The 135,290-nt window shown below is 51.5% G+C and overlaps 39 protein-coding genes across 39 annotated transcripts; 16 read left to right on the top strand and 23 right to left on the bottom strand.

Annotated features, from left to right (window-relative positions):
- Positions 1 to 949: 949 nt before the first annotated feature.
- Triagg1_9513 (uncharacterized protein) lies at positions 950 to 1,864 on the bottom strand (the record flags this gene model as incomplete). Its single annotated transcript, XM_062904479.1, has 1 exon — positions 950 to 1,864. One exon carries the CDS (start codon positions 1,862 to 1,864, stop codon positions 950 to 952), a length of 915 nt encoding a protein of 304 aa, XP_062751550.1.
- Positions 1,865 to 6,974: 5,110 nt separating this feature from the next.
- Positions 6,975 to 9,182, top strand: Triagg1_9512 (uncharacterized protein; the record flags this gene model as incomplete). The annotated part of the gene is made up of 1 exon (XM_062904478.1): positions 6,975 to 9,182. One exon carries the CDS (start codon positions 6,975 to 6,977, stop codon positions 9,180 to 9,182), a length of 2,208 nt encoding a protein of 735 aa, XP_062751549.1.
- A 127-nt stretch (positions 9,183 to 9,309) lies between these two features.
- Triagg1_9511 (uncharacterized protein) lies at positions 9,310 to 10,563 on the bottom strand (the record flags this gene model as incomplete). The annotated part of the gene is made up of 1 exon (XM_062904477.1): positions 9,310 to 10,563. The coding sequence occupies one exon, from the start codon at positions 10,561 to 10,563 to the stop codon at positions 9,310 to 9,312; it is 1,254 nt and encodes a 417-aa protein (XP_062751548.1).
- A 1,087-nt stretch (positions 10,564 to 11,650) lies between these two features.
- On the bottom strand, positions 11,651 to 13,384 carry Triagg1_9510 (uncharacterized protein; the record flags this gene model as incomplete). The annotated part of the gene is made up of 1 exon (XM_062904476.1): positions 11,651 to 13,384. One exon carries the CDS (start codon positions 13,382 to 13,384, stop codon positions 11,651 to 11,653), a length of 1,734 nt encoding a protein of 577 aa, XP_062751547.1.
- A 2,251-nt stretch (positions 13,385 to 15,635) lies between these two features.
- Positions 15,636 to 19,101, bottom strand: Triagg1_9509 (uncharacterized protein; the record flags this gene model as incomplete). Its single annotated transcript, XM_062904475.1, has 2 exons — positions 15,636 to 17,273; positions 17,329 to 19,101. 2 exons carry the CDS (start codon positions 19,099 to 19,101, stop codon positions 15,636 to 15,638), a joined length of 3,411 nt encoding a protein of 1,136 aa, XP_062751546.1.
- A 947-nt stretch (positions 19,102 to 20,048) lies between these two features.
- Positions 20,049 to 20,951, bottom strand: Triagg1_9508 (uncharacterized protein; the record flags this gene model as incomplete). Its single annotated transcript, XM_062904474.1, has 1 exon — positions 20,049 to 20,951. One exon carries the CDS (start codon positions 20,949 to 20,951, stop codon positions 20,049 to 20,051), a length of 903 nt encoding a protein of 300 aa, XP_062751545.1.
- A 495-nt stretch (positions 20,952 to 21,446) lies between these two features.
- On the bottom strand, positions 21,447 to 21,944 carry Triagg1_9507 (uncharacterized protein; the record flags this gene model as incomplete). Its single annotated transcript, XM_062904473.1, has 1 exon — positions 21,447 to 21,944. One exon carries the CDS (start codon positions 21,942 to 21,944, stop codon positions 21,447 to 21,449), a length of 498 nt encoding a protein of 165 aa, XP_062751544.1.
- Positions 21,945 to 24,645: 2,701 nt separating this feature from the next.
- Positions 24,646 to 25,753, top strand: Triagg1_9506 (uncharacterized protein; the record flags this gene model as incomplete). The annotated part of the gene is made up of 2 exons (XM_062904471.1): positions 24,646 to 24,859; positions 24,924 to 25,753. 2 exons carry the CDS (start codon positions 24,646 to 24,648, stop codon positions 25,751 to 25,753), a joined length of 1,044 nt encoding a protein of 347 aa, XP_062751543.1.
- Positions 25,754 to 27,823: 2,070 nt separating this feature from the next.
- Positions 27,824 to 29,540, top strand: Triagg1_9505 (uncharacterized protein; the record flags this gene model as incomplete). Its single annotated transcript, XM_062904470.1, has 3 exons — positions 27,824 to 28,708; positions 28,778 to 28,859; positions 28,924 to 29,540. The coding sequence occupies 3 exons, from the start codon at positions 27,824 to 27,826 to the stop codon at positions 29,538 to 29,540; spliced, it is 1,584 nt and encodes a 527-aa protein (XP_062751542.1).
- A 958-nt stretch (positions 29,541 to 30,498) lies between these two features.
- On the top strand, positions 30,499 to 31,581 carry Triagg1_9504 (uncharacterized protein; the record flags this gene model as incomplete). The annotated part of the gene is made up of 1 exon (XM_062904469.1): positions 30,499 to 31,581. One exon carries the CDS (start codon positions 30,499 to 30,501, stop codon positions 31,579 to 31,581), a length of 1,083 nt encoding a protein of 360 aa, XP_062751541.1.
- A 73-nt stretch (positions 31,582 to 31,654) lies between these two features.
- On the top strand, positions 31,655 to 32,116 carry Triagg1_9503 (uncharacterized protein; the record flags this gene model as incomplete). The annotated part of the gene is made up of 1 exon (XM_062904468.1): positions 31,655 to 32,116. One exon carries the CDS (start codon positions 31,655 to 31,657, stop codon positions 32,114 to 32,116), a length of 462 nt encoding a protein of 153 aa, XP_062751540.1.
- A 597-nt stretch (positions 32,117 to 32,713) lies between these two features.
- Triagg1_9502 (uncharacterized protein) lies at positions 32,714 to 33,484 on the top strand (the record flags this gene model as incomplete). Its single annotated transcript, XM_062904467.1, has 1 exon — positions 32,714 to 33,484. The coding sequence occupies one exon, from the start codon at positions 32,714 to 32,716 to the stop codon at positions 33,482 to 33,484; it is 771 nt and encodes a 256-aa protein (XP_062751539.1).
- Positions 33,485 to 34,025: 541 nt separating this feature from the next.
- Positions 34,026 to 38,935, bottom strand: Triagg1_9501 (uncharacterized protein; the record flags this gene model as incomplete). Its single annotated transcript, XM_062904466.1, has 2 exons — positions 34,026 to 34,155; positions 34,215 to 38,935. 2 exons carry the CDS (start codon positions 38,933 to 38,935, stop codon positions 34,026 to 34,028), a joined length of 4,851 nt encoding a protein of 1,616 aa, XP_062751538.1.
- A 3,192-nt stretch (positions 38,936 to 42,127) lies between these two features.
- On the top strand, positions 42,128 to 43,109 carry Triagg1_9500 (uncharacterized protein; the record flags this gene model as incomplete). Its single annotated transcript, XM_062904465.1, has 2 exons — positions 42,128 to 42,382; positions 42,453 to 43,109. The coding sequence occupies 2 exons, from the start codon at positions 42,128 to 42,130 to the stop codon at positions 43,107 to 43,109; spliced, it is 912 nt and encodes a 303-aa protein (XP_062751537.1).
- A 1,995-nt stretch (positions 43,110 to 45,104) lies between these two features.
- Triagg1_9499 (uncharacterized protein) lies at positions 45,105 to 46,869 on the bottom strand (the record flags this gene model as incomplete). Its single annotated transcript, XM_062904464.1, has 10 exons — positions 45,105 to 45,214; positions 45,274 to 45,290; positions 45,372 to 45,791; positions 45,866 to 46,006; positions 46,061 to 46,098; positions 46,170 to 46,213; positions 46,273 to 46,416; positions 46,513 to 46,621; positions 46,678 to 46,710; positions 46,804 to 46,869. The coding sequence occupies 10 exons, from the start codon at positions 46,867 to 46,869 to the stop codon at positions 45,105 to 45,107; spliced, it is 1,122 nt and encodes a 373-aa protein (XP_062751536.1).
- A 4,648-nt stretch (positions 46,870 to 51,517) lies between these two features.
- Triagg1_9498 (uncharacterized protein) lies at positions 51,518 to 52,728 on the bottom strand (the record flags this gene model as incomplete). Its single annotated transcript, XM_062904463.1, has 2 exons — positions 51,518 to 51,844; positions 51,910 to 52,728. 2 exons carry the CDS (start codon positions 52,726 to 52,728, stop codon positions 51,518 to 51,520), a joined length of 1,146 nt encoding a protein of 381 aa, XP_062751535.1.
- Positions 52,729 to 53,054: 326 nt separating this feature from the next.
- Triagg1_9497 (uncharacterized protein) lies at positions 53,055 to 53,587 on the top strand (the record flags this gene model as incomplete). The annotated part of the gene is made up of 2 exons (XM_062904462.1): positions 53,055 to 53,118; positions 53,190 to 53,587. The coding sequence occupies 2 exons, from the start codon at positions 53,055 to 53,057 to the stop codon at positions 53,585 to 53,587; spliced, it is 462 nt and encodes a 153-aa protein (XP_062751534.1).
- Positions 53,588 to 54,050: 463 nt separating this feature from the next.
- Positions 54,051 to 55,457, bottom strand: Triagg1_9496 (uncharacterized protein; the record flags this gene model as incomplete). Its single annotated transcript, XM_062904459.1, has 3 exons — positions 54,051 to 54,358; positions 54,421 to 55,200; positions 55,415 to 55,457. The coding sequence occupies 3 exons, from the start codon at positions 55,455 to 55,457 to the stop codon at positions 54,051 to 54,053; spliced, it is 1,131 nt and encodes a 376-aa protein (XP_062751533.1).
- A 3,291-nt stretch (positions 55,458 to 58,748) lies between these two features.
- Positions 58,749 to 59,679, top strand: Triagg1_9495 (uncharacterized protein; the record flags this gene model as incomplete). The annotated part of the gene is made up of 2 exons (XM_062904458.1): positions 58,749 to 58,841; positions 58,900 to 59,679. The coding sequence occupies 2 exons, from the start codon at positions 58,749 to 58,751 to the stop codon at positions 59,677 to 59,679; spliced, it is 873 nt and encodes a 290-aa protein (XP_062751532.1).
- Positions 59,680 to 60,614: 935 nt separating this feature from the next.
- Positions 60,615 to 61,521, bottom strand: Triagg1_9494 (uncharacterized protein; the record flags this gene model as incomplete). The annotated part of the gene is made up of 2 exons (XM_062904457.1): positions 60,615 to 61,129; positions 61,248 to 61,521. The coding sequence occupies 2 exons, from the start codon at positions 61,519 to 61,521 to the stop codon at positions 60,615 to 60,617; spliced, it is 789 nt and encodes a 262-aa protein (XP_062751531.1).
- Positions 61,522 to 62,603: 1,082 nt separating this feature from the next.
- Triagg1_9493 (uncharacterized protein) lies at positions 62,604 to 63,632 on the top strand (the record flags this gene model as incomplete). Its single annotated transcript, XM_062904456.1, has 5 exons — positions 62,604 to 62,606; positions 62,685 to 62,718; positions 62,792 to 62,838; positions 62,919 to 63,077; positions 63,237 to 63,632. The coding sequence occupies 5 exons, from the start codon at positions 62,604 to 62,606 to the stop codon at positions 63,630 to 63,632; spliced, it is 639 nt and encodes a 212-aa protein (XP_062751530.1).
- A 458-nt stretch (positions 63,633 to 64,090) lies between these two features.
- On the bottom strand, positions 64,091 to 66,327 carry Triagg1_9492 (uncharacterized protein; the record flags this gene model as incomplete). The annotated part of the gene is made up of 3 exons (XM_062904455.1): positions 64,091 to 65,679; positions 65,746 to 65,997; positions 66,114 to 66,327. 3 exons carry the CDS (start codon positions 66,325 to 66,327, stop codon positions 64,091 to 64,093), a joined length of 2,055 nt encoding a protein of 684 aa, XP_062751529.1.
- A 784-nt stretch (positions 66,328 to 67,111) lies between these two features.
- On the top strand, positions 67,112 to 67,643 carry Triagg1_9491 (uncharacterized protein; the record flags this gene model as incomplete). Its single annotated transcript, XM_062904454.1, has 2 exons — positions 67,112 to 67,114; positions 67,221 to 67,643. 2 exons carry the CDS (start codon positions 67,112 to 67,114, stop codon positions 67,641 to 67,643), a joined length of 426 nt encoding a protein of 141 aa, XP_062751528.1.
- Positions 67,644 to 68,113: 470 nt separating this feature from the next.
- Positions 68,114 to 70,260, bottom strand: Triagg1_9490 (uncharacterized protein; the record flags this gene model as incomplete). The annotated part of the gene is made up of 4 exons (XM_062904453.1): positions 68,114 to 68,604; positions 68,704 to 68,975; positions 69,042 to 69,596; positions 69,662 to 70,260. The coding sequence occupies 4 exons, from the start codon at positions 70,258 to 70,260 to the stop codon at positions 68,114 to 68,116; spliced, it is 1,917 nt and encodes a 638-aa protein (XP_062751527.1).
- A 284-nt stretch (positions 70,261 to 70,544) lies between these two features.
- Positions 70,545 to 72,361, top strand: Triagg1_9489 (uncharacterized protein; the record flags this gene model as incomplete). The annotated part of the gene is made up of 4 exons (XM_062904452.1): positions 70,545 to 70,627; positions 70,697 to 70,728; positions 71,568 to 72,024; positions 72,091 to 72,361. 4 exons carry the CDS (start codon positions 70,545 to 70,547, stop codon positions 72,359 to 72,361), a joined length of 843 nt encoding a protein of 280 aa, XP_062751526.1.
- A 433-nt stretch (positions 72,362 to 72,794) lies between these two features.
- On the bottom strand, positions 72,795 to 73,944 carry Triagg1_9488 (uncharacterized protein; the record flags this gene model as incomplete). The annotated part of the gene is made up of 3 exons (XM_062904451.1): positions 72,795 to 73,626; positions 73,702 to 73,851; positions 73,916 to 73,944. The coding sequence occupies 3 exons, from the start codon at positions 73,942 to 73,944 to the stop codon at positions 72,795 to 72,797; spliced, it is 1,011 nt and encodes a 336-aa protein (XP_062751525.1).
- A 1,455-nt stretch (positions 73,945 to 75,399) lies between these two features.
- Positions 75,400 to 76,236, bottom strand: Triagg1_9487 (uncharacterized protein; the record flags this gene model as incomplete). Its single annotated transcript, XM_062904450.1, has 1 exon — positions 75,400 to 76,236. The coding sequence occupies one exon, from the start codon at positions 76,234 to 76,236 to the stop codon at positions 75,400 to 75,402; it is 837 nt and encodes a 278-aa protein (XP_062751524.1).
- A 1,110-nt stretch (positions 76,237 to 77,346) lies between these two features.
- Positions 77,347 to 78,622, bottom strand: Triagg1_9486 (uncharacterized protein; the record flags this gene model as incomplete). Its single annotated transcript, XM_062904448.1, has 2 exons — positions 77,347 to 77,768; positions 77,857 to 78,622. The coding sequence occupies 2 exons, from the start codon at positions 78,620 to 78,622 to the stop codon at positions 77,347 to 77,349; spliced, it is 1,188 nt and encodes a 395-aa protein (XP_062751523.1).
- Positions 78,623 to 80,721: 2,099 nt separating this feature from the next.
- On the top strand, positions 80,722 to 82,395 carry Triagg1_9485 (uncharacterized protein; the record flags this gene model as incomplete). The annotated part of the gene is made up of 3 exons (XM_062904447.1): positions 80,722 to 80,966; positions 81,021 to 82,046; positions 82,329 to 82,395. 3 exons carry the CDS (start codon positions 80,722 to 80,724, stop codon positions 82,393 to 82,395), a joined length of 1,338 nt encoding a protein of 445 aa, XP_062751522.1.
- Positions 82,396 to 87,266: 4,871 nt separating this feature from the next.
- On the top strand, positions 87,267 to 88,660 carry Triagg1_9484 (uncharacterized protein; the record flags this gene model as incomplete). The annotated part of the gene is made up of 4 exons (XM_062904446.1): positions 87,267 to 87,654; positions 87,779 to 87,808; positions 87,916 to 88,126; positions 88,186 to 88,660. The coding sequence occupies 4 exons, from the start codon at positions 87,267 to 87,269 to the stop codon at positions 88,658 to 88,660; spliced, it is 1,104 nt and encodes a 367-aa protein (XP_062751521.1).
- An 8,283-nt stretch (positions 88,661 to 96,943) lies between these two features.
- Positions 96,944 to 98,209, bottom strand: Triagg1_9483 (uncharacterized protein; the record flags this gene model as incomplete). Its single annotated transcript, XM_062904445.1, has 1 exon — positions 96,944 to 98,209. One exon carries the CDS (start codon positions 98,207 to 98,209, stop codon positions 96,944 to 96,946), a length of 1,266 nt encoding a protein of 421 aa, XP_062751520.1.
- Positions 98,210 to 110,531: 12,322 nt separating this feature from the next.
- Positions 110,532 to 115,014, bottom strand: Triagg1_9482 (uncharacterized protein; the record flags this gene model as incomplete). Its single annotated transcript, XM_062904444.1, has 2 exons — positions 110,532 to 110,561; positions 110,623 to 115,014. The coding sequence occupies 2 exons, from the start codon at positions 115,012 to 115,014 to the stop codon at positions 110,532 to 110,534; spliced, it is 4,422 nt and encodes a 1,473-aa protein (XP_062751519.1).
- A 4,661-nt stretch (positions 115,015 to 119,675) lies between these two features.
- Positions 119,676 to 120,290, bottom strand: Triagg1_9481 (uncharacterized protein; the record flags this gene model as incomplete). Its single annotated transcript, XM_062904443.1, has 2 exons — positions 119,676 to 119,913; positions 120,001 to 120,290. The coding sequence occupies 2 exons, from the start codon at positions 120,288 to 120,290 to the stop codon at positions 119,676 to 119,678; spliced, it is 528 nt and encodes a 175-aa protein (XP_062751518.1).
- Positions 120,291 to 121,369: 1,079 nt separating this feature from the next.
- Triagg1_9480 (uncharacterized protein) lies at positions 121,370 to 122,967 on the bottom strand (the record flags this gene model as incomplete). The annotated part of the gene is made up of 2 exons (XM_062904442.1): positions 121,370 to 122,360; positions 122,756 to 122,967. The coding sequence occupies 2 exons, from the start codon at positions 122,965 to 122,967 to the stop codon at positions 121,370 to 121,372; spliced, it is 1,203 nt and encodes a 400-aa protein (XP_062751517.1).
- Positions 122,968 to 124,401: 1,434 nt separating this feature from the next.
- Triagg1_9479 (uncharacterized protein) lies at positions 124,402 to 127,422 on the top strand (the record flags this gene model as incomplete). The annotated part of the gene is made up of 7 exons (XM_062904441.1): positions 124,402 to 125,195; positions 125,399 to 125,725; positions 125,931 to 126,021; positions 126,092 to 126,278; positions 126,330 to 126,339; positions 126,397 to 126,727; positions 126,796 to 127,422. The coding sequence occupies 7 exons, from the start codon at positions 124,402 to 124,404 to the stop codon at positions 127,420 to 127,422; spliced, it is 2,367 nt and encodes a 788-aa protein (XP_062751516.1).
- Positions 127,423 to 127,617: 195 nt separating this feature from the next.
- Positions 127,618 to 127,992, bottom strand: Triagg1_9478 (uncharacterized protein; the record flags this gene model as incomplete). The annotated part of the gene is made up of 2 exons (XM_062904440.1): positions 127,618 to 127,820; positions 127,875 to 127,992. 2 exons carry the CDS (start codon positions 127,990 to 127,992, stop codon positions 127,618 to 127,620), a joined length of 321 nt encoding a protein of 106 aa, XP_062751515.1.
- A 717-nt stretch (positions 127,993 to 128,709) lies between these two features.
- Triagg1_9477 (uncharacterized protein) lies at positions 128,710 to 130,252 on the top strand (the record flags this gene model as incomplete). Its single annotated transcript, XM_062904439.1, has 2 exons — positions 128,710 to 128,924; positions 128,980 to 130,252. The coding sequence occupies 2 exons, from the start codon at positions 128,710 to 128,712 to the stop codon at positions 130,250 to 130,252; spliced, it is 1,488 nt and encodes a 495-aa protein (XP_062751514.1).
- Positions 130,253 to 130,826: 574 nt separating this feature from the next.
- On the bottom strand, positions 130,827 to 132,223 carry Triagg1_9476 (uncharacterized protein; the record flags this gene model as incomplete). Its single annotated transcript, XM_062904437.1, has 2 exons — positions 130,827 to 132,048; positions 132,123 to 132,223. 2 exons carry the CDS (start codon positions 132,221 to 132,223, stop codon positions 130,827 to 130,829), a joined length of 1,323 nt encoding a protein of 440 aa, XP_062751513.1.
- An 831-nt stretch (positions 132,224 to 133,054) lies between these two features.
- On the bottom strand, positions 133,055 to 134,104 carry Triagg1_9475 (uncharacterized protein; the record flags this gene model as incomplete). The annotated part of the gene is made up of 1 exon (XM_062904436.1): positions 133,055 to 134,104. The coding sequence occupies one exon, from the start codon at positions 134,102 to 134,104 to the stop codon at positions 133,055 to 133,057; it is 1,050 nt and encodes a 349-aa protein (XP_062751512.1).
- Between the last annotated feature and the right edge of the window lie 1,186 nt (positions 134,105 to 135,290).

Genomic DNA, 135,290 nt, shown 5'->3' with positions numbered 1-135,290 from the left:
CAAAGGACGGCTCAATATGCCAGACTAGTGTCGGATTTCATCAGCTACCAGACTGTTTCCTCCCGACTAAAATGGGCCAAGGGAAAGAGAAGAGAAGGAAAACGTTGAGCGCGCCAAAACTGGCAGTCGGATTCTGACTGTGCCGAAGTGGAGAATTATCCCGGTCAAGATTGGTACTAGTATTGCAAAATATGGTCTCTTTGGAGGGCGACGACCCGAAAGACGAGGATGACGTTGGTGTTTGTACGTTGAAGACCTTACTCAGAAGACAGATACTATGCTATATTATAAGCAAGTGATTTATAGCATCGTCATGACTCTGACCGCCTAGAAAAGGTGAGCTGCGGTGTGAATATGCACGGCAGTACAAAAGACCGAGGCTTTGCTTCTACGGATCCTACATACATGCAGCTACGTTCTGTTGATTGCACTAAGCCGGAACAACAGCACGTTGGCAATGAGAGAAGGAGAAAGTAGCTGATTGATATTTATCATCTAATGAGCTCAGCAGCTGAAAGAGGGAATTGCTTCAGGGGCGGATGAATTTGTTGGCAACGTGGAGGATTGTGGTGGTCCACTTTTGTTCACTAATCACGGTTGTCGAGGTGCGACTTTGTTGAGGTAGAACTTGATTGCTTTGGGGAGGATAGGAGGAGAAAGTTGTTGGATAGTCGAGAGTTGAAGAATCGGATGGTGGTACTTGGATTGGTTATGCGGATCGGTTTGGGATGAATGTGTGGCTGCTGCTACGTCTTCGGATAGCCACCAGTTGGAATGATACTGAATTTAGTGGATCGGGATAGACGCAGTAGATATAGATAGACTTAGTGGATCAAGGCAGATGTAGTAGATGGTGATATACATAGTAGATGGAGATTCACATAGTAGATGGAGATGGATGTAGTAGACAGACATGGACGCGATAGATCAATATGAGCAGCTGCTATTACTATGACACAAGCACGTTACACCTCCCTTCTAGCCATCCCCCCGATTCCTCATTAACCTCATCCCAGGTTTCCCAAACTTGCTTCGCATGTTCTTTTATCCAAGCGATAGGGATTATCACATCGCCCTCTCCCGGGCCTGGATCCCGTAGGAACAACAGCTGGAAACTCAGTATCAAGTCACCACTTTCCACAACCTGGTAGGCCGATGGACTTGCCCAGCTTCCAGCGATTGTAATTCTCTGCTGACAGCCAGGGACTTGCACAAGCTCCTCGTCTCGTCTCTCTTCCCACCTCTCGATGATTAATGTGCGCTGGTCTGGGACAAGTTTCGACAAGATGACAATCTTAACATTGTGATCCGAGTCTGCGAACCAAGCTCTCGCCTTGCCTCGCATCTCTCTCAAAGTCTGGGAGTATCCTGCATCAAACACAATAGTTGGAAACCTAGGTCTAGGGCGTCCTTCCCTCGGCCCCCCAGACGAGTCTGCTTGTTTTGCCCCTGCGCTGCGGGTGGGATTTCGTGTATTATGGAAAGTCGCGTGTCCTTTAATAGCCCATCTTTGTCCCAAACCCATCAGAGCAATATGATGATAAAGTTCTCCATACAACGTCCCGCCAAGTTCTTCGTGCACTTGTGTTGGAACCGTTATTATTAGACACTGACAGTCTTCATTGTAGACAGAGAGGTGGATTTTGTGCGTCTCGTAACCTTCATCTAGCCCCTTGAAAACCGTAGGAGACACATCTAGGAGAAAGTCAGGAAGGAAGGCAATATATGGCATGGTGAGATTGAACAAACTGGTGACGCGCAATGCATCTCCTGGTGCGGCATCGATCGCTCTGATCAGATCTCCAAGGTTCGTGAATCGGATCGTTCGCAATGAAGACGGCGGCTCTTCCACTGACTGTAGCATTTTGACTTGTGCGTGTATCAAATTTACAGACGCCACCGGATTTGTAGTAGTAGGAATAAAGCTTAGCACAGTGTTCAGGACATGCGTATTTGGACGTATGATTCATCTAGTGTAATGTTTACGCAAATTCGCCCCATTAAAGTTTCTAGAACAGCCTTGGTAAACACATGTACATGCGGAACACAACAAACATGTACTTAACGATATACGCGTAGTGTTACTCCAAAGGGTTGTTGTAAATTACCTGATACCCAGCAGATTCCGTCATGCTTCTTGGTGATCGCCGTCACGTCGGCTGGTATGACTTCTCTTGGTGCGTCATCGAGAATCCACGCGTGCTTTCTTGCTGGGTCTTTGGGTCCTGCATGTTTGGAACATGCTTTCCGTCCGAACATCTCTCGTATGAACCAGAAGTGTGCCCATGTAGCACCATTTTGAATGGCGTTCTTCTCGCGTTCTGCTTGCATCATCACTATCCCATCGGCTTTGTGATGGCAGACAGCTGGGCGTCCGGAAGCTGAATGGCATCATTTTCTTCAGGTCGATGCCTGGAAAAGAATCATTCTCCTTGGTTTTGGAGAATATGTCGATGCGATACCGGTTGGAGTGCTCTGACGGATCTGTCTTGTTGTATCTAAACGGCCAACTACCTCTCCAAAGTAGATTTAGATAGCCTTGGGTGTCTTGCAACTAATTCCTAGCGAGGAATCTTTTTCAAAGATTGGCGAGTTGTGGTGTTATTTCATTTTACAAGGTGACGCTCGTCACAAAGCACCCGTTCTGAACTTGTAGTGGAAATGGAGAGGTGGGTGTCGTTGCATGTACATATGTATGGTGGGAACGCCCAGGGTTACCATATCGGTCACTTCCTTTGGGGTAGAATGCGCTGAGTAGTTCGGGAGTCCTTTTAGATAGACAGATGTGACTCGCGTCGTCGTCAAGTCAGCCTTAGAAGGGTAGCGGTATGACCCCATATTGATCTATCAAGAAATGGCGGTCTATGTCCAACTAGGCAAATGAAGCTATCTAGAAAGGAAGAAGGAGAAGAAAGAAAACAACAGAAGACCCAGTCTTCTATATAAACGTCCAACGGGGCAGTCACAGCTTACAACATAAGTAAGATCACGTAGATCCACACGTGATTCTCAACACCTCCCCTCAAGCCTCGCTGCCCCGGCCAAACTAGAAGAACAAAGTCATCATAACCTTCCAATACAACTGTGCAGTTTGCGGCTTTTCCAGACCTTCCTGTCCCTTCCTGTCTTCCCAAATAACATCCAAATAATTCCTTTCCTTTAGTCTATCATAACCATTCCCAGCAGCTTCATAAATCTCGCGTGGGTGGTCTTCTGGAGTGGCTTCGTCAAGCTATCCGCCGTTATCTCGTCTGTGCGGATCTGTTGTATCTCAAATGATTCTGTTGAGAATCACGTGCCGTTGCACGTGATCCTCCTCTGTAGCAAGCCGCGACTGCCCCGTTGCCCGTTTGCTAGAAGACTACAGGTCTTCTGTTGTTTTTCCTTCCTCTTCTTCTTCTTTCGATAGCTTCGTTTTGCCAGATAGAAATAGAGCCCTATTTCTTGTCAGATGCGAAGGCGGCTCGATGGACATCATCTAATGGGGGAATGTTTTGGGAAAGCTTAGAGTCCGCGACGGGTGTGTCCCCGATCTATCATTCCAGTTGTTCCTGAAGCAAGCCCATGGCCTCTCCAACTCTCTGACCCAGGCTTGCCTCAGCGATCTAAGTTATCATGTCTGAATTGCTTTAGGTGGGCTTTGAATTCGCGGTGTTGGTTGATGTATTCGACCATGACTGACTGCACGATCAAGGGTCCAATTCAGATGGGCAGTATTGATGAGTGAAGTTGCCATCTTCCCTGCCCGTAATACCACAAAATTGGGCAAAAACATTCTGTCTCTTCAATTGCTTTGCTCCTTAGTCTCCCCGCAGGGTCGCGTGTGAGATGTTGGCATCGTGCCAACACGCGATATCGCATGATCTCTTCTTCAGGTATCACCTTTGCGTGTCCAGTGCTACCCTCCTCCATGATTCATCTATGGAGTCCTGAATGAGACATCGAACACGAATATGAGAAGGTAGTATCTGGTAAAAGCATATCTCCGCCTTTACCCAGCACCATGTGTTGGTACCGAGGAGCTCTTCTAGGTACTCAGTTAGTAATTGCACGTGTGGGCTTGGACCATGAGCAGTGGAACTGATGTTGTCTTACCCAATTTGCCGTATTCAGATGTAGAATCGAAGATACTTAGACATGAGGTTCCAATCTGCGTTCTGATAGTCTCGCTCCTTTTTTGCTAGCATCAGGCAAATGGCTTCACGAAGATGAAGCAGATCTTGTGAGCTCCGATGTATGAGCTGGTATGTTGTTAGGCAGGTAGGAAAAGTATCCAATGGAGAGAGGACTGCTCTATAGCCATATGCAATGTGAAAGAGCTCATTTAGTGATTGATGGACTGTTTTGCCTAGGTATTTGTCCCGCATGCGCTGCCCAGCAATAGGCACTGGGGTAGCTGTCATGGCGTAGACGATGCATAATGTTGAACAAGATGCATTGCCTCTTAGTCGGCCGGTTTCTCCAAGCAGCCAAGATGGATTTGGCTCTTCAGGTTCCGCACGCACCCAAAGAAGAAAGAATGGTTCAGGGAGGATCATAGCTGGTGGTATGGGAAAAAGTCCTGCCAGGTGCCTCTCTCATTCGTGGACATGGCGGTAATAGAGAGTCCCGTGGATTCTGAGGTGTGGAATGATTGTAATAGTTTCTTGTGCTCAGTCGTTAGCATTTGTTTGATGGATCTGGAGACATGGTGTGACAGTGATGATGGCATCTCGGTTCTTGAGATAGCCGTGGGGGCTATGGAGGGATCGTGTGTCTTTACCTTTGATGACGTTTGTCTTGCCAACAAGTTTGGTCAGACCCTGTGCTTTGGTGGTCATGATTGCCAGGCGCTCCCACTAAGAAGCCTGGTTTCTCTGTTCGAACAAAGTCGCAGACGACCTCCCGCTTGGTGGCTTGGAGAGTCGTCTAAGTCGCGGTGAAGCTGTAGCAGACATGGCCTTGATGTGAAAAATCTGGTCTGAGGCTGTGTCTGTCCCCATGTTTTCCGATTCGAAATTCTTCTTTGCCATCTAGAGTACCGAAGTGGTCAGCTTGAGACTGCCGAGGAAATCGGAAACGAAGACACAGCTTACCATCCGCATTGCTGCGTTTATTTTGTGTGCGTATGCAGTTACCACAACGTCCATACTGTATCTCTTGGGTGGGGATGCAGCCTATGAATGGACCAAGCCCTTACTCGCAAAAATCACTTGGGCCATGAGCGGTATTACCTCGCTGTTGAATAGCACCAGCAATCTCGTTTCCGATCCCATGGATCTTGACACTTGTTGGGTAGTCATCTGGCCCGAAAGTCAAGTCACGTTCCAACACGCTTCACGTAGTCGAAAGATTACCGAGTCGGTTTTCAGTAGTTGGATTGGTGTAAGCATGAATGATGATGCTGCATGCTGAGTAGTAGTGAAGAGAGTCAACGATGAAAAACACCCATGTCTATTGTGTTTTCTGTGCTTGTGTCTATAAGTGAAGTGTAAGAGCACGAGTTCTGTGGGTTAGTGAAGAATGGAGAGAAGACAGCGAGGGCATCGAGAGTTTATATAGACGGCTACATAGACATGTATTTTGTAGACTTGGGTGTTATTCATGATATTTTCAAGGCAGACCAAGAACGCGTAATTGGAAAGTCGGTCAACGGACGATTGCTTCTGAGTTGTCAATTCACGATGCTGCATTTCCCTGTTTTTTGTATGAGATGGCCGTGTTACTTGGGGTTTTGTATGCTTTCTTAATGCATGCTGCCGTGAGATGAGTTGTCACAAGATGAGTTGCCACACCCAGTCGATCCATCTTCATATGCCTACATGAGTGGCCATATCAATATACCGTAGCAATCTCCTTCTATTCCATCCAACTCAACTTACTGTATAGTTCACATCAACTCCATTAATCTCCATCTACACATTCTGCTCCGCCCCTACGTCCATTTCCATCCATTGCCGTATGTCACTACCAACAGCCAACAGCCAGGTTCACAACCCAGCAGCAGATAGCCGGCAACAGACAATTCACCACATCTGCCGGCATGCGGAGCAGTGAGCCTTTGGCCGCTTGAGTCAATGCGTCGGCGATGGCTGTCAAACAAACCCTTAATCGACATTGACAAATTGAATCCATCGCAGCATCTTGGCCCAGGCATCAGCATTAAATCCCCCTGTGTGCTCCATAGCGCTGTAACAATCTTCCCAGGCACTGCACATGGGGCCTCTAGCGGGCAAGCGTGGCTGCAGCTTAGGCCATTTCCCCCCTAGTTGTAGTGGCTGTGTCTAAGGCGTCTTCACTAGGCAGAACTTCAACTCTAAACCTCCAGCCCACATCTTACCGTTGACATCAGCACTGGCAATTGCTCGTATCTGCCGTGTCAAGGCGTGACTCAGCCTCCGCCATTGGACCGATTGCTCATATGCAAACGGAACGTCAGCCGAGAGGCTCTACGGCAGATCGACCCCCCTGTCGGCATTGCTGTTTCGTTCCTTTCCGGTGTCCCTTTCTGGCAGATTGTTGGACCTGCTTGTTATGGCACTTGCTCTCGAGTGTCGAGGCTGAGAGATGAACTCACGATGAGCAATGCCTTGACGATATACGAGTAGCCCAAACTCTACCAACCTCAGACGGGCGAATCAATCCGACGGCAAGTGAATGATAGACCGACTTTTAGCGCACCATGCGAATGCAGGCATGCCGAAGTGGAGGTTCTCCAGCCCAAAGCTCGTGCGGCTGAGGCCGGCCAAAGTCTACTAACCCCAAGATGAGATGGCTCTGAACAATCATTGCATCTCTCTGCATTATAAGTACAAAGGATGGGTTCTTCAGTTGAACATCATTGGAAGGGCGTCATCGGCTGTCTCATTGGTCGAGTCTCTGCAGCGTTTCCGCTCGTCTTACCTCCCCTCACCTCCCTTTGGATGGTGTCATCTATTTTATCTCAACTTCAAGCGAGATTCTGCGGATAGACACCTCTGAAGAACCTCGCAGCCATGACCAATCTCAACAAACAGAATCCGGATGCTGGCGTTCCGGTTGTTCACGCCCAGCACGAGCAACTGCCCATCCGTGAGGAGAAGCCCAAGCAAGGGGTAGCGGATCTGCCTCCTTATGACGCTCACGCCAGCCCTGTTGACCTTCAACTCCATCACATTGCTTCCAAGGATGCTCTCTTTGTCAAGATACAGCCTCCCAAGGAACCCTCAAGGCCTATTAGCCATGTGGCCTGCGACGTCGTCCTAGTGATTGACGTATCTGGGAGCATGTGCTCAGCTGCTCCTGTGCCTGGTGAAGGCGCAGAAGAAACTGGTCTTTCCGTCTTGGATTTGACCAAGCACGCAGCATTCACCATCATCGAGACAATGGATGAGAGAGATCGTCTCGGCATTGTGACGTTTGAGACTGAATCCAAGGTGGTGCAGTGGCTTGAGCCCATGACAGACACCAACAAGGAAGAGGCTCGCAAAAGAGTCAAGGCCCTGAAACCAATGGGCTCGACCAATCTCTGGCACGGTATGCTGGATGCAATTAAGCTCTTCAACAAGGAGCAAGACAGCCATCGCGTGCCAGCCATGATGGTCTTGACCGACGGAGAGCCAAACCACATGTGTCCTTCAAAGGGCTACATTCCGAAGCTAAAGTCCATGCCTCCTTTGCCCGCCACCATTCACACGTTTGGCTTCGGGTACAGCCTTCGATCCGGGCTGCTAAAGTCCATTGCCGAGTTCAGCGGCGGCAATTACGCCTTCATTCCCGATGCTGGCATGATCGGAACCGTCTTTGTCCATGCCATCGCCAACTTACAATCCACCTTTGCAACAAAGGCTTCGTTGAAGCTGAAATACGCGGCCACACTTGAGATTGAGGAGACAGTTGTTGATACTGTCGACAAGCATGCTCCGGTTGATATTGGCAATGGGCAGAAGGAGTTGACCATTTCCTTGGGAAACATCCAGTACGGACAGTCACGAGACCTTTGGCTCCGCTTCAAGGGTGACGCACAGGAAAAGCAGGCCTTAGTCGAAGCCACTCTCAAGTACGAGGAGACTGAGAAGCCATCACCAGGATTGGTCTCGACACGCCTCGGTGACGATGCCCGTGGCGTGGTGACCCTCACCGATAAAGAAGTGGTATTCCATGAATCACGAGCACTCGTCTGCAAATTCATCTCGTCTCTGTTCCCACTCGCATCGGATGGAGAATACAGAGCACTGACAGCAGTAAACGAGCAAACCGAACATCGACAACAGCTAGCAACGCTCATCGAGTCTCTGCCCGGCCGCGAACTTACCGACGATCTGAACAAGGCTCTGATGGATGATCTCAAAGGCGCAGAGCCCAGAGGTCAGATCAGCATCGCCCTATCGACGCCGGAATTCTTTGTCAAATGGGGCCGGCACTTTTTGCCATCGTATGTCAATGCCCTCAGCCGGCAAATCTGCAACTCGTTCAAGGATGCGACACCGCTTCAATTCGGCTCTCAGAGCCCACTGTTCATCGCTTGTCGTGATCGCTTGGACAATGCCTTTGACAACATTCCGGCCCCTGAGCCATCCCGGGTCATTTTGCGTAACAGGGGCAGAGTCAACAGCAGCAGCACCACCTCTCATACAACCATGGCCAGGTACCGGAACTCCTCTGGCGTGTGCTTCGCGGGCTCGACCACCGTGGAACTAGCTTCGGGCAAGATGACAGAAATCAGAAAGCTCAAGAGCGGGATCCGGGTGCGCACGCCTCTCGGGCCGAGAAAGGTGGCCATGGTCCTCAAGACAAAGGTGTCGAGCGAGGTGCTCTACCGGATCGGCTCGCTGCTCGTCACACCGTGGCACCCCCTGTCCATGGACGGCAGGAACTGGGACTTTCCGGCCAACATGTCGGACATTCCGGTGCTTTACACCGGCTTCATCTACTCTGTCTTGCTGCAGCCCGATAGGAGACCAGATGCTCATGCCATTCGCGTTGCCGATACCTGGGGTGTTACGTTGGGACACGGCATCCTGAGGGGAGCAGCTGATGTTCGAGCGCACGAGTTCTTTGGCGACTATGTGAGAGTGCGGATGGGGCTGATGAAGCTAGAGGCTGCGGGCAGGAAAGGCGTCGTCAGAGGAGGAGGCATTGAACGGGATCCTATGACGGGACTTGTGAGAGGATTTCGCCGCATGTCGGAAGATACACCCATTGAGAAGAGAGTACAAGTTTGATGAAATAAAGGGGCCAAGGTTTCCATCTACGTAGTGAAAAGGGGCAAGTCTGAAAATTCATCCACAGAATGTCTAGTTTACGATTATGAATATCAACATCATATACATCTATATACAACAAATCAATCTACTCCCTCACAAACAATCCCGCCATGCCCATCCCCGTCCCAACACACATACTCACAACACCAACCTGACCCCCCTCCCTCCCCAGCCCATGCATCAACGTGCTCGTCATCCTCGCCCCCGTCGCCCCGAGCGGGTGTCCCAGCGCAATCGCCCCTCCGTCAGGATTCACCCTCCCCCTCTCCCACGCCTCCATCAATCCCAGCTCTCGTAAACAATACACGACCTGGCTCGCAAACGCCTCGTTAATCTCCCACCGGTCGACGTCCTCCTTCTTCAACCCCAATCGGTTCAGCAGCTTCGGGATCGCCAGCGCCGGCCCGACGCCCATCTCGTCGGGGTCACACCCGGCCGTCGCCGCGCCGACAAACTTGCCCATGATGTTCCCGCCCAGGCCGAGCTCCGTGGCGGTGCTCCGGCGCATCAGCAGCGTCGCCGCCGCGCCGTCCGAGATCTGGCTCGAGTTGCCCGCGGTGCTCTTCCCGTCGGGCTTGAACGCCGGCTTCAGCTTGGCCAGCGCCTCGGCCGTGACGCCCGCGCGAATGCCGTCGTCGCGAGTCACCGTGACTTGCCGCTCCTCGCCCACGGCGTTGCCCTGCTTGTCCACCTCCTGAAATCGCGTCGTGACGGGAACAATCTGCGAGTCGAACCAGCCCGCGTCTCTCGCCCGCGCCGCCCTCGCATGCGATTCCGCGGCGACCTGGTCCTGAATCCCGCGGTCCACGCCGTACCGCTCCGCGACATTCTCCGACGTCAACCCCATGGGCATGACGCAATCCCTCACCCGCTTCGTCTCGGAATCCCTCAACGCAGGCCAGACATCCACCGGAACAGCCTTGCTCCCGTAGTTCCGCGTCATGCTCTCCATGCCCGCCCCAACGCCCACATCCGCCATGCCGCTCTGGATCTCCGCCGCCACCAGCGCAATGCTCTGCAGCGAAGACGCACACGCGCGGTTCGCCGTGAACAAGCTCGTGCTGTTCGGATACCCGGCGTGGTTGAGCGCCATGCGGCCCGCCTTGGAGCCGCCCAGCTCGGACAGCACGACGCCGACGCCGACGTCGTCGACGAGCGCCGGGTCCAGGTCGGGCACGGCGAGGCGGGTGGCCTTGAGGACGGCGGAGAGAAGTTCCTCGGGGTAGGCGTCCTTGAGGTGGCCCTTGTAGGAGCGGCAGATGGGGGTGCGGAGGGAGGAGAGGATGACGATGTCGGAGGGAGCTTTGGAGAGCACGGCGGCGAGGCCTTTGGACGACATGATGTCCGTGTTGGTGGTTTGTTTTATGTGATGTGATTGATGTTCCTCTCAACTGGGTTGCTCACTCACTCACTTGTTCACTCTGCGGATGTGTATATATGACAATAGAAGAATACTAAGGTAGGTATAAGAAGAGATGAGATGAGAAGTATCATGTAGTGATGAATAATAAAACAAGGAGAGATTAAAGACTAAACTCTCACGCCAAAAGGAAAAAAGGAGTAATGAATTCCCAAACTACCGCCCAACTGCTCATAAATAAATCACCCATCCTTACCAATCACCATATAATAAACAAATTGCCATCGTCCTTCTTTTACAAACTCTACAATCTCCCCGGCTCCGGCTCTCCCCCTCTGTGGATCCCCTATACTACATGTATTTTTCTAGCTCTTCTTCCCCCCCGTATCCGCCGCACTGGCAGTTGCTGTCGGCAATGGGGTTTCCGCACTGTGCCTCTACCCGGTTTGCACGCAATGCCTGCTACGAGCACAGTGCGCATTTCATAGGACAAGTCCGGAACTTGTATCCGGCAGCGCTGCCGCGTCTGTCCGGGCCTTGCCGGCTAAGCTCTTATCCCCCTCTCTGAACCAACTTCAATTCCATTGATCTGTTTGACAATTGACGACGACAAATTGTATTTGCTATTTTACTTCTTCACATCACGTCCTTCTTATACGACATGTTGTAACCAAATCAACTGGCCCGCGCCTTGTTGTGCTTTGCTGTGTGCTGTGCTGTTTCATCCCAGCTTGTGCTTGCTCCCCCCCCCCCCTTAGCCGATGCCGTCCGACGATCCCCGTCCCGCCTCATTCTGTTTGCCGCTCCAAACCCTTCCAAGGCTCATCTCAAGCCAAAGTAAATAAAAAAAAACAAATGGTTGTTCATCATTCGTGAAGGGGAAAAAAAAAGAATTCCAGAAATCCAGTTAAACACGCACGCACACGCAAACAACAAACCCACAATGTCAACCCCCCCCCCACATCCGGCCGTGATTGTGTAAGAAGACCATCTCACAAAATTACACCGCTTCAATCTGATAGATCCGACCCAATTTTTTCTTGTCCCTGTATATCAATCGATTCTTTCATTGTCCGTATTGAATGCCCAGCCCAACACGGCGGCTTTCCGACGCAGCTCCGCCTGTCCTCAGCTTCTTCTGCGGACTTTCCATCTCATCGGCTCCGGCCTCACCCTCGGCCGTCAGTTTGCGCTTCTCAGCCCCGGTCGCCGTTTTACTGCCGGCGAAGAGCTTGGCGTGCATTGCCGCAGATTTCTCCGCCGGTCCTGCCGTGCCATCCCGGGATGACGCCGCCTTGTATCCCTGGCCGGGGTGCCGGCGCAGCATCTCGGCCGCCGCCTGGCTCGCCTGGCTGTCCTGGATTTGCTCGTCATCCTCTTGTGAGCTGAGCGGGACCGCCTCCGGGGCATCTTGGGTCGACAGTGATTGTACTGCCTTGGCCGATTCGATGGCCTGTCGAGCAAGCTCCTCGTTGTCGTCGGCCGAAATGGTGCTCTCTCGTCTTCTCCGCCGCGACTGTCTCTGGGAGGGGGGTGTCGTGGGGACGAATCGTCGCTGCGAATAGCGAGACCTCGGCTCCGTCTGCGCCACTAGGTTCACCGACGGTAGCAGGCCGCTGTTGTCTCCACGTAGTCTGCTGGAGGGAGTCGTCGGGAGCGATGACATGGATTGGGCGTTGCGCTGGTGCCGTCTGACCAGTCGAGAGGCAGGTCGAGCCATCACCATTGGCGTTGACGGCGCGCTGTTGTTGTTGGTGGCGGCCATGGTGGCCGCGTTGTTTTCTTGAGATTGGCTCTGGCTCATGGCTTCCAGCAGAGCCGACAGCCCGTGCTCCCGTCCGTCCGTCTCTTCCCGGTGCAGGGCGCGAGATGCCGTGCGGTGTTGCTGCTGGTGCTGCTGCTGTAGTGGCGTCGATGTGATGACCTGCTTGGGCGTCAGGGCGTTGTGAAAGATGCCGCCCGGGCTGCACAGCATGTGAAAGTGCTCGCGGTTCTCGCGGATCCGGTTCAGCAGCATCTCGCGCTCCTCGGCCAGCGTCATGGTCTCTTCCTCCTTCTGCTGGATCACCTTCTTGGCCAGCTTGACCCTGCGGCTGAGCGCCTCGTTCTCCTCCATTGCCGATTCGTACCACATCTTCATCTGCAGGTATTTGTTCTGTATTGACTCGGACACGGTGCTCAGCTCTCGCTTGGCCTGTCGGGAATGCTCCGCCATCCGCAAGGCGTCCACTTCACGGCGCACCATGTCGTGCTCCACCGCGGCGCGCTTGGATTCTTCGTCCGCCTGCAGGCTCAGCAGGTTATACTGCAGCTTATGGTGCGCTGCCTCCATCTTGAGCTTCTGGTTCTCGGCGATGCAAGTCTGCAGCATGGCGCGCAGCTCCTCGGCCGATGCCTCGAGCACTCGGTGGGGTGCCGGCGGCGTGTAGTCGGACTCAATGTCTCGCTCACGCATCGTGTTGAGTATGGTGGCGGGTGGTGAGAAGAGGGCCGACTGTTGAGAGGTGGAGTAGGTGCGCCTCGAGGCACCGTTGCTCGCCGCGACCTGCGTGGACGGCGGCGGCGTCAGCGATGACGGAATCACGGTGATGGCTGGTCGGTCATCCATGACCTCCGTCTTGAACGATTGGTTTGCGTCAATGGGCGATCCTGGCATTTCTGTAGACGGGAGCGTGATTTGGGACAGCGGATGAGCGCCCGTCTCGTGCTCTTGAGGGGTCGACGGGTCGAGGCCACCGAGGACAGCGTCCTCGACATTGCCATTGACGCGAGGAGCGTCCACCTCCGAATCAGAGGCCATCGTAGAGAGTGCGGCCCGTATTCCGTATTTCAAGTGGAAATGCGTAGATGTAGATGTAGATATCTCGAGAGCGAGCGAGTAAAGCAAGCGGTGGGCGAGGCGCCTTTTGGTCTGCTTCTGTTTCGTTCTGCTTTCTCTCCCAAAGCTCAGCTCTGCGACTCCAAGGGAGAGAGAGAGAGAGATGTGGATCCTGGTGCGACTCGCCCTTCGAACAGAGCAAACAGAGACACTGCCAACGGGGGCCTCGTGACTTGGAACCGTGAACCGTGAACCGTGAACCGCGAGTCGTGAGCCGTGAACTTTGGGGGCCCAGCTGCCAATCCGACCAACAAGCGCCCAGCGTGCGACGGCAACAGACTAGCAGTCAATGCGTCTTCCGGTATCGCGTCGTGCCGTGTCGGAGCCCGAGGCTGGATCTGCGCAAGATTGTCGTCTGCAGCGTCGAGGGTTTGAGGTTGAGGTTGAGGTTGAGGCTGAGGCTGCTGAAGGGGGTCAAAAGAGGTGGTGGCACTTGAATGGTTGCAGTGAGTACGAGTAGGAGTTGGCACCAGTCAGATTCATGCACTGCATTCCTCGACCAGGCACGGCAAAAACAAAACTCGAGAGGCTGGCTTTGGCTGGGCTGCTTGCAACGGGCGCTAGACCCGGCTCGGACTCTGGCCCAGCAACCGGTGGGAAGCTTTTTTTTTCCTCTCTCTCTCTTTCTCTCTCTTTTTTTGATTTTTTTTCTGGCTCGTCTCTGGCTGTCAAGGTTCATGCGCTAATTAGTCAGGGAGTGACGCAACACCGAGATTCACCCAGTGCATTTGCCAAAATCTCAATCTCAACGGGTAATTTATCGACTTGCTTTGCAACTTGTATCAAACAGCCTCGTATTATGTTGCAGCTTCATCTTGCTATTCCCCTTCTCTAATTAATGCCCTCTGCACTCCTCTTATGTATATTCTCAGTCCCCCATGTACCCTCATACACTAGAGTAATGTGCCCTATCCACACTCCCCATCCAACCATCCCCTACCCTGTAATCCACAAGAGTCCAAAAAACACCAACCAACTTCTACACGCACAAGCAATTCCCATCTCCCTCAAACCTCTTCCACAACCCGCTTCGGATGAAACACTCTCGCATCCTTCTTCCTCCCAACCAAAAAATGCTTCACCACCCTCGCCACCTTCCTCAACAGCAGCACAGGCAGTATCACCGGCCACAGCACCATGACTGCCATCCACCACAACAAAACCAAAGCCTTGTCTCGCCTCGTCCCCCGAGAATCAAGATACCACTCAGGAACCCATCTGCCGGATTTCCCCTTGCCGTTGATGCATAGGATGCAAATCACCCCGAATAGCAACCACCCAGCGATCGAAATCGGGATCAGCACTCTCATGATTGCCCTGGGAGCATACACTGATTCTTCGCCGTCCGTCGTCATGTGGTGCATGATGTGAGGACCCCATCGTTCTGTTGTGTTGTGCGTGATGATGGTTTGATTGAATCTGCACGGGCCTGCGTCCATCTGACCGGCGACGCATGGCGGCATTGACATCTTTCTCGAGCTGCTGCGTGCCATGAGCTTCGTGGTTGACGAGGTCACCGTATGAAGGTAATGTGTTGTAACGAAATGCGAGTATAGATACGGATATGGAAGCCCTGGAAGCTCTTTTGACGTATGTGGGCGACGATATTGAAATGTTTGATGCTGTTGACCCTGGTAAGTCTGTCTGATGCAAATAACAAAAAGACTGACTGCCTACGCGCACACGCATCTGTAGCGAAGGTCAACCGCAACCCAGGAGAAACACAAGCATATCTTCTTGGCCAGTCTTTCCTTGTAGTAAAAGAAAAAAAAACGCACTCCATTGTGCCTACTCAACTGTGAATAGTGAGGCAGTTGAATGTCCACATTCCATGGCACCTTGACACAACTCACCGGCATGTACTCAACCAAATGGCTACAAGTATATACACATTACTAATTATTCAATACTAATTATTCAATAAGGTATTGCCTGTGCCTTGCTGCAAGCCCGAGTGGTATCTATACTACCATTTCCCTAGCACCCATACTCCATACATCATTCTACCTGTATGCGCAATCGGTCCTCCAATGTGATAATATACAGGTCCGCCCCCTTCCAGGGCAGGCCAAAAATAAATAAATAAGTAGCAGAAAGATAGTACATGACCTTGCTGTAAAGTGAAAAAAGCAGAAATCAGCAAAGCAAAGACCAAAAAATTACCCACCAAGCCTTAGTCCACGTCAGACGAGTCGTCGTCCCCGTTCTCAGCTCTCCACGCTTCCATCTCGGCAGCGGGAACTCGGCCTCGGAGCCACCTCATCGTGGCCGCGGTTCCCTTCTCCAGGATGTTCCACTTGGGAACCTTGAATCGGTTTCCTGCCACCTCGAGCCGCTCGAGCCCGTCCTTTCCGCCCAAGAGGCCGAGCCGAGGATCCAGATGCGCAATCTCATTGCTCGACACATCAACCACTTTGAGGCCCTTGATGGCAGCTGGATCAAGCTCGGTTAGTTGGTTGTTTGACGCAAGCAGTACCTTTAAGCTGGGGAAGCTCTGCTTCAGATCGAGCGGGAGCGCGGTTAGGCGATTGAGCGAAACGTCAATCTTTTCCAGTGCGGGTGCTTTAAGGAATTTTGTCAACGGACCTAGGCTGCTGATGGTATTCGAGCTCAAGTTCAATTCCGTCAGAACTGGCAAACTCAGCTCTTCTGTTAGGTAGTCCTCTCCCGAGATTTTGTTGTGGCCCAGTGATAGAGACGTCAGGGTTTGCGAGAAGAACTGTAAAGATCCGGGGAACGCGCTCAGGAGATTGTGATGAAGCTGCGCCTGTCTTATCTGATAGCTCCTCGACAGTTCGGCGCACATTTCCGGGCTCAGGGAAGACGATTCGGTGCGTGACCGGTCCAGGAGTCCTCCCGGCTTGACCTGCCAGGTTTCTTGTACTTCTACTGTCTGAGCGCGGGACCTGGTAGGCGAATGGGGTGCAGATGTCGGAGGCGTGGCAAAATCATCATCGCCTTCTGATCTGCTGTCCGTGTCCTCGGGGTGGATAGCCGACAACTTGTCCGGCTGTTGCTTCTTCTCCGTTTCCGGTGGACTGATTATGGTGGGGATGGGTGCCTGAACGACTGGCTCCTCGTATGGGGGAGGAGGCTCCAGCCTTGTCGACAGCGCTTCCTTGATCTCATCTGTCGGGGCCGAAGCAAACTTCTTGTCACGCAGCGGGTTACCGCTAAGCCGAAGCAGAGTCAGGCTGTCCATCCGAGAAATCTCAGGTGGGACTACCCGAATGTCGTTGCTGGAAAAGTCGGCCTGTCGCACCTTTTCGAGGCTGGTAAAGCTCAGGGGGATGCTGGAGATGTTGTTCGCATCTGCCGCAAGGTTTACAAGACTTGTCCACGAAGTCATGTCTGGGAGCTCCTGCAGTCGATTCATTGAGAGGGTGAGGGTGTGGACAACGGGAAGTCTGATTGAAGCATCGGCGGGCACGAGACGCGTCAGTCTGTTCACCGAGATATCGAGAGATTGAAGCATTGGTAGAGAACCAATCGATCCATCGATCAGGGTGCCCAAAAGCTTGTTCTTCTTCAAATCGAGCTCGGCGAGCGGGAGCTTTGAGAGCCCCTCGAAGGGAAGCGATTCAAAGTTATTCTCGCTCAGGTTGAGGACGCGCAGCCGAGAAAGGCCCTCAACGTTGGGCGGTAGGGCAGAGACTTGGTTTTTGTGTATATCGAGAACCTCCAGGGCGCTCAGATCCGCGAGGCCCGAGTCCAACGCGCCAACCAGGAGGTTGTTTGCCAATTTGAGATCGCGGATCGCCGTCATCTGGGCGATGATTTCAAGGCATCCATTTTCTAGGCGATTAGACGACTAAAAAGTGTGAATAAATGACCCCGAAAAACATCAACGCCACGGAGATACTCACCAGATTGAGAGTGGTCAACTGGGTGAAGCGGCGGAACCCCATGGGAATGGCTAGCAGCCGATTGCCATGCATGTCGAGAGTCTCGAGTCCTCCGAAAATGTTGCCACGGCCCTCTTCGTCGTTTTCGAGCTCTTCGGGGCTGCGGTCAGGGAACATGGCGTCGTCCAGCGTTTCTATCTCATTATCCGCACCAACCAGCCTGGTCAACTCGACACTTTCTGCCCAGCTTTCACCGGCTCCGATGGTCTCCAGATCATACATTTTCACGACCTCGCTGGGAATCTCTTTTAGTCCTAACGCGGCGATGTTCAGTTTGCCACTAGTTCTTGCTGCTCCGATACGTTGCTTCAGCACTTTTTCGCCAGCATCCTGTCCCTTATTCATGTTGAATGGGTCATCAAATGCTGCATTGTAATCGAACCCGTTCTTTGCCGGAATCGCTGCGAAATCATCAGTCGTAGATGTTGCACTGGCCGTCTGTGCCGGAGCCTGCTTCATAGCCGCCTTCTTGGCAGCTTTTGCCTTGGCGATCTGATCCCGAAGCGCCGATGAGGACTTTTGAGCTGGCTGTTCCGGCTTAGCATCCTCTTTCACCGCCGTAGCGGCTGGCGCGATAGTGCCGTCCCAGGAGGAGATGGGAACTCGCGCATTGTCGCTGGCATCTAGGGCTTGCATCGATGGCTTCTTGCCAAGACCCTGAACTGATGCCCTTTGCTTCAAAGTCTTTGCTGCCGGCTTCTGGACCGGCTTCTGGGCCGGCTTGGCTGGTGCTTTGCGCATCGTGTTTGGACTTGGGCTTCTGACATCCGGCATGGAAGCAGATGGCTTTGAGGCCGCCCCGGAAGCACGGCTAGCAGGACGTAGTCCTCGTGTACTGCTAGAGACGGCGCCTGGGGCTCTATCATTATGAACGATTGAATTTCTCTTGAATAGATTGGCTGATGACATTCTGGGATTCGAGAAGGCCGAGTCGTCAGCCGCACTTGAGCCTGGGCGAGACGGATGTCTTGCGGACCCGTCAGAAGTGTAGCTGGAGCTTGGCCTTGAGGCTGAGCTTTCGGCTCGTGATAAAGGTCGTCCCGAATCAAAGAATGACGAAGATTTCTTGCTCAGAGCAGGAGACGAGGGCAGCTGCGACAAAGTCTCAATAGTGCGCTCGGATAGTGAAGGTTTCGGTGTGTTGATCTGAGGCATGCTCCACCCCGGAGAGGAGAGCGGAGATGCGTTATTGTCAACTTGATCTGGTACGCCGGCAGAATCATTCAAGTATGAGATGAGGATATCATTGGACGCCTCTGTAGAGCCTGCCTCCGTGTCAAACAAGCCCCTATCGGATTCTGCTGGTTCTGCCCAGGGCTTGTACTGCGCTGCCGGGGCGTTGGTGACTGTGCTCCATCTTCGCGATGACGACGATACGGCTCGTACGGGCTTCGACACTGGGGCAGCGGGTTTGGGAGCGGGAGCGCGGGAAGAACTAGAGCGAAGTTGGTTACTGGACGTAGAGTTGCGCAAGGCCGGCGCACGCCCGCTGCTTGTACTGGCAGAGGGGCGTAATTGGCCACGAGAAGCAGAACCTCGCAGCTTTGGGTTCTGGATCTCCGTGCCACTCGATGTATCTCCTGCTAGGCTGTCTCGGGAGGGCCTTGGGCGAAGCGACGACGTGGAGCTGGAAGCCGGAGCCGGAGCCGGAGCCGGCTGGACGATGCCGGAGACGGGACGAGGGAGTCGGGAAGGGCGAGGGATGCCGCTAAGTCGTCTCTGGGAGTTGTCCATCTTCACATGAGTCCCTTGCACTCCGTAGTTGGCAGCTGGATTGGTGATGGCCTGTTGAACTAGGGTGAGTTTCGAGTGTCGATTTGATCGATCATGCAAGGTCTGGTGTCGAGAGGAGGGGCAACTGGGACTCTTGTCAAGACGACACGAGCCAAGGGTGAATGTGTGTAACGAATGTAAGTGTCAACAAATGACGGAATGTAGAGCAAAGCGAGCAATGTCTCAAAAAAGGAGCGACTGAAGAACAGCACACTGCGCGTGTGAGGAGAAGGAGGAAAAAAGACGAAGAGACAGAGTCCCAGCTGCCGGGAAACGAGTTGCTAGATTACGTGCATTGTCATCAATTTAGAATTGCGGCAGCTCATCCCAGTCAGGGGAGTGACCAGGAGCTGGCTATCACGTGGGGTTAATTTATCCCAGCGCTAGGAACAGGCTAGAGGCGGGAGAGGAACAGCACTAAAAGGGCCCTAAGGCGCGTGGCAGTTGCGCTATAGCAGCCCTGGCAAGCCCTGTACTGTGTTGTGCTAGGTACATGTACCGGTACATGAAGCCCTCAAGCTGGGAGAATCAATGTTTGATGTCCAGTCAATGCTTTTTGAAGGCTCGAGGTACCAAGTATTAGGGATGCACATGAAGGTACTCTGGGAGTGCAGGTTGGATAAGTCTTGAACAAATGAGGATTCCGTATGTTCTGCCATCTATTCTCTCTCTGTCAGGTCAATAGTAAATTAGTATGGGGCCAGCGGTCTTTTGGACAGATTTGTTGAAACCGACGATTAATTCAATTCATTCAATTCTACCTTGCTTTGCTAATAATGAGAAATCAACACAACCAAAAACGCAATAAACTATCCAATCGCTTGCTTAGAGGTACTAATCCATCGACCCGTGTTAATCCAACTCGGTATTTGTACATGTCCCACGACAAGTGCCGAGCACAGCGTCCGTCATTCTGGCAGCCAGTCGCTGTCTACCTCATAATCTCCGTCAGAATCCACCACATCGGACAGCTCATATGAGCCGTCGCCAGCATCCTGGCACTCGCCCTCGGAAAATGCTTGACTTGTCGATCCGCTTTCCTCGGGCTCATCTGAGTCTTGCGTCAAATCAATGACGTCTGGCTGTGGCTGCGGCTGCGGCTGCGGCCGTGCCTCGTTCTCCTTTGGAGCTCGGCTCTGTTTCGAGAGCTGTTTGAGCGCTGGCATATGCTTGTGCCGTACGAGTACAGGCTTTGTAAAGGACGCGCGCCGTCTCCTAGCTTGATGTGTTCGGACTGCCAGACTCTTCCGGGGCTCCCTCTTGGGGTTCTTGTGGCCAAGGTTGCCTCCCGATGCCACCGTTGTTGGATCGCCACCCCATTCTATCAAGAGCCTGGACACCTTGTCCCGAATAGCTCTCCTGGCGGCGTCCCGGCCTTGAGATGCTTGTTTGAGGAGCTTGTCGTAGTCTGTGTGGCAGTGTCGAGCATGCGCCTGAACTGCTAGATATGCCTTCTTGTCCAGATCCAACTTTCCCGTACGGCCGACCCGGCCGCTCCGTTTCCTGAGAGTGCGCTTGAGGATTGTGGTAAGATCCTGCTTTGGAATCTTGGGGAAAAGCTTCAGAGTAGCTGCTTCAAATGCATCTTCGGTAGCTGCATCGCGCCGTTGGACAGCGCCACGTCTCTTTTCGCGAGTCTTCTTCTCCTCTGAGCGGACATGCCGTAGAACCCGTATGGGCGCTCTCAGTCCTTCTTGTTTGCCGCATTTCGTCACAACATACAGCGTCTTTTTGGCGGCGTGGGTTTCTTTGCGGCAGAGCGCTGTCATGAAGGGATTGCCCTTCTTGAGAAATCCGTAGCCCGTGGGCATTGGCGTCTCTGAGGAGACGGTTTTTTCAGGCATCATCGTCCAACAGAGAGATGAGGTAGAGATGAGATTTGATCAAGATCTACTGTAGTGGGAATGGTCGCAGGCGAGGGCGGATGGGAAGCTTGAAATAATGCTTCATCTACATCAAAGGACGGATTATGTGACATGGTGAACAATGAATGCGCGCATTTGTCGATATTCTTTGACTGTGAACTTTCATTCGGTAGCTTCAATGTTGCTTTGATGAAACTTGCATGGAATTTGCAGCTCTTTGACGCACTAACAATCGCGCTGTTGAGAGTGACATTTGATGCTAGCGCTGAAACGCGCCGCCCAAGCTCAAGTGCCTTGTCAGTGGTGGGCTAAAAGCAGCTTCAATTTCATCAAAGCAACGGCACATTGATTCACTCATCATCACGTGGTTCATATCAAATCGCTTGTATGATGCAGTGAGAGTGAGAGCAGATCATGAGCGCTATTGGATTCATTCATTTTCTAGACAGTACTTATTTCTAAACTCTCAGTCGCGAAGCTGCCAGTAAACATGTCTGGATTCGGCTGTGCCTGAGCCTGCTCTATCATGTCGACCGTTATGTCATCTTTCTGCTTGGCCCATACCATGTCCCAATGGCCTTTGAGAACAACTGATGCCTTTTTGTCAAGTTGCGAAGTGATGAAATCCTTGAGGACAATTTTTGCTGTTTGGCTTGCTCCAGGACCGAGTTGAATGAGTGAATCAGGGCTGGGAGGCCATTCTCTGCGAACCTGAATCTCGGGCAATTCGAGAGGCTGTAGAGTGCCGTCAGGAGTGATGGTAAGCAGGCCGATAGTTGGTGCAAGAGTGTCTAGCGGCGAGTTGTATAAGAGAAAAGTGATTGGATGTGTATTTCCATTGACGACCGTGCTGGTGATGGTGAGAGGAGATGTTTTGGTCTGCTCAATAGTCACGCGGAGACGGTCGATGGGACTGGAGTTGCTGCTGTGGCTCTCCATTGAAGCTGCTGGCCATAGAAAGAATTTAGCAAATGTAAGAACCAGGCTCAATCCAAAGATGGCGCGAATACTTGGATAATAGGCGTGGCTCATCGGAAATGAGACGTCGGGGTATCAAATGAATAGGTTAAGTGAAGAAAGCAGGAAACTGACCGTTCATGGATTTACAAACATGGTTGGAAACTTGGCAAACAGGGTGAATGCGTGTGCTATGGCTTGGAAGCGGGGTGGTGCCTGAGACTGATGACGCTCATCGACCGGATGTCTCATGTCCGCTGGCAACATGAGCCGTGTCATTGACTGTGTGCGAGATGATTGACCGACATGTTCCTCTCCGAAACAAGACCCCTATCTCTACCTATACTTGGATAAAGATTCAAGCCGATCAACAACACCAATCCTAAACTGCTACCGAATCTACAGAAGAGCCAGTAAACCGTCGTATAAAGATACGAGCATGATAGAGAGCAAAACATCTCGCTTGACTACTCTCGACATGCGTCTCGTACGCCTTTCGGACGGTCGCCTCCGGGTTAGAGTTCTTTGTTCAAGCCATCATCCCCAGCTTCTACTTTAGGCAACTCAGCACTATGCGAGGCACTTTTGTGCATTAATTACGGGAATAGTGCTCCAACACAGAGCTGGAAACAGGGTTCAAAGTTTGATGTTTATTCATAACCTTACGTTATGCTTGTCTTGGGGCCGATTCTTAATCTTTAGCAGGTGGAGTCAAGGCATGGCCAAGATCGATTCCGCAGCGAGCTGCCGAGGCGTTCGGTATATTGGCTAATTATATCTTGATTGAATGATCCAAAGATAACTCTAAGATACCATCACACAATTCCTAACATTGTTGATGAGACTCCGAGACTTGAGTGACGAGACTCGCTACAGTCTCTTAGCTAGACGAGGAGAGGCTATGTCCGGAGTAGCCGTTCAGAGGACCATAATGATGATCACTGCCAAGGATTGTTGGTTCAAGTTCCCAGGCGGCAAGATCATCTACATGATTTGTCTTGTCCTATCAACTACGAGTCCATGTATTCCACCCTACAAATAAAATAGATATCGCAAAGGCTTGGCTGCACCGCATCTCCAACGGGCGAGCTTCCCTGTTGGGAATATCTCCCGGCCAAGACCTTGCACACCACGGGATTTGCCATCTACTATCGCCAAAAACCACGGCTCCGGTACTTGGGAAAGCCCGGAAGAGGAAGGTCATCAGGTTCACCAATTAAGCGTCTGAGCAAGCTTACAATTACGCGGGCTAAACACGCCTTCAATGCTACCCGATCGAGCCGGACTGGCGAGATCGGCTGCGCACGTCGGCGGTCCCCCAGTGTCTGACAGTATGGCAATTATCCTTGACGAATGCAAATTATATGCAGGCGAAATGGACGCCAAGAATCTAACCAAGGGATTGCTCCAAAATCTCTCACTCTCGGATTTCTCTCGGTGGAGAGTCACCAGATCCTCAACAAAGCAATACGAGGTTGTCAACTCCATACGTTGAAGAGATAGGTGCCCTTTCTGAACAGGACATACATCTTCATCATATGCACATCTCTCGTCTTCTAGTCTTCTTACACTAACCTCGTATAGCACGTAGCGCAATCGCCAAATTGGATCCTCAATCAACGGAGCAAACATGTACCGATGATAAGAAACATCAATCCCGTCCTTGGCATAAACGTCGGCAGAGACGCCAAGATGCTGCCGTTGCATGTCTGAGGGCGACACGAAATACAACACAACCGTCCACTTTCAGCCATATATCCCAGAGTTCCAGCACACCGGGGATTTTCGACCTTTTTGGAAGCTGTTCAGGCCCTGTCTCACGCTTATCGCTTGGCGTTGAGGGGGAGCAACGCCCTACTACTGGCCGGAACGTGTATTCATGTTGCTTTGAGTCCGCATCTCGGCACCGGGCCGTCGTTTGTAGTTGATTTGAACACTGAGGCTAAATGCCTTTCTACCATCAGGGCGCTTGTTACTTGCATATGAGAGGAAGCCGCCGATTTCCGCGTATGGGGCTCACCCAGACGAAACGAAATGTGACGTTGAGACGCGAAATAATGAACCTGGGAAGAGTCACGATCTTTGTAAGATTGTTATCGAACAATTGTATCTTGACGCAAATAGATACCGTGATGCCATGAGAATCTTATAGATCCAATCAGACTTGTTGACGAGTAAACAAAGGGATAATTCCCTGAGAACACTGCCGATACGATGGATACGGTGGCATTCGGGCGTGAATGGTTGGCAATTGAGCATGCCTCACCTTGCTATTTCGCCATTCTGCCAACGGATGCCGTACCTAATAAGGCAGCTCGGTTTGGATTGGGTGTGCAAACATGCTCTATCTTTCGTGTAAACCCCAGATTACGACATTACATGAGTGGAAGCAGGACCAATCTGGTGGACGAGGTTGAGAGGCTGTGTAAGTAGGTTGGCCGTTGCTTGCCGTTGACTGGAGATTGATGATGGGGATATGGCCATGGGTGAGAAGAACTTTTGATCGGCTGTCCAAACGAGATGGACATTGCACCAGTCTTGATGATGCTCTTTGAGCTCAGAGTCTTCATTATCATGTCGACTTTCAAGTATAAATAGGTTTACTCATCGCCACTCTTGGATATGGCATCTCTTCATTGTCTCCAAGCATCTCATTCAATCCTCACATCTGTCTGCTCTCAAAATGAAGTTCATCTCTGGTCTCATTGCCCTCGCCGCCTTGGCCTCTGCCGCCCCTGGCAAGGCCCCGACTCCCCTCGACATCAAGCTCGAGGGTGCTGGCAACGCTGAAATCAAGGCTGTCATTACCAACACGGGCAAGAACAACTTGAAGATCTTCAAGACCGGTACCATCCTGGACAGCGCCCCCGTTGAGAAGGTCACAATCAGCTCTGGCGGTATGTGTCCTCATAACCCCTTGGATATTTCCCATAAACATGACGTTGCTAACATCATACTAAGAGCACGTCGTCGCCTTTGACGGTGTTCGTCAGCGCATCTCTACTCAGAACCTGGCTGAGGATGCCTTCCAGCACATCGCTGCCGGAGAGTCAATCGAGGTGACCTTTGACATTGCCGAGGCCCACGACCTCTCCATTGGCGGCAAATACGACATCCAGTCCGTTGGTGCCTTCTCCTTTGCCCAAGAAGAGTCCAACGAGCTCGTCGGCTCTGTGCCGTTCGAGACCAACAAGATTGAGATTGAAGTCGACGGCGCAGATGCCTCTGCCCGCCGCGTTGCCTTTCACCAGAAGCGCACCCGCGTCCAGAGCGACTGCACCGGCAGCAAGCTGTCTGTCACTCAGGCGGCTCTCCGCAACTGTGCTTCCGTTGCCCAGCTCGCCCAGCAAGCCGCCGCCTCTGGCTCTGCCGCCAAGCTCACCGAGTACTTCAAATCTTCCACCAGCAGCGTGCGAAGCACCGTCTCCGGCGTCTTCAGCCGCGTGCTCTCCGAGTGCAGCTCGACCAGCAGCGGCGTCGCCAGCTACTACTGCTCCGACGTCCTCAGCTCGTGCTCCTCCAACGTGCTGGCTTACACGCTCCCCAGCTCCAGCCTGATGGTCTACTGCAACCTCTACTTCACGGCTCTCCCCGCGCTGACCCGATCCTGCCACGCTCAGGACCAGGCCACCACCAACATCCACGAGATTACGCACTTGAGCCAAGTCAAGGGCACTCAGGACTACAACGGATACGGATACAACTTTGTGCGCAGTCTGTCTGCCGCGCAGAACCTCAACCACGCCGATACTTATGCGCTCTTTGCCAACGCCATCTATGCTGGCTGCTAAGCGTGACGCTGATTGAAAATGAGAGGATTTGGCTTGATTAGGGTTGGAATGCATGATCTATACTTTGGATATTGCAATTGAATGAATGATGCACGAGATGAAATGAGATGAATGAACAAAAGGGTTGATGAAAGACTGCGTGTTGGTACATGACACCACAACTTGGATACATACATGTATGTACATACCTGTCACCACAGCCCACAATTACGATTGAGAAATACTTCTTTTCGCCAGGTGACCTGGTGACATGTTTCTTCCATCGTAGCGTGAATTTTTCAGCCATTGTTACGAGTCCGTTTACATGCTCGCAATGCGATGGCCGTGTAAGTCGAGCGTGATCCGGGTGCAGGTACTTTTTCTCGCACTGCTCCCTCAGTGTAGCTGCTTGTACCTACCGGAAACGGAAATCTGCACATTCGATGTCAGGTCCCGTAAATGCACGTTCGTTCACACATGACGGTTGAACAAAGAGCGCAAGCGTGTCTGAATTTTCCTTTCATTTCCTCTCACCTCCTCTTTTTTTTTCGTCGTTCTTTCTTCTTTACCCTCCCTTGGTCGGCCAAGCGTTGCCTCTAAGATGGCCTGATACCACGGGCACCAATGCATTTGATCCAGGCTTGGCCCGTCTTAGTTGGTGATCAAGGGCACAGCACAGCCCGAGAAACCAAAAAAAAAGGAGAAAAAAAAAAAAAAAAAAAGAAGCAAGGGACCTGATGCGGTGGGACGGGAGCACGGATGTCAGATCGTTGATGCCGGCCCAATGGCAAAATGCCGTGTCCCGGCTCGGGGCTCGCCAACGCAGGAGGCGATGGCTGTGCTGATGGAGAGGGACAGACTACGGAGTATTATTGGGGGCTACTCGAGGCACCTAGTGATGATTGAGTTAATGACCTGTGGGCTTGGACAGCTGGGCACATATTTGTTGACAAGTGACTGCACTGCTGTATTGTCGTATCGGGCTGGGACATGTTGTGAGCAATGTCTGTCGGGTCAGGTAGGCAGCATCATCCGTCGATCGAGTCCCATGTATGCCTTGTCGTCTGGTTTGGGGGCACTTGGTCGCAATTGTTGTGGATGATGCCTTGAGAGTCATTCTCTGCCGTTGGGCCCATTTACACCGTCTTGACCGTTCAACTTTTTCAAACCCTCGCTCTACATAAAGCACAGCCTTTGTTGATGCAAGTGGGTTTTTCTGTCGGGCAGAGCATGCAGCTAAAAAGCCTTGATTTGATTTTTACAGGCCCAGCGACGCCAGTGGGGGGGAAGTCTTGCAGTCGCCCAATGTCTTCACGAAAACGTCACCAGGGGCCCCTCACCTGAACACAAAAAATGATCGCGGGTTCATCCCCTTACAGAGCCACATGAGGAAGGGCCCCTGGTGTCCATAGAGTCTATATCTGTCTTCTCTTTGTCCGTCTCGTATAGTTACAATAGTAATTATAATTAGTACCTGAGCAAGCCATCAATCCTTTGTTGGGAATGACTCCAGAGAGGCCGCAACACCTGAGCCCTCACATCTCACCAGCCACATCACATTCCCTCCCGGCATCACGAGAGCCACCCTTGGCCCGGCTCCCTCACGCGAACCTCAGCGAACCATTTGATCCTCTTGCCCCTGTCCGTGACCTCACCTGTGGCTTATCACGGGGCCTCTCTGGCCACTAGCATCATCTCTCTTGGCTGCTGCAAGTCTCAGCTTTGGGCTTGTTCGTACCAGCATCCCCTGTCCAAAACTTGGAACCGAGTGGAAGGCCTCAAGCGGGGCTCAGCACACCAACGTCATCGCCCACTTGCTGCTGGCCCAGAAAGAGGGTTGTTTCATATAACCGGTTGGCCTTGGCCCTTGCTTTCAGTCTCACCATCTTCTTTCATCCTTTTATAGCATCAGGACGAGCCCGGAATAGTTTGTTTGCGGCCAGTAGTTTCACGGAGCTATTGCTATCAGACAAAGAGAGCGACACTGTTCTTTGTTCCGCTGCTTCCTGTTTATTACGGGCGGCTAGACCGAACAGCCACTCAACAGCCAAGGAAGCCTCGTACAGATTTTTGATTGCTCCAGATTTCACCATGGCTAGTCGCGGAGATCGCTGGGAACGAGATCGCCTCGGTGGCGATAGAGACAGGGTTCATTCGAGGGAACGCTTTGTCGAGGAGGATCGACTTTTCATGGCCGGCGGACGAGGCCCCCGAGAGCAGTCCGCCGACCGATTTGACCGGCTGTACGGAAGCGGAAGAACATCCTACGAAGACGATCTTGTCCGTGACCGCCGGTTCTACGAAGATGATGCCCGCTTCGGTCGCCGGCCCGAGCCGCCTCGCGGAGAGCGCATCGTATTGGAGAAAGAGCGCGATCGCGAATACTACCGCGACTCTTCGCCGCGGCGCCCGACTATGGTACGCCGTCAGTCATCGCTCGATACCTATGACCGCCGCCCGCTCCCCAAGTTCTTTGACCAACGCGAAGAGTTGCCGCCGCCGGCCCGGCGCGAGGATATTCGCCGAGAAGAGTACCGCGAGGAATACCGGGCCCCGTCGTACACACCTATCCCGTTACCCAAGGCTCGAGGCCTGCCGCCGGCTCGGCGATATGATGAGCGCTTTTACGAGGACATCCACGTTGAACATGATCGCATCGAAGAAGGTGTCCAGCGCTATCCCACCGAGCGCATTGTTGAGCGAGAGATTATCCGCGAGAAGGAGAAGGAGAAGGAAAAGGAGAAGCGTAGCAGGAGCCGAGACTCTCGTTCCACCAAGAAGAGCCACCGGGGAAGATCGCGAGCATCCAAGTCCTCGACCCGGTCTTCCAGCAGCAGCAGCAGCAGCAGCAGCAGCGGTGGCACCACGCTTAAGAGCGTCAAGAGCGAATACCCGAAGAAGGGAAAGACGAGAATTCCCGCCAGGCTCGTGTCTAAGCGTGCTTTGATTGATATTGGCTATCCCTTTATCGAAGAGGTATGTCTCTGAATATGATTGCTAAACAAGTGTAAGTGTTTGTACGAAGTCTAACCAAATGGTCAATAGGGGAATGTCGTTGTTGTTCAAAAGGCCCTGGGACAGGCCAACATTGATCATTTACTCAAGCTCAGTGAGGAGTACAAAGCCAGTGAGTCTAGTTCTCCTTGAGCAGTCTTGCGATGGGTTGCTTGATACTAATCCGGATACCAAAGGCGAACTTGAAATTTCTGCGGCCCGGTCCTCAGCTGGTGAAATCGTTCGGGAGCGCAGGGAAGAGCTCATCATCGACACTCCAGTTCATGTTCGAGAGCGCCGAGAAGAGCTCATCATCGAAACCCCGGCTCATCATCATCACCCCCCTCAGCCTCACCTTTATCCTCCCCCGACTTCACAGGCCATCATCATCCCCGCGCCTCCTCCACCGGCCCCCGTCATCATTGAGGCTACCCCGCGCGATGTTGAGCTGATCGACAAGACGGTGTACCGTGATATGTCGCCAACGGTGAGCAGCAGAAGCCGCTCCCGCTCTCACTCTCACCACCACCACCACCATAGCAGCAGCAGCGAGTACCAGCTGGTGGAGCGTCATCGATCACGATCGCGAAGCGGCAAAGATATCCGCGCCGAGATCCGAGCCCTGGAGAAGGAGCTATCGCATGGACGAAGACGTGAAGTTGGCGAGAAGGAGATTGTCCGGACCGAGAGACTTCCCAACGGCGAGCTCATCGTCTACGAGGAGCAGGTGGAGAGGTTTGCGTCCCACAAGCCGGCGCGTATCGAGAAGGACAAGAAAGGTAGGATGTCCATCAGCGTGCCAAAATACCGATGAAGGTGCGCCGCGCCATTGATAATTCCCTCTTGCTTTTTGTCGTTTCTTTGGGGGCAGGCAGCTGACCTGGACTGTACAGGACCATCGCCTGGAATTATGCGAGCCATGCTGGCGACCCTGACTTGAGCGTTGCGAGGTTGTTGTGAGACAACGACGTCATGAATTAATGAATGAACGGATGAAAGATGACTTCTTTGGACATTTTTTTGTAGAATGCTTCGCTGTTTTGATTTAATGACAAAGGGTTGTATTGGCTACAGCTGGTTGATGCTGTTATTTTTTTTTATATGTGGCTTATGGATCTGGGTATTTGGCATGAAGGCTTATATATACATATTGGATATATCAAAGAGTTTGAAGTAACGGAATATATGATGTCTTTTCATCAACTGCGGTGTAATGTGTTTGGTGATGACTCAGTGATGATTGAGTTTGTAGATGTAACAAGTGGAATTTGGCAAACATGACAGACTCTTCAGTAGATGCAATTTCAATTGACAGTAAAAGTAGCAAAAGTTCCTAGCCAGCTTCAGCTTCAGCTTCAGCTTCACATGCGATGCGGATTTTGTTATTCCCGCCATTGGATTCCGAGGCTACAAAAGAACCCCGTCCGGAGCCGTCCCGTAACGGCAAACGCTGCATGTACCCATTTGCCATAGTACGGAGGAGATACCCGTCGTAGGATTTGCGATATGTGATTACAGGGACAATATGCATGCGTCTAGAACTCGCGACGGCTTGGAGATGACGCGAAGGAATCGGGTACAGTAGACGAACCCCGCTGGGACAATTCATTGATAATCTCACGCAATCGCCTCATCTCGTTCAAGAGATTCAATTCATCTTTGACTTGAATGGTGGTTGATTGGGCCAATCCAGTTATACAGCAGAAGGCAGACTAGTTCGCAAAGAGTGAAGAGTTGATGAGTTCCATACAACTCCAGCTCTCAGCTTCACCATGATCATCTCCAAAGGCGCCATTGCCTCGGGCATCCTGCTCGCAGGCAGCGCGACAGCTCATCTACGGCTTCCCCCGTTCTTTGCGGCCAAGCAGCACGCTCTGGGCCCTTCTGCCAAAGCCCAACTTCAAAGCTTCGGACTCGGCGAGCAGCAGCCATTGACCGGCTCAAACATGGGAACGGCCTCTTCATCAGACAATGTCCCTGCCTTCAAGGCCGGCCAATTCACTCTGACACCACAAGACGACTCTACATGTGCCACGTACGGCGAATCTCAATGGACCGGCACCGTCGACGTGACGGACTCGCACCGCCTCTTCTTCTGGTTCTTCGACAGCCGCAACGACCCCGTCAACGACCCCGTCGTTGTCTGGATGAACGGAGGGCCCGGCGGCAGCTCCATGCTGGGCCTCTTCAACGAGCTGGGAGCGTGCTGGCTCGAGGCCGGCGCAAACACCACGGTCCCAAACGACTTTGCCTGGAACAACAACGCTTCGGTGCTCTTCCTGGACCAACCCGCCGGCGTCGGTTTGTCGTCCCGCTCCCGAGACTCTCCCATCCAAGCATACGACCTCGACGGCGCCTCCGACTTCCAGACCTTCCTCAACATCTTCTTCGGCGAAATCTTCCCCGACCGCGCCCGCCTGCCCATCCACATCGCCGCGGAGTCCTACGGCGGCCACTACGGCCCGACCTATCTAAATCATATCCTGGACTCGCGGAGGTTCAACTCTCGCGATGCCTTCCGCGGCAACATCACTTCGCTGATCCTGGTCGACGCCGTCGTCGACTTTGCCGCCCCCGCGGTGGGCGTGTACGAGTTCCTGTGCAAAGGGTACGGCCACCACGGCAAGATTATGAACGACACGACGTGCGAGGCGCTGAGGCTGAGCGTGCCCAAGACGTTTGAGCTGGCGAGGAACTGCGACGCCAGCAGTGATGGGTACGAGTGCTGGGGCATGATGACGTTTCTGGAAGAGGTTGTGCATCCGTATTACTATGCCGAAGTCGAGGCAGGCAAGAGGAATCCGTTCAACGGCGAGTCAAGCTTCTTCCAAGTGTCTGAAACCGTAATTGTCTAATATCTTTTGCAAAAAAACAGTCCATCTTCCGTGTCCCAACTGGCCCTTCTGCGCAGACGTCAGAAAAGGCAACATGTCGGCCTACATCAACCAGCCACACATCAAAAAGGCCCTCAAGCTCCCCCCCTCCTACATCTTCCAAGACGTCGACATGGTCCTCAACTCCGCCTACGTCCTCTCCAAAGACCCCTTCCGCACCACGACCCGCGAGCTCGCCCGCATCCTCGACGCCCACCTCACCCCCCAGCTGGGCGACATCCGCGTGCTGGTCCTGCAGGGCAACGAGGACTACATCGTCAACACGCCCGGCAACATCTGGGCGTACGAGAACCTGCGCTGGAGCGGCCTCGCCGACTACCGCCTGGCGCCGTGGCGGGCGCTGCCGGAGAGCACGGCGGCCACGGGGTCGTGGAAGAGCTCCGGCCGGCTGGCGTTTGTGGCCGTGGACGGGGCGGGACATACCGTGCCGGGGGATGTGCGCGAGGGCAGTTATAGGATTGCGCAGGAATGGCTCGAGGGGGGATGGAGGGCGTGAAGCAGTCTTTGGTGTAAGTAGTTTTTTTTTAGCAGCAAGTCTTGAGGTTGTAAGCATGTGAGCCGAGGCTCATGTACAAAAGACACCAGACGAGGAAGAATCACAACGTATCAAAGCCAATGGCAACTTGCGTACAAATCATACGCATCTTCGTATTTCCGCTAGTATTACCCCAGACCAAAAAGATCCATCTCAGACGTGGGGAAATGACCAAGACAGTTTTCTTCTTTAGCTTCTTTAGCACCGGCCCGCGTTTCCAGCCACCATCTCCACGCGGGAACCATCCTTTCTTTTCTTTTCTTTTCTTATTTCTCTTCTTGCTTTTAACCTAATCCATCTTCCAACTTTGCCCCTCACCCACGAGCCGAGGCAAGATCCCATCCCCCCGTCTATATGCGTGTGTCAGGTCCAAGACTCAACTTGGTGGCTCAACGTTTCGTCTTATAAAATAGCAAGTCACCATCCACAACTATATTCTCCCGTACATTTCCATTCTTTCTTCTCATGAAGAATTTCTTTCAAATCTTGAGAGCCTAGATTCTCAAAATCCCCCAGGCAATTCTTACTATACCTTGTCAAATATCCCCCCCTCTGGCCATGACCATCCTCAACACCACAGAAGCCCTCTGGGCCCGCCTCGTCACAACCCACGACCCCCATACCATCGACTTCACCGGCACCCTCATCATCCAATTCATCTTCTGGTGGATTCCCTGCATCCTCTTCATCTGCCTCGACTCCATCGCCCCCTCCTTCTCCGCCCACCACAAAATCCAACCCGCCCCCAAACAACCCTCCTCCGCCGACATCCTCCACTCGATCCTCATCTGCACCCGCAACCAAACCATCGTCTTCGCCCTCCACGCCGCCCTCCTCCACGCCTCCTCCGTCAAGAACCGTCCCCCGAGCATCAGAGTCGACCCTCGCTTCCCCCCGCTCCAAGAATTCGCCTCCCACCTCGCCCTCAGCGTCCTCGCCCGCGAAGTCCTCTTCTACACCTCCCACCGCATCTTCCACTGGCGGCCCCTGTACAAGCGCTTCCACAAGACGCACCACAAGTTCACCGCCCCCGTCGCCTTCTCCTCGCAGTATGCCCATCCCGTGGAGCACCTCGCGGCCAACGTCCTGCCCATCTTGCTGCCGCCGCTGCTGTTGGGGTCCCATATCCTGACCATGTGGGTGTTTGTGGCCTTTCAGCTCATCGAGACTTCGACGGTGCACAGCGGATACGATTTCTTTGCGGGAGCGGCTAGGAAACATGATAGACACCACGAACGCTTCGAGGTGTATTATGGCGGAATCGGGCTCCTAGACTACGTTTTTGGTACGGATGAAAGAGAGGGACCTGGGAGAGAGAAGAAAGAATGAGGCTCCCCATTGTTGCCTTCTCATTATGCCTTCATAATAACTCATTTGGCACATTGTTTGCGTTTTCCTGTATATAGCTCTCTTCAAAGGTATACATTCAAGTAAAGTCTTGCTTCATAGCATGCGTCACAGCCCCATGGTAAAACAATAATCACGTATTGCACGCTTAGACAGGTAAAACAAACTCTGATGTGTATCAGTAATTTTTTCAAAGGACAAAGGGGGACAAACAAGAAAAAGCATAGAAACCCCGCCAACCAAAGCCCAATGGCTCATCGAAAGCGCATATCATTTTTGAGTAAATCATCTCATCGCGGCGTCCGTCGCCAGCAACCGCAAACACAGGAAGCAAACGCCGCCATCCCTAACCATGGGCGCCATCCCGGCCGTGCTCTTCTTGTTACATTGGTCGTTCCAAAACGCTAAGCGTACCCTTAATATACAACAAACATGTCCTTGGATTTATCAAAACAGCATCGAGGATAAGAGGTCATTCGTTCACACCCGACTACCTTTTCACCTTGCCCCCTGCACGTGTTATTTACGCCGACTTATACGTCTCCTTAATCTTCGTATACAAGACGGTGTCGTAAAAGTTGTAGTGCGAGTCCAACTCGCAGAACGGATGTTGCGAAAGAAGCACGTCGGCTGTTGGCCGATCAAATGGACTCCTGCAACTCCTCATTAGCACCTTGTCTCCGCTGCAAATGATCCCCTTTTCAAAACTTACACTTGGAAGCAGTCCTCCATAAACGCCACTGCAAAGGGGCCTATGGTCTCCTGGATGTCTTCGGGAATTGGGGGCCTCTCTCCGTTTGCGATCTTGTAGATGGCTCCGACGGCTTCCTCTTTGCTCCACGGCCGCCGTCCTGCAAACATCTCCAACACGACGCATCCCAAGCTCCAAATGTCCACCTTGGCGCTGTATCCTTCGTTTTGTGACCGGATCACCTCGGGTGCCATCCAGAATACGGATCCCTGCATATTGTTTGATTTGTCGTTGCCGTAGATGTTATCCGTCTTCTTGGAAATGCCGAAATCGCTGATCTTACACGTTCCATCTAGGTCCAGTAGAATATTGTCCGCCTTCAAGTCTCGGTGCAAAATGCCTTCTCGATGGAGATAGGCCAGCCCAGATAATGTCTGCCGCGTGAGGGATGAGACGACCGATTCTTCAAACTTGCCGTGCTTGCGTAGGCATGAGCCGATGCTGCCACCAGGAATATATTCTAGGAAGATGCTAATGCTGGTTTCCTTTCGCTCGCACCCCAAGTATTGTACAATGTTGACGTGGTCCAAATGCTGCATCGTGTCGATTTCGTGATCCAGAGCGGCCACGAGTTCCTTCATCTTACTCTTGTCTCCTCCGGCCGCTTTGGGGTTGACTTCCACTTCCTTGACGGCCAAGAATTCTCCGGTTGTGGCATTCATACCCAGATAAACGCGTCCATAAGTACCCTTACCAATAAGCTGGCCCTTGAACCACCTAAATGTCGTCTGTCGCTTAGGCAAAGTATCTTGTGGGATGTCGCGCGGGAACACCATGCCGCCGCGCTGGTCTGGCCGAATCTGCACAATGTTTGCGTTGAACATCTTGGTGCTCTTTCGGCGCATGATTCCGGTAGTAGTGGCGTTGCCCGAGTTGTGCGGCGCGTGCGTGAATCGTTTGTTAGCCTCGTGGGCACCCCGAGCAACTTCACGGATGGACTTCATACGCCCAAGACCGCCAGATCGCCTCATGCTCTTTTGAGCCACTGTTTGTATGGATGGGCGACGGTCCAGGGCCTTCAATGTCGATTCGTCAGAGCCAAGCGTGTCCCCTCCGTCATAGATGGATTGATTGGAAGACGCGACGGCGGGAGGAGGATTAATGGTGTCTTGATACATGGCTGGGGCTTGGAGAGGAGGCGGCGCGCTCTGCTGTGGCGACTCCTCGACTTCGGGGATTGGAGAGGTTGTCATCTCGGCCGAGACGCTATCCTCAAGAACAGGCTCATCGAGGTCGTAATTAGGGAAGAAATCGTCGAGGTTGTTGAGCAAATCATCGGTGGGAGGTCGATTCGCCCATACATCCTTCTCAATAAACGACTTGCGGCGGCCAAGTTTGACTTCCTTGTCAGACTCCCACGTCTCTGAGCCAGGGGTTCCAGGAGTTCGACGGGAGCCATTTCCGTTCCGGGACCAATCGTCCGCGTTTTCACCTGTCGATTTGGGGGAGGTAAATGTGACTGAGAGAGTTTTGCTCTTTGGCCGCGAAGTATTCACAGTCAGGCTAGGTTTCTGCGCATGTCCTGGCCTGCCACTTGGTTCTTTACCCTTTGCTCTACCGGCGAGCGGAATAGCAAACAAACCATCGTCAGAATCGTCGTCGCTGTCATTGGCAGGCGGCTGACGGCCTTGGGCAGATGAGGGCTGCTGGGTAACAGGTGGTTGGGTGAATTGGACGTCTGTATCAGTAAAGTCCAGGTCTGGGCCGGGGGATTTCGGGTTGGTAGGGGGTGGGGATGACGGGTTTGCCATGGGCGGCGGCCGGGTTGAGCTGGGGCTGAGCTCCGTAGGGGACGGCGGCCGTTGCCCTATCATGGTGAATTTAGTAACTGATTCATCATTGCTTAATACTGAAGCCGCCAAAGGGGGTGAAGGGGCAGGTGAATAGTCAGGCACAACAAAAGACATGTTTCCCGGACTCCAGGTAAGAGTTTTGGGAGAGCCCGAGCCAGGACTTGGCCTAGCCGAGCTAGTTTCACGAAAATTAACAATAGACATAGCTTTCTTACCTATCGGCAGCTGCTGCAAGCCGTTGCTGGCTGCGATCGGTTGTGTTGCAACTCTGTTGGGCGACGCTCCACGCGGCCCGTTGGCCGTTGACTGTCCGATAGCCCCCAGATTTCTGCCCATGCCAACCAATGCCGCGCCTACGAAGCCGCCCATGCCCGCGGCAGGTATATTGAACTTTTGTGGCGACGGCTTTTTACCGCTCTCCGACGCCTCTGCTTCAGGCGACGCAGACGATGGCAGAGGGTATCGCGGCGTTGCATGCCCTTCAGCAGCGTTGCCGTTCATGTGCCGTCCCGTCTTCTTGCTAAGTGAGTTCGCCTTGATCAGTGTTGCGGACGGATCACTTGGCGGTGCCGGTGGCCGTCGTTGGGGCAAGAGGTGTTCAGGCTTTCTGTCTTCATACGGCGACATTCGAGGCTGGTCGAAATCAACATTCCTACCCACAATGCCAAAACCTACAATGGACTCGGGCGGCACAATGGGGCTCTCCTTCATATTAGCCTGCTTTTTCTTTGCAAGATATTCGCGCTGCTTCCTTGCCAACTCAGCTCTGTACTCGCTCGCCTCCTGAGCCAAGGCACTCTCATCCACCTTGTCCGACGTGAGCGTGTTGGATCGAGACGTAGGCGGGGACGAGCTGGATCTCTGGCGTCCATTGAGACGTGCATACGCCTCTGCATCTATTCCCGGCGGGATGGCATCTGGCGACAACAGCGTTGGCACTTCACTGCTCAGACTGGGGGTTAGTGCGTTGTGTGAAGTAACAAAAAACTTGAGCGTCCCCGCAGAATCAGCCTTTACTCGCTTGGTGGTTAGAAGCTTTTGATCATCCAGAGGCTCATTGTGTTCAAACTGGCCCAGTTCGGTAGCATATATGAAGGAACTCTCCATGTCGGGAAGACCGAGGTTCAAACAGACGGCTTGACGAATATCCGCGGCAGTCTCCGCCTCCGTGATATCGCACATGCGGTAGTTCCAGTAATCCATAGTGGCCAAGACGAATATTCTGCCCTGGGCGACATGATGTTTTGGTCTGTACTGTGAAGTGATGCTAGATGTGTCCAAGTGGGCGTCACTCGCATCGGACCCATGAGTTGCCGTCGGCAGGGGCCTATAGAGTGCCGGTGAAGTGGGGGAGTCGAGATCATCTGGCGAAGGAAAGGCGCCATCAACTTGCTGGCGCTTTTTCCTGGACAGGAAACTAAGAAAACTCTTGTTGTCTTTGGCAGATGAAGGAGATTCGGCATGCCTGTTAGAGTAGCCGTCTTGACTTCTCGACGCAGACATCAACTCCGCCAAGCTCATGCCTCGATTCATTAGCCCAATTGCCTCTGGCGGAATTCCCGATCCATATATCGCGGCGTTGGATGCGGCCGAGTCCGTACTATTCCTTGAGCGATGGGTAAACTTGGATGAGCTTGGCGACGAGGAGAGAATAGGAGTGGTGGCCGAGTGGAAGAGTGTGGGCTGAGGGGCCGGGCTGCCACCTGGACTGGCCGCGTGTTCGCCAGTGGGACTCTGACGTCCGAGTTCGAGGCTTTTCAAAACTGCCCTGTGGTTCGCATCAGTGCCGTTGGCGGGCGGCATCGTTGTCGATCTGGTTTGAGAAAACCTTCGTGCGGCTATGGAGTTGGGAGGCACGATGGGAGACTCGATATTGTCGGCGGCATCTGAGCCAGCAGTAGGAAGATTGGAGGGTTGGCTGGAAGCTGTAGATTCCTTTCGACCATGGGCGGGGACGGCTTTGGAAGCTTCGACGGGGCGGCCAGTGACGACACTCCTAATTAACCTTCGCATTCGCTTTCCCTCCTCTCTCTCTCTCGGCTGATCCCACCCCGTTCCGCTGTTGGTACACTCCTGCGCCAATCGAGGATATACCCGCTGGTGCATCATACCAAAGTTTCCACGTCCGCCGTGGGCACTGCCCAGTTCCAAGAACTGCGCGCCATAGAGGTTCAGGGATCTGAACGTCTCTTGCCAGTCCTTGGAGAACTGGTTCTGCGCCAGCCACAACAGGACCGTGTCCAGCGGCCACTGGGCTGCTATTTCGGGAGGGATGGTGCTTGGCGCAGTAGCGGTTGTCGGTGCACTCGGTACGTTTGGCCCTTTGGCCTGAGCTCCCATATATGCTTGCTGTTGTCTTTCATCCATTGACATCATGGTGCCAGTGTCGGTCCCGTTCTGCGCCCACGAAGTTTGCGGTTCCTCTCGGCCGAACGCCGGTATTCCCACGCCTTCTCCGTATGTGTCCCCCGTCGGTATATACGTCGCGCTCATTGCATCGGTCTGGCGTGGAGGGGGGGGTATGGCCATTGCCTGCATCGCGGCGTGAAACTTGTTAGGGTTATAGGGCTGGTGGTGGTTGGTTGGAGGCGGCGGAGGCACGGCGTAACTCGGCCGACCATCATACAGACGACCAAAGTTGCCGTGCCAGTTTGGAGCCTGCATCATGCCGCCTCCGGGAGGAGGGCCTGGCGGCGGCGGGATCATGACGCCCTGGGCTGCCCCAGGCACAGCAGCATATCGAATCGGCGGGGGAGGCGGCACCATCATGTTCATCTGAGGCCCGACCATGGAGGGCGCCATGGCTGGAGGAGGCGGTGGAGGAGGAGGCACCTGGAAGGGCCTGGAGGGATCGTTGCCCGAGACATGGCGTTGGCTGCCCTGATACATGGTCACCGGCGAGAGGGGAGGACGCTTGCTTCTCGAGGATGGTTGACAGTGAGCAGTTCAGCCTGGCTCGGGGAGGCGATCGCAGGCCGTCGCAGGCCGCGGTCGATGTTATGCGAGCGGCGCGGGGGGGATGTAATGCTCGGTGTTTGTACAAGGTCGAGAATGTCCGTCGTCGTCAACTCTCGGGTCGACGTTGTTGGATCCAGGTTCTTATCGGAACTTGGCAAAAGGGCTCGGCACTAAGCTGCGGCAGCTGGTCTCGGTATGGCGACACCCAGCAGGCGCCGGCGTCGTGCGGAATGGTCGAGCGCGCGTTGGATGGACGAAGTTGGGAAGCACAGCCTGTGGTACGTCAGTGGCAGAGGCCCGAGTTTTTGGCCAAACATGAGCCGATGGTGGAACAAGGATCAAATGGATGCCGTCGGTCCTCGTACCTGTCGAAGCTTCATAACGTGAAAGGCCCATGTGGATTCAACGGTTACGGGTTTAGTTAGTGGCTGGGGCTTTGGTCGCGCGCTGCCTCTGTGTGTTTAGCGCAGTCCGTCCTTGACTACATGTACCTACATGTGCGAGAGTGCTGCCGTAGATTCAGAACCTGCAGTATCTGATGCATCAATACTTGCAACAACTACAGATATTGCCGCATCTCCCTAGTATCTGATCAATACTACTATATACATATCTATTCTTTTCTGCTGTCGTAGCTACATGCATGTTCCCCTCACTTCCAACACCGTCACTTCCATACCATCTACTCAACTACCGCATGCAGCTCCCACGGGATGCAGTTTGCACTGAGCACGAGCACTGCCTCGCGATGCACGTTAGCGGTGCTCCAGCGGGTGCTTGTGCTTGCTAGCGCCCACCTGCACGAGTTTGGCCCCTCCTCAACCCCTGCCAGCCCCTGCAGCCCCCCGTAGCGTCGCCGCAGTGGCCAATGAGCGGCGCTGCTGCAATCGGGCTTCCGGCCAAGATACGGACACAATCCTCAATGCGACATGGCAATATTCGATGGGATTGAAGGGAGTCGATTCCTCTGGCCGTAATTTACGACGACACATTCGATGCAATACGACGGACCAGCATTCGAAGCTGCTGAATTGACAGCATCTCGTCTTGTTGCCCCCAAGACGCCACCTCGTGCAATTGACTTCCAGTTGCGACGGAAAGGTTGCAGCAACCGGCCTATCGGCTGTCGTGCCACCAGCTCGAAAATGTTTATTCGTGTTCTTATATTGTCATCTCCGCCGGCCCTTTGAAGTATCGTATCGCCGAGCCAATAGAAGAAAAGGCCTATGCGTGACAGATACGAGTATCTGTAACTTCCATGATACAGTCAGCTTTCATTACCGTCAATACACCTATTGCAGGGACCGCGGATTGCGAGGCAGCCCGGCATCACCACCAGGGAGTACATGTACATGTACGCATCCAACCATATCGCCGGCTTCAAGATGGCCTGCAGGGGAATTACGACGCGGGGCTGCGATCCATCTTAGGCGCATGGATCGGTTTGATTCTATTTATTGCCGACAGTGGTATTAATAGCATCCTTGTGCATACATCTACGTCGCTCACCAAGGTACATGTACCATGGATACGAATGTCCGGTTCTCGTACAGTATGATGCCACCACAAGGATCCCTTTTCCGATAGCTTTTCGATTGGTATGGATTTTGACAATTAAACGAAGAGCAGGGATATACATTTGACAGCTCGACGATTTTTCTTAGCATCAGCACTATTTCTCGCCTCCGATCACTGCGATTACCGGTGCCGAAGCTACCAAGGATTACATGTCCTTGTTTAATCCGGTGGAAGGAATCAGTCAGTGCTCCCACATATACGTTCCCTATTCTCATCATGATCCTCTTCTCCGTCAGCCACGGCCGAGTCGAGCAGTATTGCCAAAATGCGGACTGTATAAGGACAGCCTCTATATTAGCGGTCCAGTGTTGTGCATATCCCATGACCCATCTCCTAGGGCTGACAGACCCGTCTCGGAGCTCATCCCCTCCGGGAGCTGGCTAATTTAGAGTGCATATCCTTCCACGAATGACGGCATAGCCATTGACTCCATGCAAGCAGGAATTAACTGAGCAACTGAGGTAGGCTGGGGGACATCCCTGCAGGGGGCCCATACTCGTACTTGAATTCTGTGTCTTCTTTTTTTCCTCTAGAAACACTCAGATGTACTAGCGGATACAGGATGCTACATAAGACATGGGGAAAACCGTCGACGTTTGATACAAACTATGCGTCCAATAGCTACTTTAGCAGAGAATAGATATGTGACAGGCAACAGAAAGGAGCTTCATAGATCTAAGTTTGCTTCTTCAGTCGTTGGTCTCAGGATGTCTTTCTTAAAAACACCATGTATGACGTTGAAAGGACAGAACAAACAGTGCGTCAGTTTACATGTATTCATGAGTTTAATATTACTATAACAGCCGTTGTAGTGTTTTGCATGTTAATGCTAGGCCTTATATAAGTCGTTATTATGAGAGGGCAAATAGTCAAGCTATCACTGGCAGCTTCATAACATTATACCAGGCAGAAGTGCCTGTTCGAGCAGTAGGTGTAAGCAACCAAATCGCAAGCGGAATATTAAAAAGCTCGAATATTTCTTCTCTTGGAATTAATGCCAAGTTTCACCATAGATGTATTCTATATAGTAGAAAGGAATAAGAAGAGGAAGAAGATATATGAAAAAAAAAAAATAAGTAGTACTGGGTTCCTCACTTACATGAACACACTCGGAATGAGTTGCAACCGACCTTACCGGTAAAGAGAAAACAAGTATACGTGGATTTAGACCAAACGGATCTTTATAATCGATCCATTCACTCCATAGACTACTCATACACCGCTTCGCTCGTCAATTCAACAGCCGCGCGCTTGTCGTTCGGCCTCGGCATTCTTTGCGGATGCCGAACTCACTTGTTGCCCCGCCGCCTGCGGAGTTACCCACCCTCGATATTGCCCAAACCAGCAATCAGTCTCTTTCAAGACCAGCCAAGCTCTATTAGATGAGAATGAATAAGTCACCTAGAATCACCCCACGGTTAAATTGAAATGTAAAGAAATTTCTTGAGTAAATATGTATTTATTTGTCTAGACGTCCACGCATTTCCCAGACTTGTCGTACAGTTTCACAGCAGTTCCATCGACCTCGAGGTCACCAACACCGAGATGTCTCGCTCTCTCCTCATCACAGGCGCCACTGGCAAACAAGGCGGTGCCGCCATCAGAGCCCTCCTTTCCAAGAACGCTGATTTCAGACTTCTCGCCGTCACCCGTGACAAAACTTCCCGCTCGGCTCAGAAGCTCGCGAGTCTCTCTCCCAAGGTTACGCTTCTTCAAGGCAACCTCGACGACACAGATGCCATCTTTGGACAAGCTAGCTATTTAAGCAATTCATCTCCATGGGGCGTCTTTAGCGTGCAGGTGATTAAACAAAATACAACTTTGTATCTATGAAACGCCATGACCAATGTCACTTACACGTGAAAAAAAGGTCCCGAAACGAGGCGCACGCGGTGCAGCTATAGAACAAGCCCAAGGAATATCTCTCATCGACTCCGCTCTCAAAGCCGGTGTAAAGCATTTCGTGTACTCCTCTGTCGACCGTCACGGGGACAAGTCCATCAACAACCCAACCAACATCCCTCACTTCCTCAGCAAGCACAACATCGAACACCATCTCATCAACTCCACCAAGCCACAGGATGCCATGTCCTGGACGATCCTCAGACCCGTGGCGTTTATGGAAAATCTCGACGGTGGTTTCGTGGGCAAGTTGTTTGCCACCGCTCTAAAGGCGAGACTCTCACAGAAGCCCCTCCAGCTCATTGCCACAGAGGACATTGGCAAAGTCGCGGCCGAGGCGTTTCTTCATCCGGAGGAATACAAAGGAAAAGCGATTTCACTAGCTGGAGATGAAGTCAATTATCACCAATTGGCTGAAATCTTTCGCGATAAGACTGGAGCTGGAGTCCCCCTTACTTGGAACATTCTGGCGAGATTGCTCCTGGCCTCCTCCAAGGAGATGGGTACCATGTTTTCGTTCTTTGAAAAGGAGGGATATGCTGCGGATATCGAGGCGCTGAGGAGACAGTACCCAGAACTGAAAGATGTGAGGACGTGGCTGGAAACCAGCCCATATATGAAGTGAGTTTCGGGGTGTCGACTGGACCAATTACATCACAAGAACATATACAATGCATGTATGTGTGCCAGGCTTGTGCGCATTTATTTGTCGAAGCGAGTTGACTTGTCACTTGTGAGACATCATCCGCATGACGGCCTAATTTGTAATCCTTTCAATGGCGCATATCCTTGGATATTCTGATAAATCACCACTTTACTAGCTTCCAGATCTCAAAGTATTAAATAGCATCTGCTTTTGAATCTCAGATTGGCTTTTCAATGAGCAGGGATGCCGCCCCAGTAAACAGGCTCCAATAACCGAGATCGCGAAACGTGAAAATGAGCACTGCTTTCGTGTGCTTTCCTGATATGATTGATACTCAAGGTCTCCAAACGGTATGATAGTCTCCGGAGAAGCCAACAAGAACAAGCCATGCTCGCCTACCTTCTGGTTCATTACACCAAGGCAACCCAAGATCATAAACGCACATATCCTTCCTTCAACACCAAGGTAGTTCAACTCACCTGCACATATACACACCAATGTCTGGCGCAAAATCTCAGATATAACCCCCATCACTCCTTTTCCCTCCCACCTCAAAACACTCGTCAGTGTCTTTCATGGCCTTCCCTCCCCCTTTCAGACATCCACCCAGCCTCTCCCAACCCCTCAAGTCAAGGCTTCCCTCCGCCGCCCCCAAAACACAGCCTCTCGCGGCATCATCCAGTTCATCAGAGTTATTTTCCGGGCATGAGCCCCAATCACACCCCATGACATGCTTCCCAGCAAAATAAAAAATGACGATGGGACGCTCTCCTTGTATCAAGACTAAGCATCGCATGTCATGAAACTAGGACGAGTTCCTCCCAGGGGATTCATGAGATGGACGATTTATCCGGTTGTTGGCACAGGGAACTAGGTGTCGAAGTTGGATGCCAACTCAGGGGTCCCGGGATGATATAGTCTCTGAGCTAATATGATCGATATATATTCCAGGGTCATGGACCTGGAAGCAATGTATTAACCCAGAACAGGGTGTAACGGCAGTTGATGCACTTAGCAGAGAACTACAGTTATGCGACTAATAACAATTCTACTTGAATATAGTCGAGAAAGGGCTGCAAGACCATTCAAGGTCTGGGCGTCGTGTATCCCGTTGGTCATGTTTCACCCAAGCCCAAGTCTACTGAAAGATGCTGCGTCTGGCGGCATTCGTCAGAAGTACATCAATATGGACCGCAGCAACAGTTATTAGGGAAGAGTACATATGTACAGCGTAGCCAAATGTATATTCTGCTACCGATGCATGATTCATATCTGCTCAGAATGCTCTCGTCATACTCCTGTCCAAAAAGGGTCAACCATCTATACAATAAAAAACGATACCGAAACATGCAAAGTGGTTGTGCGATCAAATGTCGTAATATAATGCTCCCAGATCCCCATGCCCCTGCTGATTCTGCAGCTGATCATGCCAATGCAACACGCTCAAAAAGCACAAAAAAAGAAAACGCCAAGATAATTACCCTTCCATCGTGTACATGTATCCTAATCCACCATCTTGCCACTCTCCTCAAATAAGGATCAATACTACCTCATTACAGACGCCCAAACTAGAACCCCGGTGAGAAAACAGTGATTGGAGAATCGATAAGTAGAAACAAGCAGCGTGTTATGTATTGCAAATCCCATGAGCACTTTTTGGTGAGGGATATGAGCAGGGCCCCATGTAGCGCTCGGCTGTACTTCATCCGCGTTCTCCGGAAGCGTCCAGATGCTTTTGGTTTCCTCAGACCTCGGCGGAATTTATGGGGTAGTCAGAGTAGCGGTGGAGCGGTGAGGACGACTGATGAGTTCTCCAGTGTCAGTGCGGCCTTGCAATTCGGCGAATCGAGTGGAGGTCGTTCAAGCGTCGTGCCTTGGATATGCAAACTAGCAAGTGGTCGCATGTGTCGTTATACTAGTCGACTTCTCAAAGCCTCATCATTCGTTATTTATCTTTCATTATCCCGCTTTCATTCAGGCCGGGTGACCAAAGCAGCATATCCAAGGGACTGATTGGTCGATGCATTCTGGTGCATCAACACCCATGCCGCCGTGCCCATCGAAAGAGTCGTCGGTGACAATCGCTAAAAGGGCAGGCAAAATTCCTCAACCGATTATTGGCCTGATGCCATCATGGGCTTACGTGCGTATACGACGTAGCTGCTGGCCGTTAGCAAATCGCTCTTTGAGCCTAAATTAAATGCGCGCATTAGAAAAACTTCATCAGCATGTGTGACTTACTACGGCCAGTAGGCGTGGACGCCTAGATCGCGCAGCTCCTTTCGCAGCATGGCGGAAATCACGAGAATCTCCTCTTCTGACCAGCCCAGACTCTTTTGGAATAGCCGCATCGTCAAGCCCTCCAGGTGATTCATCAAGTTGTGTTGCTCCCAGGCTCCAATGAGTTTCAGGCGCTTATCCTTGGCCCAAGGCGTGCAAGGCATCTTGTACACCTCCTCTGTCACACATTCGAATCCTCGTTCCTCAAACCACTGTTTGAACCGGGTCGGGTCATCCACTGGAGTGCCGTATCTTTCGCATGCCGTCTTGGTTAGATTTGCCCAGGACCGAAATGTGCTGTCTTCAGGCAAAGTGCCGTCGTCGCATTGTAGTAATCCGGTGTGACACTGGAATTCGATCCACCCGCCAGGTTTAAGATGTCTATAATTATCGTTAGCCTTTGGAAAGAGGAGAGTGTTGTGATAATGATATGATCCCGGGTGAATTTGCCGTACCTGTATGCTTGGTCGATTAGTTTCGGAAAGTTTCGCACCGATAGGATGAGGTCTCGAGAAAAGATGAAGTCGGCACTATCAGACTTCCACGTCCACGTCTGTTCGATATCGTCGAGTTCGAACTGGCAATTTGGCGGTACCCTTCACGAACTCATCAGCGCTGTTATGCTAGTCGTGGCTCTCTTTTCAACATACCATTGCGGCTGTGTAGGGGCAATATCAACACCAACAACCTGGAGAAAGGGACGTCAGTTCCAGCCTTCCGCATTAATCGGCAAGCATTCAGCTCAGAGGAGAGTCGTACCTGTGCCCCCGGATACTCATCGGCGACCTCGACACACCATATTCCTTAAAAAGGACAACATCAGCAAGCGAGCATGGGGTGAATAGGCTTGTAGTCGAATTACCTGTACCGCATCCCAGATCCAGAATCCTCTGTGAGTTTTCGTTGATCGGTGATAGAAAACGCCGCTGTTTCAGGAGGGAAAAATATTTCTGGTGACACAAATCCATGCGGTCAAGTTCCTGGTCATCCATGGGGAGTCCATACTCTGTGCAAACAGTGTCGCATTAGCACAATTTTTTTTACAGCCAGCGAACGACAATCAAAGAGACGCTGGTAGAAGAAGAGAGAAGAAGAATATTACCCTCTTTCCCGTACGCAGCATAGACGCGCTGGCCTTCGCCCACGACGCCATGAAGAATAGATGAGGTGACGGAAGTCAATGAGGACTGGAAGCTTCCGATGTCGTTACCCTGGTCAGGTTAGAAGGGAATCCCGGCATGTGCAAACGATCTAACAAGCCACTCACCTCGTCGAAGTCATCCGGCGGTGACACCGCAGACTATGCCAAGCGCGCGTGTTAGTAGTTGGCCTGACCAGCCTATTATCGCCGCCGTAGCGTTGACAATAGACAGTCCAATCTCGTCGTACACACCTCATCGGGGGGGATCATTCCGGACGGCTCTGTCATAACAACTAATGAAGGCCGTCTATCGTCCATGCCAATCTCGAGGCCAAGGGGCGGCCCTCGGGCGAACTGACTCTGCGCGCCACTGGCTGGCGGTCAGAGAGGGTTAAACGTCGACTTTGCAGAGATGAAGCCCGACTTTGCTCTGTTTTGCTCCCCCTTTGATGAAAAGTCCAGGTCGGTTGAGCTGCAGCGGCGAAGCGTCTCGGCCAACTTGGATCAACGTGTGGGAGGGAGGGCTGGTCGCCGGTTGCAGCAAGTTAGGCTGCACAGGGAAAGGCGACAGCAGCTGGTGGGCAATAGTTTGGGCAATGGGGCATGCGAGGCGATGGAGTTTGCGAGAGCGTGGCGTCTTTTTTTGGCTTTGGCTTTGGCGTTGCTTTGGCTTTGGATTGGAATTTGGCTTGTGTTGTTTTTTCTCTTTGAGAGTTTTGTGCTTCCCTTGGTGTACTGAGTACCTTGTACTTGTTCCCCGAGCGGGATGCGGAACAAAAGCGGCGGTCCGATATGTCCCCGGGACAAGTAGAGTTTGACGCAGGAGTCGGTCGAAACGTCGTCTCAACAAGTCAGAGAAAGAAGAGCACCGGCTATCTGTCTGAGGAAAAGGAAGATTCGAAATCTGACCCTGAAACGGAGCGGACCGGCCCTGCTAGAAGAGGCTGCAAGTGCTGAATGGCCCGGCCGCTCTCCTCTCAACCCATCCACAGCATAGACGAAAGAACAGCTGGAGACGGGGCTTGGCCTGGCAAGGATTGCTGAATAGCACTACAGGTATGTGCCAGGCGAGAGAGAAATCATGGACGGGGGGCGAGGGCAGTGAATTCCTCTTGTGGCCGCTGCAGAATATTACCCTGGTCAAGCCCACTTCAAGGGTCCCGAAGCGGATGTCAGGATGGCCGAGTCATGTGTTAACCGCTTTTTGCGCCCAGGAGACGGACGAGCCAACCTTGGAGTCTATCAGGCAAAGAGAGGTGCGCAATAGGCTGAGATGGAACAATCCGAAGGGAGAGGAATCGTGTGAAAATCCCAAAGGCACAAAGAAGGGCGAGGATGAGGTCCGACTTGCGTGTTTAATATTGGGCACGCAGCAGCTCGGAGCCCAGTACGGGTATATTCATCGTGCCAACAGAACCTACTAATGCTCTGCTGATACAGGTACGAAGTCATCAGTCCTGCGTAATATGCGAGGGCTGTACCTGACCAGTACGAGTTCTCCGTACATACACGCTCGTACATCGAGGTGGTATTGCTGCAGCATTGTGTCCATCACCGGCGGCGACGGCCCCCCCAGTCTGCATACAGGCACATATCACAGCCTAGACGCATGTACAGGATGCTCTCTTTGATGGTCAGCATGCGCACAAACATGCTACAGGCAGTTGCATTATATCCGCAGCCGGAACACCAGCTTCACCACCTTGCTGGGGATGGGCAGCCGCTCGGGGGTTCCATGAAAGGAGATGCCAGTCATGACAGCCTCACGACAGGATCAAGGTGGTCCAGGCTTCGGCTGTCGATGATTGACACAGCTAATAATACGCACGGGGGGGGCGAGGGATATCAAATTCAATGCCATTGGAACTCGAGGTGAGCCATTAACAAGAAGAAGTGCCGAGCACCACCCTAAACCAACCCACACAGACAGGCACACACTAAACAGCAACCACTACGGAGTACAGCGAACATCAAACATCCATCCATTGACCGTTTGGCCCTATCCCGCACCTGGTAAACTGCTGCAGACTTCCATTGATCCGTCGATGCATGCTCACTCACGGTAGGGCTAGCAGCCAGCATGAGGCCAATGTGACTGGCTGGGTAAACGGGCACGGCAGCCAGAGGAGCGGCCAACAGCGCCTTGCTATAGCGCTCTCCAACTGGCTGACAGGGGCCAAGGCCGCTATTTTCGCTCTCCCGCCCCGCCCCGGGGCTAAAAGGCTAGCGTCCAGCGGGGCTTACGGGTGCTGCTCAACTTTGCGGACAATTTTAGCCACGAGCTCACGCGGCGGCCAACGCAACTCAACTCAGTTCAATGGCGACCTCGCTACTACCGGACTCGGTGCAGACTTCAAACAGAGGCGTCTCGGCAATTGGATCCCTCAGCCGCCCCCGGGGAAGCAGCCGCTACACTATCGCTGAGCTGATGCCGGCTCAAATGACAAGCGTGGAAGCCATTCCCGACATGGACCAATCCGGGGCTGTTCGCGGAACGGGCTCCGTGTGGGTTACGAGAAATTTCGTCTATACGATGTTGGCAGATCATGGCAGATTCCACAAGAGCCACTTCTCTAGCTTCCCCGGCCGTTAGTGCTTTGTCGTGCAACAACACGCAGCTGGGGTGATTTGGCTGAAGAAGACGTTGGACGACCAAACGTCGGAAGGGCCGAGTTCGGCTGCCTCGCCCTCGTTTGGTGAGCCCGGAGAGACACGCTGGAACGCGATACAGGCCGAGAGCGGTGTACCAAAACCCAGCCCGCGCAGCTGAGGACGAGCTCGGGAGCATTACAATGCACGGGTTACGAGGTACGAATGCAGTCTGCTGCGCGTTCAGCAGGCATTGCGCATAATCGCCCAGGCACTACACGTACCTGGTTTGGTTCCTGGGCAAGCCGTATCCGGGCAGTGATGGATATCAAAAACCTGGAGAGAACCTTTGGATCCAGCATTGCCCATGCCCTGATCGCCACGGCTTTTTAGCCTTGCCTCCATCGTCCCCTAGGGCCGGCCGGGCGATGGGCAAATTGTGGGCATTAGCCCGCATCAATGGAACGTCTTGACTTTGCCTGGAGCCTTATTTTCATTGGAGAGATTACGCGGCAAATCCTACAAGCATCACTTGCTTGCGCGGACTGCATGATGAAAAGTACGATGAGGACTTGGTCGCATCTAGGTACATACATGTACCATACCCGTCGTCGTTTATGCGAAGCATCAGCGCCTGGGCCTGGGTCACACTCTTCACTTACATGTTCATACACGACGATGCTGATGGGTATCGCAGAATGCTTGGCGCCGAGCAACAACAACCACCAGTGCTCGTACTCTTCAAGTTGGCCGACGTCTTACTCAACCTACGAGTATAAAAAGATGCAGGGGCTGGTGAGAAGACGGCCCTACCCGCGTCTCACTCGGCAGTCTGACCCTGCTGTCATCCATCGCTCCCGTCGAGGAAAATGGCATCAATGCCTGCCCGCGCCCGCAACAAAACCTTGTGCGAAAGATGGATTGTCTGGCCGCCAATGGTGTCCACTGCCAGTTGTCTGGTCCGTCGATGGCGCGACTCTTCCCACGTGGCCTTAAATTGCCGAGACTTGTCACAGCTACGAGTATGCTTCGTGTGTGTGTGTGTGTGGTGTCGTCGTCTGCAGACTGAATACTCGAAAGAGCAGGTACCTGCTGCCGCTCTCAAGCGATACTCCCACACACACCGCGCTCCGAATAATTCACGTTGATACAGCTACTCGAACGGGTATATGTACTAGGCACATGTACGAGTATGCACTCGGAGAGCATCATCCATGTGCATGCGCATGTGCATGTGCGACGGCGTAGCGCCGTTGTATCCGTCTCTCGATACCACCTAGCAAAAGGACGACGACTTTAGCTGACGAATGTCCTTTCTTGCCGGCTCAGCATCTTCTTCATGCGTCTCGCATGTCTGGCTGCTAAATGGCCTCGGGGTTGCCTACTGTACCTCGAGCAGGGGGGCTCCAACCGACCAGGACAAGCCCACGATAAGGTAGGATCAGGCGCAACATTCACTCAATTCGGAGCCCTGGCACACCATCCCTCATGCGGTACTGCCCTCCATCTATCCATCCACTCCCTTGTGCCTGTACTGCATGTGTACCTACGAGCAGTACTCGTGTGTGCTGCATCCATTGCCTGTTGGTGCTATGGAGTGCTCTTCAGGTACGTGGAATTAATAAGTACTCCAGTATATTACCAGAGAAACGTCTAGATGCCAAGATTTCGAAGATCCAGAGCCTTGTTGCCGCCAACAATAATTCCAGCAATCACAAGTGCATTTTCCGCCAGTTGTCCAATTTTGGAAATATTCTCGATACCAATATTCTCCGTGCATCATCAACGAGAAACAAAGAGGAATCACAAATCAATGCGACTCGTATCATCAAACCAGTCATAAACACCAAAGATCCCATTGCGACGTTGGCTTGGTAAAAGTCTAAAGACCGCTTTCTCAGCGCTGCCTGGAGCCCAGAAACCCTCAGATCTGTTTTAGATCTCATCACACGCACACATGCATACACACACACAACTCATCTCAGTAAAGTTAAAAGTGACAAAAGACAGCCCACATCCATGTGATTTGATCTTCACGGCCTGAAATTCAAGGTCGTCACGTCGTCTTGTGCCAAGACAAATTACATCTCCTCCATTCGCATGACGTATCGCGGGCTTTGCGACTGGGGGTCGAATATGGAGGGCCGTGGCTTGCCAAGCTGGACAACTTGCATGACATCTGACTCAAGCCGACTCAAGCTGGACATTGTACGGGAATGAACACTCGTATGAGTTGTGAGAGAATCCGGCAAGGATAGTAATGCGTAGAATCTTTCTTTTTTTTTTCATCATTGCTGTTGTACATGCCATATTCGTACATTCTTTTTTCCCCTCCCCTCCAGCCACATCTATGCGTATAAAAAAAAATTCATGAGCTTTACATCTTCCCAGTCAACCAATCCCTCTCCTTGTTCCTCGCCGCGTTTCCGTAGCCCGTCACCGGCAAGTCACGCTTCTTCAGCTCCTCCTCAATCACCTTCCAGCGTCCCACGGCAACCTCCCTGTCGATGGGCCCAATCTTGCGCTCGTGCACCGTGACGTTGGCCAGATCGTGGAAGGCGTTGCGCTTCTCGAGCATCTGGGCTAGTTTCAGCGGCTTGGGGTCTCTGGTCGCAAGGGTCAGGATGTGCTTGGCGGTGTTGGCGGCGGCGAGTTTGGCGTCCGGGATGAGGATTCCGGTGAGTTGATAGAGACGCTTGCGGAGCTGCGTAGCACACAGTTAGTATAATTGCCACGTAAAACCATGATTTTGAATCGCGAATGGCATACCGCAAATCGTAAGGAGTCATCGAGCGCAATAGTCTTCCATGAAGGATCCCATGACTTGATCATCTCCTTTGCCTCTTCGACCGTCACAGCCGTCGATGATTCTGCCTCTTGAGATTCACTCGTCAAAGCCTCCGCAATCGATGAAGCGTCTCCCTTCAGAGTAGCCTTGCCGTCCTGCACCTCAACCTGCACGGCCAATGCCTGGTCGAGCTCGTTCCTAGATCCCCCCTCAGACCACTTCTTCGTAGCCCATTCTGAGAAGACGCCCGTCTGCTGCAATGCCAGTGCCTCAACAATGGCTCGTCGCAGGTGAACCTCCAGGACTTCCCTTTCCACAACCTTGTCCGCGCTGCCGAATCCCTTGAAGACACTCTCGTCGCCCCAGTGTCCCGGCTGCTCCCACCATGTGCTCAACGCCCCAATCTCCTCCAATCCTTCGGCATCCGTAGCGGGCACATACGACGGGTCTGACGACTGCACCTCCTTCTCCGCCGTCGCCTCGGTCCTCCTCGCGGGCAGGGTCAGCCTAGACTCTTGCACAGCGACTGGCGTCCTATCCTGGCGTGGCCGGCTCTCAAGCGCCTCCTCGGGCAGATTCGACTGTGCTTCAGGCTCCATCCTCTGCGTATAGGGATCAGCCGGACCAGGAGCCTCGCCCTTCCAGAGCTTCCCCCGGATCCATTCCGTATTCTTGCTGTGCGCGGGGTCGGTCGTCGAGATGGCGCGGGCAGCGGCGAAAGAAGGTCTGGATGCGGCGCATTGTGACGGGATGGCCAATTGCAGAGACTGCAGTCTCCGCATCCTCGTTATTCGTGCCATTGGCGAAATGTGTAAAGGGAAACGCCGTGGTTGAAATCTTCCCCGGCGTCGTCGACTTAGAATTTTGATAACGAGGTTCAAAGCCGAATTGCAACTTTTCCTGATATGGGGCCACAAGTAACGGCAGCCGACAGACCAACCAGAGCGCGCGATACTAGCCAAGACCCGCAATTCCGCGGCCAGCCTCGCTCGCAGCGCATCTCGGCCTTGTAAAGCTGTCTCGAAGATGCCGTAATCCCCAGAGGACAATCTACTCGCGACAACTCTCTCAAACGCTCTCGGTGCCCTCAGCCCGCGAGTGCGATTTGCTGCAACCAAGCACCGCCATGGCGCGAATCCAGCTGCTGGTGCTTCTCCTCGCTGCGCTCATTGCGCTAGCCTCCGCCTCTTGTAAGCTCCCGTTGAAAGGGCGAACTTGCGAGAAACCCGCGCGAAAACTGACAAGGAACCGTGAAAACCAGCAGCGCCCAGGTTCTGCAAGTGTACATGCTTCAAGAACAGCACCATCATCCCCCTCGGCCCTCAGCACCAATCCGGCCCGCGATCCCTCTCCCAAGCGCCCTCCCCTCTTCTCCAAGACCACGTCCGCCGGTCGACAACGTCATCGTGCTCCGAGTGCACAAAGGCGTTTTGCCTGAGCCAGGGCATCAGTTTCTGCAAGGATGCCGAGGAGGACGACGTTGTCACCATGTGCTTCCAGCGCGACAGCAACAAGGACAAGATCATTGTCTGGGGCTTCATCTTTGGGACGACGGGGCTGCTGGGCTGGGCGGCGTTCAAGAGAGTGCTCGAGTGGAGGGAGGCGCGCAACTTTGGACTGGCGGGCGCGAGTTATGCTGCTATGGGCAGTAGTCGATAGCAATACAATTTTTGAATACCAGCGACAGTTTTACGATACAAGCATGGGGGAGGGTTTGGTGATTATGATTTCAAAAGCGACCATCTACAACCACTAAGGGGCCTTATTGTATATCCATGGGAGGCAAGCAGCCTTTTTGACACGCATTGAGGTTAGGAATCGATGCTCATATTCTAAAAAAAAAGAAGGTCGTCATATGCCATTAGCAAATGGATACACCACACTTATATGGCTGAGGACGACGTATGGCTTTTGTATGTCCCTTTAATGCGCCAGTTTTAATCTTTCGTCTTTTTAAATGCGGCTCCTTTAAACTTGAGCTGGCCAGGAGGAAGCCAGTTGCGACTTGCGCGCAGACTTGCGGGTTGTGGAATTTCAAAATCAACCGACGAACTCTCTCTCTCTTTCTAGGCTTTTTCCCCTCTCATCTTACACATACGGACTCTCCCCATAAATCCAACATTTAATCCTCCTCCAAGGTGCTCACCTTGGCCTCTGTGCTGGGAGTACCCGAGTTGATCTCACGGCGAGCGCGGACGGCAGAGGCAAGGTCCTCAAGAACCGTGACTGTGTTCTCCCAGTCGATGCATGCGTCAGTAATGCTGACACCGCGCTTGAGGGCAGCGGGGCCCTCGGCGGGAACCTTCTGGTTGCCCTCATTTATGTTGGACTCGATCATGACGCCAACAATGGATCGCTCACCCTCGCGCAGCTGTTCAGCAATGGTCTGTGCAACCTTGGGCTGGTTGTTGTGGTTCTTCTGGGAGTTGCCTGTTCTCTTGTTAGCGAATCCGATATACTTGCCAGTCAGCCTACACGAGACAAAGACTTACCGTGGGAGCAGTCAATCATGATGGCCAGCTTCTGGCCCTTTTCAGTCAGCATCTTCTTGGCCGCCTGAACGCTCTCCTTGTCGAAGTTGGGGCCCTTGCTTCCGCCTCTCAGGATGACGAAACCGTGCTCGTTGCCCTTGGTGCGAGTAATAGCAGCAAGGCCCTGTTTTGTGACACCCATGAAGTGGTGCTTGGCGGCGGCAGCGCCGATTGCATCAATGGCGACGCCAAGGCTACCGTCCGTTCCGTTCTTGAAGCCCACGGGGAAGGAAAGGCCAGAAGCAAGCTCACGGTGAAGCTGGGATTCAGTTGTTCGCGCACCAATGGCACCGACAGAGATGCAGTCCGCAAGGAACTGGGGAGAGATTGTGTCGAGCATCTCGGTGGCTATGGGCATGCCGTTGGAGGTCAGGTCAACAAAGAGCTTGCGGGAAACGCGCAGGCCCTTGTTGATCTGGAAGGATGAGTCGATATCGGGGTCGTTGATCAGGCCTTTCCAGCCGACGGTCGTGCGAGGCTTCTCCAAGTAGGCGCGCATCACGATGCAGAGATCGTCGGAGAGCTTGTCGGACAGCTGCTTGAGACGGCCAGCGTACTCGTGGGCAGCTTCGGGATCGTGGATGGAGCAAGGTCCGACGACGACTAGTAGTCTGTCGTTCTGGCCCATGACAATATTGGCAGCTTCTCTCCGGCCCTTGACGACGGTCTCGAGAGCAGTGGGAGTCATGGGGATCTCGGAGATGAGCAGAGCCGGGGGGATCAAAGGATCCTGACCCAAGACTATGGATTGTCGTTAGTGTACCATTTCGTCAGGCGCAATCACCTAGTGTATAGAGTAGAGCAGTGCAGGCGGGATAGTATTTCGCAATGGCGCAAACGGCCATCGGCGACAACATCGGAATTGCATGTGTCAACCAGCCCAGAGTACCGATGCGACACGGCTAGCTGAGGCTCGCGCATAAGAAGAATCTTAGATGAAGGTATCTATACTTACTTCTGGTATCATCGGCGATAACTGCTGCGTCAATGCCAGGCATCTTGTCTGTGATATTGTGTGGTGTTTTGGGAGAGAAGGAGAAGGAGAAGAGAAAGGGAAAAAAGAGGAATGGAATTTGTATGATGGTGGGGTGTTTTGCGGTGGCGGGGGGTCAAGCCAAACAAATCGCAGAGGCGCAAAGATGTTGGTTGGGGTATCACTACTACGATTGCAAAGCAATGAGATCAATTTCAGATGATTTGGTTGCAGAATATGTTTATGTATTCCCGCAAGAAGAAACAGGGCTTCGAGATATAAATGCCGGCGACCCCAATGAGTCAGATCACCCTTGCATCTCGGAGAGCACCAGACCAGATGCCGGCAAAATTTCTTGGACCGGCCGTGCTTCGGAGGTGTGGATGCGCCGTGCAGACCTGCCAGAGCAGTCTCCAAAAAATTTTGAAAAAAAGGCCACAGTTACGTCGGTTTGGCCCCCAGAGTGGTCAATTGAAGGCTTGCAATTGGCCACAGCATGTCGTGGGCAGTCTGCGAGTAAGGTTTTTCAGTTTGGCAGCTCCACACGTCAAAATAAGTCGGCCAAGCCACAGCGATTCTATCAGAACCATCATCGGAGCATGTTAGATTAATGTTCTTTTCTATGGTTATATAGGTAGGTTAACCACAGTTCCATGCTTGCTCTTCACCTGGCTTCCCTCAGTGCGTGGTTGATGCTAGCCAAGCAGTATAAGCTGCCACCTTCCGCTCTCGGACGAGATCTTTTTAACCATTTTCGATACCATCTCGGTCATGGTGGTGAACCGCGCTTATTCTTTGTGGAATACGGACTTCTCCGCAGCGTCCAGCGCATGAATTGAGCTGGTGTGGTCAAGGCGTAACACATGACTGGACGGCATCAGGTATCCCTTGCGCCGAGATTGCCTTGGTACCTCGTACGAGTAATAAGCACCTGTAGTAATCGCGGGTGTTGGTTTGCTTCTCTTTTTGTCCTGGATGCATGCAAACCCGAAGGGTTGGTGAGTACATTACATTGTATCCAAGGCAACCATTCTTGGGCATTGATATTCCACGGAATATTCGTAGACGGCCATGATACAATCCACCACTTCATTCTTTCCTCTTGCACATACCTCTTGAAGCATTCCGTACCTAGTTTTACTCTGTAGTATTGTCATCTCATAGCTACACGTGGAGTATTCCCAAGAGTTACGGCTAGGCCCCGATGGGCAAGACATCTCTTACCCTGCACAAAACAGAATGTTCAGCGACGCATAGCAGCAGCACCTTTGTAGGTGCAAGGGCAAAGTAGTTCATTTTGAACCGACTCTTGGGTAGGCAGTTCATGCGAAATTGAACCTCGCTATCTGCCCGATTTCTCTAAGCTTTTCTAGAAGCTGGTGCTGAGCATGCTGTCTTTTTTTTTTTTTGAGGCAAAACAACAATCTCATTCAAGATCGCCATACTCGACCTACCTGGCATAAAATTCGAATTACCACCTTTATTCACTTGAACTATACTTCTATTCAGGAATTTTCGTAGAGTCTCATCATTGAAAGCATTATTTGCCTTTGATTTGCCAGTTCAAGCGAAAAACTCTGGTGAGTGATATTGATTCTATCCTTATAAATTTCTTTAGGAGCATGAAAGTCATCTACTCCTCTGTGGCGCAATTGGCTAGCGCGTCTGACTGTTAATCAGGAGGTTGGAAGTTCGAGCCTTCCCGGAGGAGCATTCCCTAATGTGGTGAAAACCCTATTCCTAGAGTGAAAACTCGACCCTTTTTTTTTGCCAAGTTTTTCTCGATTTTTTTTTCCCTTCTAGCACTGAGGACTGCTACAAGGCACCCGGTAGAGCTGCTTCATACGACGTTAATATGTCACATGTACGGAGTAGTACCTACCATCTACGATAAGAAACCACTTGGAATACCTAGTACTCCGTACATGGGAGGAAACGAAACGGGCTTTTGGCGTCTTCCCGGGCATGGGAGCTCATGCAGCTACACCGCTTCTATCACGGCGCATGGGTAGCGTATCAAGACCCCATGAGTTTGGCAGTGCTTGAGCATGCCGTTCTCGACTCACCTTTGAAGACCCCTTTGCGAGGCAGAATCATCCATTGTAAAGTAGCGTTGACCAATGCAGCATGGTTCGTTTTCATCGACCATCTAACGTAAATGTGGGATGGAAACTACAAGTACACAATGGCCCTTTACTGGTCTGTGGATAGAAAAAGAGTAAAGTTGAGGGTTGACGACCGTTCATGGCATCAATGTAAACAGGTGCCAAGCAATCGAACTTTCACACTCTCCATCAGCGCTGTGGCACTCCATCTGCGGTACGACTACTGCAACAACAGACACTTGAAGCATCAGTAACACCGCCTTTGGGCTCGTGCTTTCAGCCCTTTGGTGGAGCTGGAGTGCTGACTGAGCGGCTGCGCGCATCGGAATGGGGTGCAGCAGTGGGGTTAGGCAGTCAATTACAGCGATAGTCGGCAGTACTTGGGCCAGCACCGATGCCTGCCGATGGCTTTTGTACCGAGCAAAAGGGACTTCACCTCTTCTCTGCCCTTCGAGATTGTACAAAGAACCCCCCCGTTGCTTTGCGACTTGCACTGCGATACTTGAGCGTGTTTTTCTTCTCTGAAGCCAATCCATCATCCCCTTGCGCCTCTACTGTTATTGCATTTCTCTTGTGCAGAAACGGCCTAGATGTGCCGCCTCGCCCAGCCCCTTGCACACACCGAATGATACGAGTCCTTCCCCAGCCATCTCCCGGATCGCTGTTTGCTCGTCTCATACTCGTATATCAGCAGCAGACCGACACCGTAAGGCGCGCGTATCTGACTTCTCCTCTCCTCTGGCGTCTCTTCCCCTCTGTGTTTTACCCAAGATCCGGGTTCAGAAAATCCAGGGTTGTCCCAGGTTGACGCCGGCTTACCTTGGCTTTTTTTTCCCTTGCGTTCCCCTCACCAACTTTAGACCTTTGGCAGGGCTAGCTGGGAGCTGTCTTGCCTCAGCCAGGGCTTTCAGAAGGATCTTGCTTCAGCCGCAGCCTTCAATTGGGTCGGGTACTCGCCATTGCACAGCTTTGGACGATTGTACCGCTGTACGATCGCTGGGTGCGCTTTACTCCGGACAGGACTAGAGGACCCTTCGTGCATCTTGTGGCAGGCAAGGCGGCGGCCACCCACCTATCAAGCCTGTCATTTTTGTATCTCATTCTGCCCCTATTGCACTGCTATCTACACCGCTGCCCAAGCGTTGTTTTCTTTGCATATTATACATTGTACCCTGATCAAGCAGATTGCCATGTCTCATACACAACACTACATGGACATGGTGTCGGAATCCAGCCGAAAGCGTGGCCGCGATGGCGACGGAGAAATGGAAAGCATCTCGATGGGCTTCGAGGAGCATCGTAGCGTAAGTCCAAAGAGAGATGCTCTTCACCCTGGGACAAGTGTACTGACCATTGCTGTAGAAACGAATCCAATGCCTTCCTCTCCGAACATCGCCAAAGTCGTCCCAGCAGTGGCACTCTGCACCATCTTTTATCCCCCTCAGCTCCGACTCTGATGATAACATCTCGCAGCCCAGCTTTGCCTCTTGGCCACACCAATCTGCAGTAAACTCTCATCCTTATAGTGGCGGAGGATCAAACACGGTGATGGGATCTGGTCGGATGCCCACGCCAGTCCAGCCAAGCTTTGCTGCACAGGTGCGTGGTCAGCAGAACGAGTGGGCAGGTCCTGGTCCAGTTGTGACGACGCTCAACGGGGTCATCAACTTGGGCCACCATCCCGCTGGCTTCTCGGACGACCAGTCGGTACCTCGTATCATGTCGGGCCTGGAGGATTGGCAAGCTGTGCAAAATCACCGAAGACTGCCTTCGCCAATTTCAGAAGTAGAAGACTGCGTACAAGATCAAGACATTGGCGACGCTGGCATGATGATTGATGACAACATGGGCGTGGTCATGGACGCGACCGCAGCGTTACCACCATCGCCAACCCGTGCGATGGACCACCCTAATAATATGATGGACATCGAGTCGCCGCCGCATTCGCATGCGGTTGACTTGGACGGCGAGGTTCCTTTGCCCAGCCCTGGCCGGAGAGGCCATATGCGGAGCAAGCATACGATTGACAGTTGGACGTGGCAGCCAGGGATGAAGAAAAGTTTCAGCATCGGGTACCGAGCCGATTGTGAAAAGTGCAGGCTCAAAGTGCCCGGGCACTTTAACCACATCGTCATCTCATAGCAGGGGAAGACAAAACTGGCCGACCCCAAATCTGACCCGGATTTGTGGGATTCTGCTGTCAGGCCTCTCGATTAGCAAGAGAAACGACGACAGCTGGCCACACTTTCCGACCACAGACGATACACGAAGCACCCAAAACCAGGGCGTGCAGAGATGGCGGCCTTGCCGAAACGGAGGCTGGAGTCACCCGCTTCAGGCCTGAGACCGATAACCCTTCCACTGCGTGCAAAGATGGGAGGGGTTTTCTGGAAATACCAAAGACTGCTGGTTGATTGCGACATCCAGGGTCACACCATTTGATTTTTGCACTTGCATTTCATCGGAGTTTGACGGAGGGATTGGGCTTGCGACGCATTCGTTCTTGATATCACGCATACACACACACCTGCATTGTTTTTTATACAGAAGAAAAGAGACTCCTTGTTTGGGTCAGCAACAACTTGCATAGCCTCAGAGAAGCGTTCGTTGAATAAGCGATTTGCTTCGTCCATGCGGTCTATACCTACTCTACATACATATTGCTTTTCGGGGGGATTAACATGGGTACACAGCAGGCGAACTACACTATGAGAAGCGACTCATCAATATTCAAGACTTGACCGACTAATAATTAAAAGTACATTTTTTAACACCGGGTGCCGTCTTCTTTTGGGCTGCATTTCCATTTCCATTTCCATTTCCATTTTTAAATCCCCAAACATCTCTTCGTTAGTCCTACATGCCCAACAAATTCAGATGCATATGATATAGAAGTTGGGAGGTGTGTCCCCTTATAGTACATACAACAAATGACTCCCGACTCCATCTAATGCAAGCCCATCCACATGTCGTATGATACACGGCTGCCGCCCTCCCCAATACCCAAATAACACGATGTATGGTTTTCTTTTTCTCTTTTTGTTCCCTCTTGTCCCGATTTACCGCTGCCCATTAACTCACCACCACCCCTTCTTCTTGGGCTCCGGCGCGGAGCTTCCGGTGTCCAGGGCAAGCTGATCCAGGCTGCCTCCATTCTGCTGGTTTTGTTTTTCCTTTTCCCACGCACCCTTTGCGGCGTCTCCTACTGACTGAGCGGCGCCGTTTGTGCTACTGCTCTCCGCATCGCTGCTGCTGCTGCCTCCCCAAAGGAAGCCCAGCAGGCCCTTGCCCTTGCTCTCGGCAGCCTTGCCGGCGTCAAAGGCTGTCTTGACGTGCTCCTCGAAGTGTGTGCGGTGCTCAGGCGGGGATAGCAGGGGGGGCAGGCGGATGCCCTTCTCCTCGGCCTCTCGGTTGGCCTCCTCGACGAGGGCGATTTGCTCCTCGGTGGCGTCGCCCTTGAGGTAGGCCAGGCGGGCGGTGGAGAGCTCGTCGGCTTCGAACTTGCGTTGGGCCTCGATCCATTCGGCGCGGCGGGCGCGGTTGTAGCGCAGCATGTCCCAGACTGAGTATACGCTTACGACACCGGCGACGACTGGAGTCTCACTCGTCAGTCCCGTGTTTTTGTTTCCAATGCAATGGCGTCCGGGTTCTCTCTCCCTCTCCCTCTGCTTCTCCCACTTCCAAATTCTCTGTATTCGTATCGAACGTACCTGTAAACATGACAAGGCCCCCCACCGTCCACCTGTGCGCCACATCAAAGAACCGCCTTGAGGCATCAATGACTCTGTCCGCCTTGCTGACCTGTGCCTTTTGCGCCGCCAGATGCGCCTGCCTCAACCGCCGCACTCGCTGCTCGGGCGTCTCGCCGGGGATCCTGGAAGTCTTTGGAGCCGCAGAGGTGGCAGACTTTGACGTAGCGTGGGGTATGGTGGAAGTGAACCTTGTAGCGTCCTTGACGCTCCGAGGTCCTATTCTGGACGCCATTTTTGAAGAAAAGAATTTAGACGGAGAAGGGAAAAAAAAAAAAAAAAATTGTCAAGATTGGCCTTGATTAGGGCCGAGGGGAGCAATGAGCCAAGGTTGATTCGGAGGAGAGATTTTGGCTGTACCCGGAGATGGATCGTTTTTCGTGAGATTTTTTGTTGTAGGTGCAGCCGCAGAACGAAGAGAGGGTGGAATTCGGCGGATGTGATTGGTGCGGGATTATTCCGGGGGTCGAGAAATGGGCTGTTTTCTTGGAGAAGAAAATTGATGGCAACAATCGGCACTAGGGATAGCTGCTTTGCTGTGGTCTGGAATATTTTATTCTACGTGGGTGTTGAACTGCTCGCCATGGGCACATTGATTGGGATATTCTTGGTTTGACAGGATCTGCTATTTTGTTGGCGAATTACGAGCTGATTCAAGGTCTTTTACGGACGGGCTTTCGCATCGCCACAGCAGAGATGAAAACTTCATCCGCAGGTGATGGGCGCATACGGTGCTCGAGACATCATCTACTCACAATGGTACAATAGGCTGTCAAGGCTCCTCCATCTCTTGTCATTCGTACGCCGTACGCAACGTCTAGCCTTAACTTGGAAAATTCCTACGTCACAACATGGCTCGCGTTGCAGTCTACAATTGCATCTTCTTCATGATGCTGCATATAGCAGCTATCACAATGAAAACGGAGTTGGATATATCAAAAATTGCGCCTCCCATGGCCCCGAAGGATAATGGAGCAAGGAGCGACTCCGCGTTGTGCAAGGCAGAAGAAAGAAGAAAGAAGAAAAAAGAAGCAGAAAAAGTAAAAGGTCGACGGTACGGAAGTTGTTTTGTAGCTCTGAGTTGATGCCTGGCGCCAAGAGTGGTGCTTTCAGGCATCGAGGCACTAACAATTTCTTGAGCGCAGCACGTGATGCGCATTCTGATTTTTGGTGCGCGGCAGGGCATGTCCCCACGAGGTACGTATCGATTGTAGGGCACGAAAACCCTTTGACGAATTTGACGAGTCTCATCCTCCGAAATTTCAACGACTTCCGAACAACGACCACCGGAGCCCACGTTGATCGCAAGCAGACACAATGGTATGTATAGATATCCCTAATGGAAGACGTTGAATTGTTGGAATTCACAAGAGTGCTGACCTTTTTTCCCCCGTCCAGGCGATCAAGCACAACCAGACGATCATCAGCAACCGTGAGCACTCCCCAGTCAAAACCTCGAGTCGACGATGCGAATCATCATGAATTGCGACTGACCCCTCCCACAGATTTCCGCAAGGATTGGCAGCGACGGGTTCGCACCCACTTTGACCAGGTATGCGATCAACGAACTCGGAAAAGAAAAAAAATCAATATTCAGAGAGGAGGATTGTTTATTGACTTGTTTCGAAATAGCCCGGCCGCAAGACACGGAGACGCACTGCTCGTCAGGCCAAGGCCGCTGCCCTCGCCCCTCGTCCCGTCGACAAGCTGCGCCCTGTCGTCCGATGCCCTACCGTTAAGTACAACCGACGGGTTCGTGCCGGTCGAGGTTTCACCCTCACCGAGCTCAAGGTACGACTTGACTGAAAAACAAAAGAGTTTCTTCCTCGCGACCCTTTGGCCTCAGCAAAGAGAAAGGCAGGGCAATCACAATTGCAGAGGCCTCTGGACCTAAGGGAATGAAAAAAAACTAAAGTGGCTGGAGTTGGTTCTAACAAATTTGTTCTACAGGAGGCCGGCATCTCCAAGTCCCTGGCTCCCACCATCGGCATCTCCGTCGATTTCCGCCGACAGAACCTGAGCGAGGAGAGCCTTGCCGCCAACGTTGCCCGCCTCAAGGCCTACAAGGAGCGCCTCATCCTCCTGCCCCGCAAGTCCAACGCCCCCAAGAAGGGTGACACCAAGACCGACGTCGCCTCTCTCGACAAGGCCGCCTCCATCGCCGCTGCCCTGCCCATCGCCCACGTCTCTGCTGGCTTCACCGAGATCAAGAAGAGCGAGATCCCCGCCGCTATCGAGGGTGGTGCCTACACCAAGCTTCGCATTGCCCGAAGCAACGCCAGATACCAGGGTGCCCGCGAGAAGCGTGCTCGGGACAAGGCCGAGGCCGAGACTGCCAAGAAATAAACTTTGTCAAAAAGGGAACTGGTGTTTTAAGGGTTTTTTGCTCTTTGCGTCTCTACGGGAGTGTTGCAAGGTCGGTTTCGAGGCTTTGATGAAAGTGCTAGGCCAGGTTACGGGAGGAAATATTAAGCTCTTAGGTCCAGGTCAAAGAATTATTTGCATGATCAACCGCCCTTGCCCTGTATTACACTTAAAAAAAAGGGTCAAATGGCAGCATATTAAAACGAGCGCTGAGGCACGCGTAGTTTTCATGTTGTGAAAAGTTGCTATAATTTTTTCTTCTTGTTCAATTGGGTCCCTTGCCGCTTTGTGCAAACTATGAGTGATGTGAAGAAATGTATATGTATGAGGAGACTTGAAACGATCAACCAAGTATATGATGCGTACATATCGCTTTTCTTGTTTATCCAGACAAGAGAAAAGAATACACAACTCCATTCGACTTCCCCAGCGTTTCAGATTTACGATGCCATCGCCTTCTGCGCAGCCACAATCTCCGTGCCCTCCTTGACCAGATCTTGCAAGATGCTCAGCCTCAGACCAGGCAGTTGATCGCCCCACGTCCGCAGAAGCTCCGTGCACATCACCAGAGCATTCTCTCGATCCACCCGAAGCATGCTCTCCTTCTGCTTGGGATCAGCCTGTTGAGGCTCGAGTCCCAGGCCCTCCGCCATGGACGTGATCTGGCCGTCGGGAGCGGCCAGCGCGTATGGCGCTTCCTCGATCTGGTCGTTGCCTCCCACCTCGCCGAGGGGAGTCTCTCTTCCGGTGATGGCCTTGATGAGCTCCGCCATGGTGCCGTGGATGGAGAGCAGCTCCACGATGACGCGACCTCCCTCCTTGGAACGACACATGAGAGCAAAGACGAACCAAGCTTCTGAGCGAAGACTTGGCCATTTCTGCTGGACAATCAGGAACGAGAGAACCCTAGCAACGTCGTGCTTGCTGTAAAAGTATTCACGGCGTTTGTTTTCTTCAGGCTCGGACGATGCTGTGCCGTCTTTGCTAGTTGGGCGCTCCCAGTCTGGCAGTAAAGGCACGACTGGGCCAGAGTGAAGCATCCGGCATGTGGCGGCTACAGCTCGGGCAGCCTCGAGCCTCGTGGGCTCAGCATCGGAGCGCTCGTAAAGAGCAATGACGCCGCTCACACTGGAGCGTTCACGGGCTGGGCTGGCCGGGTCTGCGCTGAGAGGAGCACAAATACGAGCAACGTTGGCCGGGCAGTTGAGGAGAAGCAACCGAGTCAGAGACACGGCGGCAAACTGCACCTGGGGCGAGGCATCCAAGCTGTACAGCCGCGGGACACATGTGACGTCCAGCAAGTCACCGAGAAGCGGCTTGTTCTGAAGCGGAATGGCAAGGTTTTTCAAGAAAGACAATGCTGAGTGGAGAAGCTGTGCGTCGGTGACGTCTTGATTCGAGAGGAGCCTTATCAGGGGGCCATGCGCAAAGTAAGCCTGAACAAGAGAGGTGGTGGCTTCATCTGAGCGGGAGAGGTTGCCCAGGGCGAGGCACGCCGCCGTCTGGAGCTGGAGGTTCGAGCTCTGTAGCCAAGCAAGAAAGTTTTGGGCAACGGGGCTCTGCAGTGGGTAGCATGAGGCGAACAGGTCGTTGCCGGTGATGTCCGCCAAGCTGACGAGAAGGCTAGAGTAGAGCTTCTTCAGGGATGCTTGCGTATCGGCGTCGTCGATTTCGAGCGCGTTAAAGTGAGTGTGAGCGTGGTAAAAGGTGGAGAGGAAGAGCTGCATCAAAGGTCCCTGGATCAGGGCGGCCTGGAACTTGTCATCGGCAAGGTAAGCGCCGGCCACCGAGACGAGAGAGATGAAGTCGTCAATGTCATCTCGAGACGGCAGGCCCGTGGCCAGTGTGAGCAGAATCTCCACTGTTCGGGGACTTGCACGAGCTGCTTCGCCTTCTTGACTAACAAGCAGAGCGAGAATCTTGCAGAAATAGGGGACGAAGACGATGAAGTTGGCCAGGGTTGGGGAGGACAAGAGATCGATGAGTCGCTGGTTGAGGTTGGCCTGTGAGGCGGCAAGCTGTGCAGGTTCTTTGAAATGACATATTAGTGTCTTGACGGCCATTCATCAGACCTTGACAAGTTATCGGGCCTTACCGTAGTCAACCAAGATGTTGAACAAGACGGGAATTGTAAAGGGTATCAAGCTCTCATCTTGCAGGTGATTGATGACGGTAACGAGGTGGTTTCCTTGAATCACTCTCGCACGGTTCTCGTCTGTATCTGCACAAGAGTTTCCCACCAGCCGCAGTATATGAATTTTCAAGCCCTGCTCCAGAGAGCCGCCAGCGAGGACACGAAGGAAGAACTCCAAGATGCCAGAATCACCAAACGGGCCTCGCCATGCCACTATATGAATACAGGTATTGGGTCAGTCTACCAGTGCAGGTCTTCTCTTGAACGTATCCAAGGACCAATTCTGTCATAATCTGATCTATTGGCTGATTGATATAGTAGTGACTCACCATCTCTGCTGCCATCGCCCAGCTTCTCGGCCATGAGCTCCAGGTCTTCCTGGCTATGGGAGGTCCATACCTCACGACAGGCCGCCAGGAGAGGTATCAGTAGCTCGGTTCTCCTCTGACGAGCGTCCACAGACTCCGTGGTTTCATCGTACTTGTCAGGAGAGACTTTGCTGCCTTCACGCAGGAGCATCTCTTCAATCTCCTTGGGCGCCATGGCTGCTGCTGCTGCTGATATATCCCTATTTTCACAAAAAACACGATATTATGATGTCTCGCTTTAACAATTGAACAATATGGTAAGAGAACTCGCAATGAAGGGGCAGGGAGATGATTCGGGAATTAGGTAATATATGTTTTTTTTTTTCAAGCTGAAGCCTCTTCATAAGCAAACCCTGGCGAGGTGATGACGACTCTGTGCTGTTAGGCCAAATTCAATGAAACAGACGGAAAACCCTAGTCCAGCCAAAAACGCGTATACGGCAGGCTTAGATTGGATTATGCAATTGCCGGAGAGTATTTTAGCTTCTTACTTTCCGGACGGGACAGACGACGGCAAATAGCATCAACGGATCCTGCCAATCACGACGACCAAGGATCCAGGCATAGTCCAGGCAATTTATTAGTGAGATGGGCAATTGCGTGGCTCGTTCAGGGGGATCCTCTTCGCGCTGTGGCTGGAATTTGCCGACAGACGATGGGCGGGGGGTTTTGCAGAGGCTTGGAGGAGTTGGGACGGGGAGCTTTACCGCGGTGAGGGGCGGCTCGGTGAGCGGCTGATCTCCGGGTAAAAGGATGGTCGCCCCAAGTTTATCCCCGGATAAGTCGCAAACTCGGAATTGGGAAAATTCAAGAGACAACGACTCTCGCATTCTCGGCCGCGGGACGGTGCTTCTACTTGCTTGTCTTTTTCGTCAGCCGCATTCTACAGGATTACACAATCTCTGTGAGAGGAGCGTCTTTCATCTGCTTCGGTCAGCTGCACTGGCTTCTTCATCACCATGGTATGTCTTGCACCAATTTTTTTTCTTTTACTTACCGAGGCCCCGGAATCACATCACACGATGCCGCGACAAACATGACTGACCCTGGATCACTTTTCTCAAAAAGGCACACAAATTCGTCATCACAGCCTTCCTCACGGGCTCTCGCATCCTGGGACGGTCCTTCATGGCCGCCTACCGACAAGCCCAGGCCTCGTCGCAATATCAGCGTGCGCAAGCCAAGGCGACTGGCGTCAGCGCTTCAGGTCGAGCCTCTCTCACAGCCGGCATGACCCTGGAGGAGGCTTGCCGCATCCTGAACGTCAAACCCCCGGCCAATGGCCAGGCCAACGTCGAGGAGGCGCTCGAGCGGTACAAGAGGCTATTTGACGCAAACAACCCTGAAAAGGGTGGCAGCTTCTATCTCCAGAGCAAGATTGTAAGAGCAAAGGAGCGCCTCGAGGCTGAGACTGGACCCATACGAGAAAAAGCCGAGATGGAGGCTGAGGCAAAAGAGGGGTGGAAGCCCAAAGTCTACAAGGATCAATGAGCAGGGTTTGAAGCGGACGACTTATACGACCAAGGTATAATACGGGTGGTTTGTGGGAGAAGAGCTTACGCGGCAGCTCGATGTTCTAACTTGGAAGAGATGAGCGAGCCGCGAAGCTTCCTCCCTCCATGGAGCGGGTGGGACGACAACTCAATATCCCCACCCTTTTGTATATGATTTCCTTGTTTTTTTCTTTCTATTTCTATTATTACCACATCTTCACTCGACAGTGGCATGGCACGGCGTTTATGGAGGAGGGAGACATCTAGAGGCTTCGAGGCCACCGGAGACTGGGTCTAGACGAAAACAAAAAAAGCAAGGGCGATTTGGAACTGACTTCAATACGCGGCTGTCAGCATGCTTGTACAATATACGAAACGATGTAACATACCACCTGTGTAAAATTGAAATGATTAGATGAGCCCTCTACCTGTTTTAACCGTGTTGACGTGTACTCTTATTTTGATAACTCATGTTTTCCTGCGGACAAGTCCCTTCCAATAGTCGAAGCTATTCTCATCACTCTGGAGGCTCCATATCTTGCCGTTCCCCCTTCCATCAGAATCCGTCTCCTCAACACGCAGCATCCCCCAGTCGCGAGTGATGCCCAAGACTCTCGCCTTGACACCGCCCTCGGCCTCCAGCGTGATGGCCTGGCCCGTGTGCAGCCAGTGGCGGTAGTACCGCGTCTCGAGGTCTTGGGAGAAGCCCTCGCGGCGGAACTGCTCGTATACGGCCTCCAGACGGGTGAGGATGCGGGCGAGAAGGGTCTCTATGTGGAAGGGCGCGACGTTTTGCGGGAGCAGATCGGAGAGGGAGGTTGTCGGACGGGGATTGGTGGCGTTGATGCCGATGCCGAGGACGACTTGGTATGCGCCGTTGAAGTAGCTGCACTGGGAGAGGATGCCGCCGATTTTGACGTAGGACTGGGAGGATGCTGGTTTTGTGGGATCAAGGGCATCTAATGTTTAGGTTAGCATGAAATGGATGTATAAGGCTGTATGTATAGAGAAGAGAGATGGTAGAATCGTCATTGGATATCTCATGTATTGTAACTTACATATATCGTTGGGCCACTTTAACTTGACTGGCATCTTGTCATAGCCTGTATCATATGCGCGGATAGCTTCAACAATGGCAACGGCTGCAATATACTGGATGAACACTATCGGCCGTGATGCGGCAAGGTGAGCTGGGTGGTTGATCACGGTGGAGAATAAGAGAGATCCAGGGGGCGCGACCCAAACGTTGCTTCCACGTCCTCGGCCTGCGATTTGGGTCGTAGCAGTAAAAGTGAAGCCTGTTGGTAGCTTGCAGTTGAGCTTTGGGTTCCTATATGTCCATGAATCAGTAATTGTTTTGAACAGTCATCCAAGTGCAGTGTGGGACAAGACGCACTTTTCAAGCAGAGTGTTGGTGCTCGTCACGACATCTCCGTAGAGCAACACATCTCCCCATTGATCAGCGCTGGATTCAATCTTTCTGTACTTTTTCAGACTCGAGTAGAAACGTTCGTGGTCAAAACGCGGCGTTAGATCAACGCTAGGTAACTTCGCCTCATGAGAGATAATCTTCTTGATGACCGAGCTTGGGTCGTCCATCGTCTCAGCTTGCGGCAAACTGCTTTGAAGCTCGCCCAGATTCAGCCCGTCTTCTTGATTTATGATCTGGAAAGTATCCGCCTCTCCGCGGATATACTCGTTGCCATTCTCCTTTTCGATAGCGTCCCCCCAGTCACACAGCAGCTCCGTCACCTTGCCGCTCTCGAGAGCAGTAAGATGGAGGCTGGACAGCGAGGGGGGCGTATAATCGTCTTGGACAACTTCGAGTCCCAATTCTGATAGAAGAGCCTTCAAAAAGCTCGTTCTGGAGTTGTCGTCCGCGGCAAGTTTGTCGACCAGCTCGCTATAACCTGGGATGTCCGGCTGCGCATTGAGATTGGCTGGGGCAAATCTTGGAACATGTAAGCCGAGGTCGTCCCCTTACAAAAGGCCCAATGAACAGTATAGTCAACTTACTCCGGGTGAGGCCCGCTCAAGATTGCCTTGCCCTCTCCCACGTGGCATAAAACGACTGCAGCCTTTTCATCACCACCGTCCACGTCCAAATCGTCCTTGTACGAGGCCAGAACCTTAATCTTGCGTCCTCCTGTTGGGTTCGCATCAACAAAGACACCGCCTCCGTTATAATAGACGGCAAATTCGCCAGGTACCTGGTCTATCAGGGACTGCTTTTCCGCTTTGATGGTGGCAGCTCGCGCTCCCTTTTCGCTCTTGTATTCGAATCCCTTGAATGCCCCGCCACGACACGTTCCAGGGAAGAAACCAAGCTCTCTGCTGCCAATCACTTCCAATGCCTTGTTACCAACTTCGAATTCGCATCTGCTGCTGCCATAATACCCGCCGGCGCAGAGACCGAGATATGCCCCTCCTCGCCGGACAAACTCGCTGATGCGGCGATTTCCCTCGCCATTAAAGACCCGACAGTAGCCAAGATCAGCGCCTCCAGGAAACACAAGCAGAGCGCAAGTCTGGGCCCACGGCTCTTTTAGGAGGGCCGTCTCATTGATGGGGATGATGGCGTAGTTGGGGGATAGAAGCCGGCGGAGAGAGTACATGCAATGCCGCACAGATTCTGCCGTAGTCCCGGTGCCTGTTGGTTACAGTGAGCAAAAAATACGTGATACAGTAGATAGAGGTCAGATGGAGGGAGAATATTGACCTGTATGGACCAGGATATTGAGTCGACTGGGCGCCATGATGCTTTGTTTTCTCCGGCCGAAGTAACAAGTCACGCCACCTGTTAATCAATATTTGCTCTTTTCTTCTCTCTTACATCAACCGGCGCCGCAACAACGCCGGGACCATTGACGACTCTTCACAAGCCGCAAAATCTTCCGATATGCCCGGACAAGAGCAAGAAAAGCCGCCAGCTACGGAGGCTTCAGCCGCGGCAATTGAGGACGACGATGAGCCGGATGAGTGGTGAGTAGCGGGTTAAAGCTGGCCGTTTGAAGAGGCTCCGACGCTAAGCCGTGCCTTTGCGAACTCTAGGGACAAGCGGATATTCAGCACCGGCTGCGCGGGTGAGTTCGCCAGATGAAGTCAATTGATTTATGGCTACGTCTTTCTGGTCTTTTTTGAGGAGATATAAAGAAGGAAGAAACGTTGAGGATGGGATCAGGCAGTTTCCACAGTTTATTTTCAGAATACCTCTCTTCTAGGGTAACTGGAAAGCTGACTCAGACAATTCGTGAACAGATGAAAACGCGAAAATGACAGACTGCTACTACGAAAAGAAGGATTGGAGAGCATGTGCAAAAGAGGCAAGTATTTTGATTCATCGCAGAATAAGTCAAGCTTTCATCGCACTTATGTCGAGTTCGAAGCAGTTGCTAATTATGCCTGTTTGTGCCTGTAGATGGAGGACTTCAAAGAATGCTGGAAGCAGCACGGCAACAATGAGCGAACCAGCACCAAGGATACATAAATGGCCTCTCCCATCTCCCAGTATTAGTTTCAACTCGAAGAAAAATGTAACAACAGTAAATAGACTATCCTAACTCATTAAAAAAAAAAAATATCCATGAATTTTGCAACAAAGACATGCCGATTTGTATGTAATTCACCAGTGCGTCAAAGGAACATTAAACAAAGAACCACACGCAACGGTAGCCGGAACTTCTTTTGACCGGCCCATATCAGCGATAACACATGAAATCTTCAGATGCCGTGAATTCACAACCATTGCCCTGAACCTCAAACAACACAAGATTCCGCACTGCCAATCCCTATCCGGCCATGCTTCCCTCACGCAGAGCCTTTTCCGCTGCCTCCAGGCACCTCGCCCGCCGCTCCTTCAGACCGATCCAGCCATCATCAGCACGCCTCTATTCCACAGAGACGTCAACTACGTCAACGACAGAAGAGCCCGCAGCTAAGCCCAGCTCCCCCCCAGCAGCAGCGACGCCGAAATACGCAAAGCCCGCGCCCAGAGCGACCAAGCCGGCAGTGGCAGCGTCTACGCCGTCCCCCGCAGCATCGTACAGCGACGTCGTCTACCAGGCCAAGAACATTGTGTACGAGGACGCAAGGGAGGATGGCGATGTGACGGACCCGGCCGTCGTGGACTGGACGAGGAGTTTCTACGGCATCTCGGCCCGGCCGGTGACGGAGAAGCAGTTCAAGGCACTCATGCAGCCTGTGGACGAGAAGGACATCGAGGTCAAGCCCGACGGCGTCATCTACCTGCCGGAGATCAAGTACAGGAGGAGGCTGAACGAGGTCTTTGGTCCAATGGGATGGGGCCTGATTCCCAAGGGAGAGGCCGTTGTTGGTGATTCGATCGTGACCCGCGAGTATGCGCTCATCGTCGATGGCCGGTAAGACATCCTACCAATCGCTGCGTTCTCGTCACTCCCAAGCCCGTCTGCTAATGTATTCTACAGCTTTGTCTCACAAGCCCAGGGCGAAAACTCGTACTTCTCCGCCGAACAGCTCCCATCTGCCGTCGAAGGCTGCAAATCAAACGCTCTGATGCGCTGCTGCAAAGACCTGGGCATCGCCTCCGAGCTGTGGGACCCCCACTTTGTCCGATGGTTCAAGAAGAATCACATGGAGGAAGTGTGGGTAGAGCACGTCACGACCAAGAAGAAGCGACTGCAGTGGTACAGGAAGGGCGATGTGGATGTGTCGTATCCCTACAAGGCCAGCAAGTAGGGGCCAAACGCCTGATGGGATGAACTTTTACGTCGCCGATGAAAGATTTCACGAGGATTTGATGACCATCTAGGGGGTGCAAAATGTGCGAATTGCAATAAAAGAGACACACCCGAAAACAATTACATTGATCACAGCACGGGCGAGGAGTGGACTTGTATGATACTTGTGTAAGAGAAATAGTTTTTTCTTTTTGGTTGATGCCATGTAGCAAGGTTTCGATTAGACCTATGGGTTGGATGTACACAAAAAAAAAGGCATCTGTGGGGGCCGTTTTTTACTCCCCTCGATATATCATGATTCAATATCTCAAAGAGTGTCTCAAGTCTCCATACAAATTCATGTATAGCATCCACGCGACATGGCGGTAACAGGTGGTCTACGCGCTCAGTCTATACTCGCGGGCCAGCCATTTCCGACGTTCTTGATCTTCCTAGTCCTCTAGCCCAGAGCTGTGGCCTGTACCCGGCTGCGTATTGCGACCCCAAGGCATCCACGAACCACCGTCACCGCCTGCAGCATGACGGCGCCGGAGGTTGGCCTCATCTTCGGCCCCGCTCTCGGCATCGATCTTCTCAAAGTCAGTCTCGCTGCGGCTCTTGCTCAGTCCACTCCATCCGCTGAGCCCGCTGGGCGGCCTCTGTGTGATCTCTTCGTCGCTATCCAAGTGCCTGGAGCGAGATCGGGACTGCGTCTGCCCGCCGTTTCGCTGGAGTTGTGCCGCTTCACGATCCAGGGCTGTGAGAAGAACGTTGAGACGGTCCCGCTGAGAGGCAATAAAGGTCATCCTCTCGCTCGAGTCTTGTATGTGAGACGGGACGACTGATGATGACGATATGCCGGCGGCGTCGCTTCGTGCCCCCGAGCCACCGGTCGCCGCGGCTACGGCGCTGGCCAGCAGGCCGAAGAGATCCGAGCCCACATTGGAGGGGGCGGCAGGTCCGGTCGCCGTCGGAATGCTAAATCGAGCGAGGAGCGACTGTGTGTAGCTCTGGTAGGTGTTCGGAGGGGGAGTGGGAGGCTCGGGCTCGCTCGGCGGCAGGCCCAGGACATTGACTCTCAAGTAGTCGATTGCCTTTCGGAAGTAATCGATACCGGCCGCCTTGAGACGCTCATGGGCGCTCGCGATGAACTCGTCGATTTGCGATTCGTTTTCGCGGAGGAAGGGGTGGACGTATTGCTCGTACAGCACTCGGGCGCCCTGGGTTTGCGGCAGAATCAAGTAGAGGAAGAAGAGAAGGCGGATGTAGCCATAGAACGGCACCCTATAAGGCGAATGAATCAATATCAGAGCGTCACAAGCGGCGTGAGACGGACACGGAGGCGGCTGTAAGACGTACCACGCAAGGATGAAGTAAACCCACGACTCCACCAACAAACAACAGCTAAAGACGACCCAGTACATGAGCCATGGCGTCAGCTGTGCAGGATCCGACGTCTTCAGGGCTTTGTAGGAGGCAAAGATGGGGAAGAGAAAGGATGCGATAGAGCTGTTTTGCTTGGGGCGTTAGCGCTTCTTAGCAGTGACGGCATGGCGGGGCAGATAAAACCCACGATAAGAGCATCGCAAAGAGGTCGAACATGGTGGCGGGAGGAGGCCCGACGCGGCCCGGTTGACGTCCAGAGCTGGATTGAATATAGGTATGTAGAATATAGGAGAGAAAGCGACGAGTAGTTTTAGGGTGCCTTTATTCGCGATCACTGTCACGGAGGGCTTGTGCAAGTAGCAGGTTATACAAGGAACGAGTTGCGGCCAGAGGTTGAGAGTTGGGGGTTAAAGGGCTTAGTTAGGCTCAAGGCAGCTCCAGCCCAGCGGCCCTTTTGTTTGCGACAGAGACAGGCCTCTAATAGCGAGGCGATGGCAAATGCTGATGGCCTCTAAGTGGACCGGGCTCAGGTGGCAGAGCAGCCTCTCAGCAGGGATCAGTAGCCCGTGGTGAGGCCGGCAAAGGGGAAAAGGCAGCAGGATGGCTGTCGTGTGAGCAGCAGGGCGAGCACCTGAGGCGCTGAAACCGGAAGAAGCGTTGCGGTGCAGAGTCGCGCAACGGCAGAGAGGCTCCCCGCAGTTGCGAATCCGGCCGGCGATGGTGCTCGTGACTGGGCCTGAAGCGGCTGTAAGCGTGTCGTCCGGACTTGGGGATGACGCAGGGTGGTGTCTACCTGAGCGATAGTGGTTTATTAGGGGCGAAGAGCCGGAGCCTAGGGGATTTGTAGCAGTGCGGCGTAATAGGTATTGTTCCCTAGCGATGATTCCGGGCCGTGGAGGTGAATTTGAGGTGCTGAGGAATGACGAGAGAGTTGCGTTGAAAGATGCTGTGCTCACCTGTCAAGGGACTGATCGGGGCATTCACATGTCATTTGAATGCATTTATACAGGCTCATGTAAGTATGCGGAGAAGCCCGATTGAATGACGGCGATCCACGGAAAGAGCACGGCGGGGACGCAATAGGAGGTTTCCCATGTCTGTATAATCTAAATTAAGCAGTGAAAAATCAACAATCGCATATCCTCTGTGGCGCAATTGGCTAGCGCGTCTGACTGTTAATCAGGAGGTTGGAAGTTCGAGCCTTCCCGGAGGAGACGCAACACCAAATTTATTTTTTGGCAATTTTAATTCTATTTTTTACTACGAACTATATATGTCCCCTTGCTTGAATAATGTGATGATCAAGATACCCTCTTTTTGCGAGATTATACAGTCGTTGGCGCTATCTCGCTTGACCGTGTTGTACCTAGTTGGCAGGTAGCTGACATATTGGCAGTTGCCCAGGTTGAACTTATATTTCCCAGAGATTGGAAAGTCTTTACATCATGACTGACTAAAGCATTGAAAAAAAAATGACTGCTTGCTATTCAACTACACATATCCTTAATCTCTCTTTACTCTTTCTTTAAATATCAATTTCTCCACCTCCACTGATCCTCTCCCTTCTTCCAAAGCATAAACTCACCCGACATTCTCTGAAAAGTAATCACTGATAACAATCTGCTGCCATCTCGGTTGTATGGAAGTGCTTATCAACCCAGTCAATCTCTTTTACAGCAGCTGACGAGCCTGCCGCCACAAGCCCTGAACAAGACGAGATTGCAAAAGAGATGGCCCATATTTCCATGCTGCATATACGCTGCCAAAAATGGCCAACCACGATGCTAAGCCCCTGGCAACGAGGATCCTTTGAATAAGCTTCATCGTCGCTGCGTCGTTGACCCAAGGAAATGGCTCGTCCTTTGGTACGTCTTTGCCCAAGAATTCGCACAGCGGCCCCCAGCCGTCTTCGGCCGTCCAGACCAAGATCTTACGATTCCTCCGTTTGGCTTCGTCGAGCACCTGCTTCTGGTATACATCATAAAAGCCATCGAGATCGTTTGTGCGCCACCGCTCTGTGATTTGGTTCTTTGCTTCGCGATGCAAAAGCCAGTGCAGACGGTCGTTTTTCACTGGCAGGCAGAGCAACAGATAGGTCCATGTGCGGAAAAAAGCTATGCTGCTGTTCCAGCTTTGCAGCCAGGACTTGTCGCCTCCTTTGCGTTGGTTTAGGACCAGCAAGGCGTCTGGATACATGTCCATGAGATCATCGAGGAACCAGAAGCCAGGAAAGTCTGTCGTGGCTTGGTATCCATCGAAGATCTTGTGTAGCAGAGCCTGCCTCTTCTCCTTATCCCGCTCTTGCATGGCCTTGAGGACAATCTCGGCGCGCTCATTGCTCGGCATTACGTGGGCCATGTGCATGCAGGGGAAAAATCCCAGATGAGGAGATTCCAAAGCAGCTTGAAGCGAAGAAGTAGCGCATCGAGGAAGACCAGCACCGATGACTCGCATCTGGGGACCGAGAGCCCGCCGGTCTGGGCCTGTGGTATCAGAAAGGAAGCGCATGTTGAAGACCAAAACAGACCACCAGTAATGCCGAATTGACAAGCATTCAGGAGGAGAACCTGTGGTCCACGCTACCATGACCTGGGATACCGTCACTTATAGTACACGACTTGACTACGAGTACATTTGCTAATATGATATCTTCACACCATCCGTGGACAAGACCAGCAAGCTAGCTTTGCTTTGCCTTCACCATTCACAGTTCCCTGCGTGCCGCATTTCCAGGCTCACTATGGTCTTTTTTTAGTGACAGATGCTATTGGCCAATTTAGTTGCGCTTCGTCTCTCCAGCTTTGTTTCTGACTGGCAGCTTAATGGCCAAAGATATGTCTATTTGCAGTCAGGGCCTTGGCACGTTTCCACTGGTACCTCGGCTTTTACTCCATTATCAGGCAGGCACTATTTCGACGTTGGATAAGCTGCAGAATGTATGGCAATTTCAATCGTGATTTATCAATCTGAGGCTTTGAACAATAATCACTAATCAAACTAGTGCTCGTATGGTAGACGAGCTGGAGGTTTAGCGGAAGTCGCTGACGCCCGACGGACCATCGGTCGAGCTAGCAGAAGCTTACAACGTACGATGCCGAATCCCTCTTCGCTCTCAAGGAAAATGGGCAAGGAGAGGAGGTTCAAATCTCTGCTTATAGGGCTTATGTGGGCGGATGAATGAGGCTCCCGAACCCCTCTTCTACACTCCAAGAGATAGGGCCAACTTGAAGGATTCATGCGCGCCTTGTTCAGCTGCAGAGGCACTCCTTTGAACAACATTTGGGGCGGAGAGTATACATGGATGCCATCGGATTCTACGAACCGACTTGTAAAAGCTCATAGGATGGTGGGACTAATCAATCCAACGGATGCAACGGAACGACTTTGCGTATTACAACATCACGCGGCACTGCATAGCTACATGTAACGACAAAACATCATGCTGTTTACATGTAAACAAGGAGACCAAGGGCTGAATGTTTTGACGGCCAACATGCATATGTACTACAGGACTAATACTACTTTAGCATTCTGACTGTCAGACGCCAGCTGGGCTAGAATCAATAGTTACAAATCCACATAAAGTCCTGGGATCCTTTGTCTAGCGCGCTGTCAGCTTCAAGGCCGATCTGGCCAGAGCTCCTTTGCAACATCTCTCACCAGCCGCAGCTTTGCAAACATCTTTTCTTCAGTCATTCCCTCAGCTCCAACAGATACGCTGGCAAAGCCGCACTGCGGGCTAATGCCAATGTTCTCCATGACTTCCTCGACGCTGCGCTGTTGGCCGTCTGCAATGATCTTTGCAGCTTCTAGGACACGCCGCTTGATCTCCTGAGAATCCTCAAGTGCTGGATCTTTGGTCGTCACGACGCCAAGGACAACGTTCTTGTTCCTGGGGAGGAAGCGCAGAGGCTCGAAACCACCAGATCTTGCGTTGTCGTACTCGAGGAAGAAGGTGTCGTAGTTGAGAACCTTGAAGAAGCGCTCGGCGATTTTCTCATACGATCCTTCACTGAAATGGACTGACTTTGAAAAGTTGCCTGTGGAAATCACACGGAATGGGTCATTATTCTGAATCGCAAAGGAATGGAACAGATTGGCAGGATGGGATCCCGACTCACGACTTACCTCGGCAGATATGCAGTCCAACATGGAGCCCTTCAGGACGATCCGCGATACAGTCGTTATGAGCCTTCAAATATAGGTCAAACAGCGCATCAGGATCCACGCCGTCGTTGCGCAGCGAGTCTTGCATCTCCTCCGAGCAGAAATATGCCATCGTGGGGTCATCAATCTGGAGATTACGCAGTCCCTCGCTAAACAATGTCTTAATCTCCTTTTGATATGCCACGGCCAAATCCGCAAAGAAGTCCTCGTCTGATGAATACGCATCGGCACTATAACACTTTCCCGGAGCCAGCCTCAAATGGAAATAACAAGCCGGGGGCATCGTGAATTTGCACTCTCTCCACTGCTCCTGCGGAACCGTGTTGCGTAGCAGTAGCCAGTTTTCGAGATATGGGCTGCTGTCGTAGCTAATCTTGCCCTCGCAGATCGCGGCCATGGGATACTGCTGCCCAGATTTCTTAAGAGCCGCGATGGGCGGCGCAGAGAGGCGTGCTAGTTCCCATGGCACAGGGCTGACCTCGCGGAAACCGGTGAGCTTCTCGAAGAAACCCGAGAAGTAGTACTTGCGATCGAACTCGCCTGACGACAGCGCCCTCGTGCCATTGAGCTGCTGCTTTTTGACGGCTTCTTTGATGGCGGTTTGTTGGACTAGGCGGAGCTCTTCCGCGGTGATTTCGCCTTGGTCGAACTGTTTCTGGTGATCGGATACATGGGCTGGCCGAATGAGGGAGCCGATATGGTCGGCGTGAAAGGGCAGTCTCGCCATATTCAGACGATTCCGTCGTTGGCGATAGGGCTATCCTACTATGGTTTGTTGAAGAAGACCTCAAATGAAGCCCAACTTCGATATATGCTAATACAGGTAGTTTGCAACCTATTTATCTATTCATGACATCAATAGTGCGTGCGCTGCCGACCACCTCAAACAACAAGATCGTCCTAGTTAGCAGCGCAAGATACTCCAACTTGACTACCTTTCCCCGCAACTCCTCAACGATCCCGCTTCATTTGCCGAGGGGCGAACTACTGCAATGGCTCCGTCAACGTTCATCGAATCGCTGCGGCCGTCACCAAAGTCTCTGCATGAACATGTGTGATGTATCCTCTAGGGTTGCAGAACCTGCGGGGGAGCTCGCTCGAGTGTGGGCGACTCGTTGCGTTACACCAGGGGTTGGACCCGAAACCATCAAATAGACAGTTGAGTGTCAAGCGTCTGCAATAGTCGAAACCATATCGTTGCAGGGATCATGACTTCATCGGCCGGGTAAAATGGCTGCTGTGGATGGGATGGGATGGGGTTGAGGGGCTACCTATTTTCCCGCGGCACAAACTGACCCGATTCAGCGAAATGCTACAACCCGTGTTGGGAGAGTGAGAGACAACTTGTGACCTCGTGTTACTGGATCGCATGGACCGTAGGACTCTGTTTTATTGGTCTTGTCATGCCATTTACTGGACGACACTGTCTTTGACTCTAGAAACAAAGCTCGATCCGCATTTCTTCTCTTTATCAAAAGGGATAGTCATGGGGCTTATAAGCGATATGGATCTTGTGTTTGCATGATAGGGTAAGTGAGTATTTACTTTCTGGTGAGGAAAGTGATTGTTGCATTTGAGTGTACGACTCTTTCGAGACGCTTTAGCGGAATAGTCAATTTATACGTGAAGTTCCTATTTGTCTACGATCATTCAGATATATGGGATGTGTTGATAGGTCGAGCTTCTACACAACCATAAACCCTATGCAAAGACCATTGCAATAATAATATTGATGTACTCTGTAAACAAGTATATCTACCCAAAAGTACGATTGATCCCTTCCCCTACTTTCCATAATACAAGTGGTCCTCTTCTGTGTGGTAAAGGACTGCCATCCATCCCTCAAGTCCAACAGACCTAGTCATCTAGGCCTAGTGTTCTGTTCCCTTGCATCAAATCAGAGACAAACCCCACGGCGACGCGTTTGTCTCACAACGCCGCCGCGTTGAATCTTTCTCTAGCATCTTCTCGCCGAGACCAATGTCTTCATCGCGATAGCTGAGCTGAGATTCCTCATTGTATTCGATCCACTACGATATCGATTCTGCGGTGCATGCCATACAGCGTCATTGGACTTTGATGTTTCTCTAGACAAGACGCCCTATTCAGCCGGTTCAGCATTGTATTCCACCACCATGAACAGGGTGGCATTCCTTGTTCTTGAAGATGGATCAGGAATTGTGTTACAAATTGCTTGGGACTCATTCGGCTTGCCTCTGTATGTTGGGTAGCATGACTAGCCTCCTTTGGCTGAATGATATGCGGGCGAGAGCTCGGTTGCATGTTGGCCTGAATATTTATAGCTTTTCACGCATAGGAATTTGGATATCGGCGCCGCCATGGTCAGGCCACTGATGACCAACATGTGGCATATGGCTTACAGCTGAAGGTTCACGTATCTAGCTACGACGGAGCCGTGGAATCCGAGATGGTTTCCGCACCAAGAAGAAACTTGCCTTGAGGAATTCCAAGAGAGCGTGCACACTAACCTCTTGCTTCTCTAGTAGAACCATGTCGTGAGACATCAAGAATGCCGGCACGCCCAGAGGCGGCAAAGCCTGCGCTCTTCACGAACAACGCAGATCGCAACCCGGATAACCATGCATATGCATTCTTCATCGTGGATTGTATCGGTCTTCTTTGATGCGGGTGGTCCATGTCTGGAGTTATAAATAATGGCAGACTCTTCCTCCTGGAAACACGAGTCCTTCATCGCAGCAAGTACCAACTCAACAGCAGTACACTCAAATCTCCGATTTCCTTCCTTTAGAATCCGAGAATTTTATAGTCACTCTTTTATCACAAGACATTCTTTTTCTGTTCAATATGCGTTCGGCTTTGATGATCAGTCTGGGCGCCCAGCTCGCCTTGGGCTACTTCACGAACTCCTCGGAACCTCTGCAAAACAAGCTCGATGTCCACCCGCTGCTTGTTGGCGACTTCAGGCTCTTTGGGTGCGTGGCATCGACGGCCGGCTTTCCCAACTTTAAGAAGGTTGCTTCTACGAATCTCATGAACCTGGACTTTTGCGCAGCTAGCTGCCCAGGCAAGTTCTTTGGCACTTCCGACAGGTGAGTGTTTTACGGAAACATAGTCCTTTCCTACATGTTGCTCATGATTTATAGGGATTGTTACTGTGGAGATGAGCTTGATTTTGCGACTGCAGGCAAGATTGGCGAGGATCTGTGCAACACTCCTTGTCCGGGAGATAAGCATCAGACCTGCGGTGGTCTCGCCGCTGCTGCTCGTTTGGCTCGGGAGAAACAGAAGCCTCTGTCTGTTGTCTTGAGCTTATACGTCAGAATTCATGGTGAGGAGCACCGCGACGACCACGAGTATCATCACGATGATCACGAATATCACAACGACGGCGATCAGTGGAATCACACTTATGGAACTACGCCCACTCGTCCTCACCATACCTTCACAAGCACCATCACGAGCACCAAGACCAGCACCATCACATCTTGCCCGTCTTGGGTCCAGCACTGCCCCGTCGGCCACAAGACGACCGAAATCGTGACCGTCACCACCGAGCTCTGCCCCAAGCCCGAATGGCACAAGAAGAAGATTGTCTGCTACGGCGGCCACTGCGCCCCCGAGGAGCCCTGTCGTGAAGAGCACTGCGAACGTCACCGCGTCATCTGCAACGGGGACGACTGCTATCCCGAGGCCTGCACCGACAAGAATGAGTGGCATAAGCTGGTCATCTGCGATGGCAAGGATTGCCGCTACCACCAGTGCGCCGGCGACGAGTGCAGCTCCAAGATTGTCTGCTACGACGGCAAGTGTGCCAAGGAGACGTGCTACGGCGACGAGTGCCGCAACAAGTTCGTCTGCAAGGGCTTTGAATGCGGCCACGAGCGCTGCAACGGGGATGACTGCCACAGATATGAAGTCTGTAATGGATCCGGCGCCGATTGTCATCCTCGACCCCCTTGCGATGGCGCAACTTGCCCTGTTCCTCCTCCTCCTGCGCCTAGACCTCAGCCTCCCGCTCCCACGCACGACCGTCCTGGCCCGCCTAACCCTCCTGTTCATCCTACCACTGCTCACGGCTGGCCTCACCCGACTCAGCCTCCTGTTGTTGCCGGCTCGACAAAGCTGGGGGCCACAGTTTTGACTGCCTTGCTGAGCTTCGTCTTCTTCCTGTAAGTGAGCTATTAGATCGCGGGATGAGCTGGAATTTCGGTATGCCTTTGCAAAGGTGGAGGGTGTGAAACGGTGAGGGACTAGATTCAGGGGATATTCAGATGATAGACTGGAGCCATATTGTTGATTTACTCTAGATGGACAATAGTGTAGTGTTGGGGCACCGAAGCTTCTACACTCTTCCAATGACATTCATTTCATTCAAGTTTTTCATTCGACTCTTGATCTGTTCGATTACTGGGGCCGCCTTGATATGTCATGCTATTGTAACACATTTTCAGGGGCCTAAATGCGAAGCGACACAACACCATCCGACGGAACAATACAGTGAATGCCTGTAGTTTCTAATTTTGAACAATTATGCCACTTTTCTTCGGAGCAAGTAGGAAAAAGGGAGGACCAACTAGATACGGAGCACATCCGATTAGTCGGCTATCCCAGCGTCGGGGAACTCGCCCAGTCCACGACACAAAGCTGGATGACACGAGGAACCCCTGCATAAGCCACAATGCCTCCAACATGCGAGAAAAGAGAGCTGATGCCTGGCGGTGGCAATGGCCCGTGTGTTCTTCAAAACAAGGCGAGTGATAGGTGCCACTATGTCGGGTCTGGGGGCAGACCTGACCCAACGGTTGTTGCACGAACAGTTCCGACACCATGGTTCAGCAATATCCCTTGCATGACCATGTTGTTAGTTTCAATGTTGCTTTGGAGTTATCCATTCAATCTTTATGAGTCTTGCAGGAGAATTGTTACTTGAGTATTCACGAGGCGTTGTTAAGTAAGTGACGTTTAGGACTGGAAAGTCGGCCACGAGCAATTCGGGGCAATGAATCCTAAACACGCCAATGTAAGTGCGTAGCGGCTCTCCGGTGTCAAAGCAGCGAGATATTTATTGGCTGGCGCGGGGCAACAATCCAACGATAGCGAACAAAAAAGCCATAGCTTATGGTTCGTTGGATGGGCATTATGGTTTCTCCATGCCTTGCCACGGAGCATCACTCGGACCACATTGCGGTTGATGTGCCCGGATGATATCGGCCAACCCCCGTAACACGAAACACGAGTCCACCGCCGCAAGACATGAAATCGAGGCAGCAGGTTCAGCTATTGGTAGCAAAGGGAGAAAATCATCCAACCGCCAAGATAAACCAGAGCAGAATGAGGCCTCATACTAGATAGCTTACCCCTTACCTACCTCATATCAAGCGAAATGTAGCGACATGACAGAGTGACAGAGTGAGGACTCGTACCAAATAAGTGCATGGTAACGCGAAGGGCTTCAAAATGCAGTTTGATTCTGGAAGAAGGCTTATTTGCACCCACACTCATGGGTCGAGTTCGCCACAGACTAGTGGTTCTAGATAACCGCCCAGGATGATGATGCAAGCGCTGCTGTCAAATATCAACTCAAATACTTGAGTTGGGCCAACGGAGAATGCACCTAACCCCGTAGGAATTCATTTCAAGCCTCGGCCGTAAGACGTGAGACCATTCCAACATAAGTAGTTGCAGGCAGTGGTGGGATACTGTAGGTCAGCACCACACTTCAGGCGACAGACATTTATGCAAGAGACGACTCGTACTGTAAGCAACCAGCGAACTTGATTTTAATATGGGCTAGACTCGAAACCGGACCCTCATGACATGAAAAGGCGTTCCGATTTACCGAGGCGGAGGAGACCAGGGCCTGCTAGCAACGCCCGGGACGCAGAGAATATTGAGGTCTGACCAACGCCATCTGTGGACGGAATGCCAATTGAAGGCAAAATAGCCCAGCCAGAGCGAACGTCTACGTAAGGGATCCCTGCAGCGGCTTGCATAAGTGTTAGCCAGGGAGTATCAGGACGTGGCCAATCACGCAGCCATCGACTGGCCTCTGAGACGCAAATGGAAAACCTTGCATTGAACATCTCAGCAAGGACATGTACCCTACAGCACGTGCGGTTTCGAAGATACGGGAATACTTGGGCCTATCTGTGCCGAGTAGGATAGTACTCCGAATCGCATTCGTGGCTTGCCGGGCTTGTTCTCTAGTTTGGCATAGCTGCAGTGGAGCGACCAGCGAGTGGGCTTTTGGAGATCAGCAAGCCATGGAAATTGCCAATTGCCAGCGTCGAGGTGGGTAAGATGAGTAGCTCAAAGATGAGGAGGCGTTTAGCGTTCCTTACTGTCGGGTCGGCACAAAATGTCAAAGCCGAGAGGAGCCTTTGAGATGAAAATGGGGGTCGCGAAGCTCACTAGGGGCGGAGCCGGTGAGAAAAGCCCATGCCACCTAAGCAGCCAATTTGATCCGCAAGAGGGGGTTCGTTCGTGTCTGCGAAGCGTCGAATTGATAATGCAACGAGCTCAGCCAATCGTCGGATCGGCCAGCGAGAGAGTCTTGCGATTCGTGGACGAGGAGGATGCCCAGGTAATGAACGTAACGTAAGCGTATCAGCCGGTACGAAGCATCTCATATCTGGGCGAAAGAGCACGAGTACAGGCAGAGTACGAGTACGGAGTAGACGCAGAGAAACCCGGACTCGTACGAGAACGCTGTACTGGACGGACTGGATAGTAAAGACAAGGAACATGACATGGACAAGGGCTCGGCGGAGGTTGTGTTGGCTTCGAGATGGAGAAGTGTGTGGATGAAACGGCGAGGCGAATGAGAGAAATTGCCTGGTATGCTACCTGGGTACTTGCGAAGGTGCTAAGCGGTGTCCAATGGCAAATTGCAACCGTGCTGCTGCAACGGCAACTGCAACTGGAGGCCGCACCTGCCGTCCGTGGACGAAGCGAGCACAAGTCAAGAGTCAAGGCATGCGCTACCGAGGGAGTACCTGCCTGGGTTCGTAACTCGTACTGTCCTTTCCTTCGCACTATCCATTATTGGATGCTGGCTCGGAACTGATGCAGGAAGGCACGGCCCAATGGGCTAATTCGCATCGGAAGTTAGTGCCTTCCAAGGCTAGCACGGGCATCAGAATTCTTCAGTTGGTGTGCTCTTAATTCCGTCCGCACACACAAACTTGTCCCAACACACTCGATTCACCGAGATGGCGAATTGCCACGAAAAAAAAACTTGATTTATTCCTTGTTTCAACCAACTGAAGAAACAGCCTGTGACATGCCGTGCTGTACAGTACTCGATAGTGCTGCAAGAAGAGAAGAGAAAGGGGAAAAAACGGTCCATCGACGGCGGCAGTCAGACTGTTGGCTTGGCATCCCGCGTTCGTCGATGCCTTACCGGACTCGAGCACCGGCATGGAAGCACTGGAACAAATCCTGCAAAGGGCAGAGCTCCGCGTATTTTGATGAGTAATTTGGAATGGAGGTTACACACAGTGCCAGATGCTTTGGCTTGGGGTTTCTCTCTCTCTACGCTGCCGATCAACTTGGCAAGTAGGCTGAGTCGGAGAACAAGAGACAGCTGGATAATTCTCCGGAGCTTGATCATCCAGAAATCTGCTCCGGGTCCAATGAGCCTACCTGCTTTCTGCTAGAGCCCGGCCGCCACTCATCATGACGCCGCAGACCGCAGAGCAGAGTCACGCCATTATCGCGGACCGAGTCCATGGCGCTTTGACGACCTCCAACGTCGAGCCCATGCTGCTGCGGGAATATGCAAGCAGTCGAATTGAGGCTTCAACTAGTTGCGCTAGAGGCTCTAGGCATGTCTTGGATGGGGCTGGCGGTTAGTTCCAAGCCAAAGCTTTTGTTGCTCAGTCAGTTGCGATTCTGGTGGAAGATGACGCTGCGGGCGCTATTGGCCAACCCTCCGAGAGAAAAAGTCCACCCATCACCTCTGGCGACATATACGAACAGGGAGTTGCTCGGAAGATATCGCCCATGCATGACGACATGGCCAATGAATGGGACCGTGGACGGCAATCCTTAAAGAGCAGGGAGACAAAGACTGTACCTTGCGAAGCATGGAGAGCAAGATGCGAATACCGAACTGCGGAGTTGGAGTGCCGGGTTTGTTGCATATCTGGACTTGTATGGGGGCCCCGACTTGCTCGCTATCATACCGCCATATCCATCTCCAGAATCGTCGGCAATCCGCCATCATTCACTCCGCTCGGGTTGCCCTCTCCTCTCTTTTGCACCTTGTTCCCTTGCCAACTTGCAAAGACAAACAAAATACCGTGGATCGACTCGCGAACCGTTGTGATAAGCCTTAAATCTGTCTAGCTTCCCTATGCTATCTCTTCCCAAGGGGACCCTTCGTCCAGCCCCTGTCGATGTCAGCTTCCCCGTGTTCCTGACGCCGCGGACTGAAGACTCCGCTACAGAAGCACATACACGTACTCCATACTGTGCTGGTATAACGTCGCCCTGCGGTTTAATTTCTTTTCCTCTGATCTGGCCCCCTGTCTTGGCGGTGCGGCAAAACGATTTGGAAGCTTTCTCGCCGTCTTACTCCTTCTTACAACCCTCAGCCTTCGCCGACGTTTACTCTGTACAAAGCATGGCTCTGCCCTGACGATGATTGAAGTGATGCCTTGATCTTCTCGCTGGTTGCCATCTTTCGCCCGACTCCTTGCCGTGCAAGCGCCGTGCGAGCGCCGTGCCCGACTCCTGCTACGGCTCGCCAAGACCGAGACAGCAGGCCTCTCTGGTCCGTGAAGCTATTCGCTGCGTTGCTGGCCTGCAGCGCTACTGCAAGAAGCTGCCACCTTGCTGTGCGTGCCCCAACCGTCTTCGACTTGGACCTTGGCCCCAGTATCGTCTCCGTGGGCCGGGCCTAGCGTCTGGTCGGTAACCCACCATCTCTCAAGGTCGCCGCTCTGTGAGAAGCCTACTTTAGTTGGCGATGCCCCCGGTAGGCTAGAAGATACTGTAGCCATACGCACACAGCCATTTCATACTTGCCGGCAGGTTGATCCCCTACAGCGGCTGTTGAAGGTTGTCTAGCTTATCACCAGCCAGCTCCTTCCAGAGACTGCAGATCGATCTTGAACTTGGATGGGGCCACAATATCGCCCAGTTACCGCTCGCATTCGCATTCTTACGTTTACCTGGATACATATCGCCGCCCACCAATTCGCTTTCTCAAATATTGCGGCTTTTTGACTTGGATGTCCAACCACATCTTCCGCAGACCATCTCACTCATTTGGACGTTGCCTTTCACGCACACAACTACACGCGTAGGCAAGTCTACACGATTTACATCGCTGCAATTCTTCACAATCGCGTCACCTATCTGTGTTCTCAACATAAAAAAGAAACATGGTTGACGACGACGCAAGTAGCGGACCAATCCCAACCCGTCCCGTTTGCCCTCCGTCACCTACTTCGACCAATTCGGCTATCACCGTGGGCACATCCCAGGACGCGGTTCGCATCAAAAATCTGGAGCAAGGCGAATATATTCCCGATGGTGACACCTGGGACGAGACGCGTAGTCTCACGGAAAGCATTCGTCAACACATTATCGACGGAGGCCTACGGTACCATGCCTATCACGCCGGGCAATACAACTTCCCCAACGACGAGACAGAACAGTACCGCGACGACCTCAAGCACAACCTGACCATTCATCTCTGCGAGGGCACCTACTTTTACGCTCCTATTCATGAGCGGCTACAGAAACCAGGTGCTGAAGTTCTCGATTTAGGTGGGTCTCTCTGGCGCCAAACGGTCTATGCCTCCAACTTGATCACCATCATCTGCAACCTCTTTTCTATATATACACGTTGTCACTTTAGAACGCTCATTCGTGTACTAATGGTAGAAAACAGGTACCGGGACAGGGAAATGGGTTATCGAATGTGAGTAAATCCAGGCGAGATTGAATGTCTATGCTACACAATTCGTCAATTTGAAAACCCCGAGCATAAGACAGCCCTAGTCTCATATTTCTAACCTCGCCTTCTAGTGGCTGACATGTATCCAAACGCGACATTTCATGGCATGGATCTTTCACCCATTCAGCCCGATTGGGTACCAGAAAACGTGCTCTTTGTTGTCGATGACATCGAACATGACGCTGGATGGACGTATCCTGAAAACTCCTTTGATTATATTCATATTCGCCACGCCGTCCACGCCATAAAAGACCGAACCGAGCTGTGGGATCGGGTTTACAAGTGAGGTTACCTGTTTCTTCAATTTTGGCACTCTCTAACATGACTGGCTTCTCTCTCAGGCACCTAAAACCCGGTGGTTATGTCGAGGTTCAAGAGTTCCAGTATGCTGCTCACTGTGACGACGATTCGTGCAACGAGCCATATGCTTGGCGTGACTTTTTACGATACATGAACGATGGTCTTGCCGTCCTCGGCTCAAACCTCCATGGCATCCTAAATGTTCAGGACGAGCTTGCCGCTGCTGGTTTCCAAGATCTTCATCGATTAGATCTAAAGTGTCCCAACGGCCCATGGGCAAAGTCAAGGCGTCTCCAAGAATGCGGCCACATCCTCCGAGATGTCATCCTGTGGGGCCTCGTCGGACTAGCCAGACGGCCGCTTCATCACGGGCTTGGATGGACACCCATCCAGATCGAGATGTTCCTCGTCGAAGTCCGCAAGTCCGTCATTGCAGAGCGTAATGGCCTACCAAAGTTCCATTCCTATTTTCCCTTTCATAACATATACGGCCAAAAGCCCCTGGATGCTGCTTGAATATGTAGCTCAGCCGCAACTTACGATGGCGCCTATTATTGTAACGACACATGATTTGAAAACCTCAGCATACATACGTGGCCTAGGGCCGAGACAGTTGTGTCTAGAATGGGCTTACTAGTCAATCAACGATTAACGACACATGCTATACCACTATCCCGCATTTCTATCTGACGACTTAATTACCAGACCGGATAGATAACCCCCTCCCCTCTCAGCCAGCCCCTTTTATAGCCTCTTGATATAAAGATGCTCTCTACGTCTAGAATACCCTCGGAACTGCATATAATAGATATAGGATTGATATGGCGCACAATGGAGTTGTTCAACTTGAAGCGTGGCTGAATGAGATATTGTTTGGAGTCTGTCATGCCTCTCTTTTAGAGTATTGGTGTTTAGATGCATGGCATTGGTGTCAGGGTTCTATTCTTTGCATACAAATACGAATATTATGAGTAAACATTCAACGGCTACAATGATAATAAACTTGTGCTTGTGATGAGGCATACATGTACTTTCACAGTATTCTCCGTGTGCAAGACTTGTCATATATGCATACGTGCAGCAGTGATAGATCCGGAAAAGCCGCTGTAGTCGTATCGACTTTTGCTGCCACAATATGCAGCAAGCAGAAACGTTCAAGAGAAAGACAGACAAACGCTCCCGGAGATAAGTATCGGATACAAACATACGAGTATATGGCCAACAGAGCCAATCTGACATGCAGGGTACAAGGCGGTTCACGCCCCCTTTGTGGTATAACGGCCGAGAGGAGGAGAAAAGGCCGAAATCCCCGCTTGATTCTGCTGGAACCGGACCAACTCTTGTCACATAATTTGATATTATGACATATTTGTACTTTATAAATCAAGTGTGGAGTTGTTTTGTATGTGCCCTGATTGCCGGCTGGGTTAAATCTGTGAATGCGACGAGTAAGACCTAGCGAAAGCCTCTATGGGGCTTGCGGTTTCCCCCCCTCCCCCTTCCGTTGCCGGGATGCTCATTGAAGCTGGCAATGGGGTAAATCTGGGTTTGTAGAGGTTTCTCTGGGTAGGGGGACGTAGTCGATGCGTTTTGCGTGGGGATGGTTGTTTGTATGGGGGCGTGGGGAGAAGAGGAGGCAAATCGATGGTGAAATAAGATTGTGATGGCATGGCTTGATGCTTTGAAGGAAGGCAGAGCTATTGGTGATGGAAGAGCGATATTGAGAGGTGATGATGAATGATTATTGGCACGGATAGATGAGGGAACTGGAGTTTTGTCTGCCCGTGGGTGGAGATTTTGTGGGAGACGGAGAGGACGGTGGGAGAGGCATAAGATTGGCTGGGTCAATTGTCGAAATTAATCCGCGTAAGATGCTTATTTAGCATTGAATAACCTCGGATGCCCCATATTTAGTGATTCGGGGACTTTGTACGGAGGCTAAATACCTGAAGATGTTGGAGAAAGGTACCGATATTGCGGGCGCTCTGCTATTTCTTCAAGGGGACACGGTATTGTACCCCGGGGGAGGCAGTAGCTGATTGAGTTTTCATTTTCTTTCGAGATTTGGTATGATGATTTATGGTTTAAATGTTTATTTGTTGTTTGTTAGCGTCGTTTCAAAGCTATTGGATCCTTTGCTGGATAAAAGAGGAGGAATTGGTGACGACTTAGCTTGGGAAAGATTTACATTGGCCCCTTGTACGTACGGAAGTCATCCGAGACGAGAATTAAAGAGAAGGTGATTAGCTTGGACAGATCTCTTGCTAGTCAATTGGTTGATGAAGCTTATTATATATGGGTATATTAGACCCTGTCTCTGAGTAGACCTTCTCACGACCGTAGTGAGGAGGTGGAAGCGGAACATACGTATATACCCATATAATGCATTCACATTATACCAACAATAACAAACGTGCACTCGAAGGTTTCATTACTTGTAGATGTGGCATAATTATTTTGATATACGTGTTATTACTTCTGCAGACGTACACACCTGGCTTCTACAAGGGGAGAAATTCCCCCGAAGTGACCACCCCTCCCCCCATGTCTAGGCGTGATAAGTGCAACAGACGAAGAAAATGTTCAGTTAAGATGTGTTCTAATTTATGGCGGTGATGTTCGATTTGGCAACAGAGTTCTCCTATCTTTCTTGGGTATCTCCTACGGAGGATTGGCGCTGAGAACGACCAATGGATGCGCTTTTGCAAAAGTAAGAGGGTGCATAGGAAAAGACGTGCTCACAGCCATCATTTTATTTGGAATGAATCAACGAGATGGGTCACTATATGGAGGTGTTTGATGTGGAAAACCTGATAAAATTGGGTGCTTTGCTCGGTTTGGCGAGCACTTTTATCCTCAATACCTTTGGGGAACTCTCAAAGTCTACTCGGCATGGCCAATTTACCCGTGAAAAAAAAAGTAGTTGGCAATCATGGATCTTTGAGGCTGACTGAATTATCAAATAATAATACAATCATTTAAATTAACCAATCAACAATTTCACCCTCATGAGAAGAGTGTTGCCTTTGCGTAGCCATGATCACTTTTCACCGGCAGAGTTTCCAACGTTGCGGATGGAAAACACGGATGTTGTTATGGAACGCTATACTATTACGTTAAATGAGCAATTGAAGAGTTTGTGGTCATTATTGCAAAATCTGTGACGGGAAAAGATCGATCGCGGCAATTTACTAGTTCAAAGCAGATGTCATTACCACAAACTTGTGCACCACAAGCGTGGATATGGATTTGGCTGTGACCCGTTAGTATCCATGGAATAGATAAGTCATATGTATTTAATCAAAGGATCAGATCTAGTATCGCTCGAAATGTGTGATGAGGCTGGAGTAGTAATAGTGAGCATTCCCGAATAGTAGCTCAATGTTCTTGACGTACGATTCCTGCTGATCGCAAGTAAAAGAGAATGATATAGTGCGACAAAGTGGATTGATTTGGCTGTGAGTGAAGCTGTCTTTTAAAAACATAACCGGAGCAGATGGGCGCAGGTAATGGAGTTGATGCAACATCTTCCAGTCATCTGCTTCACAGTTTTGCGGTAACACCATGCGTCCAGCGCTACACGTGCAGCTTCTTTCGCAATAGAAAAGAGTTTAAAAGACTAATGGGACCCGATAGTCATTGACTATAAGAAGAAACGTCTATGTTGAGAGCATGAGCTAAATCTAGCTATAGAAGTGATGAACTCTAGAACGGTTAATTGATACCACAGTTCGCAGGTTTTCGGTAATATGATGCTTTCAAGCATTCTCCTCTCGAATGACAACGAAAGTAGAGTGTATTCATGAGATCTTTTCTTATAGAAGTAAGTGACTATGACGAATTATTACTAGATATGAGGGATAATACTGGTAGTTTTAGGAAGATAACATCAGCACAAAGGGATGTGAGTAAGCATGAGGCTGCTCGACAACAGTTCTCTTTGGAAAGTAGGAATCGGCTTAGTTGTGCAGTTACATATTCCTCTATACCTAATAAGAGTTCATTATAGAGTTTCAAGAACTATACAAATGCACTTATTCTTAAGACAAGCTGAGGGACTGACTGTGTTGGAAGAGGACCAACAAGCGTATATAGGCAGAGTTCTCTCGTCGAGAGCCGATTGCATTCCGTAGATAAACGCCTTGAAGCTCACGAATTTTCCTTATGCTACATCGTTCGTGAAGTTGGACGAGCTCATTGGCCTCAAATTCATGCTGCCTTCAAATCGAAAGGCCTTGAACAATAGACTATGAAGTTGTTTGTCAATTTGTCATTCTGTTGACAGTCCAAGTCTGAAAATGCGGTATACAGATAGACCACAACTAGAGAGTCATTTCTTGTGATATAAGATTACCTATACTACACATCTGTTGGTATCAATCGATGCCACTCTACCCTTACAACTCCCCCATTGCGCCACACTTCCCATCTCGGCCACGTCCGACCTCAACCGGCACTTCCACCTCCGGTCCAGCCCCGCCCACCGGCACCCCCGAAGATCTGCGCCGGGGGCACTGCTCAATGGCTCGCTCCAATTTCGGCTCTTTGGACAACTAAAGACGCTCGTAAAGATGCACAAAGGAAGCAGTATCACGGAATACGAGCAGCACAAGCGAGAGAGAGAAGAGCCGAACAAGTGGAGGCCGTCCGTCCACTCGCTTTGCTTACCACATTCCATGATTTTCATGTCGGTCGTCATTAATTGCCTAGATACGGGTAGGCGCAGGACAATCGCTCCAGCATCATCTTCTGCAGCTGGGCGGAACGAAAGGGGGGGCCCTTGTCTGGCTGGCCGCAGCAGTTTAGCGGCAGACACATGTGCTGCGCCAGGCTGAGGGCCAATATATGCAGCGAGCCGGCGTGCATTATGCGGTCCCAAGTTCGAAGAGAGAGGCTCCTCTCAGCAAAAAAAAAAAATCTGGCATCTGTGCAACATCGGTATCTCCAGGTTACATTTCCCAGTTGGAATGCGGGTGAGGGGGAGAAGGAGGGGTGATATGGAATACAATGCACCGTGCTTCTTCTTCTTCTTCTTCGTCTCCTTCTTCTCCTCCCCCCCGCTTGTGTGTGTGCCAGTCGAGAGCTGACAATGCGTGCGTTACGGGATGGTGATTGTGAGGATGACTACATGAACATGCTCGTACACGTTCTGCTCAGCCAGTGAGCACGTCAGACCGTCAGACTCCTTCAACGCAGTCATGCATGGAAGAGCAAGACGGGCGTCCTTCCGGGCCTTGGTTCCCATCGCCCTACGGCGCACATGGACCTGCATTTGCTCATTCCATCTCATGTCTGTCTTGGGGATTCCTGTCATCATGTAACACACACACAGCCCCCGGCATGAACCACGGCCGCAGCCCTGTTTTCTGTTTTCTGTTTTCCGTTTCTTTTCTCCTCCCCGCCAGATGGAGCAAAAGACGATGACGACTAGAGACAAAGACTCTTGTCCCCAGAACAACTCCCCCCCCCATACTGTACGAGTACACATGCATGCCATTAAACCACCCCCCTCGCAAATCCCTCTTTCAGTGCTGCAGAACCCGTCAGGTGAGTGGGATTATGCAAGTCATCCTTCCCACGGTCCAATCCCAGACAGTTTGCAGTTTCAGCAAACTCGGCAAACCACGCTATTGAGGGCAAACCCGCGTGGTGGCTGGCGCTGGATAATCGCGGCTTTCGGGGCGCTCCGAATAATCAAAATGGGCCCATCCCAGTCGGTTTTTTTTTTTATACAGATGCCCAACCTAACTTATGCATCCGCCTTTTGGGAGCCAACGACCTATCAAAAGCGCTACCTTTGCCAGGTAACAACTCTGGATCATCGTTTTTTTTTTTTTTTGTATGACATGGCTAGTGGGAATTTGTTCAGGCCCCAAAATCGGGCTGAAAAGTGAGGGGGTCTCGACAAGGTGAAGCAAAGCAGAAGAAGAAGAAGAAGACAAGAGACACACGCCATGCCCCCATGCCATGCCATGCGCAAAATACTCTCTCCCTCATTCATCTATCCAGGCATCTTTCCGTGGGGCCCAAAGACAGGGCTGAGAGTGAGCCGCCTTGAGACTCTGTGATACTCAGCCAGCGCAGCGGCCAGTGCCATGTAGAGTGATGGTGATGTGATGTGTCTCTCGGTGACACAATCCTGTGGCTCCAACGGAAATAGAACCCAGACGCTCTGCTACACATACACAAAAGATAGAGAGAGAGGAGGCTTTTCGTCTCTTCTTCCGCCGCCTCCTCATGCAGCCCCCATTCTTGATGACATGGCCCCAAGTAAATAGTATCAAACAGGGCACAACTAAACGCCCAGAAAAAGAAGAAGAAAAACAAGAAAAGTAAGAGAGGAGACGAAAATACACCCACTGCCGCATTACGCACCTAGCCAGGCAAAAAAACGCATGCTCTTTCTCCGCACGAGAGAGCCCAGCACCCATCAAGCAAGAAAGAAGAGAGAAAAAAAGCAAACACACACAAGAAACTTGGAGGGGGAGTGTGCTTAATGCAAGACTCTCCCCTCTTTCTGTTGCGCAAAAAAAAATAAAAACGAAAAAAAAAAACGACATGGGATCCGCTTCAAATCTTTTCCCGTCGTACAGTGCCAGGGCTGTTTCGGCTCGGCTGGATTACAATGTAGCCAGCTTCATTCGATTGAAACCTGTTGCCTCTCTTTTTTTTTTCTCCACGCAAAAGACGTCAGCCATACAGAAGACTGCATCGATGGGTTGCCACTCAAAAACCAATATGAGTCAAGTGAGGCTGAGGACGGGAATCCATTATGCATGCATTGCTGAACAGGCATTCCAGCCTGATGCGCACTCTACGAGGCTGATGATTGAGACATGGGGGGGCTGGTTCTGCGTCGTACCGTGCCTAAGAAAAAACATCCATGATGATTTCCAGTTGAAGCCCCGAGACATGAGCGAGAGAGAAAGAAAAAGAAGAGGGGAAATCAACATCTGTAGTCGTCATACGTGAGTTTGTCCGCGAGACAAGACGGGCACTTGTAGCTATGAGACATGAGACGAGACAAAGCACAGCCTCCGAATAAGCACGACGAGTTCATGCCGCTTTCCAAAGACTTCACCAGCCTTCTTCTTTGTCATGCCCTTGGAGAATTTACTGCTGCGAGTTCGTCTGAGCACGTCTCAGATGCTCAAATCACAGCTTGTTGGTAGTGACAGCGTGATGTCAGATCTGCATGAAGCAGCAACACCAAGACAGACCAGCCATTCTACAGCATCCATCTCAATCTTCACCATCCCAAGCAGTACATCTTCACTACACCCCCAAACTTACACCATAAAAGCCACACGCAGGCACACACAACATTCCCAAGCAATCCTCATACTGGTACACCCAGCCCAGTGGCAACTCCAAAGCCAAAAACAACACCAACAATACCGTATTCCCTGAGAAAATCCCAAACCATTCAATTCGTCTGCCTAATCCCGACTCATCCTTCTTCCCCATGTAGATAGGATAACACAAACCCCATCTTCTCAAAAAAAACACCATTCCCTACCACCTGCAACATCATCTCCTCGTTAAACAACTCCACATGATTCGTAAAAAAAGAACACGAGTACACGTAGAATAAAAAGACGAGAGAGACGTGGCAAACCGCCCTTGGAGAGACGTGCAAGGACGTCATCGCCAAGCACTGTAACGGCGGGCTGATGCCGTATCCCAACACGTCTCTTTCTACGGAGCTTTTATTCGCCCTATGAGGATACACATCGCGTGTGCCCTCCAGTTTCATATTAACAAGCCCGCTGGCTTTTGCACTTTACATCAAAGACATCAAGGTGAGATGGACCGCTATCCACTGTACATGCAGGGCAAACCCCTACGCATTCACTCCACAAAAGGCTGCAGCGGGACAAAAAAAAAAAGACACAGTATCACACGAATGGAGCATAAAAGGTTGATATAGAGGGGGATAAATATTCGAGCTCATCAAAGCCATCATCATTTTGCAGTAAACTAAAGTCCTCCATCTAGTATTCCCAATCTCAACATTCTCAAATAAAATAAAAAAAGACACTTTGTCAAATCGTTGCTGCCGCAGCACATTAAACCCAAGAAAAGAAATAAATAAAAAAAAGAAAGAAAGATAATCAGTCAATAAAAGTCATGTAAAAAAACCAGACAACCTCGCCACCTTGCTGTCGCTTTTGTTTTTTCCTCCTCCCGCCCCTCGTCTCTCTTCCCCCGCTTGCTTGCGACGCGCCCGAAATGATAACGCTGGGTATCTCTAGATGGAAAAATGCCCCGTGTCTCGGTGTCTCCTCCCCGTGTGCATTGGTGGTAGTACAGGTCGCCCTTGAAAAGAAATCTGTCTTTTGAATAACCGAAAAGGAAAGTGAAAGGAAAGCCATTCATTCGCTCCGAGACCGAGTTTCAGAACATAGGAAATAGAAATAAAAAAAGTCCGTAAGATTGGGTATCCATAGGAAATCTCCGGACGAGAACAAAAACAGGCAGCAGTATTAGTGTACAGTCTTTCGTCTTTCTCGGGCCATTCCATCCGGTGGAGTGGGCCATTATTCAACTTCGATGGTCCGGGATCCTAGGGAAGTTGCCAATTGGATAACAATTAAAGGAAAGATTAAAAAGGATACGTGAGACGCTTGGTCATATGAAAACAAAAGTCCAGGGCAAATTTCATATGCATCTCCTCTTTAATGGGTCGCTCCCGGAAACAGTCCTCTGTAGGCGGGGTCGATGATCCTGGATTGTGGGAATTGATAGTTGTTCTCACACTAAGACGGCGAAGGCAAAGTAAAAACCAGCAAAATGGCCTTAGGAAGATGGGTTTTGCAGGATGCCCTCGCAGTTGGCATCGAACCGGAGGCTGAAGAGCCTCACGCTCTGCATAAACTTCTCGGTCTTGGCAAGCTCTCGGTCGCGGCCGAAGAGAGTGTCCACGAACTCGACGCCAGAGTTCTTGCCCAGACCCGACTGCTTCTTCTTGGCGGCCTTGAGCATGGGGGCCTCGCAGGCCTTGAGCAGTCCGCGGAGCTTCTCCGTGAGACGCTCGCCGGCGTCGATAAAGTCGGTCATGATCTCTCGGTTCTCGGGGCTGCGAACACGGCCGACGATGTCCTCGGCGCGCTTGACCTTGCCGGAGAGCTGAATCAGCAGGAGCCAGAGCTCGCCCGCCATGTCGGCAATGGGAGAGTTGGCACCCGCTCGGTAGACGGTCCAGTCGTAGATCCACTTGCCCAGGCTGTTGGCGTCAAAGACGCTGCCGAGGAGCAGGATGGGCTCCTCCGAAGGATCCCAGTTCTTGAGCGAGTAGCCCGTGGGAATCCGGTGCTTTCGAGCATCGGCCTCGGTAGCCTTGGGTGTCGTCGCGGCGGCAGCAGCCGCCTTTTGGCGGTAAGCCTGGGTCGAGGGGCGGACGGTGGAGGGCCTCTGGGGGACATTGGCCGCGGCAGCCGACGAGCGGCGGGCGTGGCCGTGGCCGTGGCTGGTGGGAGGGCGGACATGAGTAGGGGGGATGTGCGACTGCGGAGAGTCGTAGGCATCACGGCTGTAGTCGGCGTAGTAAGCGGCGGTACCCTGCGGGTAGTCGTCGTGATTAGTGTACCGTATCCCTTCATAATCATGAACATGCTGCGAGTTCCTGCGACCCTTTGCCCGCGACTCGGCAAGCAACACATAGGTGCGCCCCGAAGCCTCGAATATCTCGTCCTCGTCGGATTCTCCAAACGGAGTTGTAGCCCGGACATAGGTGTGAGAGAATCGGCGGTCGTGCCAGGCAGGAAATTGAAACGACCCGGGGGGCCCGCGCGACGACGAAAAATATTTGGGACTCACATCAACCGTGGCATACTGGCCGGAGCTGTTGTATCGGGGCGAATCTACTGGAGCGCGAGGCGTAGATGCGCCGGCCTGAGAATAGCTGCTGGCCCGGCTGTGAGCTGCACGCGTTGCCGGGCGTCGAGGCGTCGTCTCGAGCCAGCTTGGCCGCGGTGATGGGGTTGGAGTGGCGGATGACATTCGTGTGTATTCCCACTCGTGGATCGGAGTCGATCCAGGTGTTCGTGGTGATGGGTAGTTCATTCTGTGACGGCTCCCTCTTTGTCTTTGCAATGTCCACTGTGACGTGACACTTCGCTCCTCAACCTCTCCTCCAATGAAGGAGCTGGCGACGTATCGTTTGAATGGATATTGCTTCTCTGCTTCGTTCGAAACTCAAAAGGTGAGACTGAGGGGGAACAAGATTCGAGACGCCTTTTTGCTCAAAGCCTTGCCTGCTCTCGGTGAAGGAAGAAGGGAGGGGACGTGAGAGGTTAGGGATGTTGTGTGATATTAAGATGTGTGTGTGAGAGAGAGAGAAAGCAATAAAAAAAAAGCCCGTCACCTTGGTATGTAGTCGGAAGAGTAAAAGTTGAAAGAGTTATTACGTCTTGCGTCAAACATGACCAATCTACAACAGGATCGTTTTTATCGTCTCCCCCTTGGGTAGTGGTAGTGGAAGCGGTAGTGCCAGAGTCGGACGGACTGTGGCGATTGTTGGGGGCCCGCGAGGAGCGTGACGGCGGGTGAGGTGACGGTGGATGTCGTCGGCGTTGGACGATGCAATGCAATGCTGCAGGTGGAGATGAGGTTCATTGGCAGAAGCCAGAACCAAAACGATCAGATGCGTAAGTCGGAGAGAGGAAGAAGCAAGAGTCGGGTGTGCGGGCATGCATTCGAGGTATATATTGTGGCCGCGACAAATTTTGCTGTGCTGTGCCGTGCCTTGGTCTTGGTCTCGAGCCAGACAGAAGCAGAAGCAGAACCACAGCAGACAGGGAGCAGGGCCTTTAGTGGGAGACGAGGGCAGCCACAGGCATGCGACAGGGGACAGGGGGCCTGAACGAGGTGGAGGGTGGAGGGTGGAGGGGGGCGTGGCGGTAGCGAGGGCTTAGTCACTGTGGAACCTTCCCGTGGCTGCCACACAGTGCTGGAAGCGTCGCCCGACACGGAGCCGATGATGTCTGATGCGGTTGCTGACTGGGCTTGATGGATTCCCAGTCCTCGCTCTGCACTTTTGTATGGTTGCACCCAAGCAAGCGCACAACCAGAACCGGGGCCAGCGACCTGTTGCTTCCAGCAGCTTCCGCGCACGACTGACAAGAGGCAGCCCGACTGCGCTTCCTGGGCCTTGATTCGACGGCACTCTGCCGGGCCTTGGTTGGATCTCGCTCGGGGGGGCGATTCAGCCGGCTTGCGCAGCTGAACGGGCTCGAGGGGCTCCCAGAAGCCCGTTGCGAGTTATGACTCTTTTGGTGGACGACCAACCACCGAGCCAGAGCCTTTCGGTTTCGTATCGCTCACCCGGGAAAAGCACGAGCACTCCGAGTGGCGTTGAAAGTGCACGCTGTGCAGGGTTGTGTCAACGATGATTGCCCCCAGCCGTGTGCTTCGTGCCTGTACAGCACCGTATCTCGAATCGATTTGCAGACGGGCGACTCGTGGCCCTGGCTCTAATGCGACTGAGCGCTCCCCAGTCCAATTTACCGGGACTGGATAAGCGAAATGATGGAGCCTAGGGGTAGTGAATCCTAGCTTCCGCTGCGGCTGGGGAGTCCACCAGCTTTGTCTTGTATTTTCTCGGTGAGAAAAGGGAACAAGATGACTTTTGAAGAGTTTTCTTCTTCCTTCTGATGCTTGTTTTGTCTCCCTGCTGGTCCCTTCTCCGGATGGGCAGGTGTCAAACGCCCGGGGCCGTCGATGCCTTGAAGTTGGATGCAAGGCAATTTGGGAATCCCTGCTCTAATTTTTTTTAGAGACTGGACCTGTGCGCGCGCAGCAAATGCACAAACTCACGGTGTTTTTTTCGCTTTTCAACCCGGCTCGCAAAATAAAGTCCTTGTAATTCGGGCTCGCACGTCTTTTCGCTAATCGGCCGCGTCGAAAAAGAACCGGGCGAGGGTACAGGAATATCGATGCGCCCAGAGACAAAATGAAGTTGTTGCGAAGCGCGAGTAATGCTAGTGCCGCGAGAGCTTCCGGAACCGTTTGTGGCAGTAAATGGTACTCGTGCAGGCTGAGATTTGATTATGCGTCCTTGGTACGAATACAGTACTTCGTACACTCACGCTCCCGCTCGGGCTCAGTGAAAGAAACAAAGCGGACTGTAATGTTTGTGGTCTGAGGCTTGGACTTGTTGGGGGACCTCGGAGACTGATATCTGCGCCGCGGGTAATGACAAGCATGAATGATGGGCAGTGCGTAATCGTAATGCGCATCACCCTCTGCTTCTGGTGGCTTACGGCAAACTTATTACGAACCCTCGTTCGGCCTCGACCATGTGTCCGGAGCGGAGGGCAGGCCGGCCGAACGAGAGCGAGAGAAGGAGGAAGCGCCGTATTTATCATCTTCATTGTCATCCATCACCAACCCGGCCGGCCCCCAGCATTACGTATGACCGGCTGTATTCCAAAAGGTGAGGGATGTGTGGAGGGTGGTGGGAAGCGCCGACAAGGACGCAATCATCAACGCAGACTGGACACACAAACCCGTTAGCAAGCGCCCATCTGCATCGCACATCAGCCCTGTGACCACTTGTCAAGCAGCGCAAAAAAAAAAAAAAAAAAAAAGGACCAAATGGCGAGTATTCGCTCATCACAATCACTGAGACGGCACAAGTGCTGCTCTCCCGTCACATGGGCGCCGCATCGAGATGGTTGGCGGCAGCACCTTGTCCGCAGCCCACGCAGCGGCTGATTGGCCCGCATTTCGAAGCTGTGTGACGGGCACTATCGATAGATTGTCCGTATAATCGCTCAGGAGGAACGAGAAGCTGGCCTGGCTTTGTTCATACGAGCACGAGTAATCCGCTCCGCCGTCACAACCGTCGCTTCTGGCGTTGCAGTGCGTCAAGATGGTGGTGCGGCGTTGGTGACGGGAGGTGCTGAGAAGCGCCGAGCTCCGGGCTGATTGTGGCGGTTAAACCACATTCACGACGTTTGAGTGCTTGCGTGAAGGCTACGACGGTGCTTGCATACCCGTTAATAGATTGATGGTTTCGAGCTAGGATCAATCCATGATGCTACCAAAACCCAATTGTTGGGGTTGCATGTAATTAATTCGCCAATGACTTACATGAATTAGTACCTACCACGGTTAGTGAGGTGGTTAGGATCAAGGTAGGACGGGATGAATGGAGGTTCTACTGCTCTCCGAAGTGCTGTAATATAGTACTTGCTTCATCCTTCGTACCTGGGAATTACATTCATTCAGCCGCGGCCATCACCACCCAAAGAAGGAAGGATGATGACGGATGGTATATTAAGTGGCATTCTAGAGCTTACATGAAAATACAAAACTCCTTTCCCGCAGGTCGGTATGCGGAACCAGAAGAAGCTCATTCGGAGTGCACATCTATAAATCCCAGCATGTGACATGCATCTCCATTTGGCGACCCGCATGGAAAAAGCACAGCCGTTTTTTTTCCTTTTACCTTTTTTTTTTCCTTTTTATTGTAGTCGTATTAATTAACAACTTCCTCCAGTATACCGACTGTAACTTGAAAAGTAAAAATGGTCATACGGGCTGCTACTCTGTTCGCTTGCATGGCCGAGGCCTGTGCGAAAAGGTCAAGTGTCTTCTTCGGCAATTACAAGGCCGAAACGTGCTGACCGTCGCAAGGGCCGGTTTTGGAGTGTGGGCGAATGGGGCGATTTCCAGGTGCCGGCCATGCGCCAGGCCAGGCCGGGCCATGAGGAACAGAATCTCGATTTTTCCCAGGCTGCAAGAGAAGAAAAGAGGCGAGGCTGCACTGACCATGGCCTGGTCGGCGCTACGAAAGCAGTCCTGTGCTTCCCTCCCAACAATACGAGTCCAGTAGAAAGAATGTTACAGGTCATACTTGTACATCATCAGCTCTCCATCGACAGTTCGACTTGGGGGTTGGGGTCCCCCAGCCCTGGACAATTTCTCGCCTCGAGACCGGGCTCTCTTCTTCTCTCCCATTGTTTCCTCTTCTCGCCTATTTGCCTGAGCGCACCGACTGTCCGCAAAAACTCAATGCAAGACTTGGATCTGACAGGGGCCGTCGTCCCAGGCGTGGCTTTTTTTTTTTTTTTTTTCGCCACACGGCGCCAATCACGAAGCCGGACCTACCAGAGGACACCATTTCTGTGATGGACGCAGCCCAGTCACCTTGAAGGATGCGGCAAGGGGACGGCTGCCCTTGCTTGGAAAACTCTGCTAGCACAAAAGCATGGACATTTGTTAGTCTTGGTGTTGGATTCTTTCCTCTCTCTTTTGACGGTGAAGACTGTCTGTCTACTGCACGACTGCGTCCGCACCTACAGGTACCTACATATGCGTATGCACTCATATTGCTGGGATTGGGTCCTTCTCCGTATATTGTTCGCCAACAGCTCGTCGTTGTGATTGGCGAGCTGTTTCTTTATGCCCCGGTTTGCTGATATAGACGAGATGTACAGTATAACAGGGCGCACAAACATTTTTCTTTTCTTTTTTTTTCTTTTTCTTTTGTTATTGATTCTTGGCCCTGTTCTGTCTGTCTCTCTCGCTTCGTGATCATGCGGTGTTAGTACACAAGGGTTGCAATGGCTCAGACACAAAGGTCCATCTCCCCCTGGACACAAACGGGCCATCTTTTGCGCTGTGGCTTAGACAAGCCTTCAAACCTACCGCGAATGCCTCTGCGTGAAAAAGGATGAAGGGGGCCAAATGCCGTTGCAAGAACAACGCATTAGGTACTCGTATGCTGATGCTGATGGATTGATGGATGGATGCTTTCAATCCCCAACGAACAGCCGATGGCCTAATGCACCGGCTGCAGAGGGCCCTGGGACCGCGGCAGGGCTTCCGGGGGGGCTAGCGGATAAATTGGCAGCGATGGCAGTTTGAGTTTTTTGCTGGAGCGTGTTGGTCGGGACGGGACACTCCAAGATTTCTTCACATGAAATGCCCCAGACCTGTCCTGTCATCGTGCTCGTACTCGTACATACCCTTACTATAGTTACAGTCAAAGCCTCCACCTCCGCCTCTTCCTAACGAAGCCAATTGTGCCAGAAAACTAACGAGTGGGACTTGTCAACCCTCGCTCATCAATCTCTCTCTCTCTTCTTCTTCCCACCGCACCGGGTGGGACCTCCGGAGCTGTCCCACAAGGAACGGGAGCTCGCAGCCCCAAAAAGCATCCACGCCGCCGCAGCGAGCCGTTCCCGCGCACTTTCCAACCAGCGCCAGGCACGGCACACTGTATGGGAACAGTTTCCATTTACTTTGTACATTGGATTCACTTGTGCTCGGCTGAGTTCGAGAGAGGCCATGCTTGTACTGTACTGTACTGTACTCCGTACTCGCGCTCGTATGTACAGTGCTTCCATCCCATATTTGGCCCCTTGTGTTGTGCGAGCCAACCTCGTACCTGCGTCGCCCAGCTCCAGTGACTTTTGTCTGTCCAGCTGCATCGAGGAAGTTCTGCGAGACGGGCTCGCATCGGCATTCACTTTCTGCACGAAACACATGCCATCCCCGACGCTACCGATCATATTTTGATTCCTCGGGCGCATCTATATTCTCCTCTGGCCTCTTTCTTCGTGTAGTCATGGTTGTCCGGTCCGATCGATCCGTCAGTACTGCCAGCTTTACACACCAGCTACTGTAAGTACATACCTCGACGCCCACAAGTCAGTGAAAAAAAAAAAAAAAAAGTCTACCGCTGTCATCAGCACCAACACAAGACCACACACCCCCTTGCCGTTCCCATCATGGCATGTTGATTAATAGGTACGACTTCAGAAGACTGGAGGATCCAACCTCGACTCGACCATGTCAGACGCCCACCGCAACGCAACGCAACACATCCCCTCTCACCGACTGTGCTCCTCTTCCCCTTCAACATGCACTCCATACTGGGACGGTCTCCGGACGGGAGCCGTAGCCGCCGCAGGATTGGCTGCTTTGGCCTCGTCCGGGTCCTAGCCGATTTCTAGAACGACGATGCACACCTTGAAAGATGGTCCCGGTGTGATGCTGGTCCTCGCTGGCCCACCCTCTTTGGCTTCCCACATCCAACCATCGTCCGTCCTCCCTTGGATCCCTGGGGCCGGAGGGTGTGGCCAAAAGAGGCTGCCTGGAAGCCACTAGGGCTTGGCCTTTGCCCGTCCCTTGTTTGACAAGTGAAAAAATTTTCAACATCTCATTTCATGGGCCGTCCCTCAATCAAACCCCCAAGCAAGATTCTCGTGTCTTTGCGTTGCTGCTGGCTGCCTCCTTGCAACCCATTCTTTGCTGCTTGGACGGGTGTGTTTTCTGTCTGCTGGGTGAATCCGACGAGGCGGAATGTGACTCATAGGCGAGCTGCTGCCCGGTCACTTTCGCATGTATTATCTCCCAATCGCTGGGCGCCAGAGCTGTATTGCTGTCCAAAGCTGCTGCGGCTGTCGAATCGGGCTTTGAGCTGCAGCGGGTTTGGGCGCCGATTGGCAGCTGGGCCTCTCACTCCCCAGTTTCACGCAAACGCCACCAAGAAGATGGCATCCTTGCCTACAGTGGCCCTCCAGTGCGAACAAAGACAAGCCAGGGAGCGAAAGAGAAGAGCCCCACCGGGGTTTGGGATGCAGGGATCATGCCCGTTGGCCGTGGCTCTTTGGCTTCTTCACGACACACCCCCTCGAGGCAGCTAAAGAGCGTCGTCTTTAAGCGAAATCGCCAACCTAGAGGCTAAACAACCCACCCATTCATTCATTCACTAGTCAAGACTTGTTTGCGAATATCAAAAACACCACAAACAGCCTTTGGCGCTTCCGCTTCCTTGCCGAAAATACAGGGCAGGCAGGGCCATCTTGGAGGTGCGGACTAATGCCAAAGGTGGCTTTACAGTAGCCCTGCCTTGTCCTTGACCGACTCTTTCAACTTTTCATGCAAGACGTACGATCTCTGAGAGGGGGGGGGAGGATAAGAAAAATTTCTTCGACCCGGCCCGCGCACCATGACGAGAGTCCCAAGACGCACCTCACTGGTCCGTTTGAGTAGCGAGGACGACAAACAGGGCAAGGCCCATCTGCGACAACGGACGCCTAGTGGGAAAGCAAAAAGCAAAAAAACTCTTGCGCAGTTCTGATACGCGAGAAGGGGAGGGAGATGCATTGGGACGATGCACAATGATGGAAAGCCAGATCTCTGCGCAACGGCATGCGTTGCCTCTACAGTATCCCAATCCTCAATGAGCAGGTGGCCGCGACCTGACCTCTTGTGAGCCTCAGGCTTTCATGTCCGAGTACTCCGTACACGGGAGAAAAATCCGGTGAGGACGCATCCCCTAGTCTTGCTTATCTGAGAGAGGCAGAAAACGGCATTGAACCGCCCATACACCGGCCATTTGATGCATCGACGTTGGCTGGGACAGCAAAATACCGGGGGTGCAGTTTGTGAAGCCGAAACATATCAGACTGCCCAGGCGTTATTTTTGCAACGCTTAGGTCATGCCAGATCCGCCGGGAGTGTTGGGAGCAAAGGCGTGAGATGTTAATGGTACGGCTTTGGGTGGATTTCGACCACATGATGGTCTATCTACCTACTACTTGGTTCAAGTAGTGGTGCGCCTGCTGAGGAGATTTTCATGGCAACAAGTGGTAGCTCATGATCGGCGCAAGCTCACCTTGCCTGGTGTCTATCCGCACACGGTAAGGTCGAGCCCTGTCGTATCATATCAAGCCTGCGATGGTGCTACGGCCGCGGTGAGAGCCCGGCGGTGCCCAATCCAGCAGCGAGCCGCCATCACTGACATGATAGCCTCATGCCCAAGCCGCGGACGGCATCCCATCAGGTAGGTAGCCCTCTTTTGCGGCTGGGAAGGGGGGGGCTCTGTGCTACCCTTTGTATACTATTCGTTCATGCAAACGGAAACAATCCAGATGAAGATCGCGATGCAGACCTGCATCAACCCTAAAATCGCGACGCACGTGTCCACGGTCTTGTCGTCGAAGAGGCGTGAGCGTGAGCGTGAGGTGAGCAGGAGAGGGCACGGAAGCCCTACTGTATTCTTACATGCCTGTGCCCTACGGGAAGCCGTCTTCTGACTTGTCGCCAATGGTTGTTTGCATGCACGATGCGCAAATGGGGGTCCGTTTCTGGTTCTGGTTTGCAAATACTGTGCTGTGCTGTGCTGTGCTGTGTGCTAGTATTACGTCCCATCCTTTGTTTCGAGCACCCCCTCTACATTATCTAGTTCAGGCCACTGCAGATTCGTGCCCTACGATGCGGCAGCATTTACCACCAGCAGTGCCGAAGGGGCCTGTGTGGGCGGCCATGCGACCTGTTTACGCCTTGTCTACCCGAACAAACAGATGGGCCTAGATTCTCCTGCCTCGTTGCAATACCAAAAAAAGAACAGCTTGAGAGCGAAACTACCAAAGCACACACAGGACAGCCTTGGACGGGGCCGTATCGTGGCCTCTAGAGTGGTGTGGCACGTTGTTTGTACGCCCATGGCCTTGGTACTAGTATGCGCCGGTATTGGGCAACAGCAGGGCGCAAGTAGTGTCTGGTTCTACTATTTGAGTTTATTTTATCTTCTTTGCGCAGCCTTGGATTCATTCCATTGGACACGACACGACTGCCGGACCGAATTGGCATTGTATGCACATACGCGGCACAGGATGCTGCGATACCAATCCCAATCCCAACCAGTATCTACACTCCCTTGAGATGTTGGGCCCCCCACCATTGTCATGCCGTGCTCCGGACCATGAGTGGGCAAAGCAAAATGGAATCCACCTGGATCTGTCAAAGCGTTTGTCATGCTATATCCATGGCCTTGTTTGGCGCATGAAAAACGACATGGTTGCTGTAAATAGCAAAAAGGGATCGCTCATGCTAATGCAACTTGCACCGGACACAAAGATGGGCTTAGACGGAGTCTAGATGGGCATTTCGATCATGCAGCGACACGTTCCCCCCCCCCCCTCTGGCTTCTTCTTTTCTAGACCGCCCACTTTTTGGGGACAGTCTATTACGGAGGCGGTGACGGCAACACGCATTTCGCGACGGATCACAGTCGCTGTAATTTTTCAATTTTTTTCTTCTTAGTGCCGTTCCCCCGCGACTACTTTCGTCACATCTCGTTTGACCCTTGAAAAACTTGTGAGAAGAAGGAAAGAAGAAGAAAAAATTTTCTTCAAGTGCCGCGGCATGCATACCAGGGCTGAAGCTGATTCCCCCATTCCGCGTAATGCGAGGCTGGAAACCTTGTCTAAGACGCGCAAGAAGAAAAACTCAGCCTCCCGTCTGAAATGTTAGACACAACACACATAACAAAAACAAGGGTAAGTACCTACTCCGTAAATAAAAAAAAAAAATAAAAAAAAAAAACCCTTTTCCCGCGTCCTTCCAGTGCAGTGCCAAACTCTCCGCCACGCACTGGGGGCCACTTGTAACCTGATCGCGTGCCCCCCGGGAAGCCAGCGGGACGGGCGTTCTGGAGCTTTGGAGCTTGAGCTTTTTGGAGAGAGAAAAAAAGAAAAGATGGAGATGCAGCGCGCCAGCCACGTGGAGTGGCTGTGCATGTGATTTGAGTTGCTGGAGGTCCGGGCTGCACGTGACTCGGCCGAGCGGCCGGGACCGCCGTCACAAATTGCAAACGCCCAGGGCACAACAAGCGGCGTTACGTCATGGGCGCCCTGGCTATTGAAAACTTATGAAACGGAGCCGGTTTTTTTTTCTATCCTCAGGCAACTCTATTTGTCTATTTGGGCGCCAACAAAGCAAAGGCGTGTCGATCTGGGAGCCGTCCACGTTGGTTTGGTTTCCAATAAGTTTATTTTTCTTTCTTTTCTTTCCGTTTGCCTATTGGAGTAATTTGTCCCTGACTGTGGCTTGCGACGGGGATGACAAAAAGGTATCCAAAGCATGACGCAATGACTTTTGGCAAACGGAGGGCCGGATCAGGCACAAAACGGGGATTCCATACTCCATACTCGGTACACCCTGCTTGATCAGCCACCTTGAGTGCGAACGATACCCGGTAGTTGCGAGCTTTCCAAATGTTTGAGGTCCAGGTTCTCGGGACGCGAACAAATGCGATGGCTGGGGTTGGAGAGAGAGGCAAGGCAAGGCAAGGGGGGTTGAGTGAGTCACAGACAGACTTACACTGCCTGCTTTGCTATCAAACACGGCGCGTAAAACACACAACCAGGAAAGCAAAATTCCATGTAGATTCTAGCAATGGGATTCACGAGAGGCGACTTTTGTCACGCCCCCTCCTCCCTTGAGGGTGCTAAAACGTGCTCTTAGCCAAGCAATGGATGGGGGGGTGGTTGGGAAAAGACGCGCGTATTTGGAAGCCTTGATCTTTTTTTTTTCTTTACGCGAAGGCATCAAAAAGACCCGCGTCGTGAGGCGAAAAAGAGAAAAAAAGGTAGTAGTAGGAGGAAGACGTGAAGAAGACGTGAACGAGGCTAAGACAGGCAGCAGTCATGGTCAGTTTCAGATGCGCCAAAAATAGGTGGCGAGGGAAAAAAAAGGGAAACCCAGCGAATGGCGTCGCGCGTAATTCGTAGCGTCTCTGCGCGCTTCTTCTCTTTGATGCGAACTCGCGCGTCAGCGTGTTCACGTGCCACCGTTCCTCTCTCCGTCTTTTCAATGTGACGCGAGGCGGGAGGATCGTCAGAAGAAGAAAAAAAAGAGTCACCGTGTAAGAGGGTTGGAGCGCGTAGATTGGATGCTTTCTGCTTGAGCTTTTGTGGGAGCCTACTGGGATATTGGAACTATTGGTCATTGGGCGCCTGTTTGATGTGTGATTTTCCCAGCCATTCCGTGCTAGAGTAGTGATTTCTTGGATATAGGATAGGATGGGGGGTGTACGATTAACTGTGGCGATGCGTCGTCGTTGTCCATGGCGAGGTTGAGGTGGGATGACTGCAAAGATGTCTCGCACTGGGTTGCTGTTAAGGGATTTCTCTGGCATATGATTGGAGAAAGACGACGTTTTGTTGACCGTCATGATATTGAGTAGATGGAATCGTGGATTACGGTAATGAGTTGCGCCTCAGGTTGGGGTGGCTCACCGCTGGGTTAGCAGTCCGAGTCTGCCTTGGGCTGGAAGCGTCAAACCCGAGGTGAGCGTCTGGGTCAATCACCTGATGTCATTGATGTCTTTGGCTGAGAGCACATGAAAGAACTGAGTCAGTATGGGTGTTGTTCTGGATGGTTGATCAACGTCATTTGGTGGTTCTGTGATGGTGGTGTAAGTATGACTCGGAGCTTTTGTCCTTTTGGACTCTGCTTTTTTTTCTCGTCTGGTTTGAGCGTGGCAAGCGGCGGACGGGAAAACAGAGACAAGGAAGGTTATAAACACCCATCTATATTTCTTTATACCTGCTACTATATCTATATTTCTCTAGCAATTACTACTATATTTATGTTTATCAAGTAATTCCTACTACATCTATATTTTTACAGTAACTGCTGAGTAACTGCTACTATAGTTTTATAGTTAAATTTAGGTGCTGGCTACGGAGTAAACAGGTGTTCCCTTATGAAAGCACTACCTACTTGATGAGCTCATTGAGTACTTATATTGCTAAATATATGTACTTATTCATCTTGCGGTCTGGCTTTTTCTCACCTCCCCTTGCGTGGCTAGTTCTAAGCGCTTGGTTTGTGACTCGATAGAGTGAAACAAGACTTTTATGCCTGTCTCTTTGGTGTAAGTCGGTGGTCTAGCCCCTGAGCTATTGTAATTTTGGGCCTGGCATCTCTCGTCAAAGTCCTTCATATTGGCACACGATATGGAGCATCACACGCAGAATGTTGAGTATTCTCTAATGGACTCTGATACATTAACCAGAACAAGTTATTTCGAGCTTTTGGTGTGAAGTCGGCATTTTGTCGACGAGTGTTTCGTTTGTCACGTTCTAGCCATCTCCATCTGCCTTGGGACTTCTGTAACAGTAATCTAGGACTTTTCCATGGTTGAGTGAATGCTGTTGTTAATTATAGCTAGCTACTATAATTAAATCGGGTTAAGTCTTTACAAGTTAATATTCTTGTGACCGATATCTAACCAACGTTAGAGATTCACAGCAAAGACATTTTCACTCCATTAGATAGCGGATAGAGCAATGCGTCCCTTCTATTTCGCAAATATTGGGAACTAAATGAAAAGCCACACGTTTACTGGACACGTAGGTAGTTCTCGACCAATATATTGAACTCATTCTTTTCTTCATTATTAAATTATTTACATCTAATTGACTTCATTTAATTTCCAGATCTAATGCCTCTAGAAAGCATAAAACATGGGTTCTTGATAACTTTGGAAACTTTTAAGATGGTGTGAAATTCCTTCACCCACATGCTTCAAATCAAACATGTGCAGACATGCAAGTCGTCGCAAACATCCTTCCCCTCCCCTTTACCTCTTGTTGTAGTTGACGAATCGGCTCTAAAGAAGCAAAGTTAGCAAACTGGAACGAACTGTAATATGGCAGATGAGGAAAACGTACACCTAGATAGAGAATGATGATGTTGCTGACGACGAAGCTAAGGAAGATGCCAAAGTCTCTCCAGCGATGGTCAAAGCTCAAGCTCAATGGAGTGTAGAACTCATCGCCAACCTTGTATGAGCAGTACTCGCAGTCCGAGGTGCTGTTGGAAACGAGATATCCCGGGGCACCCCTTTCGAAGAAAGGCTGCATGTAGTCGCCGCATGTTGTGCCGTTAGGAGCGGTGAATCTGTTGAGCTCGCTGGGCTTGCAAACGACTTCGAGTCCGTGGAGTGCAGTGGTAACACAAGCACCGATGAGACGGGTGAAGGGATCGAGCTGGTAGAGCCAGACACGCCAACCCTTGGGCATCTGCGCATATGGAATGGTAACACCACAGAAGAGAGCGAACACAATGGTGATGAAAGGATCAAATTGGGTGGAGACACGAGGTGAGGGAGTAAGCGCGGAGAGACCTTGGCCCAGGGTGACGGCGAACAGTTCTGTGATGAGAACCATGAAGAACTGGAAACCGGCACGCGAGGGGTCGGTTTGGAAGCCTGGCATGAAGTACAAGGGCAGGAAGAAGGAGACCGCACAGAGGACGGAGTAAGGCATCTCGGCGAGAATGATGGCCGTGACGAACGAAGAGGTCGAGTACATCTTGGACGAGGATTCGCGGAAGAAGAGCGCGCGCTTCATGGCGTACATGATTTCGACCTGCGACATGATGATGGCGGGCAACACAGTGATCTGGAACATGACGAAGACCTTGTACTGAAGAGAAGCCTTTGAGTTGTCCAAGTTGAGATACGTGAGACCAGTGATGATGGCGACAGCAATGTGGGCAAACAGACGAGTAAACAAGTAGTTGGGCGAACGCCAGAAAGCTCGGAACATGCGTCGAACAACGACATTCATCTGGTGATAAAGAGGAGAGGCGTACTCCTTCTCAATCCCGGGGCTTGCCTGGTTAGCCGCCATGCGCTCTCGCTTCAGTTCAATGATGACATCCTTGGTATGAGCAAACTCAGGGCTGTCTTCCCAGATATCAGCCCAGTCACGGTCACCAATTCGGGGCATGCTTCCGGCACCGACAGCGTCAAGCATATACTCTGCAACGTTGTCGGTAGGGGCAGCTTCGGCACCATAGCGTGCTAGGTAGGCGCGCAGAACAGCAGCATCCTTGCCGATATCGCCAAAGTACACGGTGCGTCCTCCTCGCTGCAGCAGCAAAAGACGATCAAAGTTCTGGAAAAGCGCGGCGTTGGGCTGGTGGATCGTGCAGAGAATGGCCTGGCCAGCGGCAGCCAGCTTCTTCAGGAAACGGACAATGTTGAAGGCACTCTGACTGTCCAAACCGGAAGTAGGCTCGTCCAAGAACAGGAGCAGTTCGGGCTTGGCGGCAAGTTCAACTCCAATGGTCACACGCTTGCGCTGTTCGACGGTCAAGCCAGCTTCGGGGGATCCAATGATGCAGTCGGCAATGTTCTCCATTTCCAAGAGAGAGATGATCTCTTCCACATAGGCATGGCGCTCGGGGATGGGGGTCTCGAAGGGTTGGCGGAGTTCGGCAGAGAATCGAAGGGCTTCGCGGACTGTCTGAGTGGGCTCATGAACATCGAGCTGCTCAGCATAGGAGGTGGATCGTTGGAATTGCTTTCCGGGCTTGGCACCATCTACCAAAACGTCGCCATAGATGACACCAATGTTCTTTCTAGCTGCCAAGACATCGAGGAGTGTAGTCTTTCCAGCACCAGACGCTCCCATCAAGGCGGTCAGTTCACCTGGCTTAACATATCCAAAAACGTTGTTGAGAAGACGTCGGGTACCGCCGGGAACAGGCACATCGTAGTTGAGGCTCTCCCAAGTCAAAACGCTGGTCGAGTTAATGATCAACTCAGAACCTTCCTCGTTGGATCGATCCTTGCGCTTCGCCTCACGCTTCTCAGCCAATGCGTTGTTCAGTTCTTCTCGCTCCTTGTTGGGCTTTGCGTAAACCTTGAAACTGTTTCCACCCATGCCAAACTTAACGATCTCACCAAGGAGTACGTTTAGGAAGAGGAAGAAGACAATCAGCGCCATGACAATACCCCAGTTGCGCCACAAGTCACCAGGAAGGTAATCGAAACCCTGAGAGATGTAGTCACGACCTCGGACAAAGGTTGTGCCAGCGTTTGAACCAGGCAGAACACAGACTTGATGGTTGATGTCATCATATCCAGGGCCAGATGGAATAAGCGATTCGGCGGTGCAGGTGAGATCGATTCTCTCAAACTCGTTCTCCATCAAAGAGCTAAATGCGAGACCCAAAATATTAACCCAATAGATCCAGCGAAGCCAGACTTTTTCAGATTGATACTGAATGAGATACCCGGAGGTAGTGATGAAAAGCGTGATGATAACGACGGCAAACTTGATGGCAGAGTCGAAATCCGGACTGACACAGCCAAGAATTCGGAAAAAGAGCGTCATTCCAATGTTACCTGAGAGAATCATCAGATAGAAGGTGAAGAATGCGCCGGCATCTCGAACTAGGCCTGTCATAAAGTAGACAATGATGGAGAACACAAGGATTTGACTGGCTGCAAACGCCTGGTCCACAAATATTTGGGCAATCCAGAGAGCCGAAGGTCGGTGGAACGCGTATGCCTTGTGTCTTGCGACCAGTGGACGTCCCAACATTGTTCCTCCCAACTCTGCGAAGGCTTGGAAAGCGTTGAACAGAAGAGCTACAAACAACAAACCACCCTTGCTGAAAGCACTGGCGGACGTTTGACCGAGATTGAGATACAGGGTTCCGAGAACGATGGCGGTTAGGATGCTGCGGCTCCAGCCCACGATCAGGTTGAATCGATCCTGGAGCTTGAGAATAAACTGCCGTTTCATGATAGACCAGACCTGGATGTGGAAACCGACTTGGTAGGGGCTTCGCTTAGATGTGCCACGTTTGCCTTCCTTAAAGGCAACCAAGAAATCGTCGTGCTTGTGCTTTTCCTGCTCCAGGTTTGCCTTGTACTCGGCAATTTCGTCTTCAATCATCTTCTGGTAAGGCGACGCCTTGAATGCGTCCCTGAGCGAGTCTGGGCTGTGAGGCGCGTTTTCTGCAGACCTTCCAGGCTGATATTCACGCTCAAATTCGTCGGTACAGCCAGTAACATAGTCGGGAGTCGTCTGTCTGGGCTGAGGCAGGAAACCAAGGCCTTCGAAATAGGCACGTGCATCCTTTGCAGGGCCAAAGTAGACCTGTCGCCCTTCATCAATCACCAAAACCTTGTCAAAGAGCTTGTAAATGTTCTCGGAAGCTTGGTACAGAGAGACAAAGGTACAAGTTTTGTAGAGATCTGTCTGAATCCTCAAACTCTTGGCAAAGTCAAGGGCGGTACTGGCGTCGAGACCACGAGTGCTGTTATCCCAAGAGAGAATGCAAGCGTTTGTAATCATCATTTCTGCGATGGAGACACGCTTTCGCTCACCACCAGATACACCGCGAACGAAGGCATCACCAACAATGGTCTTTCTGGTGTGTTCAATGTTGAACATCTTGAGTAGCAGAGTGATGATGTGTTCCTTGAATTCAGTCTTGGTCATGTTACCAGGTCGCTTAGCGGGCATCTTGACATCCAAAGCGAATCCCAGAGTCTGCTCGACAGTAAGCGTAGGGTGGTGGACATCGTCTTCAGCATTGTAGACGGCCTCGCCGCGGTATCGCTTGAACTCTTGCGCAGTCCATGGGCCGTAAAAGACATCTCCATGGACTCCAGTGTATCCATATCGCTGGTTAGCAATGGACTTGAGGAAGGTGGTGCATCCAGAGCCTGGAGTTCCCAGAACCAGAATCATCTCTCCTGGCTTGCACACGCCCTGGAAGTTATCAAGCAATGTAGCCTCGGTAAACTTCGGACCCAGACCAACCATGCTTAGCACGGGAGAGATGACGTTGAAGGTGTCGACGATGGCATCGGGGAAGGTTTTGACAAAGTTGGTGAAACCGCCAATGCCCTTGACGGTCAGGCCATCCCAACAGGTTCCGATATGTTTCGATCGAATTCCGGCCTCGGTGCTGGCGTCAAGATCGCCTCGGAGAGCAGTCTCTAAGTCGAAGAGAGAGACGTCATCATCCTCTGCTGTGACGGTGGCTCCCTTTTCAGGGTCGGAAGCAGATTGATGCTTATTCTTGCGGCTTGCTCGAGAAACACCGGTAAACTCGCGCTGCAGGCCGGCAAAGTGAGCCTCAGCTGCCTCAACAGAGACGCCCGTCTGAACTCTGGCAAGTTCCTTGGAAGAGCGGTCACCTTCAACCTGAGTCTCCACAGAGTTTGAATCCAACTGCTCGCCAAGGTCCTTTGCCGTCGCCGAGTGCGCCGTGCTAGGCAGCGACTCCTCCTTGAGAGGAGGCTGCTCCCCAGCCATTGCGGTTACTTTTTGGAGAGTTGTATGAAGCTGCTATATGTATAGATGCTTGAAAGGATGAATGTCGTTGTCGGTATGAGAGTTGTCCAAAAAGGGTCGTCGCCGAGAATGGATGAACGAAGGATACGTTTGGCGTATAGTATGGATCAAGTTCCAACAGGTCCACACAGAATTATAATTGAGGTTCTAATGACGATTGAATGCAATAATTTCTTTTTTGGTCGTTTGTATGGTCAGAGATCAGATGAAGCAAAAAGAGTAAGCGGTGGGCTTGAGCGGTGTGATTCTACCAGACGAAAGAAAAAAAAGCACAATACAGATATTAGTAGAGAAGGAGGATACCAAACAACCCCAACAGAGAAAGACTCTCGATGACAACCAAAAATTGGTTACCAAGCGATGATCAAAACAACAGCTGAGCGAAAGCAGGATGCCTAGAGTTTTTATTCATTTCCTCACGGCTAAAGAAAAGCGCAAAGCAAAAAAAAAAATCGGGGGCCTGCGGAGCTACAAGGGGGTAATCTTTTGGCCTGCCAAGATTTCTGGGGCCAGATAACTGCATCCAAAACCTCGCCCTACAGTATGACAAGGACAAGGACAAAGTTCTCTGACATACTTGCCGGCCAGCAGACTCATGGCCCACATGCAGGGCGGTTCCTTGCCGCAGCTCGAGTTTGCCAGCACAGCTTGGTCTGACCGTCAAAAGTCCGAAGGCGAGGGGCAAAGCCGGAGCTACAGCCGTTCACCAGGTAAAAGCCGGCCAAGCGGCGACAAGAATCCACTCTGGATGCAGACATTGGGGGTACCGGAGGCAGTGGAGCATTCCAGGAGAGCTACAAGTTGCTGTACTCGTACTTGTACAGCCGGACTATTGATCATTGCTACGATGAGTATCGCGTCGGGTTGTTTACTACAGGTACGTGCATACGAGTACCTACATACGACAAACTACAACTATGTTGATGTTTGGCCATGGAGGCAATACGCTGACGACAGGCATTCCATCGCTGTGACCGATACAAGTTCCACAGGCCAAGCTGTCAGACGTTGACGCTCTTCTCCCATATTGGAGCCGATGAGATGACCAGCTCCCTCTTTCATGCTTTGGAGCCGGAATAACAAATGTTGGCGTACGAGTATTCTTATTATTATTAATAAGGTTCATTTCCGGAAACCGGAAATACGGAGTTAGAGCCGCCAGCCTCTCATAAAGCTGAATGTTCCATCAAAGCACCATTGGTTGCAGCGGCTGGCCGTGACGATCCCATCAATGACAATCTGTTGGATATCCAACTGAAGAGCTTCCGTTATTCTGTGCTTCTAAAGCACGACATTGAAATCAACTGCTATACGCTGGTGTGAAAGATCCGATGAAAGACCTATGGCATCAATCGTGCTCGGGCATGCCCAAAACGGCAATAAGCCAATAAGCCAGCAACACGATGGATCATGGTGTGCAACCGGTGGCGCTGCGGTTGGTCAGGATCGTGGGGCGTTTGGTGCTGGAACGACTCAGCAACTCCGAGCTTTAGTCTTACGGAGCCCCGAGTGCAAGGGTCGTGCTCAGCTGGAGAGATGTCGATGAGAAAGTTACCCATAGCGAATCCGTCGATAAACAGCTTACTCCCCAGACTTTTTTTTGTCTTTGTTTCTCGTCTTCTCGAAGCCAAGCAAACGGCTCCCTCCTCGTTGTGTTCCGGTCCAAGAAGCGGTCGAAACGACCTCAATACATTACCGCTTCTCTATCTCTAGCCCGCATCATGTAGGAGCTGACAGTACATATAATCGATCCACAACTCTCCTTTGATCGGCTACGAACGACATGCGAGTACCTGGAACGCCGGCTCAATCACCGCCTACTCGTATCTTGATTCGCGACATCCCCTCTCTTGTCACTTCTCAACTTGGAAAGGTCACCGGATGTAACACGGCACCACTGATACTTCACGGGACGCGTGCCAATATACATCTTTTGGTATGGGATGAAACAGACCAGCACGGACTTTCAAGCCCGCCTCACGGCTTGGAGGGTGCGGCGCTCGGCGCTCGCTGACTTTTCTTTTTTCGCCCACTTCGTCTTCCTTCAACCGGGGGGTTGCGGCCCGCGCCCCTGCTGGCCACGCCGTCTGGTGTTTGCCCCGTTTCAGTCTGCGCTGATACGACATGCACAAACTGCCATGAGGACAGTGAGACATTCTTCAGCCGCCCCGTGCTTGTCGCAGCAAGACTTGTTGTTTGATTGTCTCATACAAGCACGCAGTGTCTACGGCATACGAGTACGCATCACCATTTAATACGCCCAGCCGTCGTTTGTGGCTCACGAACTCGGCCTCCTCCGAGCTAGTTCAGCATATGGGCCCTTCATCAAGCCGGCGGGCGCGGCACCCGCCGACCCTGGACTTGTAGGTTCCTACAGGCTGAGATTGCCGATCCAAGAACTGAAAATTTCGACGCCTTGGTGGCGAGCCTTGCCTCAGCGGGAAATTGCAATTCTTGGGACTCAGGCCCCCGCCATCCCTCCGCATCAACGTTGAAAACATGCTCAACGGCGAGCTGAGGTGAACCAGCCGTGTTTGCGTGTCATGGTTGAGAACATGTACATGTGCGTATTAACGCGTGGAGTAATGGTCGGGCTCTTCTCACTAGCCTTGGTAATACGCCCTCCACCCGCCGTCAGTTAATATGCAACCAACTTGCTCGCCGGATGACTCCCACTCAAAAGGAGGCGCAATCCGGCACAGCGTTATCCCGCTTGTTACTAATACTAACAAAACTTCACTCGTATACAAGTGGCTCCATTTTGCTCAAGACAGGGAGCACACCAGCTTCTATGCAGGCACTACCTACTACTCGGCAGTTATCATTCCAAGTATGTCTGCGTGACATCAAAGAACCAGACCACAAAGAGCGCTCTTCACTTTATCCGCAATATCGTATCGTTGTCGTACAGAAGGACATCAACTGTCGCCTTTGATAGGCGAAATTCCGACTTACTGCACAGCAGCCCTTCCCATGTCTGGAGCATCTAGATGGAGCAAGGCTTCCGTATCTCATAAATTCTTAATTCCATTCTTAATTCCGTAAACAATCACAATCTCAACCGCAGCAAAGACCCTCTCAAAGATCGACCATACCAGCCCCCACACGGCAGAAACAAGCAGAGAAATGGAATAAACGCTACCCCTGTAATAACACTTCACGAAATACGAGTAACACTTTCTACGGGACAGATACAGAGCATCTATTTGAGATAGTAGTAGTAGTAGTAGCATTTCCAGCATCGCCCTGGCACCTGAGACCGAGTTGATTAGGTACATCCTTGAACCATCCTGCTTGGGTATCAAGTGAACAAGGAGTCAAGACCAGGATTATCAGCACTGAAGCCCCAAATGCCAAGATTAGGCCACATCACCAACCATCACCGAGCAATGCTACTGTACATGCAATGGCTGCGCTCATACTTACACGTGCAAGTACCTCGTCATCTTGCCGTGAAATCCAAGCAGGGGGGCGCAAAAAACACCGCCGCCTATCACTTAACATTATGTATAGTGTAGACCGGCGGTGTTTTTTGCAACCCGCAACCCGCCAAGGTACAGTCAAAAGCAAACAACGGCGCTGCGATCCCTTGCATCTCCCAACCTCTGCTACGATCGTATCTCAATTACTTACGGAGTGGACAAGGCAATCAAATCGTCAAACTCCGCAGCCCCAGTGGATCGAATATTCCGCAGATATGGAGCCATCCAGTAACATGACGCTCATTCCTCACCGCACAACCCATCCGTAGGCCAAGGAGCCGCCCGGAGACATAAAGTAAGAAGACAAACGCAAATCTCCCGAGGGGGGCGAGTGGCTGTTGCGTGTTTTCGGTATTTGCGTTTGTTTTGTGTGATCTAGCATGTGCTTTCAATTCCGTCAGAATTATTCAGACCCTCTTCGGAGTGTTGGTTACCGTTATTATTCAGCTTCCATGATGGGCAACCAACGCTTAGCGATCTACTGTGCGGAACTCCGACATAGCATGACAGTGTGACCCAACTACGGAGTATAGAATTCGTTAAATGTGTTTGTCGTATAATCTTATGGCGCAATCTTTGATTTTTTACGCAACGGGCGGTGTTGGAAGATCCACGGCCAAGTGCCATCACCGTCTGCCTAGCTACGAGCTTGGAGCTGCCATCATGAGAGAACCCAAGGCCCTCGCCCCTTGCTTTGGCTAAACAGGCCGAAACTCATTCTTTGCTTCGTAGTGTTACTATTCATATACATGTGTGGGGTCCTTAAATACTCCAAAAAATGCTGGAGTCAGCAGGACAACGACGCTCCCTTGCATTGCGACTGCATCAAATACTCGGGTATATTCTCAAAATCACTCATGAATAGCCCCCAAAAACACTCCGTATCGTTTGTAACATCCAGCTCAGAGCAAAGTATAAACCACAGAAGTCGAGGAATCTCAACCAATATTTGGAGAGGCAGCAGTCAAGAGGACGCAGATTAGCAATCATATCTACTCACTGTAACCATGACACGTTGTATCCGGAAGTGTATCCGGAAGTGTACCGGCTTAAAGGGGGAACTGCCAAGTCCCCAAATGCGTTTGCTTCAGTATTTGTTATCACGCCTTTTCGTAGAGATAAAGTTCCACGCATTGCGTCTCAGCAAGAACGGGCAGTGGCAACGTCTGCCTGTGTAACTCCGTCCACCCCTGATCTGATAAGAGGCCAAACAGCGCGTCCCCCGAAGCGTGCCGCGGCCGCCGGCGGCCGCGGCTTTGTCTCCAGAAAGACTTTTGTAGACTGCGGCTGCTCGCCGGTCACTGCCTTGTTGAACTCGTGCAACGCGGACAGCGTGCCGACCAGAGCGGGAAGCATGTCCACGTTGTAAGTGCGGTCGCTGAGTAGGACAAGGTCTCAGCAGTGACTTTGTGCTTCCGGGCCAAACACTCCTTCTCAGCCTTGCTCCCAATCGTGATTTCCATACAGAAGCTTTATAGGAGGAGCAGTGTTGGACTTGTACTCCTGCCGGGCCCGAAGAAGCCAGGACATGTTTGATCTACTCCGACGTTCTGCTTCCTCCAAGTCAGCCATGAGAATAGTACATCTACGGTTAGGGGGTGGCCGTGTCCTTGGCAAGACGACAATCCAGCCTCCAATGAGAATTACCACGCCGTATTCTAGTTCTAATGCATTGACAGGTTTTGGCCCGGTGAATACGCCTTTAAAGCTTTCAATCCGGAGAGCTCTGTATCCGTTGGCGTCGGCAACATGCATGATTCGGCAATTGCACACAATGCAAGCACACCAGCATCCCAAATGTGTCTCGCAATGCTCTCACCAATCTTCTCTCCAAACTCAACGTAGAAATCCTGCTCGGAGGTGCCGGGTAGTGATAGTCTTCTTGTAGAACCCTCAACATCAGCCTCATCATGGTGGCTCAGAGTGATCCAGACTAGCACCCCTTACCCAGCCGGCTCCTCTTTTGATACAACCGTAGTGGCAAGAATATCACGTATGACAAGCACAGAATATTTCTCTGTGCTAATAGTACATACGTCGACCTTGCATTTTGCCTTTAGTGCTTGTTACACAGCTGCAGAAATGTTGACAGAAGGCTTTGCAACGCGCGTCCCAGATCACCAATGTACATAGGGATTTCGCTGTTTCCGGCAACCGACTTAATGGGGTGTACTTTTTAGATCCTCAGCCAGTGTCTATGTCGGGATAAATTGTCAAGCCAATTGGTCCGTATGGATGTAGAAATGAGTCTCCCGGATCTGTAGTTATTGCGAGGACGAGATCTAGCGTGCGTTTCTTTCCAGAGTGAGATTGAGCCGAGCATTTGAGCAGTCGTATGTATTGCATCAAGTGCCTTACTATTTGTTTCGAGTATCGATTATCTCTATCTCTTGGCACTAGAGCGCACTCTACTGACAATTAACAGATATAGGGTATGTATGTCGATATGTATCAAGTAGTAGATAACTCTTGTCGCCTTTGACGGAATCTTATTATTTGCTTAGTCACTTAACAGTTACTACAATCATGAATTTAGAAGGGCGTAACACATACTTGGGTATATTGAAATAGATTCGCAAGAGGGTATGTAATATTAAGAAAGAAACCGTTCGAGATACAAAAGTTATGCCCAACAATAATACCTCTGAACACTAAGAATGTATGCTCGCCTGAAATCCTCTGTAGTTTTGTGCCCGAATTAGAACAAATAGTGATCTTGTTCAAGATCAACAGGCAACAGAATGAGGCAAATATCTGCACAAGTACAGAGCGAAATGATCGTTCTATCTCTATGTAACCCGTATTATGAATAAAAAACCGCCCGCAATGCGATATCAGTAGAAACGATCTATCATAAAGCAAAGGATAACGAAGTAGGAGGAAGGAAAGGGTATGTCATCAAGAAAGATAAGAGGGAATTTTGATACATCCACAAAAGTGCACACAGAATCCTGCTGTCTGTGTGTGTCAAGTCCAAAAAAAAAAGGTTCCCAAGTGTCCTCTTCCTCCTCCTCCTCCTCCTCCCCTCCTTCCTTTTCCTCCTCTTCCTTTTCCTCTTCTTCTATATCCATGGGCTCTAAATGACTCTGAATGGCATGTTTCGCCAAGCTAGGCAGCTCGAACTCATCCCCATCTATTGAATCATCTTCCTCGCCCTCTTTCTCTTCCCCTTTAGATTCATGTTGGTCCATGAAGCCATTAAAATTCCGAGGAGTAGGAGAAAATGGCGAGAAATGAGCCAGCCTAGCCGGAGTCTCTGCACCCGGATATTCGAGAAGGAGAGCTCCATCATCAACTATTTCAGGTTCGCGTGGCGTCATCCATTGTTTCAATCTGCTCACTTTACCCATTTCTTCGCTCGACTTCTTACCCGATGACGTTGGCAAGGCCGTTTCGAAGACTGGCTGTTGTTTCAATAAACCTTCCTGGATTGGGAATATAGTAGCTGCCTGTTGACCATTGTTAGAAGTCCTAAACGAAACCTGTTGACCACTAAACCCTTCTCGCCACCGCTGCAACTCTTGCGCAATTGCTTCATTCCTTCGACGCTGCGGCTGGCGGAGGGAGGTACGGACAGGGGGGTGAATGGCTGTTTCTCCTTTTCTCAGGACAGATGATGATTGAGTGCCGGCGGCGCGGACAATGGGATTGGAATTATTTCTTAAATCTTGTCTAATGACGCTGTTGCCCCGTGTTTTCGATGTAGGTAAATGGGATTGTAGGTATTCTACTTCTTTCTGTTCCTCTATGTGCTCTTCGTAGTTGGGTAGTGATTTGAGGGCGAGCAGAAGTAAGTGCTCTGCGACATGGCCGGCCCTACTGCCACTGAATTCGTTATTACCACATTACGGACAAGGTTTGGGCATAGAAGTCGATGGTCGCGCAATTCTGGTGGCCAGGACATTGAGTTGCGCATCTGTAAATTTATCAGGATGAACAGCTTTCATGTGGTCAATATATTCGCTCTTGGTGATGCTCTGGAATTCTACGTGCGATTCAGAAACGCAACGCCATCGCATATAATGTGAGGACATATGATTGAGCCATGCACCGTGATGGCTATACACTTCTTCGGGTGAGTCGCAGCCTTCAAAGAGGCAGACATATGGATCGATATCATTCTTAACATGTAACCTGCGGGGATTCTTAGCACCTAGACATGACGAATTGGGGTTGATTGGAGTGCTGTGGTGGGAAAACGTTGCTGATATTAGACTTACTTCCACTTGCTCTCATCAACGACATCCCGGGCTGGTAAACTTAAGCAACATAAAGGACAATCGATTTCCCCTGCAGCCTCCAAAATTTCATTCCAGTCTTTTTCTAAATTTTCCTTGTATTTTTTGACTACTTCTAGATCAGAATTCTCGGTTTCTTGGTTGAGGTTGTATTCTTCTTGCCGCTGTTTCTTCAACATGTCGTATTTTCGCATAATGTTATCGCAAGGGGCGAGTGGAAATGGGACGTTCCCATAGTCACCTATCACAGCACTCCCAAACGTGAAAGCTCTAGATGGCGCTGCAGCTTTTTGTAAACGTGTAGAAAGAAGCGTCGTCGTTATTTGTGTTGCAGACTATGTAATACCTTGAGGGATGTCTGCTGCTGTAGACGTAGTATCCGCTTCAGGTCGATTCGCTTCATCGCGGACAAGTAATTGCGATTCTTCCACGGGATTTGACGGGTTTGCAGTTCTATAAAGAGTTGTACCACGGAAAAATGTCCGATAGAGAATTTTTTTAAGTCGCAAAATCATGGTGTTGACGAGGCGTTGTTGGATGATACAACTTACTCTAGGAAATTGGTTACGTATATGCCAAGCAAAGTCGTCTTTTAAAAAAGGTTCCAAGTCGTGTCCCTCGTTGTCTTTAATCTCAAAATTCGTGATAGCGTTGAGATCTTGAGTCTCTCTGCCTATTCTGCGGATGATGCCTGAGAACTTGTGAAGGAGCGCAATTTGTTTCGTAATGGTTTGAAGAGCTGAACTGAAGTCTGCATTCACATCAGGCAATGGCCTATCTAATGCCACTGGACTGGATGTGTCAAGTATCAGAGTGCCTAAAATAGTCATTCTCAGTACCTCTATTCCTTATTTGTGAAAATATGGTGACAATGATTCGTTAGAGATACACTTACAATTCTGAACGCTGTAGTCCAATGCTTCCACAACTCCGATAATGGCATCTTGGGTATCAAATGACCCTCTCAAACGGTAATCTAAAGATTCTCGACCTAGAGTAAAAACCTGAAAGCAAGCAGCCCAGAGAGAGAATTTTGCGAGCTGGTTTTCCACCAAGGCCAACTCCCGAGCATGAACATATGCTGCTTTAGCGAGGCATTGCTGGAAAGATCCAAGGCACTGGGTGGCACAATTAGAAATATCCAACTTTATTGGTTCCGGATCTGATGAAGTCATATTTGACCTGATTTTGGGGTCCAGCTCTTTTCAAAGTGAGGAGCCGCGTTGCGAGTGCTCCGGCTAGAGCAACGTGCGTTCGAGTACGGCCTCGCGGTGATATCAACCCCGCCCAAGTTCTGCAATGTTGCACACGGGTATCTGTCTTGAGTAAAGGTACTATACGACCGGACACTTATGTAGCAAAGTCTAGGTATAGAGACAAGTGTCCGATATTGTTCACGTAGCACATTGTTGAACCTCCCCCGCACGTGTTTCGATGCTTCACGGACAAACATCAAGAAATGAGAAACTTGCTTTATTACAAACTTTGACATAGATCCAAATGGGCACAAGTACCATATCATATAAAGGATCCGGATAGGGTCCCCTAGAGGCGAGATGACTTCATCCTTTGTGGCTGCTAACACTCCTAGTAGTCTTCAATTGTTGATTACAGCATCTGAAACAATCATGAGTGCTGCTAAGATTCTGTGGAAGGAGGAAATACATGGCGAGCTTAAGCTATTTTACGCGAGCGTCAAAGCCCTCTGTTTTATCGTGAACTTCCATTGGAAGCACGTCAGCGAGGTGGTGAATGGAAATGACGCGTATCTCATCCATGTAACTTTGGGTCACTTGGAATCCGCAATTGCGTTCGAAGCTCTGGATTCGCCCTTCCATGAAGCATTTACAAGCGCTCCACGGTATGAGAAATTGCGCATTTTCAATGAACATTGGGAAAGGCTTCAGAAACTGGGCGACTATGATATGACCCTCCGATATGCCAGATCATGTATGAAATTCGGAACCAATGAGGAAGAACGCAACCAGTTCATCAGATTGTTGGACTGGTGTGAAGAGAGACTTCGACTACGGTACCCTGAGAACCATTCTGACCTGGCACACGAAGAGCTTTCTACCAACGCGGTTGGTTCAGCATCTATCGCCGTATGGAGCGCAGCGCAGTCCATTTTCAAGGCTTTTGTGGCCTGTAGCAACTGCGAATGCATACCTGCCCACGACATCGGGGTCCGGCTTCGTTTAGGTACATATTTGCAGCATACTCTATGCAAAGAGGAAGATACAGACGACTGCCTCAACTTCGACATATTCCTTTCTATGAAACAGGGGTGGAAGGAGGCTCGTGTATTCATGGTGAAAGAGATACCAGAGAGTGCTGTGCAAATTCAAACCAACAACCCAACAGAGCAACCCGGAAGAGAGAAAAAGGCGACCAAGATAAGACAAATGAGGCTAAAACAACTGTGTGTGCCGATTGAGCGCTCAAACCTGCGGCTCATCGACTTAAGCTCAAAGTCGCGGGCGATCAGATATTTAAACTACAATCCGAGAGAAGCACATTCCTAGTCGATAGAGCAAAGAGCCCTGTGACGCTGGAGCAGTTTCTTAGGAACGGATCGCATCCTTTTACTGAGAGAACAAAACGTATTCTAACTGTGATGCTCAGCTATGCTGTGCTTTATCTACACGATACTCCGTGGATACAACCTACATGGAGCTCTTCGCACGTCTTATTTCTTCCCACAACTTCTTCGTCCGTTCCTTTACAACCATTCATCCAAACCCCTCTGGCGAGTCACTACAACTCTAGCCAGATTTCCTGCATCGACCCGGATGAACTTGACCCTGATGATCCAGTACACCACTGCCCACTTCTAGTCACACTAGCAGTGATGCTTATGGAACTGTACTTTGCTGTGCCCTTCGATATTTTGGCCAAGCAGTATGGTTTGGACATCGCAGGGGATAATCAATCACCAATCTCTACATTGAGGTATCTTGATGTTAGTCTAGTCTTTGAAGCATGTAAAGGTGAAATCCCCGAAGATTACCAATTTCATTACGCTGTGGAGAAATGCCTGGATCCCACTATCTGGGAAGATGAAGATGGAAAAAAAACTGGACAATCAAGCATTGGCATTGAAGATTTATCAAGAAGTCGTCAAGCCATTAGAGACTGAACTAAGTCAAGCTTTTAGCTCAATCTCTCGCGACAATCTTGACGAGTTTGCAAAGACCATCGACATTGCAAATTGGGACCAAAGTATACAACAGCAAGCTCGAAATGAGGTACTAGAGGGCCACACACAGGATGTCCAACAAAATCGTCATGGTAAGCGACCTAGATCTATGTCACCAGGTTATCCACCACGATCTTCTGCGGGCGAATTTTCTGGCCAATACTCCGACAATTGTCAACATGTCTGTCCATGTTGTGCTACTAGATCTCTACGCAATGCCTCTCGAGCAACGACGACAGATGACGAATGCCGAGCTTCTCGATTTTTTGATGACGAAACCATTTCTGAGGCACATACCAAGGAATCGTAAGTAATGAAGACATGGTCACAAAATCTTCATGTCTGCTGCATATTAAGACATTCTTCAGTAAAATAGATTTTCGGGTTCTCGTGAAGAGATTTGCTAACGCATGTTGCCCACCAGGCGCTCAAACTATCATTTGTGGAAATTTCGATATCTTGACGTCTACGGCAAATTCATTCCCCAGAGTTCAATTCTACCCAACATCAAAATTGCGATTCTTGACACGGGTGTTGACGTACAACATCCATATATTGATGCACGCTTCGAGAATATTCAAGGCAGATATAACTGGCTCAGCGAGGATGGGCCCGCAAACGTGCGTGTGGTTACGGATATGAGCGGCCATGGCACGTTCGCGGCGAGTCTGATTCTGGATTACGCACCTGATGCCCAACTTTTTGTTGCCAAAATAGCTGAAAAGGAACTATTGAAGTCCAACGTGATTGCCAAGGTAAGCCTTCGATTCCAGATACTGTTGACATTCGCCATGAGCGAGCCCTGTTCTAAACCGTACCTTAGGCCATTAATTATGCAGTCTCTACTTGGGAAGTGGACGTCATCTCAATGTCATTTGGATTTCCCACATGTAACATGGATGATTACCACGAACTTGAAGATGCTCTTGCAAATGCTCATGCGAAACGTGTATTGCTTTTTGCCGCAGCTTCGAATAGCGGAGGGAAGCTGGGCCGCGCATATCCAGCTCGCGATCAGAATGTCATTGCCATTCATGCGACAGATACATATGGTAATCGATCGCCGTTTAGCCCTACAGCGTTGTCTCACGATATCAACTTGGCGACGGTCGGCGAAGCCATTGAGTCGGCGTGGCCAGTGTATCTATTGGATAACTCCAGTTCCAAGGCCCTTAGATGTAAATCTGGCACATCGTTTGCGACTGCTATAGCAGCCGGGATTGCGGCTTTCCTCTTGCTATATGCAAAGATACATTTACCAGATAAAGCTGACGCGTTGAAGAGTCGGCGGAGGATGCAAGCGTTGTTGAAGCGAGTGGCCGAGAAAGAGGCGGGACAGACGGCGAGAGATGGTTATCATTTCATCGATTTGAGCTTGTATGCAGACAGTTTGTTTGGCAAGAGTAAAGAGTTTATTGACGAGACGATTCGGGATGTCTTGAATACATAATATGTATTTGAAACTGAAGGAGACACTGCATATTGAGTGGCGTTACGACCGACTTTGATGATAAATGCAATCAAAATGCAAGATATCAAATACAAATTGTCATACATGAGAGGTAATGAGTCTAATGCCTTACTGAATCTCATATTATCCGTCTATGTCTAGGCTCTATGGCTGGATCTACGCCCTCGCCCTCGTCTAATCGACCTCGTCCGCCCACTTCGCGGGGGCTACAAACGCCCCGTCCGGACCCAAAGTTCCCGAAACAAATCTTGATTCATAGTCAGTGATGGCGCTTGAGAAAGGGGGTTGGATAACATGCTTGGTATGACTTCCTCTCGCAGCAAGCTGGCCCTTGCTATTGTAAAACTGTACGGTTGTGTACGCGAGCGTCTTTCCGACTATTTTAAATAATCAGTATCAAATCACCATTCAATTTGTCGGTCATAACGTACTCTTTTCACATATAGCCGTTCCCTTGAGGATATCGCCCGGTCGGCCTCCGGGGCTGAGATAGGTCACTGAGCGAACGAGGTCAATGATGTGAGCACTTGCGGCTAGAGAAGAGAGCATGTCCTTACCGTTCAAGTCGGTCGATACGCCAGTTGCGAACCGTCCAGTGGAAGCAACTGCCAGGGACCCCCCGAGATCGACGAGACTAGCTATAGTTCCTCCATGTATCGTTTGGAGTCGGTTCTAAATGGAGAGGTTAGTGAGGTTGCTTGACAGATACAGCGGGGCCAACTTAAAGTGTGGTCTTTATGGATGTCAACTTCAAAGTCAACTCTACCCTCAGAGGCATCTATCAACCGAAACTAGAGCGCCTTGTGAGCACCAACTGAGCTTTGCTGGCCAATCTGGGATACTCTTGCATACTCGGTTGTGTAGGAGTCTTATATCCCGTTGTTAGTGGCTTTGCCTCGGTAAATGGCCCTCGTGAGAGTTTGTGCTCATACCTGGGCTCCAGACCCGATTCGGCCATGAAGGACCGCATGACGGCCTTTGTAAAATGGAAAGGAGAAAGCTTTTTCGTCATGATTTCCCTCGAACTGATTCAATTGATCGATTATCTCTACACGTTGGTCCTGGGAACTGAGATGGGCGCAACTGCTCGATAGGCGACGCTATCCGCTATCGCTCCGGTTACCCGATAATGCGCCGAGAAGGTGTGACGTAATCTTCACGCGCCGCGCTTCAAGATGGTGAACTTCTAAAGATGGAATCGTGAGGCAGCAGCGTCAAACATCATAACCGCCTTTTGACGGCTCACGGCCCTCGCATCCGCCCAACATGTCTATAAATCCCTCCCTTCACCTCGCCGAATATCTGGAGAGGCTGCCTGGTACGACATTCAAGAAATTGTACCAGCAGCCCTCGACAACGTTTGCCATCTTCCGGCGCATGCTGCCTCACCTGGCCAAAACATTCGTCATGAGAATGCTTTTCCTTCCTCACCCGATGACGCTCACAGACCTGGACGCTTGGGTGAAGCCGGAAGCCAAACGGTTCGATATGCACTGCTCTTGTGGCGGCATCGCGCAGCGTCTAATAGTGGCACAGGAAGAAAGACCAGTCCCTCTCCATCCTGCGAAGCCTTCACATTGTCCAGATATCAGCCCCGTCAAAAGATAAACCGCAGGAGATTCAGCTCATGTCAAACTTCAAGAAATCTCTACGACTAGCCCTCACCGGAGGCGGAAACCACAATTCCTTTGGTGTGCCTTCCTCGCTACTCATACCGCCCGAAATCGACTTGGCGTTCCTCGATCGATACGCGCGCAAGAAGTGGGAGGACGTGCTGCACTTTGTTGTATCTAGTGTCGGTTACAAGAGCAGCTTAGGAGACGGCTCGGGGCCCAACAAGGGCGTCAAGGAGCTTCTCATTGCAGGGCGGTTGGTCGACCGGCGGCCGAACGGGAGCTTGGGCATCACGCAGGCGGGCTTCACCTTTTTACTGCAGGAGGCAAACGCGCAAGTGTGGACACTGCTTTTGCTATGGCTGGAGGTTCTGGGCAATAACAAGAGCTCAGGGCTGGATCCCGTCGACATGCTTTCGTTCCTGTTCATGCTGGCGAGCTTGGAGCTGGGGCGAGCCTACGATACGAATGCGCTGACTGAAGAGCGACGGAATATGCTTCCTTCTCTCGTTGATTTCGGCCTCATCTACATCCCCCAACATAAGCGCTCCATGTTCTTCCCAACCCGGCTGGCAACAACCCTTACCAGCGGAGGAAACAGTCTACGGACAATCAGCGAGGGCGTCACAGCCGCTACTCAGTCCGCCCAGACCTCGCAGCAGTCCCTCGGCCCTCTGGGTGGCGGCGGCGGCGGCGGCGGCGAACAGGCTGGAAGCGTTGTTATTGAGACCAACTACCGTCTCTATGCCTACACCCAATCTGCTCTCCAAATCGCAGTCCTCGCCCTCTTCGCCAAGCTCAACATGCGGTTCCCCGACATGGTGGCCGGCCGTCTCTCCCGCGCGTCGATCCGCCAGGCCATCAACTTTGGCATCACCGCCGACCAAATCATATCCTACCTAGCCGCCCACGCCCACGAGCAGATGCACCGCACCGCCGCGTTGACCAACAAGCCCGTCTTGCCCCCCACCGTCGTCGACCAGATCCGCTTGTGGCAGCTCGAAAACGAGCGCATGAAGACGACGAGCGGATTCCTGTTTCGCGACTTCACCGATGACAAGGATTATCTTGATACCGCGCGTTTCTCTGAAGAAATTGGCGTGCTGGTGTGGAAGAACGACCATGCGCGCATGTTCTTTGCCAATAAGCACGAGCAAATCAAGGATTTTTTGAAGACGAGGAAGAGAGCGGAATGAGCCTTTCCGTTTTTCCTTTCTCTATTTGTTATTACGGAATTTCTCTGCCTTTTCCCCATTTATCACCGACTGGCAGAGGCGATTAATAAACATGTTGTGAATTGGCGTTTGGCGCGTGGAAATATGAAAAGCATAGGTGGAAGCAAAACATAAATCATTCGGAGCTCCCAGATGGGTGCTATTACAAACATCAGCATAGATACGAAAAAGTCAGTCAAATGAATCAAACATTTCATATTAGAGTACCTCGAGACTTTTCTATACAGTAGTTCCACATCATTTGCCATACCCTCGTGACTCTCGTATCTCTCCAATTCAAGCAACAGCAGCTTCATTCAAACCATTAGACGCAATATTTTTCCATGTATACATTCCAGGGCCCCATTTCCAGTTCCATTCCAACATGCTTCCAAAGCCATTAGTATATCCCAGGCTCATTATCCCAAGGCTTCATTGGGTGGACAAGGAGAAAAAAAAAGAAACATCGCCAAGAAGAACAAAACCAGTTGGGCGGTGAGCCACACTTTGATTAAACGCAACACAAGCAATCGAGACACGAAATTAGGACGATTTCTCACGACATTGTGAGACGGTTTCCCCGGGATGACCGAGAAAGGCTTCCAGATAGAAAGCTCTTGCTCTTATTTTCATGAGTATAAGAGCCGTGCCGCAATCCGGTCAAGCTGCGCCTCTCGCTCTTTCTGATGGCCGAGCTACCGAAAATCTTTGCCATGAAGCCTTTCTCTTCCATGGAGCCACCTTCTGGAAGTAGACAGGGTCGGCCATTTCGACGAGCGTAGGCTTGCTGCCAGGCATGCAGGGAGCGCCGTGCTTCGAGTGTGATGCAAAGTGAATCAAGATAATCGAATACGCGGCGGCAACGTGTATCTTCCTCAGTGACAGATGGAGTATTAGATGAGGTCATGAGAGTTCTCAGAGCTGAAGTAGTGGTTGAAGTAGGGAGATGAGATGTGCGCTGATAGAAGCTGCTATAAGGAGTTTTCGCCTGGGCTGAAGACGAGCCGGCCAGAGATTGGCGAGATTCACGGGCATCTGCGGCGAGGTTTTCAGATGAAAATCGGTCGTGAAGGGCCATAAACCGACCAGACCAGTAGGCGGATGATTGTGCGTTGCTAATCCGAATAGATGGAGACTCGGAGGAGCAACTTTGGACGGACTTGGCCAGCGATATCGTAGATGGCTGCATGAGGTTTAATTTTGAAAGCTGGGGAGGAGTTGTAGCTTTTGCAGTAGAAGATGGAGATATTTTGGCAGATGTGCCGCTAAAAGCAGAAGTATTGATGGAGCGAGCAGCCAACGACGGCCGAGAAATAGATGTTTTCAAGTCCTGGAGGGCACTCATAGTTCGAGACTTTGGAAGTTTATTGACCAATCGTGGTGTTGGCGGATCTAAAGGGGAAAATCCATCAGATGTGGGAGGAATATTCTCATCCTGCTCGGCGACAATTGACACTGACAGCGGCGTAGTCGTCGATGCTATTTTAAAAGATGGCTTCGGTATGGATGAGGTGGAGGATAGCAGGCTTCTGCGTAGCTTCTTTGAAGATGTTGGATCAGGGCCGGCTTTGATGGTTGGCTTGGCAGCGATGTCAAAGCTTTCGACGGTAGGGCTGCTTTGTAAATACCCGTCACTGTCAAAGCTGTCCGAGATGCACCTCAAATTTTGCGCTCGCAAACGGCTGTGGTTTTCGAGAGTCGAGCCAGAGCTGTCTGTTTCGCAGTCTTTGATGGCATCAACAATGACAAGCCTCTCGCTTCGGATAAGATCGGCACCTCTGGAGTTTTTGACAGGACCTATGGGCGCAGAGATGAGGGGCCGTCTATTTTTCCCTCGTCCTCGCATTTTTACTCAACTTGGAGGCAACGGTTGTCAAAGATGACGTGCTTGATGTGGTTGAACGATTGCGGTGCAAAGGAGATTACTGGTGCGAACTCTGGAGGCGAGAGCATTGAGTGGCGATGATTGAGAAACGAGCTGTGAGCAAGGTGTCTGTGTCGATTATGATCTAGTTTCTTCGGAAACCATTCCAACTTCTTAAAGAGATTCTTAGATAATGGCAGCGGACAGCCGTTGTTTGGATAGGCAGCGAGTATCGGGAGGGGATCGCCCTTGCTCATGCAAGACGCCGATGATGAACTGCAGGATAGATAAGACTTCAAAGAGAAAAGCGAAGGCCGACGGTGAGATGGCCTCGAGAAACTGCCAGTGTCATATCATCAAAGACTCTCACGATAGATGGTGATTCGCGGTCAACATCAGATCGTTTGCTTCTTGGGCAACGCAGCAAACAACGAGGGGAGGAGGCAGAAGCCCACAGCAGGAAAAGAAGAAAAGACCACAAAGGACGCGCTTTGTTCCAAAACGTGTCGTGTTTTTAGACAAACTTGCGTGTGGTAAAGTGATGCAGAGAGAAAAAAAAATACACAACAACTGACAGCAGAGTGATGGACACCTTTGTCAGGTGCCAGGCAGAACCCACCTTCCCACTGGCAGAATCCTCGGTTGCGCAGTTATTCCGCAAAGCAGACGCATCTAATACTTGATCGGTTTATTTCGAGCATTAATTTTGAATATTGGAGGTATCAAGAGCCCCAAGATATCCCATCTCTCCCTCTGCCCTATATGTCGAAGCTTTACTGTTGACCATCTTTCACCATCTATTGCTTCCACCTTGTACCTTCGCGCTTGCTCATATGCCTCAGCTCCGTGTCGTCGTTTGTGCCAGTGTATTTCCCCAAATCCATCCGAATTCAACCCAACAAAGAGAAAGCGGCCCGGCTTTATTCGTCCCAGCCGTCGACCCTGAAGCGAAAAGCAACGTCTCCTTCCCCTCGAGGAATCTCGTTCCCATTGGCATCCCAGAGAGCACGTTCGACATAAGTCACGTTGCCGTCATTGTCGACCAACAGAACCGTCTGTCTCTGTGTTCCGTACATGCCCTCCTCGAAGCCAATGGACGGATGGGGGCTTGGGCTCGGGGTGACATCCGGCCTTGATTCTGCCTTGAGCTCTTCGACGGCCTTGAGGTCGTCCTTCAGATGCGCCCACAAGATACCTCCTTTTGCAGCGGCCTTTTGCATCTCCTCATGGTTGATGTCGTCACCGATTGGCGGTACGAAGATGGTATGCCTCAACAGGTTCATGTACTCTTGCAAGCTCGATCCCGCAGGTCGCTCCGGCAAGGATTCTGTGTCGAGAATGGAGAACAGACCTGCGACCAGGTCGTCTTCGGATGCGTTCTTTGCTGCGGCTTCCAGAATCACTTCCTTCAAGAGCCGTTTTCCTGTCGTCACCTTGGGCCACTCGTTGGGGTCGTTGTAAACAGTGTTGCTGAGACCCCAGACGCCATCTGGTTCCAGTCCGACTATCGGAACGTCGCTCACATCGGCGGCCCTATTGCTCACAATTGCGATGCCTTCGTTGTTGCGCCTCAGCTTGCCGCACACCATAGAAAAGCCCCCTACGCCTTTAACGCCGCCGTCTTTGACCAGCTCATCCACGCCCTTCTTTATACCCTCATCGGGAAGTCCTCCGAGCCACATGTTGACCATGCGGCCTCGGCTTTTGATGCCGTGTATCGGGTGTTCAGCGTCATCGTTGACCAGTTCCCGGTAGTTGGTCAGCACAGCTAAGCTTCCGGTCTTTGTTATGCCGAGCCAAGTGCCTTTTGCCGCCCTCTGGAGGTCTCGCGATGAGAGAACCTCGCCGCCCGACTCTGGATGCGTCCACCAGTGCGGCCGCGACGTGGGCCTCAGGATGAACTCATCGCGATTGTCAATGAGAATGAGCGAATAGCCGGGATGAGCCGTTGTGAAGAGCACGATACACATTGTGGTGAGTTTGCGTTGCTGGATATGAACTTGTACAGGATGTTGTTCGTTGGTGTGGATGGACACGCTGAAGCTCGAGCGAGTGCCGTTTCACTACCTTATTATAAGGGCGAAGCCAATACAGTGAGCCGACGTCGGCGCCACAAGAATGAGGCTTGTTGAACAACGCACAAGACAAGAAGCCTGATACGAGCGCCTCCTTCAATCACAGACGCTTCGGGATATCGCCAAGCCCAGGGATTGGTGCCAGCACATGCCACTTCAAACATCATAAGGTCAAGTGCAGTGATGCAAGGCGTGGGCTGATGGAGCTGCGGAACCCGCCACCAACCGGCTTACACACAAGCCCCGCTGGTACGATTGCCGAGCCAATGCGCCGATGGGCCGTGAGATCGGCTATGAGGAAGCTTTGCCATGAGCCCGTTTTATAGTCTTATATTCCGATGTGTGCCTACGAAAATGCTTAGGAGCCGTAAAGTAAAGATTGGGCGACGTTCTTGGCCAATACAATCCCCCCGGCGTCGATGCCAGCGTTCTTACGCGTGGAGACGAGATGTAGTTTATAAAGCCGATCAGCACGATGTGCCTTTCACATGAGACAATGGATCCAGTATCCCACTTTCATTAACGGGATTCCGATGCTAGGTACGTATCGAACCCTCTAAACATCTAATTTACCGTCCTTGCGCTCCTTAGTGGTGATTGTGGTTGCTCCCTACATAAACATGAATCTAGTACATCCACGTGCTTACAGCACAGCATTGAAGGTGGAACTAATCCATGGTCCCATCCATACCTACACCAAGACTTGCACCTCCAAGATTAGAAACGCAGGTAGTTGCTTCCACTGTAATCTTGTGCGTGTGTTGCTTCTTAAAGCATGCACATCAACATTTCCAGTAAGTCGCTAGAGTAGTGACGGTGATGGGATGTCTTGCATCCGCACAATGGATCCAAAATGTCCTTGAGAACAATGAGACTAGTAACAGGCCACATCGTATATGGGAATGGCGATTATAGACAACGCGATTAGTGAAAAACACTTTTATTCTAATAATAATAATAATAATAATAATAATAATAATAATAATAATAATAATAATAATAAAAATAATAATAATAATAATAATAATAATAATAATAATAATAATAATAATAATAAAAATAATAATAATAATAATAATAA

Source organism: Trichoderma aggressivum (genome assembly GCF_033847375.1).
Source record: "Trichoderma aggressivum f. europaeum strain CBS 100526 chromosome Unknown scaffold_054, whole genome shotgun sequence".
Lineage (NCBI taxonomy): Eukaryota > Fungi > Ascomycota > Sordariomycetes > Hypocreales > Hypocreaceae > Trichoderma > Trichoderma aggressivum.
Note: the sequence above shows the minus strand (reverse complement) of the source record. Positions and strands in the feature narration are given on the sequence as shown.